Here is a 144,179-nt window from a genome sequence, read left to right on the forward strand (position 1 = left end):
TGCACATATAGGAGTTAATTAAGTTAATAAATATAGTTAAAGCTCCAATAAAACATATATAGTGTTAGCAAAACTTGATATTCGTTAAATATAGTAAAAAGTGCAGTTAAAATTTAGTGATCTTCTGCTCGGAACTATTGCATCATCCTTCAAAAGCTAAGTGACTTGTTGTAATATACCTACACAACATTACATTACAGCCACCTGATTGAGGGAGATTATAAGAGAAGTACTTTTTGTAGTGTGAACAATATAAATTATTTTATTAAGTATCTGTATTTGTTAATATAATTGCTATATGCTAAGTAATTTTAAATTCTTAAAATAAAACATACTAGCGCCATCTAGCTTGTCAACATAAAATTATATTTATAAGGTTGTTTATAAATCTTTTGAAGACATAGCTTAAAAATATATTACCTAGGCATTAAAATAGCAAAAAGTAATTTTAATGCTTGGTCTTTTTCACGATGAACTCACCCCCGAAATGCGTTGGATGCCGAAATACCTTATACCTAAGAAAGAATATTTACAGTGTTTAACATGTAAAGGACAATACGACTTGGATTGTGCCAACGTGACGTACAAAGTGTATTGTTTGATGCAACGTAAGGATAAATGGAACTGCCCTGAGTGCCTTAATAAAATACCAAAAAGAGGTAATACCAATACTCCAGTTCGAAACATTGACACAACAATGGACGAAGTCCGGCAACATGTAACGAACAAGTGTGAAGGTCCTAAGCGTACTCAAAAAAATACAGAGAATGAAAATGTCACGTTCCGTGTAAAAAATCCATCAGCTCGGTCTACAACTACGGATACTACAGCAGAGTTCTCAATAATGGAAGAACTGAAACTACACATGAGTGAGCTATTTAACTCACAAATGACTGGCATTAAGGACGCTATTATTAATTTGACGGACACCATTAAGGCGCAAAACTCCCGTATTCAACAGCTTGAAGATCGAGGAGTCGCAATTAAAAAAATCGTCAGATTTGTCAGTTTTGGAGAACAAAATACAGAAACTCAGTATAAAAATAGTCGAACAAGAGCAAACATTATTAGCAAACGATATTGAAATCTCTGGGTGTCCAGAAGTTCAGAACGAAAGTGCAATGCATATTATTAAGACCGTTGCACATAAAATAAGCATCAGTATCAATGAGAAAGATATTGTCAACGTGGAGCGAGTCGGGCCCAGGCGTCCAGAAGAGAAAGACAAACCGTATAGACCACGACCGCTTATCGTGCGTCTTACACGCCGTGAGACTAGGGACACGTTGCTAACCGCCGCCCGCGTTCGCCGTGGCCTTAACACCGAAGGCCTGCAGCTTCCAGGCCCTACACGCTCTCTCTATATAAATGAACGTCTCAGCGGACACAACCGATACTTATTTCAGAAAGCCCGCTTATTAGCCAGCGAACTAAAATTTAAATATGTATGGACACGCGAGGGTAAAATTTATGTACGGCAAGAGCAAGGAAAAGAACGTTCTAGGATACGTGAGGAGAGTGATTTATTCTGGGTTTTTGGAAAATCTTAATATTTGAGCCTTTATTTACCTATCATTCTTATTTTAAACTTACATTTAAAGCTTATATTTTTATAATGTGCAACCTTCTGTTATTTCATACTTTTTCTACACAACATAGTACAAATAATGCTCACACTCTAAACAGAACTCACACTAAACACACAGAACTCTTAAATACATATTCATATAAACATACACAAATGTTAAATATTAGTTGCACATTGTTTATTAAAGTAGTTCATTTAAAAATCCCTAATGGCTAATCCTTCAAAAAAATGTTTGAAACTAGGTTTATTAAATGCAAGATCATTGAATACAGGGACGGATGAGTTATTGATAAGTTTATTAAAGTATGAACCAGATATCCTTGCGCTCAATGAAACGTGGATAAAAGAAGGGGAAGAAGCTCTTGTGCCATCGGTGACCAACTACAGATTTATTCACAAGGCTCGAACCAGTCAAAGGAGAGGTGGTGGAGTTGGTTTCTTTATCAGAAAAGGGATAGTTGCTCGCATTAAACAACTTCCAAGCACTGCTCTTGAGCAGTTATGGCTGGAAGTTCAATTACCAGGTGCTATTTTGGCTATCGGTACAGCTTATAGACCCGAGAGTGTCAGCGTCCCTGATGCGATAGATAACATTAGTGAATCAGTAAACCTGATGGGGCACTGCAACTATAGCTGTCTTCTCGGTGACCTCAATATCAATCTCCTCAATGAAGATCTGCCACAGGTAAGAGATTTATTATCTTTTTGCTATCAACATAATCTACATTAAATAGTTAAGGATCCGACTAGGGTTACGGATAACTCGGAAACATTGATTGACATTATCTTAACTGACACTCCATCCAAATGTCAGAAAGTTGATATAATTCATAACAGAGACCTAAGCGATCACGCGATGGTGTTGACATATTTTAATATTAAGAAACCAAGGCTTAACAAAACGTTTAAAATCAAACGATATCTCCATAATATGGATCTGACTTTATTCAAACCTGACCTTTATTTAATTCCCTGGCATCTTATCAACAGCTTCAATGATGTAGATCATATGGTTGATACTTTTAACGATCATATTTTAACCTTATTCGACCTTCATGCCCCAATTAAGGGATCAGTTCTAAGAGGCCCACCTAAGCCATGGATCACAGACAGTTTAAAAATTATGGTGAACCTGAGAGAGATAAAGCTCTAAAGAAAGCAAACATTACTAAATCTGATACCTCAAAAACATACTATCGTACCCTCAGTAATCTTGTTACAGCTACTAAGGAACGAGAAAAAAAAGCATTTTTTGAACACTCTATTAATAACAATATTTTTCTTGTGGAAAAATATAAAAAATATTACTACGATTACTAAATCAGTCAACACCTCTTTACCGGACCACCTTAAAGACCCAAATGAAATAAACGCTAATTTTTTAAATCCACCCCCATACAACAAAGAAGATATAGAAATTACGACAAACGAAAACGACAGTATACGACAAGCATTTGAACTGAAAATTACATCAGAGCAGGTAGTCCTTAATATTTTAAAGGCTATCAAAACTAAAGCTATGGGTGTTGATAAATTAGACATTGACATGATTTTACTTACCGTTGAAGTTACTCTACCTATAATAACAAATATCATTAACACGTCAATATGAACTCATAAATTCCCTTCTTGTTGGAAAAACGCACTTGTTAAACCTATACCAAAAAAAACAATTGTTAATGGACTAAATGATTTACGACCAATTTCTATTTTACCCATACCATCCAAATGTTTAGAAAAAGTAGTCCTAGATCAAGTGGCTGCTTATCTCGACAGTATAAAAGTAATTCCAAAATATCAATCTGGGTTTCGTAAGGGTCACGGCACAGAAACAGCCCTTCTACATATCACTGATGATTTGACAGAAGCATCGGATATGGGTTTGAAACGTTCCTGACCGGTAAAAGCCAAATGGTGGAAATTGAAGACAAAACTGGTAAAAAACTTCTTTCTTCGTTGCTACCTGTGATAAGAGGTGTCCCACAGGGCTCTCTGCTAAGCCCGATAATTTTCTCCATTTTTACTGCTGACCTCCCCAAATATATAAAACTTGTAAGTACCACCTCTACGCTGATGACACGCAACTGTATTACTCTTTCAAAGGCAAGGATGTCAAAGACGCTATACGTAAAATAAATCAGGACTTAGAAAATATCTACAATTGGTCAAAAAAAAAAACTCGCTGTCACTTAATCCAGCTAAATCACAGATGTTAGCCCTTGGAACAAAAAACCAAATTAAATATATATGTAACTGCAACGAAAAAGTAAAAATAAATGATATACCAGTAGAATATCACCAGTGCTGTCGTCTGCATAGCAATGCATGTTGGCGGTGTCCAGCATATCATTGATATGCAGAAGAAACAGCGTGGGAGATAGCACTCAGCCTTGGGGCACTCCAGCGTTCACGGGCTTGGGATTCGAGCAATAACCGTCGACAACGACCTGTATGCTGCGCCCAGTGAGGAAGCTGGAGGTCCACTTGCATAAGCTCTCGGGAAGCCCAAATGATGGAAGTTTTGCAAGGAGCGCCTTGTGCCATACAGGATCAAAGGCCTTCGCTATATCCAGACCAACTGCCAGGCCTTGCCCCTTGCTTTCAATAGCCGCCGCTCATCTATGTGTTAGGTATACTAGAAGATCGCCAGTCGACCGACCATGGCGAAAGCCGTACTGCCGGTCGTTGATCAACTACAACAAGGTATACCAAGAGCTGGCGGTTAATTATGCTCTCCATGATTTTGGAGAGCAGGGAGATAATAGCAATAGGCCTGTAGTTTGCCGGATCCGAACTGTCTCCTTTTTTGGGATCGGATGGACAAGGGCTGACTTCCATGAATCAGGGTGCCTTTTGAATAAGAGTGCCGGAATAAACGCGTTAGCACCGACGTCAACTCAGGGGCACACGTTCTAAGCACGATTGGAGAAATGCAATCCGGCCCGCTCGACTTCCTGACGTCCAACGAAAACAGAGCGCGCCTAACAGTTTTCTGTCGGAACTGTACTTCAGGCATGGAGCTCTGACACCGCGGGATGGTCGGCGGTGTTTTTCCGTTGTCGTCAAGAGTCGAGTTGGAGGCAAAAAGAGTGCACAGGAGATCGGCTTTCTCTTTTGCCGTATGGGCCAGGGTGTCATTCCTCACGTGCAACGGCGGCATGGACGGCTGGTTGAAGTTACCAAGAGCAGCTTTCGACAACGACCAGAACTTGCGTGGTAACTGGAAAGCTGCTCGCCAATTTTGACGACGTGCTTCGATTTCGAACGGGCGATTTGCCGCTTAAAAAATCTGGAGGCACGGTTATATTTCCTCTTCAGAACTTTGCAGTTCGGATCCTTTGAGCCCAGCGCCGCAACCCAAGTTCGATACGCCTGTTTTTTGCAGTCAGATGCTGCTTTAACTGACGCATCGAACCAGGGCTGTGATCTGCCACCGATCGGTACTACAGAGCTTGGTATAAAAATATCCATGCCCCGCAGTATCACATCGGCTACTGCAACGGCGCAGGCACTAGGATCATCCGAAGGGAAACAAACCCTGCCCCAAGGGTAGGATGAAAAAAAAGCAACGCATCATATCCCAATCTGCTGACTTGTAGTGCCAAACGCGGCGGTTCGCTGGTGGTCTACGACGTTGGCGTCGGATAGGCACTACACTACTGACCAAGCAATGGTCGGACGTTCCGAGAGGGGCATCGACAGAGACCTGGTAACCATCGGGATGTGTAGTCAGCAGAAGATCTAATAAGGAGGGCATGTGGCTATCCACATCCGGGAGCCGCGTCGGTGACTCAACCAATTGGGACAGACCATACGCCGATGCAAAATTATGCACAGATCGCCCTGCGTAGTCTGTGGTACGTGATCCAAGCCATTCGGCATTGTGCCCGTTGAAGTCACCCAAGACTACGATTGCAGCGGAGGGGATCTGAGCAAGCACGTCATCAAATGCCGCTTGAATGCAGCCCATGAGGTGATCCGTTTCTGCGTTACCACTATGGGACCTGTAGACACACGCAGAGAGTAGACAGGCCCCTACCCTCAAAATTGCCGAGACGGCGACAGCAGATATCCTCCCTAACGTACACACATACCCCGGCATGAGGCAAAAAGTTGTGCTCAATTTTGTACCCGGGGTACGTTAAATATGACGTATCGCTAGGTCGAGATATCTGCGTCTCCGTAAGGAAACACAAGGCCGGCTGCGCCGTCTCAAGGTGGTGGTGGACGGCGTTTAAGTTGGAGTGAGTTCCCCGGATGTTACAAAAGTCCACATTAAGCGTGGAGCGGGGTGCCGTGGTGTTGCTGCCCTGTTTGTCCTGTGACATACGCGGTACTGTGCCCTCCCCAGAATACGAGGGGCAGCCCGAGCGCGAATGCTCGGGTAATTTCTCTTTAAATACCGCTCTCATATTTTGTTGGGGGGGGAGGGGGGGAATGGCCTCCGGTCCTCGACACTAACCTATGCGAAACATAGCGGCGCTAGGCCGCTACTTCACGCCGGTATTCTGTGCGAGTGTGGTAAGTAACCCGGACGAGTCTGGCCCGATTGTGCTGACGTCATAAGACAGCAGCGTGACTCTCCCACTTTCAAAAAGCCCGTAGTCGCCTCTTACGACACCCTTGGACCTGGGACTACCCTATTCTTTTTACGCCCCGGGGCAGAAATGTATACACTTCTACAATAAAGTCCCAGCTACTGTTCAGGCATTATCTATAAATAAATTTAAATGTTTTATAAAAAAATGGCTCTGTCGTAAATCCTATTACTCCACTGCTGAATATCTAAATGATCGGACAGCCTGGGACTAGATTGTGATTATTTTATAGCGATAGAAATGACTGTACAATATTGTATATTTTTATTGAAAAGAGCGTAAAAAAAAGAATGCTGGGAGAGTTTCTTGCGCCGCTTCTTCTCTCTCAGAGCGCCATTTGTTTCCGAAGCGGTAGTAGTATCTAGTAGTATAAGAAATGACATCAAAAAGAATTCTAAAGGAATCAATTTTGAGAAAATAAATGCCTTTTATGCCTTTTTATGCCTTTTACACCGGATACCGGCTAGATTATGGGTACCACAACGGCGCCCATTTTTACTGTGAAGCAGTAATGTGTAAACATTACTGTGTTTCGGTCTGAAGGGCGCCGCAGCTCGTGAAATTACTGGGTGTGAGACAACAAATGAGACTTAACCTCTTATGTCTCAAGATGTCGAGCGCTATTGTAGTGCCGCTCAGAATTTATGGGTTTTTCAAGAATCCTGAGCGGCACTACATTGTAATGGGCATGGCGCATCAATTACCATCAGCTGAACGTCTTGCTCGTCTCGTCCCTTATTTTCATAAAAAAAGTATTGATATTGTATAAAAACGGGAGACTCTAAACATACATTGAGTTCATCTGTTGGCGTTGACCGAGGAATCACTGGTAATGTTTGACGGATATCTCCTGCTAATAACCAAATCAATTTTGATTGTTTCGCAGATCTTTCATAGTTCTGTCTAATGCCTTACAAGACACAATTAATTAACTGTCGTCTATTGTTAAGATAAAATAACGTGATCAAAATATACTGTTGTCTGGATCACTAAAAGTCCTGGAATACTAGGAATTATTCATATTTATCGTACGCATAGACTTAGAATATTGTAACGTATAGAGGACCTGACGGCCCGATAATGCTTGACCATTTTGATTTGTCAATATGTGTTTTAGCAATAGGTTGTATAGTTATGTTCAAAATACTAAGGAGCTTATTTCAAGCGAAGCCTATTTTTTACGAGTTGTCAAACAAACAGTAAGTTACCAGTGTCAAACAAACAGTAATTTCTCATTCGCACACTTTGTTTTTCTATACTAGATTTTGTAAGTCTATGATCAATCAAACACGTAAATTTCAACTTTTTATTTATCATTACTAATATGAAAGATGATTGTTCGGTAGCGGTGAGGAAGACAGACGAGAATATATACTATGGACGATCTATGGATGATGAACTTTGAAGGAATTTGAGAATAAATTATGCGTTAACTTTAAATGCAATGTTGCGTATACATGGGGTACACTTAAAGTTTTGCAATCAGAACTATTTGAATTTAGAATGTTATATTTCGCTTTTGTTTTTATTTTGTTCATTTTGCAGTTGTCGTGAACAACTTTAAATACCTAACTTAATCAAACGTGTTTGGATAAAAACTATCATATTACAAAGCCTACAGAACAGTTTAAAGAGATCTCTTTTACCTGTTCTGTTATAAAGCCTATGTCATATCATCAATGACTATAATAAATATTCAAGGGAGCAATTTAAAAATCAGATAAATACATTAAAATTTATCTTCGTAAATTTGAGTTCATATTATATTGAGTTCTTTCAGATTCATATTATTCAATTGTCCAATAGCCGCAAACAGTAAGTGGGTAAAATAAATAAAGTTCAACAAAGCGGTTCGTAAGTTTCCGCGGGGCTTGCTGTAAATTCAGGCTCCATCTCACGTCTCGTTTATATTGTTTTATGGTCCTCTCGCTCGCAAACTGCTCTCTATTCAAGCGGAAAACATATTCTTATCCTCAATTTCACTTTCAGCAAGAAAACGAATTGAACAAAAACAGTATTATTTTACTTGCGTTGTAACCAGGGTCAGTCGTTCGAAAGAAAACTGCCGCAATCTTGATGAAATATTTTAACTTTTGTATTCAAATCAAATTTTTACCAATATTTATGACAAGTATCAATTTAAATGTAATGTAGCGAAGTTTTAGCATATTGTGTCAGTGTCGACAAACAACAATTAGATTGATGTGTAAATTGAACGCGATTCAAAACCATTTATCAATGACGTTCTATACATACGGCATTACCATTTATAATAAATTTCAGCCATTTTTATCAGATATTTTTTTTGTATTTAGAATCTGCAATAGGATGCCAGCTATAATCAGATGAGTTCAGAGAATTTAGAATTTTGTTATTTAAAGAAAAGTAGGCCTCACTGCCTATTTAAAGTTTTCTTTTTTGTCTCTAGTTTTTTTTTCTTTAACCCCATTGGCATTGTACAAATCCCAATGGAATATGATTCGTAGTTGTTCTATCTGAGCCAGCTGGAATTTTGAAATTTTTGATTAAAATTCGTAATAGTTTTTGTTACTGTATTTACTAATAATATTTAGCTTTGATGCATCGTATGTTAACTTTATTTAACTTTATTTCTGTATGGATAGAAATGTTTTCACTGTCACTATAGTACTGTGGTGGCTATTGTTAAGATAGCAAAACACCCACCATCAGTTTTGTGAGATTATTTTATTATTTAATATGAACTTTGTTTGTATTCTATATATACTAGGTCATCATGTATCAGACCACCGCAGCAGTAAGGCCTATCTTTCCCGCCATGCTGCCTTTAACCGTCATCCGTTAGTGCTTTGCTGGCACATGAAAATGACAAGAGCCCTGGTGGTATGACGTTGATTCACTGGAGTCATGGAAGGTTGCTGCTGTGGAACGCATTTGCACAGAAACGCTAGCGTTTTAAACCTTAAGATACAGCAAAGATAACTTAGTGAATAATACATATTTCTTTTCTTTGTGGTTGAAATTATGGGTTCCTTTGGATTTATCTGCTCCAAAACTCATAACAGATTTGTCCAGGCGTCTTATACAAGATCCGACCCGAAATGTGGATATCTGTCACAGAATAAGTTTAGTAATTCAAAGAAAGAACTTATGTAAATAAAATATATATCTGCGTTGATACTTTAGATGTAATGTATTGTAAATACATTTTGCGACTTGTACTACAGAATCAACCCATTTGCGATCGAGATTTAATAATTAAATAAGATTTTAAGGAATCTGTTCAATGGTTTACATTAACATACGTTCATCTCCGATCCGATTTTCTAATTATCATTTTTAAAATCAACACCAAATTATTCTTGAATTAATTTTCACATACACTAAATAACAATGTACACAGAAATTGTTCTCATAAACGTAGATAATTATCTATTTAATGTTAGATAGCCATGAATTGTAATTACACATAATAAATCTCTGTCACAATTAATCATGTGCACGTAGCGGTAGAGTAACGCCGACACTTTCCAAGAAAATATTTTTCAAATCATCCTTTGTCTTTTCCGTCCGCGATTTTCTCGTTTTTGTAACTTTTTAAAGATAAATCTTAAATATATTGTTTCCACCGTGGAGATACCGGTTTACGCTCGCCTACAAAAATTATTTCAAGCTTTTAGTACTGTTTTAAGTATTGGAAAATCATTAACCACACTACCTCGAATGTAAAGTTATTTTTTGATGACTCGATACGAAGGATTATTACGTCGTCTACTATTAAAGTCAACCGCCCAATTATTCCTGTTAAACATTTAACTATTAATCTATTTCAAAGAAGTATTGTTCAATTATTAATATATTTTTATGTTTTTTTTTTATTTTTATTTATTAATAAAAAAACAAATTTTTTCATTGCGGTTTCAAAGCAATAAAAACCACTGAGGTTTGTACAATTGCTAAATTAAGTCTACACCAACAGAGTTAAATTAATAAAAGAAAAAATAGTTCACAATCGTTTGAAACTTAGCCATACATTATAATTATACAAATAAAAGTAAAAGTACTTGATACAATTAATAGTTAAGCACGATAAGTTGATCGGTGGTCAGTCAAGTCTTAAAAAGTATTTTTTTAAATTCTGTTTTAAATAAGTCTCAGTCAACGAGTCGGTCAAGTCACGTGGCAGTTTATTAATCAGTCTAGGTAATATGTAAGCTGTTGTTCTTTCACCGAACGCATTGGATGCCCGAGGCATGTGCAGCCGGTTTAGACTAACAGCGCGCGTATACACGGGGTGATCTATGGCTGTTTTTAATTTATTATTAAAGTATTTTAGTATTGAATATTCAATTTGCTTAAATATTGACAATACTTGACAATGCTTAATAGCCCGCTTTCGTTACCTTGAAATTTACGTTTAATTTGATTTGATACTATTTTTTTAAGAATTTGAATTTGAATTTTATTAATTTTGTCAAGGTACGAATTGTAAGTACGCCCGTAACTGCTCAGTCCATACTGAACGTACAATTCGGCTAAGGCGTTATAGAGCATTATTTTGACTTCATAGGGTATTCGATTTTTAAGAATTGAGATAATTGCAAGGAATTGTCTAAGTTTGTTGCATACATAGCCCACATGATTACTCCATTTAAATTTATCATCTATTATTAACCCAAGATATGTGTGAGATCTAACTATTTCCAAGGGTGTGCATTTACATGAGTGATAGTTTTTATGTAGGCAGACATGTCCGTGAGCTATTATGTTTTTGATTGGTAATTTTGTAATAAACAGTGATTTTATTAATAAAAGCTTAGTTTTATTTGGATTAAGAACAAGGCCTACATCATGACACCACCGGGTAAGGTTATTGAGGTCCTGTTGTATAAAATCACAAGCCTTCATTGGATCTTTGTCCGCGATTATGAGACAAGTGTCGTCCGCAAACTGGAAACAAGTGCAGTATTTTATACAATCTCTGATGTTATTGACGTATGAAAGAAAGTGAAGCGGCCCTAATACTGAACCTTGAGCGGTGCCCTTTGTACTTTGTACGTACATGTTGAGCCATACTAAATATGTTGTTTATACATAATAATTTAATGGTGGTGCGTTTGCTTTACCTAAACAAATGTATAAACTGACACAAAATCGTTGATAGTAACTATTAACTACGAACTTTATAGAAGTACAATCATTAAGTAGAGGAACCTGTTGTACCTACGACAGTTTATAATTATTTTTGGTTTTTATTTGATGAACTGTACTCAAATGGTATTTGCGTATGTTGAAAGGTCAATTATTTGAGTATTCTCCACCAAAATATCAAAAATGAATATTTCATACTTACATGTGTTTTAATAACTAAAACGAAAAAAGGGATTTATGGTACCAAGGTACAACATATTGTATGTACCTAGGCCAGGACTAAGGTGTACCTAGGAATTGGGGGATATTTATGGAAAATATAATTATTCTTAACTTAAACCGTTTTATTTGTTGAAATAATATATTTAACAAATAAAAATAGGTAAAAAAACTTTTTAAGTTAAACGGTTTTATGTTAAACATACGTTGCAATGTTTAAAATAAATGTACTAAAAACCAAAAAATAATAAAAAAGATACAGTCGTGGGAATTATAAACATATGCATAGACTAGACTAAAATAAAACCGTGGGGCACGTCAATTGTCTACAATCGTTGATTAAAATGTTTGTTTTGTAATGTTACACTATAATTAGGCAGTTGTTCAACCGACAACGATGGACGTGTGATAAGTAGGGATAGAATGTGGAAACAAGCTAGCAAGCTCGATTATAAGCGAGTTTTAGGGTTTCATAGTGGTGAGCGAGTAGTAATTTTTTTTTTTTTTTTATTTATTACACTTTTTTGACAACACATTAACAAAATATAACTTAATTACTAACATACATAATTACATGATATGGTGCAAATGGCGGCCTTATCACTATATAGTGATCTCTTCCAGGCAACCATTTGTAATACAATAAAAGAGAAAGGCAGTACATTAAAAGGGTAAGAAGTGTCAAAAATATAGACACACATAATATATACTATACTAAAATATAGATAAGTTTATAAGAAAGTAAAATATGTAAAAAGTAGGAACAATAATTAATATTTCAGAATTGTTGAATTATGTTGGTGGATACATACAGATAGATTCTATCAAATAGAGGACAGATAATGTTTTTTTAGTTGATTTTTAGAGGATGCTAATGATTGTGCTTGACGGATAGTAAGCGGCAGTTGATTCCAAAGAGTGATGGCATTAATGGTGAAAGAAGAGTGATAGCTATCAGATTTATAGAAAGGAACATTTAGTATTTGTTTCGCAGCAGAGCGCAACGAAAGCTCATGCTGAGACCCTAGTAGCTCAAATATGTCTTTAAGGTAAAGAGGAGTGATTTGATGAAAAATTATGGAGTAAAGAAGGTGTAGAATGTGGGAATTGCGACGCAGACGTATAGGAAGCCAGTTATGTTTTTTTCGGTAGGAGGAGACATGATCGTATTTACGTAGGTTAAAAATGAAGCGAATACATACATTTTGTAGGCGTTCGAGTTTATCCAGCTGAGCCTCGGTAAGGTCGGGATAGCAAATGTCTGCATAATCAAGAATGGGGAGCAGGCAAGTCTGCGCAAGGCATATTTTACTAGGTACTGGGAGAAGATTACGTAACCGGCGCAGGGATCCATGTGCGGAGAAAACTTTTTTACTTAATTCATTCAGTTGCGTCTGCCAAGAAAAATTTGAATCTAAATGTAAGCCTAGATTTTTGACATTACTACTAAAAGGGATTAAAACATCATTGACACGAGGTCTAGGCAGTACATCCCAGTCAATTTTAGAGATCAGATGTTGCCTGCCTATGATAATTGCCTGCGTTTTTCCTGGATTTATCATTACACCATAATTTTCACACCACTCGCATATGGTAGCGAGATCCTTATTAAGACTATGAACTGTAGGTTGTAAATCAGATAACGTGGAGTGCCTATAAATTTGAACATCATCAGCATATAAGTGGAAAGAAGAATTTAGATTGCTAGTGATAGAGTTTATAAATATTGAAAAAAGCAAGGGAGAAAGGACACCTCCCTGTGGAACACCGGCAGAAACATGAACCCAGGTTGATTGTATATCCGCAACTTTAATACGCTGTCGTCGCCCTATCAAATAGCTATGGAACCAACTCTCGGCATCTGCTGATAAATTTAAAGAAGCTAATGATTTCACTAAGATGTCGAAATCGACAGAACCAAATGCGTTACTAAAATCAAGTAAGGTTAAGATAGTAAGCTGTTGGTTATCCATAGCGAGACGAATATCGTCCGTAACTTTGACCAAAGCGGTCGCGGTGCTGTGTCCAGGACGAAAACCTGACTGCACGGGGCTTAGAAGACAGTATTTATTAAGGAAATAACTAAGTTGTTTATAAACTAACCGTTCCAGTAATTTAGAAAGGAAAGGGAGTGTAGATATTGGGCGATAGTCGCGAAAAGTCAGAGGGTTTGAAATTTTTGGTAAAGGAATTAAGTGAGCTTCTTTCCATGTTTCTGGGAAAGTATTAGATTTAATCGAAAAATTAAGGATGTGGGTTATTATAGGAAGAAGAATGTCAATAATTGGAATAATCATGTTTCGGCCTACACAGTCACTTCCTATGGCTCTTGAGGAAATAGATAGTAAGTTATTCCTGACATCACTTTCAGTAAATGGTACGAAAGAGAAAGGTTCAGGAGCTTGTTTCATGAAATTAGAGAGAGTATTTAGTGTAGTTTGCTTTGTATTGTGATCAAGAACAGGAGACCTTGAAAAGTGCCTATTAAGAGAATCGACGTTAAGTGAAGCAGGAAGAACTGTTTGTTGCTGTTTCCCAACACCAAGTGATCTTAAAAATTTCCAAACTTTAGCGGGATCGGGATTATCGACTGATTTAAATATGTGACGTTGTTGAGCATCCCTACATATTCTGTTGCATCGGTTTCGGATACTTTTATATTTAACTCGATCGGAACTAGAATTGCTAATTTTGTACTTTGTTAATGCCCGAGTTTTTGCATTTATTAATGTCCTAATTTCATCTGTGAGCCAAGGAGCAGGGAGATGTTTCTTTGTAACAGGTCTAAGAGGCGCATGCATGTCATAAAGCTGTAAAATTAGAGAATTGAAAAAATTGATTTTGGTATCAATTGAGTCAGTATTATATACTACAGTCCAATCGATATTGCTAGCATCATAGTTGAGACGATCCATGTTAAGATTGTTGAAGTTACGTAGCCAGACTGTTTGAGGTTTTAATTTAGGTAAGCGAACTTTATATGACAAGAATACCAGATCGTGATATGAAAAAGGCACTGAGGTGAACTGACCATGCTTATGTACAAGGTTATCATATGTTTTGTCGATTAAAGACAAAGTACGAGCAGTGAAACGATTCCTCGCCAGCCAGCAGTGTGAATGTCCAACGATAATCTAGTTGAAACATCTCTTTTATTTACATGGAGTGTATAACTATTGGAATTTCCATAAGCAAGAAAATAGTAAGTAATTTCCTCACCGTCTGCGGGCCAACTGCCTATTTTAACGACGAATTAAACGATTCTTCTATCGCACATTAAGTCGATAGTTTGTAGACAATTGACGTGCCCCACGGTTTTATTTTAGTCTAGTCTATGCATATGTTTATAATTCCCACGACTGTATCTATTTTATTATTTTTTGGTTTTTAGTACATTTATCTTAAACATTGCAATGTATGTTTAACATAAAACCGTTTAACTTAAAGAGTTTTTTTACCTATTTTTATTTTCTAGTTTTTAGTTTTTATTTCGCATTCTGTTTAATTCATTTAGTGCTTCATTATTGCAAGGTTTCTTGCCCGTTAGTTTATTGCAGTCCAACTCCTCTATACGTAGTCCCTGCAAAGATCTTACTCTACTAAGAGCCACGTAGGCTTGACCTTCTTCAAACAGTTTCGCACCTAAGTATGCGACTGCGTGATCCACAGTGCTGCCCTGCATTTTATGTATTGTAGAAGCCCATGATAGTATTAAAGGCAACATTCTTCTTTCAGCCGTCCCGTAATTGTACTTAGCTGGAAACTGTATGGCTTTCGGGTGTATAAGATGTACTCCGTCTCTTGCGAAATCAATTCGGACGGAAGGTACATCTGTTGCATACATCTGAGTTCAACGAAATTGAGGCCAAACGATTTCGTTGATGTAGCCTATAGCGCCATTTACTAATCCCTTTGAAACGTCAATATTGGACCGTAGCATGACTTTTGCCCCCACAAATATTTGCAGTTCCGCTGGTAAACACCCAGTTTTGTTGATATCAGCTGGTATTATAGTAGCTATATCCACATTGTCTGCATTTCGTGTGGCGTGTACTAGCTGATGCTGCGCTTTTATTTTGTAAATGCGAGCACCATTATTTCTGTACAAATTCAACACAGCAGAGTTGTGGTCGTTAACTTGTTGATTTGTGGGGTATACCCTTAACGCTTTGACTATTGGAAACTCATCACTCGTGTCTTGAAGAAGTCTTCCCATTAAAATACTAAAATGTTGGGTTGTTAGCTCACCGACTCTCAAAGCATTCAAAATATCAATAAAAGTCTGGTCACCTTGCTGACGCATATTTTCAGTTAATTCACACAGCGTGAATAAACGCCAGAGATGTGTAGCTGGTTGGAGATGTTCTGGCTGTTTGAAAACAGGTGTTCCTGATCGTTTTATAGGAGGCAGTTGTAAAAGATCACCGAAAAGTAATACGTTTACTCCTCCAAAAAACTCATTTTCACAGTTCTTAATTTGCCTTAATCGAGCGTTCATCATGCATAACATTTGATAAGAAACCATGGAAATCTCGTCGACAATCAAAAATTCTGTCTGATGCCATTGTTGCCTCATTATTCGCAAATAGTTTCCGGACAGTGGTGACATACCTGTTATGCGACCGTCTTTCTGTACAGGCAATTTAAAAGTACTGTGTATCGTAGCTCCATTTATTAATCTAGCTGCAACTCCTGTTAGTGAGCAGACTTTAACCGCATCCTTTGCGTAGCACCTATTAATTTGGTCTCGTAATAACTTTAATAGAAAAGTCTTACCCACACCAGCTCCTCCTGTAAAGAATATTTTTAAACGTTCTTCAGCACCTGACATTTGATTTTGTATGGACTGGGTAACTAATGTAATAATTTCCTTTTGTCCTGCATTCATAGACTGCTTAGCCTGTAAGAACTGGTCTTCATTCATTGGCAAATAAGGAACTTCTTCTTCATGGTCTAGTACCATCGGCTCTGCGTGTTCCAGTATCTGAAATGCGTGTACTTGCGCGAATGCATTTTCAAGCTGCCTGTCACTGCCGTTCACGATATATTTCCAAGTAGGCGTTTGTTTGTCTTAAACTTTCTTCGTTGGCGAGAAACGCATCTCTGGCACTATTAAATACTCCTAAAAGTTCGGCCTCATTGCGATACGGCATATACTGGATTAGTAAACTGTAATAATATGACTCTGGATCAGAAGCTGCTACGAAGTTAGGTACCCGTACTACAGCTGGCGTGTTTCTAATAGTCATTTTGGTGTTGTCTGTTAAAGTTATAAGACGCCTTCTTGTTATTTGCTCGTACGGTGCATAAGCATCGGTATCGATGCTCTCTTCATTTATAACTGGCGGTTTTGTGTAGTGTGGCTCAAATAACATCGCATATTCTATGAGACACATATTGTTAAAATCATAGTTGTGATATTGTGGGTGCTCTGCTGGTCACTTTTCATATCGTTCGAAAATATTGGCACAATATCCTGCTGCTTGACCAGCTTCATTAAACTTCAACACTTTATACCTTTGTTCCGCTTTACGAGTATTGACAAAAATTGTTTTTCTCGAGCTGTCACGCATACTCAAATGCCATTGCCTCAATACGCATTCGCAGGTTGAAACTTGACGTTCTCTTAATATGCGCATGCATATTTTAAACAGCTTACGCGAGACGTCAGTTTCTTCTCTTCTAATTTGTTGAATAGCTCGAGATACTTCACTATCTAGGTTTGTAGGTTCTGATTTTGACACGTATTTAGTGATGTAATACGCAATCGACTCATTTGTACCACACGGTTGTATATCCATATTGGCTTTCCACATTTTTAGCAAAGCAGGACTGTAATTATTTACCCAACCATCTTCACTTTTTCTTTTCAGAACGCAAATGCGACCACCGTTGTAGATGAATTCGTTAGATGAAGGATCAATAACATGTGTCTCTAAGCATTCCGAGCGTGGAAAGTTGAAACGACAAACTGAATTATTTTTCGTGCAGGTACTAGTGTGTCGATGTATTTGACAATTTTTAACTAATTCATATAGTTCTGAAGTTTCTGGAGGAATGGCATTACTACAGACTGAATCAATGCGAGCTATTCCTTCAGGTGTCGCAACAGACGGGTGATCTTCGATCCAAACAACCATATGCAAATGAGGACTTCCTCTGTTCTGAAACTCGATTCGCCACCAATGATCTTTAACTTTACCGCCAAATATTTCAGTATCAGTTTTAAGAAACTGCATTAGCGCATTAACGCGTACCATAAAATGTCTACTCACAACAACTGGATACATCTCGATGAGTCTCTGAGTTTCCTGAATATCTATGTCATCTGGGTCAATGTGCTGTTTACCATCACTAATAAGGAGACCTCTTTTCATATCCTTCCAGTGAAGATCATTGCAGCTCAATGTAACAAAATAAGTGGGAGGTCCTAAACTTCTGATTTGTGCTATAAGATCACCAAGAGCACTACGCCAATAAGCAGCGGAACCTCTTAGATTTTTTAAATATAAGTGCAGGTCTTCCACTCGATTGCCGTTTTCACCTTCAACTTTTCTAGCACAAGCTTCAATGGTTAATGGTTAGTTACTCAAACATTAATAGAGCATAGAATAGGTAATCGTTGCGCTGAAATCTAACATCAGCACCTAATAAACGAAATTGATAGTAATCCAAAGGACTTATATTTACGGGCCGTTGTTCTTTCAAACCATTTTTACCATACGGGAAAAGCTGATACGATGCGAACTCTTCTGCTTTTAACTCATAAGCTTCATTCACAATATTATTATTCGTCTTTCTTCTGATTTCGTTTACATTTTCAGATACCTCTAGTTCATCTTCAACATCAGGTTGGACGCTATCAATAGGCAACATTACAGATGTTTGTATAGGTATAGTTTCAGATCTCAGATTCGAAAGCGGTTGTTGTACTTGTACATCCTGATGAGTGATGGCATCTTCCTGTTGCTGTACTTGAACACCCTGACGAGTGATAATATTTTCCCTCAAATGTACGTCTACGCGTATAAGGGTGTACGCGATATTACGGGATCCGAGGCATCTTTTACAGATGCGGCACAGTTCTTGTAAGTTGTCGCATTCTATAACACTGGCTTTGCCATTTTCTGGTGTTGGTTTTCCTCTTGGGCCACAAGAATGGGAGTCAGAAAAATAGTATTTGTCTTCACCGCGAAATACGCTAACAGATTTATTTGACGCTGTCAATATTCCTGAAGAATGGCTATCAAATAATCTATTTAAAGCTGTATGTAATGTTATGCCGATATTATTGGTATTTACAGAATCTTGGAGACTCCCGAATAAAAGAGTGTCTTCATCATATTCTATAGAAAATCGGCATTCATACATTTGTAAACTTTGCCTGACGATATGAAAGTTTCGTATCTCTAAATATCCTGTTTCATCCAGTTCAGTAGGATCAAGCTGTGTACGAATCCAGCAATATAAGGAGTCACCCGCTAACATATTAGCATTCAGAATATTGACGTCCCATTGATTAGGGCTTAGGATTGCAGCTCGGACAATGTTCGCCAACGACATAGCACTACATTGTACACCAGCATATCGCGAAGTAAAGACGTTGTAGTCACCTTGATGCCATGAAGCTCGAATAATTCTTGCAACATTATTAATTGGAATGAATGCATTTCGAATTTAATTTTCATTCCTTTCGGACGCTTCATCTTCAGACAATTCGAGCACACTAAGTCGTACTAACTCCTGGTCACTAATTTGGGCATTGTCGTCAATACGTACATCTTTGTAAAGCGGGTTATTTCTGATTAACCATCTTAAAGCACTATAGACTTTTTCACGACATATTATGAATTCCCTGGTGATGTTCAAATTTTCTAATCGTTCGGTTACTACAATAATGCCTACCTGGCTTGCAGATCTTGGTAGCATACTAGGCAGTCTTTCACTGACTTCAAAGATATCTTGGGCAAATAAAACTGCCTGTCCGCGAAAACCGTACTGCCCATAGAGGCCACTAAATTTCACGATTTTAACAAAGGGAATTATTCTACACAGCAAACGTTCTTCCGCCTGTGTCAATGTTTGAATAACGTCTGGTATAGAACCTGGATCCAGATTATTCCAGTAAGCTTTGGGTGGTGCTGTTGATTTATTACTAGTAACATGTGTTTGACAGCGGGAACATAATAACAATTATATTTTCGAAGTTAACTCCACAGGTAAGTATGTTAATGCAGCAGCGTTGTACCGAACTGTACGAACTTGATTAGGATAACAACGTTTGGTACAAATATCACAAACATGTATACAAATTGTGTTAATAGCATTCTCTAATCCCTGCAGATTATTAGCTCTGCATTGCTGGGTACGCTCTCGTTGTTTATTTAACCTCGCATCGCGATGTTCAGGCGTTTCTGAACCCAACTGCTGTCTTTGTCTTTCACGGCTTTGTATTAATTTAACTTCATATTCTTCAGGCATTTCTGACGCTACCGTCTGTGTATATCGCTCCCGTTGTTTTGTTAACCTGGCTTCATATTCTTCAGGCGTTTCTGACGCTATAATCTGTGTGTATCGCTCCCGTTGTTTTGTTAACCTGGCTTCATATTCTTCAGGCGTTTCTGACGCTATCATTTGTGAGTATCGCTCACGTTGCTTTCTTAACCTGGCCTCATATTGCTCAGGTGTTTTTGACGCTAATTGTTCCCGTCGTTTCTGTAATCGACTATTTCTATCACCTTCACTTTCTTTAGCTCGTTTTGCTTTATACTTTTCTTTCGCTTTTTGAAGCCTTCGTTTACGTTGTGTTGCAGTTTCTGTTTTATTTGTTTTTGTATTTTTTATATTTATTTTTAACCATTTTGTTCCCACGAGTAATGGACATTTAAACGGTCGACCCCCCCAGAGGTCCAATAAAGGGGCAAGGCTATGTACAAATAGATGCGCCTGAGTCTTGAGGGGAAAACGCTAACGACATATCGTTTTTATCCACCCTAATGCCATACAGTTCTCGGCGCGTTTTAACCTTTCACCTTAACTTGGGTGGTGTACCGCTAACGACGTATCATTTTTAGCCACCCTAACGCCACACAGTCCTCAACACGATACAAAATCTTCACCTGGGTGGTGGATTCAGGCTGGATTAATCAGATACCTAAATTACAGATTCAATTTCTAAATTTAAATCTTATTATTATACGCCATTTGGTGGCTGCGCCCATCTTAAATATTGAGGTTGTATAGTGCACTGTATTCTTCTTGTCAAGCCCTTTTAATTGATACCCATATTGGTGGGATTGATAAAAAATTGTTATCAGCCATTTGGTAGCGGCGGCCATCTTAGATTTCAATTTTGCATAGTAAATTTTAATCTACTTGTTGAGACCTTTCATTTGATACCCATGTTGATGGGATTGGTAAAACCTAAGTTATCCGCCATTTTGTAGAGGCCGCCATCTTGGATTTTAATTTTATATAGTACATTGTATTATACTGGTTGAGCACTTTCATTTGATACCCATATTGATGGGATCGATAAAACCTAAGTTATCCACCATTTTGTAGCGGCCGCCATCTTGTATTTCAATTTTTTATAGTATATTGTATTCTGCTCGTTGAGCCCTTTCATTTGATACCCATATTGATGGGATTAATAAAACATAAATTATCCACCATTTTGTAGCGGCGGCCATCTTGAATTTATAATGATAATGAATAAACATAATTGTATTGTCACCAAAATCCAAAGTGTATACAAAATTTCAGATTAATCGGTTTACAGGAAGAGGGTGAAATTTGAATTACTAAATTTGACCCAAGAATAATAAATAAAACAAACGGGGTGAGCTAAATAAAACCGTTTAAAAATAACTCTTCTTACTCTCTTAAATTCTTAACAAAATCAAAATGATTTTCATAGTTTGTTTTTTTCTAACGAGACAAAACTTCTATATTTTATTAGCAATTATATATAACGTCAATGTCAAATAATTAAAAAAATATATTCTCCTGGCCAAAGTACAACATCTAAATGTACCTTGGCCACTGACCAAGAACGATTGATTGACAGTGACTGAGGTACAACACTACTGCAACTTCAACAATACGGTGGATTTCAAATAATATGGGGATATCGATTACACTTTATAAATGTAAACTTTGCTAAACATAATAATATTGATACCCAGATAGACAATCTATACTACGGTATTGGCGGTGGACAAGCTATTCAACAGCCATAATCCATGACACATTATTCAATTCACTAATGAAGTAATGTCATAGGAGCTTATCCTGAATAATGTATTCAACAAATCAATTAATTAATATTATTGGAATTAGTTACTAACCGCCGCACTAAAAGTTGTTCCTTATCATAGTGCTAAGGAATACTTAGCTAAGTATACATTAATCTACTAAGGAGAGTTCTATCCCAGAGAAGTCGCTTTTGATTTCCTTTTACTGCACTTTCGAAATATTTTTCTCGACGTCATTCCGGATGAATGTGCCATGGCTCATATTTTTAGGAGCTTTATCAAGAATCCACACGTTTTTGAACTTGATGAATAACCTTTGTTCACATATTTGTATTAAAATTATAATCAATAGAGATACTTCGAAGATGCCGATTGTGAAAACTCGGTAAAACACGTTTTCCCAAAAATGAAACCTGTTTAGATTAATTTTTACGATAATCATAAAATATCAACTTATTATATAGGTTTACAAACATTGATTGTTTAATAGTTTAAGATAAAAATGTTGTTTGCTTAAATAATTCACATTAAAAAGCGGGGAAATGAACATAATATTTTCTTTTGTCTACGACCCTTTGAACCCATGTGTAGAATAAAACATAAATCAAGCAGTGCCCAATAAATCCGAAATTCGAGATATTTGTAAGACTCTACAGCTTTTATGTTTAGAATGATAAAATGAACCTTATTAACAAAATAATAAGGTGAATAAAGTTAATAATGGCATAAACTCTAAAATAATGGAATATTGAGGACGATATTTGACATACGATGGTAGATAAAAGATAAATTTAGTATTTTCTTTGATTAACGCGAGTTACACATTTAACTACTATTTAAAGGATTAAAACGCATGTAATTGTAACTTTGTTTTAAGATTAAGATTTTTGCGTAAAAATTATATTTTTATTTTTATTTTAGTTAATTCAACGTTTCAAGACCTTTCCAGAGGGCCTACCATCAACTCTTAATAAGCGATGCGAATCCGATGCAGTTCAGTTTAGGTACCTAGACTGAATCACTTAAATTCGCACCAAGAAGTGCCTTTTACTGTATAGCGTTTGGATCGCTTATAAAGAATGAACGAAATAAAATTGTGTTTTGAAACCTAAAATGATATGATTTTAGCGGGTTTTTGCGTAGAAAATACTAAAAATCAATTTTAAAATTTCGCTTTATAGCGTCAAATTATAAACCATTAAGCCCTTTTTTGTACTTATTAAATAATTGTAATATAAATAATTATAGTTTTTTGAATAACAAATTGAATGTTTGCTTAGGTGTATTCGTAAAAATAACGAGTTATGAACGCACCTCCATTGATGTTTGATTTGACCACAGAGTACATTTTTTTTAATTCGTTCTTGCGAACAGGCTCAGTCTTAAACTATTGTAGGCAGGTGCATCGTAAACTTTTGCTTTTCTTCTCTACTACTTTTGGTGAGGCAATTTCAAAATTCTGTATTAGGTTAACAGATGTTTTTCATAGGATATATATAGTCTTAAAAGATTATGTGCAGACTACTAGTACTTTTAATTTAATTATACCTTTACTGTCGTAGATGTATGATATTGTTTCCAAATTAAAATGGTTTGTTTTTAGTTGAATTTCTATAGAATTTTAAAATGTGTTTTCTGGTATACATACCTACTACGTATTTATATAACTTATGTTGGATTATTGAACTGGAACTTAATTTCAATAAACTTTAGCTGAATTAGAAAACGGACAAGTAGAACCTAGTAGGTCATAGGATGCAGGGGACGGAAATTTGACGGCTCTCTGTAAACCGAGCCCGAACTGAATTCACTAGTTCTGTGGACTTAAACTTTGACAATCACGAGTTCAGGTAGGTTCACAAATTTAAATGAGGTTCGTATGAGTTATTATAAGCATGTGTCATATAAGTTAGTACTATACAAAATTATATCAAAAGTTTTAGTAAACAGGGGGACCTCATAAGCCGCTCGTAAATTTTGACACTAATAAAGCTGTCAACAGACCAGTCAAAATTACTTAAACGGATATGTTTAGTAGGGTAACTAACGGAAACTGACACTCTGAAATATTTTATTTATTTCACAAAGGAACGATTGTACATAAGTTTATACAACTCATACTTAACACTACTTATAAACCAAATCCATCTAAAATAGTTTCCTTTATTTTTAAACATAATAAACTAGATTTGCGCTACATGGTAATATCAAACAAAATGCGAGATGTGACATAAAAATGAAATATACTTAAATATAATATATAAAAAGTGAAATGTTATATTGATACAAAAAGATTAAATCATTAAATTAACAAATCAAGAAAAAATCCATTTGGAACATTTTTTTAAAGCTCGAAAATCAAAGAATACATCTGTGTCAATTTACAGTTTACAAGCACGCTTAGTAAAATAAGTTGCACCATAAAGTGTTCTACTACGCCGTATATGAATCAAAGTTTTAGTATATGTACAAATAAATTTTTGTTTTTTTTACTATTTACTGAAACTTTTTAACCCTTTAAATAATAGAATAACGTTAGAAATTAAACTAGAAGCAAAATTAAATTCCAAGATATACATTAATAAATAATATACATGAATTAATACATCAATATTTTTACGTGTGTATTAACTTCATCTTTGATTGAGATAGTTTCTATGCGATAGAAGGATGACGCTAAGAAAACTGCAGTAACAAACTGAATATTATAGTTAGTCTTCACTAAACTGAATAAGAAATACTGAAAGAAGAGAAGAAGCGTTTCTAGACTAATCGCTATGTGGCATTATAGCTCAACATCAGTCATTGGATCGTCACAAAAACTTGTATCCATAAGTATTTTAAACACATATTATTTTCTTCTTGATTTTTCCTAACCCTTGCTATAAAATGGTGCTGCAATAAATCAATATACTTCAGCAGCTTGTAAAGTAAGCCTCATCTGCTCTGCAGATTGTCGATAAGAGTGCGTATCCATGGATATTGGAGATTGGCATTGGGTTGGCCAAAGGAGTTACTGAGTTGCCTTACCCGTTCATCCACTATTTCGTTAGCCAATGAACCACTGTGTCCCTTCTTAAGTTATTCGTTCCGGAAATAATGATACAAAAAGGCATAAAAGGCATTTTTATTTTCTCAAAATTGATTCCTTTAGAATTCTTTTTGATGTCATTTCTAATACTTGTAGATTAGCGCTGAGGTGGAGGTATTAATCTTCAGTAACCCATCTTGGAACCGACGTGTAAATTCTCAATTCATTTACATCCGAGTGGAGTGCAGTTATCCAGCGGTGCAGGTCCCAGGACGAAGTTTTCTAGGGGGTTCGCGTAGTGCGCATGCATCCTGTAATAGCTGTGCAAGCCAGACGTTGGAACCCCTGCAACTTGGTTCGTATGGTTCAAGCTCTATTCTGGGGCACCTGAGCTTGATATTAAACAGCTTTGGTAATAAGTATAATATTTCCTAAGCTTCGTTTATTGGCATATAGTATTAACCTTATCTAAGACGTGTTAGTAGTAGAACTATGTTGCACGAACCATTCTTAAAAAATCTTAATAGCGGATCCCTTGAGGCTGCATAATAATATAATCTAAAATGGGCCCGGTATTAGAATTGGGACATTGTCTGCATACCGTGTAGTCGCATCTTATTAAATTTTGCGATAAGCTCATCGTTGCCGGCACCAATATACTTATTAAACTATTGTTTGAAAGTAAGTGTGTGCAGGATGAACAGCGAGGGGTATAACAGTACGATTTTTGTCAGACCATCATCAGTGCCGTAGTATTATTATTATAGGCGTATTACGTTAACAATGAACCTTATCATTCATCCTCAGTGAAAACTGAATAAATGAACAGAAATTATAGTTAAAACAACTATTTCATTTATATAATCTCTGTAAATACTACATTGAACCGTTTATTAATTTGCTTCAACACTATTTTCTCGGCCTCCGTGGTATTGAGTTTATCATAATACAATTTATAAATAAGCAACAACTAAATTGGTTATCTTGTCACGTAATGCCCACTCTGCTTACTGAAATAGAATAACATAAATGCCTTATTGGATGTTCAATTACCACTTTTACGTCAAGCAAACGTTTTGACTTTCTATGTTTATGAGTGAGGTTTATGATAGTTGAGAAATAAATGTTGATCATGTCGTTTTCTCATTATTTATTTTACGACGTTATTTATTTTTAAACTATCGGTGCTTTTCTTATACGCCCCTAAGCCATTACTAAAAATACACAACGTCGGTTTAGTTGGTATTGTTGATTTCCCAAGAAAAAAAATCTATTGCTTTTGGACAAGATATATTCGAATTATTTCCTTTAATAATTCGCTTCTCTTTATCACTCCACTCCATTTGGTGAATCTGGTTCAATGATGATTTGTGGACTGTAATTTGCGGGTGAGGTGAAGGCGTGACCATATAGGATTGATGAAAGGAGCAAGTGCACTAAAATGACGCAAATGCATTCAGTGAGTTTCATGAAGTATTATGTATATTTTACAATATTTGCTTCCCAAAAGTGAAAGTAAAAATAAATAACAAAAATAAAAATACTAGTATATAAAAATAAAAATAGATATAAGACATATTCTAATATACTAAAAAAATGTATAGTGAATTCAAATAAAATTGAAAACATTAAGTATATAAAAAAACATGATAATAAATGTAGAGCCACATGGCAGTGATTAAAAATAAAATACGAGACACAAATTGCAAAGGAAACATAGAGAAAATTATTGTTAACAACACGACAATAACAAAACCCGTTGATATTGCTACTGCCTTTAACAAGCACTACATTTATTTAGCACATAAAAAAACACAAAAAGTATTAAAAAATCATCTAATATTAGTGCCCATGTAAACTCAATGTTCCTAAAACCCATGATAGAAAATGAAGTTAGAGGAGAAATAATGTCTTTAACTAACTCCAATGCAGTAGGTTATGATGAAATCAACACCAAAATTATTAAAGAGTGTGCTTATTAATTAACTGCCATTTTAACACATTTAATAAGTAATCATTTGAGACGGGTACGCCCTGAAATATTCAATAGTCAAGCCATTATTTAAAAAAAGTAAAAATTTAATATTAATAATTATCGTCCAATAACTTTGATACCCATATTGTCTAAGATGTATGAAAAGTACATGTACAGAAGATCAACCGATTATTGCGAAAAATTTCATATAATTAGCAACGAACAGTTTGGCTTTCAAAAAAGAAGTCAACTTCATTAGCGGTATTCACTCTTGTAAAGGCTATAGTTACAAGTATCAATAATAGCAATCTATGTACTGGACTATTTTTTGATATCTCGAAAGCCTTCGACTTCCTCTCTTCGAAAGTCTCCCACGATCTGATACTAGATAAGCTTGAATTAATCGGTATCAGGGGTCCTACACTTCAGTGGATAGCATTATATCTTAGCAACAGTCAACAATGTGTTGTTATTGATAAAATAGATGACGATGGAGATATGGCCCCATTCTTGTCCGAATACAAGCACAATAAATGTGGCGTTCCACAAGGAAGTGTGCCGGGCCCTATCCTATTCCTACTATAAATAAATGATATTATTAACATAACCAAACATCAATGTGTGTTATTTGCTGATGATATCACAATCGTTGTAGCGTCTGAAAAAAATAATAACTGTATCAATAATCATAAGATTGAAATAAATAACACTATAAACAAATTAATACAATGGCTTGACATAAATAATTTGAAAATAAATCTAAATAAATCCGTATATATCAATTTCAATAAATGTTATAATCCTAAATACAATATACAACTAAAAATAACAACAATTAAAGAAGTAGCATACAAAGTTTCTAGGAGTAATAATAGATGAGAATTTCAATTGGAAAGAGCAAGTGGATAATATATCCAAGAGAATAAATAAGTTCGTATATGCGCTTAAGCAAGTCAAAAACGTAAGAAGCTTAAAAACTGCTTTAAATATTTGCATGCTAGGAATAGTGCTTGCAAAACATAAGCTCATTATATTAAAACACCATTGTATACTATTTTTTTTTCAAACAAATATATTATTATTATTATTATTACTAACCTGGAATATGACAGGGGTTGCTTTGCTCGTGTGCAGATGAAGCTTCAACCGTCTCTTGTCAGGGGATCTTGGATATCCTTCACAATACACTATACCTATATTATTAGTCGAATCATCATCATCATACTAATCATACTATAAGAGATTATATGAGATTATATAGTATGAGAATACTATCACTTTTATTTTATCCAGCCAGTCGAGGATCCACGCGGGCGAGGAGGTGCGGTCAGCGGTGGTATGTCGTGCGATTGCAATTGTCGCTAGAGCACTTGCGTATACAGTGGCAACCGAAACACGGGTATAGTGTAATTAGTAACGCCACCTTCAGTCGTGTGCGAATCACATCGGTCAGATGCGATAAGTCGACACATAAAACAGCACAGCGCTTGCGAGAAAGGGAATTGAATATGAATATTAGTTAATTTGCGCGAACACCATTTTTATACCTAGGTAACACTGAAAATGTTTAGAAAATGAAAAACGGCTTAATGCAGAAAGTTTCCAATACTTTTATTGTTTTACGAAGTAATCTTCGTTCCTCTATACAAATCGTCGCATTCGATGGAATCACTGAGAAAAGCAGTGGGCCCATTCTTCCTTAGATCTCTTCTTGGGTCTCTTCTATGGCATTTTGGTACGTTTTCACTGCATCTTCAGGACTAGTAAAGCGAATACCACGAATTTTATCTTTAGTTCTTGGGAATAAATAAGAGTCTCAGGGCGCCAGGTCAGGACTTTATGGCGGATGACTCATTATCTCGACACCTGCCATAGTCAAATATTCAACAGTCCGTTTTGCGGAGTGCGCTGAACCATTGTCGTGGTGAAGGAGGATCCTGCTTCGAGGGTGCTGCTGTCGAATTTTTTCCAAGACAACAGGCAAACAGCGATTGACATACCAGTCTGCAGTAACTGTCCTTCCATCCTTTAGCACAACTGTCGCGAAAGACTTTTCCGACCACATAGTAAGGCAGTTCAGGTATGGGGAATCCATTTGGTACAAAGCTTCCTGACGCCTAAATGTTTGTGTAATATTTTTTGAACTTGACTAATACCAATGCCTAGGCTTGCTCGTATCTGCTGATAGGTCACTCTCTTATCTTCCTCTATCATGCGTCGCACAGCACTCATATTATCTATAGTAGTCGCTGTTAAAGGACGTCCCTCACGCGGATCATCATTGAGATTGCTACGTCCAAGCTAAAACTTTTTAAACTAATTGTAAATAGTGGCACGAGATGGGGCTTCATTAAGAAATGCTAATCGCAGCCTATCAGAGCTTTGTTGTTGAGTCAGCCCACAACGAAAGTCATAATAAATCAGTGACCGAAAATTTTCTCGCGTTAGCTTCATTTTCACGTGTAACCATAGTTTTAGATTTGCCACCGATTCACAAAAACATATGACAAATGAATGTAATGTACTACATTAGGTTACCAAAGAGTTCTAAAATTGAAATTCAAAACAAGTTTTCAATAGCAATATTTCTAACTGGCCAGTTCTAAGCATTTTCGGTGTTACCCACGTATCACAAGGATATTTTACACAGATTGGCGCGATAATGCGAAAACAATCAATAATCATAAAGAACTACAGATTCCAAATTCAAACTTGAAATATTTTTGTTTTTGTTTTAACAGTCAATGGCCAGACGAAGTTTATAATTGCAAAGTAGATAAAGTTATTGTAGGTAAATACTTGACGGCGAATATTCATGAACGTCATTTACAATGGGAACACATGACTTAGCAATTCGTTAACATCAGCTGACACATTCTACAATTTACTCTCACACACCACCCTTTTCAGAATAATTAAGTGGATAATTTTTGGTTTAAATAAAAAAAGTCAAGTGGTCATTTACATGCAATGTTGTTGTGTTTGTTGAAATCATAACCTATAACGCCTGAGAACGTCTCCTGGATGCAGCTAATTATATTTTATAATGTTTAATTTCAATATTTTTATAAATCTCTTCTGTCAATGTAGATAATTCCATTGACAAGAGCCTGGTTTGCATTGTGTGTGGCCAACAATAGATGATAAATTATTGTGGAACTCATCAATGCCCTGTTACAAGTAGAACGTGCTTTATCTCGATACGGAACTAGTTTATTGTTATTTAAACACTAGCAGCAGTCTGCGATGTCATACACGTGGATTCTATAAAGTAGCAAAGGTGCTATACCAGCGTATAGCGTTATATATAGATATATATGTATAAATAATTCAAATAATACTACCACGTCAAAGTATTCAATTATTTAATTCACATTTGGCATTGTGGTCAGTCGATATTGCGTTTTCCTCGGACATATACAGACAAACGATTTTCATTCCAATTTATTTATTTATTCGGAAGCCCAACTAACGCACACTCATAAACTACTTACACAAATTGGAAAAGTATATCTAAGTGTACATATAACTTACAGGGTTACAAATCATTCATTAACTGTTACCTTTCTTAATGTATTAATATCTGGATGACCGAGACTTGCTCGGATTTTTAAGAATACTAACTAAAACTAATACGACATCTGGATTCAAACCTGAGTCGTTTTCTTTCAAGATCACCTAATGAACCCAATGAGCTATTATAGTCTTGTATTGGCGAAATTTACTATGATAAAACTACATTTTTTTTAAATTGTAAAACCCAGCTAGATCTATTTCTCGCCCCCGAATCTACCTGTATACTAAATTTCATTAAAATCGTTGGATCCGATTCCGAGATTCAGCTTATATAGTATTATATACAATAATAGCTCTTTTCAAGATATAAGATATAACAAGAGTTACGAGTAAATTAAAATCCAATCGGGTAAAAAACAAAAATTTATCAATAATAATACACGATTGTATTTGATATCATGAATGAAATGAAATAAACCTTAACTCTACATGCTATTAAGAAGTAAAAGCCGACTGAATAAAGTGAACTTTAACGCCAGGTGAAAATGTTGTCGACAAGTGAATGATAGCATGCGGTTTCTTAATTTAGAACAACATGCAAATCAACGGACCGCACACTGACATAGAAACACTAAATCGAATCGAACAGACACCACACAATTAGTGAGCGCCATCTAGAATACCAATTTTGCAGGGTTGCTACGTTATGGTTATTGAGCAAAGAATTTATTTTCTTACTTATCTTTTTTAAATTATCTTTTGTATTTCTAGCTCAACTGTTTTATTAGAGAGCTTTTATTTTAGTAATAGGGAATGGAACCAGTAGATAGCCCGTCTCATTATAAGAAGCGTCATTTACAATGAATAGAACACAATTAACATAGTATTTTCATGATTAAAGCGAGTGTTACACATTTAAATAAAATACATTTTAAAGGATTAAAACGCGTGTAATTGTTACTGTGTTTTTACATTAGTTTTTGCGTAAAAGATAAATTTTAATTAGTATTTTAACTAACCTGACGTTAGTTTGTTATCACTACTATTTGAGCCTTTTTTTACAATCAGTTTACAATAATGTGATCTGCATTAAATCAAAAAGATTAAATATAGTAACTTTAATTAGCAGCAACTATAAAAACTTATTTAAACACACATTGAAAATTAAACGACAAGTTATTCAACCAAAAATAGTAAAAGTAATGGAGAAATACAATTACCGTCACGTTTTGATTTGTTTAATCTCGTCATAATAACTGAACAAAAGCTCACATATCTGCATTGTTGTCTATAAATCTCACTTTATGGCTAGTTAAACGGTTGCTGTACGATGTATATCTGTCTGTATTACCGCCTTACAGTAATTAGGGTCTCATTCTACAAGCAACCACTGCCAATGTCAGCGGTTTATATAAACGAATACTATTGGAATGCTAAATACTTTAGCTATATTTTAGCTGGTACGAGGTACGAAATGCTATTTGAAATTTTTGTAATAACTGTATCACAATTTAATAGTGGCAAAATGTTTTATATATATTTGGAATTCGTATTAGTAATTAATATTGGCGAAGAAAATAATATTAATACGTCATATTGTAAATGTTCATAGAAGTATTTTTTTTAATATAAAGCATATACATAATGCTTGAGATATAATTCCGTTTATTATTAGAAATATGAAAGTGTATTGGATGTTTGTTACTCAGCCCACGAAAACTATTGAATAGGTGTTAGTGAAATTTGAAAAACATGTGGGTTTTAGCTGGATTAAAGATATATTTCACTAATGTAATATCAATACGGACATAGTCACGAGTAACAGCTAATATTATATAATGCATAGAAGTTCAAGAATTCTCTGGAGAAAACATGTCGTCTGTTAATTTATTCAAGTTTTATTTTTGTAATACGATACCAAGCCTCACAATAGGTACACGTTATTAGAGCCCGCGAGCTTACAGAGAGCTTAAATATCATTTATAATAATCACTGCATACGTTCAGATATATGAATAAAAAAAATAAAACAATGTGTGCAATTCACACGTGGTAGAAGTGAAACATTCAAAAATTTTGGCTTAAAGATAATGAGATGAATGTAAAATTTCAGGAAGAGGTTAATTGTAGGTTTTAGTAAGGCGTCAAAAACTCAATCGAAAGAGTCACTGTATCTGATGCAAAATTTACATTAAACCTCTAAACAGCATATGTAGTCCTGGTACACTTTGCGAGGGTGACACATGATTTCAACCGCTATGAAAGACATTATCATTACTATCACCGCTACCATATTATGTTCTCCTGGTATCTCTGTAGTAATATGTCGTGCGCATGATGTCAGAATATATTAAGGTATACTTGCGTCATACATAAGACTATCTCTTCTTTAACTATGATCGCCTGGTATCAAAACACTTAATAATGCGTCCTATCTCATTTTCTCTCATATAAATTTTTTTGAATTTATGTGTCCTGTTTCTTTTTACTGTCTCGGTTTTTTATTTTATCGACTTTCAAATCACAGCGATGAGAAAGAAGTTTTCACTTCAATACTTGTTAATTGAATGAGGTTTCTTTTACACTACCTTTGTAAACCTATTACTTTGAAAGTGTCTTTTTATTAACGTGATTTTGCCGTTCACTATTACTTCTGTACAAATAAGCCAGCAGAAAAGTTGTATGGAAATCGATTACTAACCTACATTAGCAGGCAAAAATAAAAAATAAAAATCCATTAGCAACGGTTTTTTTGTATCTATTTTATATTTTGAGCTAAAACGTCAAACAAATTATAAGCAAATTATGTGAAAGCGTTTAAAAGAAGCTGTCTTAATCAGATTTCAATTGGTTTCCTGCGTTCAATTTGTAACATTACCTTGCTAAAATTCTAAAATAATTCATTCATATAAAAAACTACCTACACAGTGTGCTAATGTGGTTTTTAGTTCTTATAAGAAAACATTTTATTAAATTTGACTAATTTCTGCTGCTCATATTTTATCTTCAGATACAGTGAAATAATCCTCACATGAAACTGAGCCGAAATAAAAGGGGTCACCTAATCATCTCCATTAACCCCTGCAACACCGAAGGAAATACAGGAACGTTGTCGGCCTTTCACGAGTAGATAAGCAATGCACCTTTGTGAACTGCGAAAAATTGAGTTCTTTTTATAGTTTATTTGTATGATGAAGAAAGAGTCTTGAAACCGTACTGTGAAGGAACACCACTCATCCATTAGTGACGACTATCATTAAGATTGTGCTGTGTGGTGCGCTACTAGAATTTGGCAAAAGTTCTGTTATGATGAATTTTCAAGAATCCTTGGCGTCAAGTGAATGTCTTGCTCAATTCTTAACTGAAAAATAACACCAATTATATCTCTATTACAATTTTTATCATCACAAAATTATATAATACTAGTGGACCCGACAGACGTTGTCCTGAAAATCGGTCCAGCCGCTTAGGAGGTAGTTCAATTGTGAATCTAAACCATTCTGAAATCCACCTGAAGACACACAGAAAGTTTCATTAAAATTGGTCCAGCCGTTTAGGAGGATTTCAGTTACAACAGATGCACAATAGAATTGTATATATTAAGATTCATAACACAGATTCGGTACGGTTAAAACTATACTATTATTTCTATTAATTATATTATTTTCAACTCTAATATAATATTATTATATATTTCTCAATTCACAACTAAGTAAAATAAGTAATAAAAATGCAGCTTAAGAAAGCCGTATAAAAATTGTAAGAGTGTAAATTTTCTTCAAGTAAACCGATTAAACTCTAAATGAAGTCGAAAGCTCTCACAATTTATAGGTTCTCTAATGAATCCAGCGTTTACTAATTAAGTGATTATGCTTTCGAGTTGGAAAAGCGGGTTTGTATTGATTATGTTTTTTATTGGTTTACCTGACAGTTAATGTTCACCGCGGCCCACTCTCTCTTGCCAACACAAGAAGAAACACATGGACATTTAAGAGAGGTAAAAAGGTATAAAAGGCATTTATTTTCTCAAAATTGATTCCTTTAGAATTCTTTTTGATGTCATTTCTTATACTACTAGATACTACCGCTTCGGAAACAAATGGCGCTCTGAGAGAGAAGAAGCGGCGCAAGAAACTCTCCCAGCATTCTTTTTTTTGCGCTCTTTTCAATAAAAATATACAATATTGTACAGTCGCTATAAAATAATCACAATCTGACTAGATTGTGATTATTTTATTATGGGACTCCAGGCTGTCCGATCATTTAGATATTCAGCAGTGGAGTAATAGGATTTACGACGGAGCCATTTTTTTATAAAACATTTAAATTTATTTATAGATAATGCCTGAACAGTGGCTGGGACTTTATTGTAGAAGTGTATACATTTACCCTTAAAGCTATTATGTATCTTATGAAGCCTACTAGAATTAGTTACAAGCAATCCCTTATTTCTAGTGTTATAATAATGAAAATCACTATTAAGAGCAAAAAGGTGACGATTTTTGTGAACATATATTAAATTTTCATAAATGTACTGACAATGAACAGTCATAATATTTATTTCTTTAAATTTTTCATTGAGAGACTGTCTATAACCAAGCTGATATAAAGCACGAACAGCTCTCTTTTGCAGAGCAAACACTATATCAATGTCAGCAGCATGACCCCATACCGTACGTCATGATGCTGTGAAAATAACTAAAGTACACTAATCTAGCGGTCGCAACATTCGTGTACTCTCTAATCTTTCTAACTGCATATGCCGCAGAGCTGAGTCTATCTGCTAGATGGGTAATATGTGGACCCCACTGAAGCTTTTTATCTAACGTGATACCCAAGAAGACCGTAGTGTCCACAAGTTCCAATCTCTGGTCATTTATAAGTACGTTGGTTTGTACCTCCGCTCTGTCTGCACTTTGTTTTTTTTTACTGTTTAAGTGCAGATTATTCGTCTCAAACCAACGCACTATCTTTGAGAGTGCATTGCTTACCTGGTCATCAATATCCGCACGTCGCTTCACTTTAAAAATAAGTGAAGTATTATCAGCAATCAATACAATCTCATGGCTATCATCTACCACAAACGGTAGATCGTTAATATATATAAGAAACAAGAAAGGACTGAGAATAGAACCCTGTGGAACACCTATTTCCACAGGTTCTGAAGTCTTTCGCTTAAATTTGATTTTAACAGATTTAGGGCTCTATTTTTTACTCCATAATGTTTTGGTTTTAGGAGTAAAGTTTCATGGTGGACGCAGTCAAATGCTTTTGACAAATCACAAAAAATGCCCAATGCATCCTGTGACTCTTCCCAGGCGTCAAAGATGTGCTCAATGAGTCTAGTACCCGCATTAATTGTTGATAAGCCCCTAGTGAAACCAAACTGATTTTTGTTCATTAATTTACAAAAATGCATTTGTAGCTGTTGAAGCAAAAGTTTTTCAAAAATTTTACTAAAAACAGGCAGCACTGAAATAGGTCAGAAATTAGCAGGGTCAAAGGAACTACCCGGTTTAAACAAAGGTATAACTTTGCTGTATTTCATGAGGTCAGGGAACACACCCTCATCTATGTATTCATTAAATATTATTGCTAATTCAGGTGCTATAATGTCAAGTATGTATTTAACAATATTAGTCGAATGGCCCAATAGGCCTTTTGTATTTTTTAGGTTAATTAATTTGAAGATTTTTATTATATCGCTACCTGTAACATACTTAAATTTCAAGTCAGTAGAAGATACTGGTACGTGTAATTTAAGCATATCATATGCTGCTTTTGGCGAAGAGTTAAGGTATTTGGTCGTGACAATCGGGATTTCGGGGAAGTATTTATCAAATTCATTTGCAATTTCTATTTCCGAATTTATAACGCGATTATTAATATTTAAACAGATAGAGGTGTTACGGCAATTCGAACTACCAGTTTCATTGTTAATTACACTCCAAGTCGCTTTTACTTTATTATTAGTGTTTTTAATTTTATCTGCAATGAAACGTGTTTTCGCTTCACAAACTATTTTAAAGAGCTTGGAGTATTTTTTTACATATATTCTAAATTCTTCACTATGATTGTAATGTTTCTCATAATAAAGGTCATATAAGCTTTTGTGGATACCCATTGTTGCCCAATCATTAAAACTATGTTTGTTGTTTACTGTCACCGTTACTGGAGTAAAAATCCTGTCAAATTCCTCACAGAAGGAATTGAAGACTAAGTTGTAGTGAAAATTAGCAGTTTCGCCACAGTGTAAAAATGGTATCGTATTTACCAAATTATTTCTAAACCTCTCAAGACGGCTACCCGTAACTGGTATAATCGTCACCTTTTTTGGTCTGACATTGTCCAATCTTGTATTTACTTTTATAAGTTGCCCACTATAGTCGGACTGAAGATTATTAATTATGAGTTTACTAGTAATAGTAACATCTGTAAAAATATTATCTAAACAGGTTGCTGTTGTAGAAGTGATTCTAGTAGGTTCCCAAAATACATTGAACAAATTAAAACTTTGAAATAAATTTTTAAGGCTAGTACAATTGTCCGAAGGTTCAAGCAAGTTTATATTAAAATCTCCACACACTATAATTGACTTGCAAGTTTTGCTAAATTTTGATAGTACCTCCTCCATTCTATGTTGGAATTGTTCATATGATGCAATGGGGGGGCGGTATACACTTACAATAATAAATTGCTCTAGTTCTATACAAGCTATCTCAATTAGTTGTTCTATAGAGAGATTAACAATATCTCTTCTATTTTTACATTTTAATCTATTATTAATAATAATTAGGGAACCTCCATGTATTGCCCTACTTCTACAAAATGAACTGACTACTTTATGTTCTCTAAAACTAAACTGGAGTTGATGACTCTTACGCCAATGTTCTGTAATACATAATATATCTATATTACAGCAGCTCAAAAACAGTTCAATTTCTAATTCCTTACTTGAGATACCTTGTGTATTCTGGTGAACAATATTTATGAGCTTTATATTATGATTATCTATAACAGTAACATTTATATTTGGTGAATGTTGCCTATTTTGTATGATATTGCAAGAGTTGTCCTCCCTTGTCAAATAATTTAATTTAAATTAATTGAAGAAAAATCTTCATTGTTAGAAGTTCATTGCACAATTCGATCCATATTTATTCAAACAAAACAAATCTTATAACTATGTTTACAATATATGATAACATTACATTAAAACTATCATTACGGGGAGGCGTACCAAGAATACTGGCAGCATTTCTACGTTGGATAGCTAGGCTGATCTGTTGACCGAAATAGCTGCAAGCGGGTTGCCAGTAGCCCTATTGAGGCGAGAAGATAGTACTTTGTACATTCTCCGCGCCTCTGGGCTCCACGGGCAAAGTGTCTCGACACCAAACGGCACAAAGATGTAAGACTCACTCAAACTGACATATTTGCGACGTTTGATGTATGTTTGTTTGCACAATTTGCTTTATATTCAATTGTAAATGCGCCCTGTCGACAATATATCGCTAGAGCCATCATTATTTGAACATGCCCGCCATAAAGTAGAAAATACTGAAACATACAAATACACTCAACTAGCCATTCACCCAAACCTCTTGCCTAGTAAACTGTTTGACACCTCTGAAGCCGTGGGAAGACTAAAAAGAAAGCAACTCTCATTAGAATAACGGCCACACTAAACATTACTTAACTAAACATTTGTCACTACCGATTGCAGTTATTTATATAAAAAAAATATATTCTACTGGAGTCAAAGTAATCAACAATCAACAACCCGCACTCTGATATAGAAACCGCAAATCGAATCGACTGTAAACACCACACAATAGGCATGATGTCAGATTATGGATATCTCATCTAGTATGTCGGTGCACGTCTGTATGTTTCGAAAAAAACTTTATTTTAGCAATATATTAATCTATCATGCAAGTTAATGTATTTCCAAGAATTTACTTTTGCGATCTATAATTGAGACATGATGTATTTTTTTTTTAATTAATATGTCCTATTTGCTATTGCCGTACTTTATCACTTTATTACACATGCATACTTAAATATAAGATAGCTCATCGAATCATTCACTCAAATACAACATTCATAACAAAACACAATCGCAACCGAATCTCAGTACTTAAGGCGAGGTTTTCCCAACACTTTAGGCAAAAAGTGCTCGAACGTTTATATCTATAGCGTTAGATATACGTTCGACGTGGGCATGACTGAGACACAAGCCAAGCAATGAGGGTCAACGACCCCACCCCAGAAGGACCGCGTAATATTTTATAAAACTTATAGTTGCGCAAGAGTACGAAATGCTGTGATATTTTTATGTATTTTGAAGTGAAACTTCTTTAAAAGGACGAGGGTAATTTTCTTACAAATGAAACGGAATAGAGCGTCACGGAAATTTGAGACGTTTTTATTCAAGAAGAGGAGGAGGTTTTTGTTCAAGGGACAGAGCGATTGACACCGATTGAGGGAGAGTATTTCTTACTCTCGGGCTTCCCTACTAGCCTTGTATCGTGCAGGTTTAGCGCTCGGCCGCTAGTAAGTAGAACATCTTCTCTACAAGCCTTGTATCGTGCAGGTTTTTTATTGTTTTTGTAGATATTGAATCCGAGGTTCTCCAGGATGCAAAGAACGAATTTGGGATCATTTTTGAAATCCAAGATGGCCGCTACTCAAATTTATGATTTCAACAATATGAATATCGAATCCGAGTTTTTCAAGGGTACAGAGAATGAATTTGGGATCATTTTTGAAATCCAAGATGGCCGCCGCGCAAAATTATGATTTCAACAATATGAGTATCGTATCTGAGATTCTCGAAGGTGCAGAGAACGATTTCCGTCAGGGTCGCTCAGCTGGTGATCTTCTTGCATACCTCATCCATAAATGGGCGCAAGCGATTGATTCGAAGGGAGAGGCGTTGGCGGTCAGTTTGGACATAGCGAACGCCTTCGATCGGGTGTGGCATAAAGCACTTATAGCAAAACTGCCATCCTATGGGCTTTCCGAGAAGTTGTGCAAATGGGTCGCTAGCTTTTTTTTTAAGGTTATGTGTTATCAACGGTGCATGATCTGACTTAAAACACATAAACGCTGGTGTCCCGCAAGGCTGCGTGCTATCCCCTACACTGTTTCTTCTGCATATCAATGATATGCTGTAAATCAGCAGTATTCATTGCTATGCAGACGACAGCACTGGGAATGCTTCCTACACCGGTCGTGCCAACTTTTCACGGGATGGCGTCGACGAGAACCGGAACAAAGTTGTGTCTGAAATCGAGACTATGCTTTGTAAAGTCTCGGAATGGGGCCGACAAAATTCAGTCCAATTCACCCCAAGAAGACACAAGTTTGTGCGTTTACCACTAAAAAGTCTCCCTTCGTCGTATCCCCTCGATTCGAGATCACTCCTCTAACTGCCACAGCCTGTATTGGCATACTTGGCGTCGATATATCGAGCAACGTTCAGTTCCGTGGTCACTTGGAAGAGAAGGCCAAACTGGCCTCTAAAAAGCATGTTGTACTCAGTAAGGCGAGACAGTACTTCACTAAAAGCCACTGCCTGCAACTTTATAAGGCGGAAATTCGGCCTCACATGGAGTACTGTTCTCACTTCTGGGCGGATGCCCCCCAGGACTAGCTTCTTCCATTTGACCACATACAACGAAGAGCGGTTCGAATCATCGATGATCAAGCCATCTCCGATCGGCTTGATTCTTTGGCATTGCGTAGAGATGTGGGTTCCCTCTGCATCTTCTACCGCATTTATCCCGGGGAGTGTTTTTTTACTAAGATTCCCGATTTGTACTTGTTTGCTAAAATCTTACGTAATTTGAGCCCGAGAGAAACGAACACGCTACCGTCCTTGACAGTGGTCACAGGCGTACTGCTGGCATCAGCGGGCATGCAACCAAGGCGTCGCGTTTGGTTTATTACGAAAAAAAATAATGCAAAATAATTCACAAGGCGAATTGATAAAACCCACGAGGAATATTTATAAATACTAATAAACTATCGAATAAAATAAGTTTTGTGTTTATAGCCATCATAGTTTTATGATAATATTAAACAATTCATATAAAAAAATCCTATTTTTCAAAAAATAAATCTATCTATAGATTTTTTTTCGTAATCGTGTTTTCGAAACTGCAATAATTTAGATAAAGAAATGAAGATAAACATGTCATAAAATTGGAACCGTAGTATTTGTAGAAGTATTTTAAGTAGATTTTTATTTTTAGGACTATAGCGCCTTAAATCAAAATGAGTAATTTTTTGAATATTTTTTTCATACAACCCATTGCCCATTAGAGACCTCCATCCAGAATACCCATTTAACAGTGGGCCTATGAAATATATATAAATTAGGGAATTATAATGGTTTTGAACACTATTAGCAATATTTTACAGCATATTAAACAAGATGAAATGAGTTAAGCGTCTCGACGATTTTGTGACATTGTTTCAAATATGTTGCTCATGTCTGACTAAAGTTATAAGCGAATAGTTTGTAGATATAATCAGATTCCAATATAGATAGATTGGCAGATGCTAATATCTTCTCTCTATTCACTCTTTTGCTACGTAGTTTCTACCTACCTCTTAGATCGCCATTTGTTTCTTGAGAAAGTGGTAGTCGGAAAAACTTATTCAGAAGGAAACAATTTTGACAAAATTAATAATTTGTATGTCTTTTTATTAGACTTGATATTTTTGATTGATTACAATCAATTCAACGAGTTAGAACTCGAAATTAGATTTTCGAATGGAAATCTACTCTAAACACTACACTTACGTTACGCGGGAAATTGGAGGCATTGTTATTCGCATTTTACACGTTCTCATCACGTTGGTTTCCATATCTCAGACAGTTGAAAACCGTTGCGCCGGTGGAAATTCCTTTGATAATCTCAATGTGTATCGCTCAGTTACGCCAACTTGTGGGCTGTATAGCTTTATCTCGTAATTTCTACCAAACTTAAAATACGAAGCAAAGAAAAAATAATAAAATGGTTTGATTCGTATAACAATTAAAGTACAAATATTTGATTTCGTAAGTAATTTTATATTAAACACAAATTAATTTAAAAATTGGTTACTTTAACGTTTCCGTGTGGCGGAATTAGCATTGAATTATTTTTAGTAAACTGCGACATTATAAATTATACATAATATTTTTAAAACGGCCTCGCTCACGTTCACTGTAGGTAGGTGTAGGCAACTAGCTTCGTAGAAATATAACTTCTAATTTATTATAATTGTATCTTGGTTAGAATAAAAACAATGTGTGTCGAAGACATAAGACAAAAATTTTTCAGAATTGAAACATTCATTAATTCGAAATGTAACTTTTTTTTGTTCCATGTTGAAGAAGTTTTAACATTTACAACATGATGATAAATGTGTATAGACGAAAGATAAACTTATAAATGAAGAAGTAAATTTTTTTTCTGACTTATTGCATTACAAACGAGCGTTACATAGCTGAACGTGATTAAGTAATGCGGATAGTAATAAATTTTGCTGTGTTATGTATACTTACGTGATTAATTACTTATTATTAAACTATTCATTACTAAACGCACGGTATTTATTTATTTATTTATTTGGAAACAAATACAGATACATCCTTAAACATAAAGAAGAAAAAGTAAAAATAGAAATATGGACACAAGGATGTCTCCTTAAACAGTTTCACTAAGTACAGTTAATATTTAAATTTACACTTACATTACACTTAGTTGCAGACAACCAGTTAATAAATAAATCTAACATAATGCAGTTGTAGACATTGTTACAATTTAGATGAAATTACGTGATTTCTAACTTACTCTGTTTGTGGCAAGATTTGTTTTATTCTGAGTTTGTAAGTTTTAGAGGAACACGAAAACATATCGTTAGAGTTGTGGAGAGTAAACATTCTGTAAAGTGGCGTACGTATACCAGTAGGTATTGATAGTAAGTCTCAATAATTGATCTTTGTTTTGTTGCAAAACGATTTTTTTTTGAATTAATTCCTTTAAATAGTCAACTTGGTTTTCATTTAATCTGATTTCGGATTCTTTAACTAACTAACAGGATTAAAGTAGAAAAAAAAAATTTACCAAAAAAAACAACCGACTTCAAAAACACTATTCCAAAAAATTGCAATAATCGTAACTAGAATTAGATTTATTAATTAGATTGTATAAAAATACGCAATTATTTTATACTTTTTAGTGCATATTGTTGTATCTATTGATTGTAAAAATGTAAAAAAAAAATATATTTTAGTTAATTTGTAGTACACTACTAACAATTCGTCTAAATATGTGTAGATATACAAAATATTTCAATGCAGCAATGAACGTAAGCGCTTTGCAATTTGATTACAGACAGTTAGAAATTCTGCCACAGAGCGCACTTGCCTTACTGTAAGTGGTTAAGGAGTCCCATTGACCATCATATTCGACTACGACAATTACTTGACCTATGTTATGGTAGATGACTTAATATGGTAGATGACTTATCCGAATAGCATAAAAAAGATTCGGCCGAGTATCGTTAATTTGCTCCTAAGAATTGAAGAGTTCCGTTACTTTGCCATGGATTGCGTTATCAGAACCTTACCAAGCTCTCACCAAACTATCTTTGAAGTATATCCTTTCCAATTAAAAAAAGAATCATCGAAATCGGTTGGCGCGATATTGAGTTATTCGTAAATTTATCATCCACTTTGCTATACGTATGTATCGCAAATTTAAGACATTTATGGTTTTCTCATGGACGTCACTGACAGCTCTGGACCAAATTACATTGGGACCACACGGGAAGCACTAGCTTTCAAATAAAAAAATAATTATCAAAATCAGTTCACCCAGTCGAAAGTTTTGAGGTAACAAACATAAAAAAAGAACACACCGAGAAATTGAGAACCTCCTTTTTTTAAGTCGGTTAAAAAACAAGAACAGTCACTGTTGCAATATGTAGAACCGTTGATCTACATCACGAAACCCGGTTGATGTTCGTCCGCCACGTACCAAATGTGTTTTCAGTTTTCGAACTCTATGTACATTAATTCGACGCATTTTTATGATAATAAGGGACGAGCCGAGCAGGACGTTTACCTGATTGTAATTAATACGCCCTGCCCTTTACAATGCAGTGCCGCTCAAGATGACTGAAAAACCCAAAAATGAGCGGCACTGCAACTACGCTCGTCACCTTGAGACATAAGATGTTAAATCGCATTTGCCCAGTAATTTAACTAACTACGGCGCCCTTCAGACCGAAACACAATAATGCCTACATTACACATTACTGCTTCACGGCAGAAATAGGCGCCGTTGCGGTACCCATAATCTAGCCGGCATCCGGTGCAAAATAACCCCCTACAGGCTTTGTAAGGTCCACAATTCTGGTTTTCTTTTGGTATTAAAAGATAGTATTGGCAGCAGTCCATCAGCTAAGTTTTTTTTTTTTTAATATATATATTTAAAACTTTACATATTTATATAAATAAAACAGCAAACCAAAAATCACGAAGATTTGTCCGGATTGCTAACATGAGTTGAGTTCGCAATGATAATTAAAATAAGATCAGAAAAAACTTAAGTTAGTATATACACAAGGTTTACAAGCAAAGCATCATTAGATCAGGTTCGCATTCAACCGGTCATCGCTGATTTATATCTCTATGCGAAAACGGGACACTGCTATCTTTCGATCGCGCTATTCTGTCGCACACGCACAGCGATATGTCTATTCGCTCGGCCGGTGGGCGGTGACATAGAACCCGATGTTTGACCCACTTAGAATGTAAGCTACAGGGTGTTCAAAAATTGCAATTTTAACTTATCTCTAAAAATTTTTCTGGTGATGCTAATTTTTACAGATGGATCAATATCATTTAATAGCCGAGGAACCAAATATTGTGCTGTGCGCGAACCATAAATGTTATTGGACTTTAATGTTTTTAAGTGATTATTTATGATTTTCCTAGTGGTTATTTTATGACAAATTTTTCGTCGTTGCTTGCTTGTTTGGTCTCCTCTTTCATAAAGAAAATAGTAAAAGAGGACATCATGCAGCTTAATAGTTGATACAGTATTCTATAGTACAAGTTGTATGACACAGTATGAGAACCAAAAGTAAACACATTATTGTAAGTGGAAAGTCCTAAAGTATGTTCGACAGATCTATCAAGAACAAGTAACACTACAGTACGCTACGAGCTCGAGATCTAGACGTGAAATATTGGTAAACAGTATCTGCACATTCTTTACGAAGATTTTCACGTCAACACTGCTGTGTTGACTTTCAAAATATTTACTGTACGATGCTTTGCAACTAAATATTTGGCAAGCACTCCGACGTTTTGTAAAGCCATAAACAACTAACATGTTAGAAGAATCGATACAGCACTCACCAATTAATGTATATATACATATCTGCTTTTTTACAATGAAATGAAATTTATTTATTTGTATGAATCTTGACTACTATGCACAACACAATTGGCCAATAAATTACCATTTAAATATCTGCGTTAAAGTTTAATAAATAATAAATAAGAATTTGTAAGAGTACATAAAGTAAGGTCATAATAAAATTTTACTATAAATCAAGGATTTAAAACACGAAAACAATGCTTACATTTTCAGAAACACAACGCTGGGACATGAATTTATTTTTTTGTTAACTATGTATATACATACATAATAATATAGGCACACGAACAAATAATTTAATTGTATTTCTAGGTACCCGTACTGTGCACAAATTTACATCGTATTCATAAGTATATTCCTTCAAGTACTCCAAAATACATAATTAAATAGCTAATATTCTCTAATTTTTATAGTTCTCAATAGAATATTACGGCTACAACACGCTTCGTAGCTTCTTTCCTACGCAGTAGTTGTAGGCGTAGTACAGTAGCATTGTAGTGATATGCTAAGGGCTTTTATGTAGTACAGAGATAGTACTTTACTCCGCCGCATATGGTTCTCATTACTACGTACGGTACGGTACGTAGGTACGCTTACTGTATAGACCACGTACAAGAATCTTCATAAATATATTATTCTGAATTAATTAACTAATTGAAACTAAGCATTTGAAAACCAAATCAAATACATATTAAAATTCGTATTTATAATTAAGGAATTGTCAATTACATATAATTCTAAGCACAACATATCATATACATTTTGTAATCCAAAATAACCAAAACTGTTTACTTCCGATATAGACATGGATCCTGATAATGGCGTTGCTTCGGTTACAGAGAGAAACTCATGCTCACATCTAACTACATTAAAACTGTCCATATGACATCTATTTCGATACATTCTGTAGTCATTTATCACAAATGTCACTATCATATTACACATATACACTCGTATATTTTCACAATACTTTTGACAGGCCTGTACTGTCTGAGATTAACTGAAATAATCAGGCAATTTTTAAGCACGAGACGAAGTTGACGAAATTAATCGGCAAATAAATTAAAAGTACTTAGGTCATTCTGATAGTTCGTAGATTTCATTAAGAATGCCATAATATATTATGTTTATTATATATTTATTGTTATTCCTTATATATTCTTACACTATTGCATTCTTAATGCAATACTTTGTTCAGCAAATAAATGATTTGATTTGATTTAAACCAGCAATGGTTCAATATGTTTGTTTATACAAATAAAGCAGCAGTTCCAGAGACGTCTTAAGTGGTCAAGTCATTCAGGACTTGTAAATGTACACCTACTACCTTAACTTGAATTTACAAAAATTAAAATTAAAGTTTAAGGTGCGAGGTCTGAACTGTATAGTGCATGCGTCATCAGTTCTTTATTTGAGATCTTCAAAAACCCGGTGCGTTGTTGTGATAAGTTATGACTTAGCAGCGAGGACGTTTCCTAAGACCTAGATTATGTCACCAATATCTATATATATATACATATATTTATATATATGAATATCCTCTCTTATACTTATTTTTTATTAGTTACAGAAACAGCAGTCGCCGCGTGACCTTCACGAAAGATATCACAGAGATGATCACCACAATTGAATTCACTGAAGAAATAAACAGACCTACAAAATGAAGCTGCGTCACCAAATGTCAATTAAAATCTCTGGCAACTATTTTGTTGGCTTTATCCACAGCGAAAATCATAAATAAACATGGTGCGAAAGGCGAATGTCTTCTCGTGTTAAATTCCTTATACCGCCAACACACAATTTGCAATAAGATGCACAAATTAAAAATAAATAACAATCAGACAAACGAAAATTTATCTACTCTTAGAGTAATCCATTATTGAATACCGTAATAAATTTTAATTAATTGTTTTACAAATGACCAGTCCAGAAACTTTTTATTATGGCCCACGCATTAATTGACATAAATCTATGTGTTAATACAACGCATATAGCTTTAAATATAACTTTTTGCGGCCGACTTTTTAAAAAAGATTAAGGGTGTCACTGGCTAACAACGTTTGTATGTTGTGGCTGAACGGTATTGTAGCGCAAAATATTCAACACATATATAAAAAACGCCACAAATCGATTTTCATACAACCCGTTCGCGCGCATATACGCTGGTGAATAATTAATGTCGGACTTTCGGCCTGGTTGTCACATCAATACGAAGGCGCGTACTAACTTATTGTAGTATTACTTTTTTAAAGTGAAACTTTTATATGTAATAAAAGTTTCAACCTTTTTCGTGTTTTTGTTGCATGTCGCGTGATGGTCGGGCGGTGCCTATAGTTCGCAGCAGCTGACCGTGTAGTGTATAGACTATTACTTATTTGTGCCAGTGCTCCACGCTATTTTGATTGTTTTTGTCAGTGTTTAATGTAAATGTTGTTACTTTTACTATTTTCCATTCCAATTTTACAAGTATAAAATTAAGATTTTTATACCCTTAATGGAATATTATTCCAAAAGTTTTTAGTTAAACGTCTATTATGTGAAAATAAGTTTCACATTTACCGTGGTTTCATAAATAATCTAAACAATTTGTTATTTTTAAAGTGATATCCCTCACGTCTCGACTAAATTGAATTAAATTTGAACGGTTGGCTCAGTTGGAAGAGTGATCGGACGGAACCGGAACGGTTGCACGTTCTAGTTTTGCATCGTTCATAAAATTTGCTTACAAATTTAATTAAAGTTTTTAAAAATATCAAACTTAATTAGTACTTTTCTAATAGATAAAAGCGACTAGTGGTAAGCAGGACAATACTCGTAGTTTTATACTTTTTGCGTCATGCCGTGTCATGTCTTAAGGCCGTTCCCAATATATTATCTACAGATAGAAATAAATTACTACCTTCTACTGTCAGTAATTAGCTGTCAATAATCTGAAGCTGTTCCAATATACCCGATAAGTCATTCCTATCGTCTTATATTGGGACGCGTGAATTGCAATTTCCATACAAACTTCTACTATCGCTGGTAAGCTATACGTCCTCCCATTGACAGACAGCGTATACGGATAAGGTGAGTTACCGTCGATAAGTTTATTGGGACAGAAAAGTCAACAATAGTTACGATTTTTATCTCAAGATAGAGATATAGACTGAATAATGGGAACGGCCGTTAGACTGTACCTACACATGTACGACCTTTGTCAGTGTACAAATATTTTTTAAGATAAAACTATAAATTATTTTAACTTCATTCCCTTATTTCACAATACATTTATACGCTAAAATTGCTTCAACCCTTAAATGTATATGTTTCTAACATTGCTCCGCTGTAATGCTTAACTGTAAGAATGTAAAACGGTCGTAAAATTGTTAAAAGGGTGTATAAATTGTAAGATAGTAAATTTGCTTTAAGTTAACTGATTACACTCCAAATTAAGTCGTAAGCTCTCACAATTTACGGGACACTAACGAATCCAGGGTTTACTAATTAAGTTATTCTTAGAGCGGCAAATGCAAAGTTATATTATTATTATTATACCTAATAATATATAATTTATTGTTATTTAGTCTTAAGAATGTTTTTTTTTAATATGAACAATGGAACAGTAACTGTATTCACATTAAATTTAAATCAAATCAAATTCATTCAGGTAGGTCACAGAAATGCCAGGTATGAATGTCAAAAAAAAAATTTTAGGTTGAGCTAATGAGAAGACGTAGCAAGAAACTCTAAAACTTTATACAAGAAAACAAAAAATATAGTTATCAAATAAGCTTGGATTTTAACTATATTTCGAATTATAAGTTTACAAGGAAATATACAATATCGTACGTTTTGAAAGTGTAAATGTATGAAATAAATATTACGTGTAATGAGGTAATTATGCTGTCAATAATTAGGTGCTTTACCTACTGTATTTACTTTCATAATTATATGTACATATAATTATGAAATATATATATAGCTAGTAATTGGATGTGAGTTTAACAAGCAACATTATTACAGCGTAGCAACTCAATGATCAACAATTTTCATTTTTGTCCGTATATTTAAAGTTGCTAAAAGAAGCATTTAGCTTGGTCTGAACTTAGAGGTTCCAAAGTTGGGCCTTTCAGTTTACCTTTCATTTATACTATGTTGGTCTTCCCTCTTGCAATCTGATGTGTTTCGAGCGGTATACCTCTAATTTACTTCAATACCACTTTTCCAAAAAAAAAAAAACAGTTTATCGCTTTTATCTGCTGTCTTTGAGCGCTTATATCAGTGATTACCGCCGCTCATACTCTATTGCATTACTATAGGAATCACTGGAGTCAGTTGTACGTACGTATTAACTAGTAAACACCAACTAAGGAAGCTGATTCCATTATTTATGTACGTGGTTTTTTTTTTTCGAAATAGATATTTTAAAAAATGTGAACAAATAAGATAAATTGTAAAAACCACAGAAGTTTGTCCTCAATGCATTATCTTAGTTTACGCCTTATTTCAGTTTTTTACAAAATAAATATAATCTTAACATTAAATTCTATTCCTACATAAAATTATTAATAAATATGTATAGAAAGTAACAATTGGCTAAAATTACATTAATTACATACTAATACCTACAAGAAATCAACTACAGATAATATGTACCCTACCAATATTTATTTCAATACGAAGCAACCAAAAAACAGATATTTCAAACATTTACCAGGCATCCCATGACCATCTTATTAATTACAAATGCGATCAAAGATTACCTAGGAAATATTCCTTTAGTTTTTGTTTAATATTTTTATGGGTCACTGCATTGGACAGAGGTGAGGGAGTTGATTAATTAGGCGAGGAACAATATAGCTTGTTGTTCTCTCACCGTACAAGTTGTTAGCTCGCTCAGTGCGCAACCGGTGTGAAGTTATCGCCCGCGTACGTATAGAGTGTTCCATTTTTATGCGTAGATTTTCGTTGAAGAATTCTTGTTTAAGTATTGTGTATTTAAAGAGCTCCTGTATCGGTAATGTTTTGCAGTGTTTAAATATACCTAGTTCATTGTTTTAATATTTTTGCTTTATAGAACCTGAGACAGTTGTTTTTAAAATTTTTAGTTGTAGTTTATATATATTATTAAGATAGGTATGGTAAGTACGACCATAACTACTGAGACCGTATTGTATATAAGTTTGTGCGACGCTGTTATATAACATTAATTTTATTTTGAATGGAACCCGATGACTTAAGATAGTTATATTTGCGAAAAATTGCCTTAACTTGTTACATACGCGATCGATGTGTTGACTTCAGTTAAATTTGCAATCAATAGTTAGCCCGAGATATGTATAGTTATTAATTAATTCGATAATAGGACAGCTACAAGCATAGTGACTAGGCCCGTGTAAACAGTTGTGGTTGTGAGCTATAACATTTTTAAGCCGTGTATATTTTAAATGTGGTGATCTGATGTGGATTAGTTTTGTTTTATTTGCATTCAATACTAGGCCTGCATCGTGGCACCACTTGATCAACGTGTTGAAGTCTGTCTGTAATTGATCACAGATCTTGTTGGGATCTCGGTCTGCAAACAGAAGGCAGGTATCGTCTGCAAACTGATAGCACGTGCAGTGTTCAATACAGTTACTCATATCGTTAACATATGTTAAAAAGTGTAAAGGACCTAGGACAGATCCCTGCGCTGTGCCTTCGTTAGCTGTAACAGTGCCACTGTTGGTATTGCAAATTTTTACAGTGTAAGTGCGATTTCTAAGATAGTCCGCACACCAGGTGAGCAAAGGTCTACGTATACCCAACATATCTTACTTTTTTTGCAGCTGGGCATGATTCAGGGTGTCAAAAGCTCGCGAGAAGTCAATGAACAGTGCTAATACATGTTTTTTTTCATTTAGATATCCATTGACTTCGTCGGTACGTCGATGACGGAAGGGTAATGGGTCGATAGTTAGAAAAGTCTTTACGTTTACCCTTCTTAAAAATCGGTCTTACACAGCCTCTTTTTAAGCTATCTGGATAAACGTCGCATTTCATACTACTATTTCATACGCTCAGTGCGCAACCGGTGTGAAGTTATCGCCCGCGTACGTATAGAGTGTTCCATTTTTATGCGTAGATTTTCGTTGAAGAATTCTTGTTTAAGTATTGTGTATTTAAAGAGCTCCTGTATCGGTAATGTTTTGCAGTGTTTAAATATACCTAGTTCATTGTTTTAATATTTTTGCTTTATAGAACCTGAGACAGTTGTTTTTAAAATTTTTAGTTGTAGTTTATATATATTATTAAGATAGGTATGGTAAGTACGACCATAACTACTGAGACCGTATTGTATATAAGTTTGTGCGACGCTGTTATATAACATTAATTTTATTTTGAATGGAACCCGATGACTTAAGATAGTTATATTTGCGAAAAATTGCCTTAACTTGTTACATACGCGATCGATGTGTTGACTTCAGTTAAATTTCCAATCAATAGTTAGCCCGAGATATGTATAGTTATTAATTAATTCGATAATAGGACAGCTACAAGCATAGTGACTAGGCCCGTGTAAACAGTTGTGGTTGTGAGCTATAACATTTTTAAGCCGTGTATATTTTAAATGTGGTGATCTGATGTGGATTAGTTTTGTTTTATTTGCATTCAATACTAGGCCTGCATCGTGGCACCACTTGATCAACGTGTTGAAGTCTGTCTGTAATTGATCACAGATCTTGTTGGGATCTCGGTCTGCAAACAGAAGGCAGGTATCGTCTGCAAACTGATAGCACGTGCAGTGTTCAATACAGTTACTCATATCGTTAACATATGTTAAAAAGTGTAAAGGACCTAGGACAGATCCCTGCGCTGTGCCTTCGTTAGCTGTAACAGTGCCACTGTTGGTATTGCAAATTTTTACAGTGTAAGTGCGATTTCTAAGATAGTCCGCACACCAGGTGAGCAAAGGTCTACGTATACCCAACATATCTTACTTTTTTTGCAGCTGGGCATGATTCAGGGTGTCAAAAGCTCGCGAGAAGTCAATGAACAGTGCTAATACATGTTTTTTTTCATTTAGATATCCATTGACTTCGTCGGTACGTCGATGACGGAAGGGTAATGGGTCGATAGTTAGAAAAGTCTTTACGTTTACCCTTCTTAAAAATCGGTCTTACACAGCCTCTTTTTAAGCTATCTGGATAAACGTCGCATTTCATACTACTATTAATTAAATTAGCTATGGCAACGGATATTTGTTCACTAAACATTTTGATGTAACTAACTTTAATGCCATCAGCTCCTGGTGCTTTGCTGGAATTAAGATCCTTAATAATCTTTGTAATTTTGTCACTGGACGCTTTCTGAAATAAGATACTGGAGTTAACACGTTTGACGTATAAATTTGTATTAAGTAACTCATGGTTACAGTTCGGAATGATAGATTTGACTGCATCTCCAAAACCTTTAGCAAAGCTATCAGCCATGGCTTTGTGAGTAAGTCCCTGTGATTCAAACGCTTTTAAAATACCTTCGTCAATAGACAATAATACTCGACCCAACATCTCATTAATTATTTTATAGATTTTTTTTATATTATTAAAATTGGTCTGGATTTTGTTATTGTAGTATAAGTTTCTTTTATGTTCTAACATTTTGTGTACTTTATTGAGTGATTGGATACTATCTATGCCACATTGTCGAGAAATGCTACACATCCAGATGAAATTGAGTTATTGAAATCAGTATAACGGCTTTCCATCGCATGATAAAATAAATTCCAACCGACTTGAAAAAGGAGATAAAATACAATTAGACTTTATATTTTTTTTGTGTTTGTTACCTCGTAGGCCTTTAATGGGGTGATTTGCAACTGTTTTCATAACTTCCTAACTAACACTGTTTAATAGTACTTTCAAGTTTAATTTGTACCAATATTTTTAAGACGATGCTAGATTCGAACCTATCGGGAACGTACTAGCGCTCTTACCAACTAAGCCAGCCATCCGTCTGCCGCATGGTTCGTAAGTCTTGGTATATTTGTTCATCTCTCAAGCTGTGGCTCCATCTACAGGATATACTCTACAATTACTAACCTGATCATCCCCAATATTTGCATGTTAATAAATTGACTTGAGATATCGCTCTTTCAAATCTGAACAATTTGTTCTTTTTAAGTGATATCCCTTTTTTCTGGATAAAAGTATACAATTTTAAATTGCACCAAAATATAGGGGCCTCCGCTCTGGTCTGACTATATAATATGGTACTCCCTCGTTACATTTACCACTCGTTGTAGTGTATGAATGTTTTTTTATTAGTTTATCTAAATTATCAATAAAAAAAATATCCTTAATCTATTGCCGTTACACCTAGCTTATATGTATGAAATAAAAAAATCAAAATTCTCAACGGGTTAAAAATCACTGATTCCTCTGGTGCTAAACATTATTCCAGAGCTTCTTCGGTTACTAGAGGAGTGCCGCAAGGCTCAATTCTGGGGCCAATCCTTTTTATTTTGTATTATAATATATAACTGTAAATTTCATATTTATGCTGACGACCTCCAAGCGTAAATTACCTTCAATCCTAACGATACTACAACAGCAGTTGTTAAACTGAACTAATATCTGGATAGAATTGATTTATGTTCTCACAGAAACGGGTTAGTTCTAAATCCATCTAAATCAAAATTTATGATTTTAGGTTCAAAAACTCAAATACAAGTTATTAGTGATAATTCACCTATTGTTAATATTTCGGGTTATAGTATTGACCGGGTCGATGAAGCTCGGAATTTGGGTGTTTTGATGGATGGCAGACCGCAATTTCATAACCATGTGCATGAGACTGTTAAAAGCTGTTACTACAGGTTAAAAGTTTTGTATGACGTGCAATATTTAAGCGAGGAACTTAGGATTCTGTTATGCGAGTCCTTAATATTGTCTAAACTTAATTGCGCTGACTCTGCTATTGGCGAGTGTTTTCTGTCTAAATCTAAAAAAAATATTCAGCAAGTACAGAATGCATGTGCACGCTGTAGCTTTTATATCCATCGTAGAGTCCACATTACCCCTTACCTTAATCGCAGTAACCTAATGAACATGAATTCGCGCCGGTGCCTTTATTTTGCCACTTTGCTTTTTAAAATTATCCGTACTCGTACACCACCTTATTTTTTCCACAAATTGGAGTTCTCACGTGCGTATGGCTACACGTTTGGTTTGCTCAAAACACCGTACAACTGCATTTCGTGGCAGCTTTCAGTATGCTTCCACGAAGTGTTGGAATAATATTCCACCTCCCATACGGAACTGCGTTAGTTTAGGGCTATTTAAATTAAAATACAAGGAATATCTTATTAATGTCAAAAAAAAATTTAAAATATTTAAAAAAAATTAGTTTGTTTTGTGTGGCAATGGCAATTTTAAATCAAGTTTAATTGTTTTTATTTGTTGTTAGTTTCAATTTTAGATCCGAGTTTCACTATTTTTTGTGCTTTGTGGATTCTTTCGAAACCACAACTATGAGATGCTGAGTTGGGGGCCCATTGGCGTCATTAGATCATAATTAGATTAGAATTACTTTAAGAACTATTATCAGAAGTATAATGACGTCAAATAACATTTTTTCTTTCTTTCTTCTTTCTAAATAAAAATACTAACTTCAATCATGCATATACTTAAAAACAAGGTAACTAAAAAAAATATTTTCAGTAAAACTTTTGAAGTTGGTGGTAATTACTACCTAATATAAGTATATTTCGTATTGACATTTCATTAAGTATTGAATGTAGTAAATTTTAAGTTTGAATTGGCCCATGATAGTTTCATTAAAACGACATATTATGAGACATTTAAAACTTTATAATTCAAAATTCTCGTATTAAAATTCAAAAACTAATAAATAAAATTCAAAAATATATTATGCCTCAGAACTTAAAATTCACTCGTATCTAGGTGCGCAATATATTGCTATATTAAGATTTGGGAATTGTATTGTATTACTTGCCTTGGACGCCCAGAACTCCTTAGGTGTATGTGGACTAAAATCGGGGTCTCACTGCAGTGTTCCCACAGATGTATGTTTGTAATTTTCTCGTACCATTACATAAGCCCAGTATCCGTATACATTCCCAGAATACGGTGAAGACAACGGCTTATAAAGATCTGCAGTTATTGCTCCATATAACAATTTAAATACATCTGAACTTTAACATACTTTTGAGCGGGTAATTTGTTCCTAAATCCTTATTTATTGCAATGGAGAAGTTAGTATAGCCCCGGGGTATACATAAAGTTTGCCGTTGTAAGTTCGTCGTTTCACAGAATACCGACATCTTGAGTACAACTTAAGGTATGGATCTTGCGTCTGTTTGCAATAGCTTCAGCACATTAATTGTTCTGTTACGAACATTTAATAATATCATAGTATTGAAGTAGAATTTGAAATTACTGTCTATTTTATTTTTTTATTTATGCTAGTTTGTGCCCGTGACTTCAGTTGCGTTTTATTTTGTATCGGGCTTCGGCGGTAACTTAAAACACAATATTTGGAAATTGCTTACATCACATGATTTTGACGTCGATGTCGCAGATATATTTTGTTTCGGTAAAGATAAATCCTACGAAATTTCTGAACAAAGTGCTGAGTTGCACCTAAAAACTTTAACAATAACAAATATGTTAAAATGCCGGTTAGGCAAAAATGTGTTGCACCATTTGACAAATGTCATAACTTTAACAGTTAATTTGAGTTAAACCTTAACTATAACAAATAATTTAATGCAACCCAGCCTTAATGACAGAATTTTTACTATGGCGTCGTGAAGTTTTGTTGCAGATTTTAATGAATTTTTACAATTGTCTAGCATATCAGTTTATGTATCTCGGATAAGACATAATTGTGATTAATAAAAGTGATTAATTTTTTGCGACTTTGTTGCATAATATTATTTACATGTCGGAGGAAGCTATGAGCCGTGTTGACAGTGGTTTGCGTGCGCACAAAAAAAAATTGACAAAATGTTTTATTACTCTTAAAAATCTTAATTTATAAAATGCTAATTTTTATGTTTAGTAAAGAGGGTGTAAATACTACGTAATAAGAGGCGGGACTGCCCAAGTAAAAATTGAAATTTACAATGTATGAATATAATAGTTTTTAATATAAAATATAATTATATGTGCAGTGGCGACAAAGTAATATCCAGCTAAGTTTGAAAGCAAACAGTTGCTTAAAACGTAATGGATTTCGGATATCTCCATTTTTTACAAGATTATGACTGCACTTTTCATACAGTCGTGTGAATCGCTTTTTTTCTTAGAGAGTTTCGCTGGACTGATCGATAGGTTTGAATTCTTATTAATTTTATAAAAGTTATTAATATTGTAACGTTCATGTAACGACCAATCAGAGCAAGGCACTTACCTCGAGCTGGGTCGAGGCGCCATCTTTTATTTACAGGGAGGACCCGGACAGTCTTTTTGGGACACATTTTTGAAGATCGAGTTGGATTGTTGGTGAGTGTATATTGGTTGGATAAAAGTAAGATCTGTATCTTGAACGTGCTACTCGGTCGTATCAGTAAATTTTACATTAGAAATCTTTGTGATTCATCTAAACTAAAACAGTATAAAACTTGATCATTGTGTTTTTTGTTCGCATTTTATCCTAACGTCACCGGCGAGCTCATAACTACTAATGAAAATAAATACGTTTATTGAAGTCATAATATTGTTTGACAATGGCTTAAGCTCGCTCCAGCTAATAACGATGCCAACGGAAATAATGTTTATTCAACATAATTATATATTATAAGCTCTAGGTACCCAGATAAACCCATGAATGAGGTTTTCGTGGTACTTATTTATAAAAATATTACGTATTTATTTTGTACTGACCGATTGACTAAAAAAAAATTTCCGTGAAAAATTGTCTAACTGACGTGGAAACTAAATTAAAATCAATTGTGTGGCTTAGGAGAAGTTAGTGAATTGTACAGACTTTGATTAACAACTATAATAATATATAAAAGACTTTTAAACAACAAAATATGCAGGATGATATCTGTTATAAATGCTACGTTCTTGTTTATAAAGAATTTAACACTAATTAGTGAATCACCTGCACGTATAAACCACCCACAGAAATATGTCTGCACATAAAGCTACAACGGTTTCTGCTTCTAGCATAATTATCCCTCATAATACGTGTTCATAACTTTAGTAATTTGTGAAATGGTCCGAAATGATTTAAAGCTGTGAAAGTAGTTTGAGGAATCCGGTGTTATATTAACATCACGGACCTGGTCAATTAACAATAGCTAACAACGAGTCATTTACTTTATTTACTGGTAACTCACTTAAGGTGTTGTAGTTTTCTAGTATATATGACTGGATGACCCGATTATAATATATATACATACCCGATATAGCTATATTTTTACAAGACGAAGTAATGAAATGAGCAAATGCCAGTAGCACTTAGATTAAGGGTTGGTTTTCGCTGCGCTCCAACTCGATACTGCAGGCGTAGTCGCAAAGCGCGGCAACTAACTAACTACGCCTACGAGTGGGCGAATTCGAGCCAGTCTCGAACAATGTGTGACGTTGACGTGCCACATGTTCTGTTAAAATTTGAATAATAATTGAAATTAAAATACCGGGTTCTGTAGTAAAACTTAAAAATAATGCTACAAGAAATAAGAAAGTCACTACGATCACATATCATCAGTAGGTATTTTGTATTTTATTAAAGTTCACTATAAAATAACACGAAGTGTATGTTTCAAAATTTGAAAGATGCCATTTAGTGTCAAAATGCTACGCACACAAGCATCTAATATTTGCCGTAATAAAAAAGCTATTGTTCTTAGGTAGTGCGGTATCTAGTTGGAGCGCAGCGGAGACCAATCCTCCATCTAAGCGGTAACATTATTATTATTACCCTATTAGAATGCGGTACCGCTCCGAATTTTTGAAAATCTTAATATTTTAGCAGCATCTCAATGGCGCTTACATAAAGACATTTATGTTCCAATAACAACAAGAACAAAATTTAAGTATCACTAGCCCAGTAATTTAAGAAGCTACGAAATATATCCGCTGCTAAGAACCCACTGGTAATTTTTCTAATTACTTACCTTAATCAAGTAAACTCGATACTCATTCATAGATAACGGTCATATAGGCAGAGATAACTCTATTATTATCAGTTAATGCATATTTTGTATTTTATTTACTTACTTAAAAAGTCCGGCTTTTTATGAATTTATTTGATTTTATTGAAGTAAAAACTTTGTCACCGAATAAGCCCAAGCTGTCATGCTCGGATGTGACACGCTCGTTAGGGTATGTCGTATTTAGTCAACCAAGGGAACGCTATAATTATATACATATATTGTATGTGTTACAATATTATGAATAAGAAACAAAAATATTTTTTATTTCACATTTACCTTGTCACATTTTTTATGTCACATTTTCATTAGAAAGGGTATAATACAGTTATTGTTTTTTGAAATTTTGAATAACTTCAATATTCAAAATTTCAACTTTATCTTCATCTAGCAAAAAATGGCAGCAATTTTAATTTATTTAACATTTTCGAAAAGTTTATGACAAATATATTATGTATTAAGGACATTCTTAGTATAATGCTCCTAAGCAGTTTTATTAATAACAGATTAAACCTAAGCTTCCGATATCTAGAGATGTAATCAGCATTTATAATTTCATTAAAAAGTGCCTCTAAATCATCTCGATAATAATCGATTTAACGAAATTCCTCGGAGACTAGAAGATAAATGAAATTTGTTACAAAAGTTCCAATGGCCCTCGGTTAATATATTAAAGTCATCAAGTGGCTTTCACGATCTCATATTTCAGGTCACGATTTTGGTTTTGATCTTGATTTCAAAAGCCATCGTGAAATACACTGTCGTATTCATTATTCAAATATTTGTATTCAAAATAGGATTCAAAATCACTTATTGAACGCCAAAAACTACCCATTCAAAATAGATATCAGACCTGAGAAAAACTCATCGGGTTTTTTATGGAAATATGGATTACAATGTAATACAATAAATGATTGTCGTACAATAAGCATTTATAATTGAAGAGCCTGAGGGTGTCCGCTTCATTCCCAGGCTGTGGTATCATTAAGATAAATCATTTATGTTATAATAGCCTTTGCCACACACGTTTTTCAACAATTCTTTTAAATTTTGTAACACATTTATTTTGAACATTATCTAGGATCATATTGTAAAAGCATATACATCGCCCAATAAAAGACTTACTAAATCGACTAATTATTATGATTGTCACAGTTTCTAGCAAATTCCTTATTGTGCTTATGAACATATAGAACATTATCAAGAATATATTGAGGTACAACAGTCAAAGTGTTTATGTCAATGTTCAAGCCGGTTTAAAAAAAAAAACATTTTAAACGAGCAAACAAATTTTTAATATAAATTTAAATTAAAACCAATAGTTTTGTTCGTTATCTTCATAACAGCGTAGTATCATTTACCTTACCTTATACTAGAAACGACCATTTTTTTTAACCAAAACAATAAATTAAAGAAACATTGATTTTGGTTGTTTTATTGAAAAATTTGTTTTAACAATAAAAAAAATGGAGTCACAGGTTTTTTTTCTTTTTATAAGTCCTCCACGTATTGATATATCAATTATGTATAACTACGTGTACTCAACAAAAATTGTTTGTTTTTTTTTTTATGGAATAGGAGGAAAATTAGCGTACGGGTCACCTGGTGTTAAGTGATCACCGCCGCCCACACTCTCCTGCAACACCAGAGGAATCACAAGAGCGTTGCCGGCCTTTAAGGAAGGTGTACGCGCTTTTCTTGAAGGTACCCATGTCGTATCGTCCCGGAAACACCGCACACGGAAGCTCATTCCACAGCTTCGTGGTACGAGGAAGAAAGCTCCTTGAAAACCGCACTGTGGAGGACCGCCACACATCCAGATGGTGGGGATGAAATCCTAACTTGTGGCGTGTCGTGCGAAGGTGGAATTCGGCGGCAGGAATCAGGTTGAACAGCTCTTCGGAACACTCCCCGTGATAGATGCGGTAGAACACACACAATGAAGCGACGTCTCTACGCAACGCCAAATGATCCAGCCGTTCACAGAGTACTGGGTTCCCGACAATTCGAGCTGCTCTGCGTTGCACGCGGTCAAATGGATCGAGCTGATACTGGGGTGCGCCAGACCAGAGATGACAGCAATACTCCATGTGAGGCCGGACCTGCACTTTGTAGAGCGCTAGAATGTGGGCCGGCTTGAAGTATTGCCGTGCTCTATTTATGACGCCCAGTTTCTTTGAAGCCAGTTTGGCTTTGCCCTCCAGATGGCCACGGAATTGGCAATTGCTCGAGATTTCGAGACCCAGTATTCCGATACTAGGCGAGGCTTTAAGGGAAGTGTTCTCGAAGAGCGGTGATACGGCAAATGGGGTTTTTTTAGTGGTAAACGCGCAAACTTGAGTCTTCTGGGGGTTAAATTGGACAAGGTTCAACTTACCCCATTCCGCGACCTTCTCGAGAGAGGACTCGATAGAAGACACAAGTTTCTCCCGGCACTGGTCGACATTTTCCCGAGAGAGACCTGCATGGCCCGTGTATACGGCATCACCAGTGCTGTCGTCTGCATAGCAATGCATGTTGGCGGTGTCCAACATATCATTGATATGCAGAAGAAACAGCGTGGGAGATAGCACACAGCCTTGGGGCACTCCAGCGTTCACGGGCTTGGGATTCGAGCAATAACCGTCGATAACGACCTGTATGCTGCGCCCAGTGAGGAAGCTGGAGGTCCACTTGCATAAGCTCTCGGGAAGCCCAAATGATGGAAGTTTTGCGAGGAGCGCCTTGTGCCATACACGATCAAAGGCCTTCGCTATATCCAGACCAACTGCCAGGCCTTCCCCCTTGCTTTCAATAGCCGCCGCCCATCTATGTGTTAGGTATACCAGAAGATCGCCAGTCGACCGACCATTGCGAAAGCCGTACTGCCGGTCGTTGATCAACTGGTGACCCTCAAGGTATACCAAGAGCTGGCGGTTAATTATGCTCTCCATGATTTTGGAGAGTAGGGAGGTAATCGCAATAGGCCTGTAGTTTGCCGGATCCGAACTGTCTCCTTTTTTTGGGATCGGATGGACAAGGGCTGACTTCCATGAATCAGGGACTACGCCTTTTGAATAAGAGTGCCGGAATAAACGCGTTAGCACCGGCGTCAACACAGGGGCACACGTTCTAAGCACGATTGGAGAAATGCCATCCGGCCCGCTCGACTTCCTGACGTCCAACGAAAACAGAGCTCGCCTAACAGTTTTCTGTCGGAACTGTACTTGAGGCATGGAGCTCTGACACCGCGGGATGGTCGGCGGTGTTTTTCCGTTGTCGTCAAGAGTCGAATTGGAGGCAAAAAGAGTGCACAGGAGATCGGCTTTCTCTTTTGCCGTATGGGCCAGGGTGTCATTCCTCATGTGCAACGGCGGCATTGACGGCTGGTTGAAGTTACCAAGAGCAGCTTTCGACAACGACCAGAACTTGCGTGTTCCGGTCGGGTAACTGGAAAGCTGCTCGCCAATTTAGACGACGTGCTTCGATTTCGCACGGCCGATTTGCCGCTTAAAAATCTGGAGGCACGGTTATATTTCCTCTTCAGAACTTTGCAGTTCGGATCCTTTGAGCCCAGCGCCGCAACCCAAGTTCGATACGCCTGTTTTTTGCAGTCAGATGCTGCTTTAACTGACGCATCGAACCAGGGCTGTGATCTGCCACCGATCGGTACTACAGAGCTTGGTATAAAAATATCCATGCCCTGCAGTATCACATCGGCTACTGCAACGGCGCAGGCACTAGGATCATCCGAAGGGAAACAAACCCTGCCCCAAGGGTAGGATGCAAAAAAGGAACGCATCCTATCCCAATCTGCTGACTTGTAGTGACAAACGCGGCGGGTCGCTGGTGGTCTGCGACGTTGGCGTCGGATAGGCACTACACTCCTGACCAGGCAATGGTCGGACGTTCCGAGAGGGGCGTCGACAGAGACCTGGTAACCATCGGGATGTGTAGTCAGCAGAAGATCTAATAAGGACGGCATGTGGCTATCCACATCCGGGAGCCGCGTCGGCGACTCAACCAATTGGGACAGACCATACGCCAATGCAAAGTTATGCACAGATCGCCCTGCGTAGTCCGTGATCCAAGCCATTCGGCATTGTGCCCGTTGAAATCACCCAAGACTACGATTTCAGCGAAGGGGATCTGAGCAAGCACGTCATCAAATGCCGCTTGAACGCAGCCCATGAGGTGATCCGTTTCTGCGTTACCACTATGGGACCTGTAGACACACGCATAGATGCGGACGCGGTCCTCTAAATCTACGCGGAGCCAGAGAGTAGACAGGCCCCTACCCTCAAAATTGCCGAGACGGCGACAGCAGATATCCTCCCTAACGTACACACATACCCCGGCATGAGGCATGAAATTATGCTCAATTTTGTACCCGGGGTACGTTAAATATGACGTATCGCTAGGTCGAGATATCTGCGTCTCCGTAAGGAAACACAAGGCCGGCTGCGACGTCTCAAGGTGGTGGTGGACGGCGTTTAAGTTGGAGTGAATTCCCCGGATGTTACAAAAGTCCACATTAAGCGTGGAGCGGGGTGCCGTGGTGTTGCTGCCCTGTTTGTCCTGTGACGTACACGGTACTGTGCCCTCCCCAGAATACGAAGGGCAGCCCGAGCGCGAACGCTCGGGGAGGGATTCTCTGGCTCTACAAGAGCCGGTACCCTCCTGGGGTAATTTCTCTTTAAATACCGCTCTCATATTTTGTTGGGGGGTGAGGGGGGGGGGGGATGGCCTCCGGTCCTCGACACTAACCTATGCGAAACATAGCGGCACTAGGCCGCTACTTCACGCCGGTATTCTGTGCGAGTGTGGTAAGTAACCCGGACGAGTCTGGCCCGATTGTGCTGACGTCATGAGACAGCAGCGTGACTCTCCCACTTTCAAAAAGCCCGTAGTCGCCTCTTACGACACCCTTGGACCTGGGACTACCCTATTCTTTTTACGCCCCGGGGCAGCACAGGTTTGTTTTCCAACAATAAATAAATAAATAAGTGTCGAGAAAGCCAAACAATTTTTTAAGAGAGCCATTAATAATATGTCAAACGGCATTAATTTTTAAGGAACTTGCCGAATTAAACAAGATGTAGCCTGGTACTGTCCTTGAGTGACATTGTTTATAATAAGTCGATAAATGAAGCTGTTGTCGATGTCATTAGTTTAACAGCAACATGCAGACTGCATCGTGTGCCTGAGTGCTTCCTTTATAAATAAGATTTTGTAAACAGTGACACGGGGACAGGGTGAAGATAGACATCAAAGGTAATGTCTCCCTGGCGTCGACACATATTCCAGCGGATACTTCATAGGGAGTGCCGCTTGCGCTTCTCTCTCCTCAAGAGAAGGTCGCCTTCTATGAAGGCTTATCCCACGTTCCCAATGCTTTTTTTAAAGAAGTATCTTAAAAATAATATATTTTATAGCAATTTCTTGACATAATGTTACATCAAAGCATTGGGGATCTCTTACGCTGAACTGAACAAATTCACTCCGCGAAATTCACTTCAGCAAACGCTGAAGGTGAATATTTGAAAGACCGTACGTACCAGTTTGACGCTCTAAGTTTGGCGATAGTTTCGTGGCAGGGTCTTAAGTGATTATCGATTTTAGCTGGTGCCAAATGCAAATTGAAATTTCAGCCAGTCCTCTGTTTTTAATTAAAGCTTGCCATACAATTTGAGCAAATGAAAATATACTCACTCATGGCTTTGAAAGCACATTTAACTTTTAAATTATCTCTTTGCATTGGATTAGTAATCGTTTTTAATTAAGTTTTCGTCCAGAGAAAATTTAAAATATTTACTAAAATTTTAATGTATTTTGTATACAAGAAACACAATTAAAGTATTGCATTTAATATCTTCTCCCCTCATTTTGAACAAAAAATGTCCAGTTATGATTAATTCTCATTAAGACAGTCCCGATCACAATATGTCAAATAATGTACCAACATAAATTGTTACAACTTAAAAAAAAAACTTTTAATTTTTTCTTTATTGAAATTGGAAATATTTTATGCTATTAGAAACTTCTGAATGGCGGGAAATGTCCGACATTTTTTGAGGTTAATATTAAATCTCAATAATGGAACATGGTGTTAAAGAAAATAGAACTGCAGCGATTGCCTCGCACTGCGTGATGGAACCGTCGGTCATTGTTAAGGTAGGTTCACTAGTGGTTGCAATTATATTTTTTTAATTTTGAGTAGGGTATTTAGATGCACTTAAATCCTAGGATCTATTGTGCCCACTGCTTGCGCTACCGCGCCTACCCTCGACTTCTTATGTCTAAAAAACAATAAGCTGTGGAAAAATCGAGGCTACTGACTCGGAAACGTGTGCCGGGATTTAAATTGTATTCTCTAGATCTATTATTTTTAAGAAGCGTACGATTCTCAGAGAGACCAGGCAGGGCACGTCCTCTGCTTTGAGTGAGGGTGTTTTAGGACAGTCCCAGCCTGATTCTGGCCTTGCATTCCAGAAGGATGTGTATCAGGTAGGTCTTCAGCGGCTTCGCAGCAGAATCGGCACAGGTTTGATTCACTGAGACCTATTCTGGGTATGTGCCCGTTCAGCTTGCAGTGGCCCGAGAGGAACCCCTTGTGGGCTCTCAGTTGCCTCCTGTCCAAGGTTATGCATTGTTTGGCACGCTGACTTTGATAGTTGCCTAGGAGCAGCTTAGCCTGCCGATGACCTGGTAGCGAGGACCATTGACTGGCTGCTTCCAGTATTTCTTGATTCCTCAGGGCATTGCAGATAAAAGATTTACTGACTTCACAAAATTAAAATAAAATAATAATATTCTCAACTAATTCCCGTCAAATATAATTGACTATTAAAAATATAAAGCAAATTAAAATCATAACTTACACAATATTGTACCTTAAATCAACGATCTTGTTTTCTTGTATTTTCGATAGAATATAATAAGATTTTTTACTGGCACGTGAAAAGATGATAATTTTCTATACTAGTTGTTCGGAAATGTTAGGAAAAAGCATAAAGAATTGGTTAAGCTACTAGAAATAATAAAAATCAAGATACGAAATTAAATTTCGAAATGCTTCCAAAATACAAACAAAATTATTTGTGAATTGTGAATATGTAGAATAATTGGTATGATGTTATAATTAAATATGTGTGACCTATAGTAATTATTGGATATAGTTCCTGAAAAACGTTCCAAGCCACAAACATCACATTTTAAGGAATTCGTGTTTAACGAAATATTAGAGTATTCCATACATCTGGGTTGGGCTACTTAGTAATTATGTCATTTAAAGAATGACAGTAGGGCTGGTATTTTTTGTCAGTCCGTTTATATGAATCACGTGACCAGTTTTGTGTTCTTAACTAAATTTCGACATGATTGTGGTTTGGAACGTTTTTTTCTGAAATTATGTCCAATTATGAACAAAAAATTTAAATTGAAACTACTGCTCACATTTTCGACTGTCTCTCGCATCTGACAGGCTTTAGTGGCACTAGAATGACCCTGAGGGCCTACCGTCAACTTTTAATAAGCGATGCGATTCCGATCCAATACTAAAAATATATTTTAAAATTGCGCTTTATCGCGTCAAATTATAAACCATTAAGCCCTTTTTTGTACTTATTAAATAATAGTAATGTAAATAAATATAGTTCTTTGAATTACAAATTAAATGTTTGCTTAGGTGTTTTCGTAAAAATAACGATTTACGAACGCACCTCTGTTGATGTTTGAGGAGCACAGAGTACATTTTTTTAATTCGTTCTTGCGAACATTCTGTAGCCCGGGCCCTTACTGCCTCGTCTTTAGTATTTTCATTTTTGGTATTTATTTTTAGTATTTTGTTTTACAAAAAAGTCCAATAAAGTATTCTCATCTCATCTTTCATTAATAAAATTTTTCTTCGCTGTAAGTTTTCACTATTTTTTAAAAGTTATTAACGATACGATTCACTTACCTCTAAGGAAGTAGCAACTTTTTTCGATTCGCTCACTTTGACACATAAGATATACAGTTTAGGTTGAAATATTACCTCATGGTACCAATGAATGAACGAACATAATCAGTTTGCTATTCAATTGACATATTTTTTGACATTCAATTGACATCATTGCGATTTAATCAGTTGATTTGACGTCAACCTAAATGAGATAGCTCTAATCACGGCGTGGTACGAAATAGCAAAGCAGCTCATTTGAGGTTGTCAATTGAATCGGAATAAGAGTTCATGGTGGGCCCGCTGGACTCTATAGATTTATAAAGGTCCTTCGCATATTATACACATTGCCACATTTGACCAATTCGCTAAATCCCTAAAAAACTATATTAACTTGAACCAGCCAATATCAAATTTGATAGCCATCGTGTTATAATTAAAATAGTAAAACTGAACATGGAAAATAGCCGAATAGTACCCAAAACACGGAAGTAGAAGTAAAGGGCAACAAGATCGAGATTTTGGGATAACGTTTTATGTCAGTTAAAAGAGTATCTTAGTAAAATAGTAAAACCTTGTTTTCAGTAACATCATGGAAAACGAATCACCAACTTCTACCACAAGGAAAAAAGGGCTCAATGAACTTCGCAACAGATGGAAGACGCTGTTAAAATGGTAGAAAGAGGAAAATTATCAACATATATATACTGCTGCAGCCAGATACAAAATACCAAGAAGAACGCTACGCAACCATCTAGTGAGTGGGTCGACTACACAAAGCTAAGTCGGTCGGCTATATTGACTACAGAACATGAAGCTGGACTTGTCAGAAGAATCATACATTTGGCTGATGTTAAAGTACCGTTGAAATCAAAGAGGTTGCGCGTACAGGCTTGTTAAATAAGTTAAAAAAGTTAAAATCCAAACACTTTCAATGATGACAAAAACGTAGCGGGAAAGAAATGGTTGAGGTTATTTCTCAAACGACACCCTGAATTAGCACGTCGTAAAGCACAGATGATGAAACTATAGGTTTTTAAGTATAAATTGTTAAAAGTTTTGTATAACCGTTTGTTTCTGAAATAAATAAAATAATGAATCCAGCTCGTGCTCAAAAATTAAATAAAGATATTGTTAGCGATCACTTTTCCAAGAAGCTGAGAAATTGTCTTCCGTGAAATACCACGCACGAGTTACAGCCGTTACAGCTAACAGAGTTACAGATGAATAAATCTGTTTACCGGTCATTTGAGCACCACTGGGACCAAGAGTTGATTAAATACGTCAGTCAGCATCCCGAACGAATCCTTAACAAGACAAGCTTCAATGTCATTCTCTCACAAGTATGGTCGAAATGTCTGACTATTGCCAATATCTCGAATGGGTTTTGTGCTTCAGGGTTATGTCCATATGACCCAGATGCTATTCCTGAAGAGGCGTTTGCACCCTCTGCGTTGTCAGAGTTCGATTCAGGCAGGCAACGCGAGCACACGTGCTGCGTTATCTGTCCTCCTTCGAATATTTTTACTACCTGCGTTATCGCACTATCTGCTCAGGCCACCTGGGCTAGCTATTGTTATCGCGCGCTATTGTTCGGGACTCTTTGAGTCTCGCACCTGTTACGTTCCTTCGCGGAACGTAGCTTAGTTATTATCTGTGATAATTACCCGGTTTTACGATCGTGTTAGTTAGCACCTGTGCTGTGTTTCGCGATTCTGCACGCTAATCGTGTGTGTTTGTGAGTTGCAGTTCGTGCCGTGCGTGTCTTCTCCGCGGGGGCCTGCACAGCGTGCATCGGGATTCCGGCCCAGCCAGTCGACATCCAGCAAAGCTAAGTCTTAGGCTTAATTACTATTATTAATTTCTTTTAATTTCTGCATATTTTATTATTATTAATATTATTTATTAATGTGCAAGTGTACAACTTAACTATAGTTGTCCACTTAATTATTATATTCCCCCTCTGCCTGACCCGGGCAGCGGGGGTTGTTGCCCGCCCAACCTAGTTAATAAATATGACAACCATGGCTTCACCAATGGTTCCCGACGAGGGCTTCATCAGCGCTCTCTTAGATTCTCTTATTTTCGGAGAAGATCGCTCCGTTAATGAAAGTAACAATCAACGAGACAGTGGATGCCGCTATCAAAGCGAAATCCGACAAATATAACTCATCGTCTGACGTTTCGGGTGCCGACGGGGAATCCGAAATGGAACTAGGTAATGACTCCGACGCAAGCTCCGTAGCTTCGGTCAAACCAAGGAAAGTGATCACCCGATCAGCCCGTCCGCCTGTCCTTCAGGGGTATTTTGACGCGCAGGCGACCCCTAAGGTCCCCGCGGTCTGTCCTGACCGCACGAAAGCCCCTCAGGCTTCCAGTGCTTCACCGGCCCAGCCAGAAACCGCTCTACCGTCGAGAGCGGATAGTGTCGCGTCAGATGCTGACGGCTTCATCACCGTCAGTCGCAAGAAGAAGCGCGATCGCGAATCGCCTTCTCTTGATATCCTCCTATTTTTATAGGAGACCGAGGCCGCTGGTTGGTTATCAAAAATAGGATCCCGAAGACGCTCTCCTTCCAGGCGAGGGCGTACCAATCTCTCATCAAAAAAGAGACCAAAGAGGTAGCGGACCACCGCGCCTTGACATCCCATCTTAGAGAGCTGAGTGTGGGTTTCCACACGTACGCCCTGCCTGAGGAGAAGCGTCTGAGGGTCGTTATTAGGAACGTCCCCAGAGAGTTAGACGAGGCCGACATTCTGTCGGACCTCAAAGAGCAGGGTTACCCTGCACACGAGGTGCACCGTATGCGCGGAACCACCAACAAACAACCGTTTAACATGGTTCTCGTCGTCCTCGACCTCACGCAAGAGGGAAAGGAAATTTTTAATATTAAATCGGTTTGCTCCCTTCAGGGCATCCGGGCCGAAGCTCCTCGCAACCGCGGGAGGCCTGGTCAGTGTCACAGAAGCCAGTTATACGGGCACTCGGCACGCAACTGCGAACACACCCTGAGGTGTGTGAAGTGCCTCGGAAAACACGGCACGCCGGAGTGCCCTCGACCAGCGCAATGCGCGGAGCCCCCAGCCTGCGTCTTGTGCGGGGAGAAGGGGCACCCCGCGAGCTATCGCGGGTGTCCCAAGGCACCCAAACACAAGCATCACCCAGGGCGCCGCCAGCCGCAAGGCAGAGCAGAGAAGGTGGAGTTCACGCCGACCTTCAAACCTGCGCCGCCTCCGAAGGTAAACGCCTGGGCGAGGTCTCCTCCGGCTGCCAACGCTGCCACAGAGGCCACTCTTGCGGCCCCCGCGCCCCTCCGGCCACCGCTAGCGTCCCGCCCGGCGGCGTCGGTCCCGCGTCCGAGGCCACCGGCGCCCGCGTCCGCGGCAACAGGAAACCAAGGCGGGACCACCTTTGCCTTCATGTTCGAACTGTCAGAGCTGTTCGACATAAATGAAATCATAGCCCTGGCCAGCAGGATCGAGGCTGTCCGGGAGGACCCGCCGTCGCTCCTGCAAGTTATGGCAGACAACGGCAAAATATTCCGTGCCCTCACCGATATAGGGCGAAAGTATAAAAAACATTCGCGATGCCTAACTACGTAAGCGGACGGGTTAAACCACATACGCTCCGTATAGCGTATTTTAACGCCCAAGGCCTTAAGCCTCAACTAGACTTGTTGAAGGAGTTCGCTCACGAACATCAATTAGACCTATTCTTAGTGCAAGAGACATTTCTAAAACCACGTATACGCGATCCGCGTATCGCTAATTATAACTTAGTCAGGAATGATCGCACCACCCGTTTGGGCGGCACCCTCATTTATTTTAAAAGGTCTCTACACTGTATATCTATAGATCCTCCGGTCCTCACTAACATCCGGGTCAGTATGGCGAATCACCAGCCGATCACTGTTATTTCAGCTTATCTTCCGCCCAACAAACAAGTATTATACACAGATATAGAAGCATTACTCGGCCACGGGGCCACAGTCATAGTGGGCGGCGATCTTAACGCCAAACACTCCAGCTGGAACAGTAGAGCCACAAATAAAAACGGAATTTTAGTAGATTCGCTGACAGACACGCTGAACTTTTCAGTAATAGCACCTGACAAACCAACACATTATCCGGATAACGTTGCGCACCGACCCGACATTCTAGACGTTGCGTTACTTAAGAACGTAACGCTCAATGTAAATTCAATCGAGGTTTTTCACGAATTAGAGTCAGACCACCGGCCCGTCGTCCTAAATCTAGGCCCACCGGTTAACTTTCAACCACCGACGAAAACAGCGATCGACTGGCAACGGCTGGAAAAAGATCTCGAGTCTATCAAGTCCGACGACCTTGACCTTATACCGGACGTCATCGACTCGGTCGACACGGCTCACAGTGCTATCTATCATGTGACGTCACATATAAAGAATAGGATCAAGGCCTTCTCCAGGCAGGTTCCGACGATGCAACCGCATCGCCAAAACCTGCCTCCAGAGGTCAGGAACTTACTCACACAGAAGCACAGAGCCACTAGACTTACGATAGGTATCCGTCGGTCGAGAATAGGCGCCACCTCCGCTACCTACAGCGGGTGGTACGGGAACGTATCGCAGAACTCCGCGGCGAACGTTGGGACCGCTTGCTCGGCAACCTTAAGCCATCACATGTGGCTTTCTGGAAGCTGCCTCGCGCGTTCAAACAGGAGCCGCCCACTGTCATGCCTCCTTTGGACAGACCGGGACTGCAGCCGGCGCTTGATGACGATGAGAAGGCTGAATGCCTCGCCGATAGTCTCGAGAGTCAGTGCTCTCCAAATGCAGCAGCCGACCCGACACACGTTGACGAAGTTGATCGTGAAGTTGAACGTCGCTCCGCTCTGAGCCCTTCAGGCGATGTAATAAAACCCATTCTTACGAAGAGGTGAAGCTAATCATTAAGGAGCTTAACTTCAAGAAGGCCCCGGGGCCCGACACTATAAACAATAGGGTTCTTAAAATCCTACCCTCGACTCTTATTACTTTATTGGTTACCATTTTTAATATTCTATTGTCTAACAGCGCGTTCCCCGAACAATGGAAGGATTCCATTGTTATCGGTATCCCAAAACCCAATAAACCTAAAGCTAATCCGAGTAGCTATAGGCCTATCGAATTAATTAAGCTAATCTTAATTAACTCGATCGGGAAACTTTACGAAAGATTAATTCTCGCGCGTCTTAATCATTACATCGCGGTGCTCAACCTGATACCCGACATACAGTTCAGATTCAGAACCGCTCACTCGTGTCCCCAGCAGGCTCACCGACTCACCGAGTACATTCTCGTACGGCGTCAACTTCACGCTACCACGGCAGCCGTGTTTTTCGATGTCGCGAAGGCATTCGACAAGGTATGGCACAACGGCTTAGTATTCAAGCTGTATCAACTGGGAGTGCCAGACAGGCTCGTGCGCATCATACGAGCCTACCTTACTGATCGCTCCTCCCGATATCGAGTAGAGGGCACCCTATCCTCACCCAGACCCATCAGGTCTGGCGTGCCACAGGGTTCAGTCCTCTCTCCCACTCTTTTCTCTCTCTTCACGTGCGACATTCCCAAGTTTCCGAGTGTCCAGCTCGCTCAGTACGCTGACGATACGGCACTCTACTTTGGCTCCGCTCTATTGAACCGCTCAACCTTGAGCAGGAACATTAAAGTGCTTCAAGCCGCTGTCGATGAACTAGGCAACTGGTTCAGAAAATGGCGGATTGAAGTGAACCCCACCAAGAGTGCAGCGGTACTCTTTGGTAACGCGAATAGCATCCGCGCTAAAAAACGACCGACCGACGTCATTAAATTGTATGAAACACCCATACCGTGGGTGAAGGATTACAAATACTTAGGAGTCACGTTCAACAGCAATATGAACTTCAAGAAACATATTGATACAGTATGCAATAGAGCCCGATTTGTTTGTGTGCATGTATGTTTGTGTTTGTGTCTGTTTGTGGAGTGTGTTTGTGATTGTGTAAGTGGTGTATGTCAGTCCGTCAGTGAGTCCGTGTATGAGTGAGTGTAGTGAAGCGATTACAGGACGAGGACTAACGTCTCGTCGGGTATCAAAACAATGTGTGGTGTATCTAGGGTGCGGGCCGCTGGCCATCGTCAGAGTGACGAGTGCCAGTGGTTTGCGGTGGTTGACCGCGCCTACGCCTGCGAAGGCGGTGTGTGCGTGTCTGTGTCGGTGTTTGTGTGGGTGTCGCGTTCGCGATGGTGATGTCGTCATCCGGGTCTACCGTTACGTGTCTGGGACGTCTTATTGGGTTGAGACTATGGTGAAGGGTGGTGTACCCGCATTTCAACTGCAAACGTGGAAGATTCAGATGGGTCAGGCACAGATACTGAGAGTTTACCACTGTCCTTGCTCTCAAAAACAATCTGAATGCTGGAACTCCACAGAAGATAGACAATCAATCAATCACGTGTGAGATGTATACATTTTTACCAACTCCTAAGTTAAAGTTGTAGCGACTGCTCCACGCAAGAAGTCTCTGAATTACAGGGCTCAAGAAGTAACAAAAGATTTGTTTGGTGACAATGCTACAAATTCCACATCACAGATTACTGTACTATCGTCAAGAGTAGATGTTCTTGGTACTTCATCCATGATAAAGATTAACGCAAAGACACCAAAATCAGCGTCAGTTACTGGCTGCACATCTGCACAACCTGTAGTTGCTGCAACAGGAAAGCGAACCTCAGTAAAGACTCTTTGAGAACAGATAATCCTACGAAATCTAAACCAAAACGTCACGATAATAAACCTTCTTCGTACAGTCCGGCTTGTAAAGAAGACCGAGTTGATGATATTCGACAATGTCTCACTTGTGGCGTTTGGTATCATGAGATGTGTGTTGGACTCACACCCGCTGATAAAATATTTTACTGTTCTGGAGATTGTTTATAAAAAAAGATGAAAAAGACTGAATAATATAGTACTTTTACATGATAAGAAACTCATTAAATCTGATCTAAAATGATCAAAAGTTATTAATGGGATCTCATTAGATTTAATATAAGTATTGACAACGTTTTGTATTCATTAAGAAGTTCAATGTTTACTTGTTTTCATTAAGCTTTATTAAGACACATGGTTCCCAATAAGGTCAAAGTGACATTTTACTTATTTGTGTTCACAAAAGTGTGGATTTTTGTTTCTAAAGCATTTTTTTTTCATTTGTTACAAAGTTTTATAAATAAATATAAGTATTCCAAATTACCAGTCAATTATCATTAAAATATTATTAATAATAAGTATTTTTACGACATTGTTATCAAAAAAATGGATCATTTGAGCTCGGAAACTTAAGAGTATTAAGAAAAATTTCAGACTTGTAAATGTATGTCCATTGTAAAATTGTCGTGTGGTCACATTTTAAGCTAAACAGTATTAAATACTTTTATTATATTTAACAAGTCACAATTCAAATATTTTATCGCTATCCTATTTAATGAAGACCTATAGTTCCATAAGCTAATTTTAAAACTACTTAATTATTATTGTTTACTATGTGTGAGCGTTGTTATAAATATGGCGAATATTATATGTTATTAAGTGGAAATAACCTAAGTTGATTATTGCTTCTCTAGTCATAATTTTGAATTTTGCAAAAGACATGTGTAAAATATCTAAATTTTCAAATTTTCCATTAAAAAATTTTCAAGCTCGTCTGATATAACTATTACTGGTGTAAACATATTTAATTAGTTTCATTTAATATTTGTCTCAATTGTTTATTTATACAGAATCAACAGCTCTTCATGTATAATGTTAAACTTTTTGAAAGTCTTAAATAATACATAAAAATAGATCTCACAACCAAAAGCTATTTTTATGTAAAAGTTTTTAAAAAATACTTTTATATGGAAACAAATACAGGTACACGTCTATATAAACTTATAGACAGCATTTAGGACATAAGGATGTCCCCATAAACCGTTTTACTGAGAACATATAACTTTTAAAGGACATTGCAAAAATTGAATGGTTCCGTAGCAGCAAGTAACATAGTATAAAAGTTATATCGAAAGGAAAATTATATTAAATTATGGAAAAAATGGAAAAGGCACCAAATCTTTGCTCAAAATCAAACAGAGCAAATGAGCTCTCAACATTTATATTACGGATTAAGACAAACTACTCACTAGATCTCGTTCAAAGCAATTTTTGATGGATGCACATTATACATCATATATTTCTTTTTGTTTTATCATTCTCTTATTTTTAGAAGTTACAGGGGGGGCGACACACATTTTACCACTTTGGAAGTGTCTAACGCGCGTTCTTGAATAGTTAAGAAAAAAATGATATTAGAAACCTCCATATCATTTTTGAAGTCCTATCCTTTCTATTTTTGTGTGAAAATGTTAATGCGGTTCACAAAGTTGGACTTACATTCAATAATAAAATAAAAACATAATTCATTCGAGCTAATAATAGGCTTCCTCTTGTACACATGGAAGAAGTATAAGATTATTAACAAACAACACAAGTATAGTTTAAAAATTATTAATTAAAACTTCCCACACTCCCATCGCCAGTTTCATGCAAGATAAAAAAGGAGTAATATCACGCCTGAAGTTAAATTGTTAATCACTGTTTTACCTAATGGGCTCTCATTGAATTTATAGATGTTAAGACATTGCTCTTATCCGTGTCATAAAAATGATTGTATGACTGCATAGCTCTTAAAATAAATGTATTGCTTCTATAGTCCGTGCGACAGAATGATACAGCATAGTTAAGCTGTTGCCTTAGTTAATTAAGACAATTACACAAATGAAATTTGAAAAATAAAAATTTATGAACGATGCGGGATTCGAACCCATGACCTCCGGCGTTCCGTGCCGGTGCTCTAACCAATTGAGCTAACAGTTCGAGTACCGCCTCGTTATAAAATTCTGTTTGCTTTGTTCAACTCTCAGGTTGTGGCTTCATCTACAGGATAACCTGCTCAACCCCAATATTTGCATATTAAGAAATTGACTTGAGATGTCGCTCTTGCAAATCTAAACAATATGTTAGGTGTTTTTTTTTTAAAAAACATAACAAATTGTTAAGACAATTAATTAATTTAGACTTAATTCTACTAGGAGCTGCCTTTGGTCAGTTATATGGAACAGTCAATCATACTTCTTAGTAAAATAAAAAATTCATACCTTAATTAAAATAAATAATTTTGATTAAGGTGATAATATCAGAAATATCTCTACGACATCAACATTTTATCGAAGTATAAAATAAAATAATATTTTGTCAAAAAAGCTTAGTTAGGACCCTTATTTTAAAAAGAAACTAAATGCATTTCAAGATAGAATAAGGTGCGCCTTCAACTGTAATATTTCTCATCAAGTGAGATAAGAACTAAATATAAAAATATTCATTGTAGGTTCTATAAAAATTTGTAATCTCCAACATACTTCGAAGTATATCATGTTCGAACACGGAGTTCTCAATAATAAATACAGAAATAGGCAATAAATTGGGAAAACATCTATTACAGAGCACGAGAATAAAGACATTCCTAAGTGATACGGAAAGTCACGCTCAATATAGTGATCCAAAGATTTAATAACTTTCCCACGTAACACCATTTTCCGCTTACGAATACTAGGATTGTGTACCTAATCTTATAAGAATATATTGAAATATATTTATATATATTTAATGAATTGCTGTTCGTTAGTCTCGCTAGAGAACGGCTCGACCGATTTGGCTAATTTTGGTCTCAAATTAATTGTGGAAGTTCAGAGAAGGTTTAAAAGATCAATAAATATGAAAATGCTGCGAATCAAATAAAAACAACGATTAAGATTTTCCTTTGATGTGTTCCCCGTCATTCAGAAATCAAATTAAAATAATATTACTTTGTTTAAAATGAATAACTAATTAGTACTTTTATATCTTTCTAACTTTCTCAGGAGGTAAAAAATAAACATAATTTTAGTTTACTATAGTTGGCAGATTAATTATTGATTGATAAATCCTTATTTTTGTCACAAACTTGAACGCAAACACTTAATAGATAAATCTTAAGATTTATCAAAAAATAAAGTTTCAGACCTTAACCGCACAAACAAAACAAAAAATATAGTTTATCAAAAAAGCTTTCAATTGATTCACAGACTATATCATAACTGTGTGTGTCAATATAAAATTGAAACCTTATAAATAGCCAGTATTTCAGGAAAACTCTGTTTTGTAAGTAAAGCAACATCATGTGAAATAAATTGGAAATAATAATGTTTGTTTTAATAAAAAAAAGGATTCCTTTTGTTTGTTTTAAGTTTATTTTATACAGTTTAGGTCTTTTATTTATCGATTGAGGCAGTCCGGGTCAGCTAGTCCATATATATAAACGTAAAAGTCCTGACTGACTGATTCACTCACTTAAATCAACGCCCAGCCCAAACCGTTGAACGTAGAAAGCTGATTTTTTTAACATCAGGTAGTTTACATAACGCAAGTATCCATTAAGAAGGGATTTTTGAAAATACCACCCTTAAAGGGGTGAAAAGGGGGTTGAAAGTTTGTATGGGGATGGAGTAAAATTTTAAGTAAGATTGAAACTTTGCGTATGGACTCCTTATTACAATACAAGAAAATTGATTTCAGCATTTTGAAAAAATTCACCCCTAAAGGGGTTAGAAAGGAGTGCAAAGTTTGTATGGGGATGGAGTAAAATTATAAGTAAGAGACTTGAAACTTTGCGTATTGACTCCTTATTACAATACAAGAAAATGACTTTCAGCGTTTTGAAAAAATTCGCCCCTAAAGGGGTAAAAAAGAGGTGCAAAGTTTCTATGAACCGATTTAGATGAAATTTGGTATAGAGATAGCTTGAGACCCGGAGAAGGACATAGAATAGTTTTTATCCCAGAAATCATCCCTTAAGGGGATGAAATGGGGGGTTTGGAGGTTTGTATGGCGCTACAATATGTAAACGAGAACCACGCAGACGGTAAAAACTGTCAACGGTATCCTCCATCCAACATTTCAATTAGCGTGTAACACTCTTGGACTGCTAGAGGACGATAAACATTGGGACACAACTTTAGAAAAAGCTGCAATGTGGGATTCTCCTTTGAAGCTGCGCGAACTGTTTACAATAATGATAGGTTTTTGTCAACTTACTGATCCCTTAAGCCTTTGGGAAAAATATAGGGACAGTTTTTCGGACGACATTAAACGGCAACTTGAAAAAGAATTGCAAAACGGTACGGAGTTATTCATTTTTTTCTTATATGCATCTGGTGGCACTGGAAAACCTTTTCTTATAAATTTAATGTTAGCAAAAGTAAGAAATAACCGGGGTATCGCTTTGGCTGTCGCGTCATCAGGAATCGCTGCCACACTACTGGAGGGAGGCAAAACTGCTCACACGGCTTTTAGGCTGCCTCTTGAATTACTTTCTTTACTTACAGACTTATTAAATCTTAATCATACTGAAACACCATTGTGTAATGTCGCAAAACAAAGCAACGCAGCACAAGTGTTGCGCGATTGCAAAATTATAGTTTGGGACGAAAGCACTATGTCGCCTTTGAAGCGTTGAATAGACCCCTAAAAGACATCCGAGGGAACAACTTCACGATGGGAAGGGTCACAGTTTAATTAGCTGGAGAGTTTCATCAGACTCTGCCCGTAGTGCCGAGGGGCTGACTCGAGCTGACGAAGTCAAAGCATGCATTAAGGCGTCAAATATTTGGCCCTTAATTAAACAACTAAACATTATAAAAAACATGCGAGTGCATCTTAAGGGCGATGTGTGCGCCGGGGAATTCTCCGATCTTTTGCTTAAAAAAGGGAATGAAGAATATCCGATAAATGAGGGCAAAATTGTAATTCCACCAGAACTTGCGTCAGTTGTGCACACCATTCAAGACCTAATAGCCCGAATTTACCCAGATGTCCAAAACCTGCCCAATAAACCCATGGAGTGGTTGTGTGAACGTGCTATTCTGAGACCTAAAAACGACCAAGCTTCTCTCATTAATGACACTTTATTAAAGGCGTTCGAAGGCGCAGAACTTCAATACAACTCTGTGGAATCTGTAGGAAATACGGATGATGCTGTTCAGTGTCCTGTGGAATTCTTGAATGCACTCAACCCGCCTGGATTACCAACTCATAAACTTGTCCTTAAAGTGGGTGCTCCAGTAATGTTCCTAAGTAATCTGAACCCTCTCAAGTTGTACAACGGGACCAGGTTGCGTATTTAAGCGTTACATAACAATGTGGTAGAGGCCACTGTCATTACTGGTTGAGGTGAATCCATGTATATACCATGCATACCTCTAATACCATCTGACTACCCGTTTGAATTTAAAAGGTTGCTGTTTTGCAATGACCATAAATAAATCACAGGGTCAGGCATTACGGCGGGGCAGGGATTGACCTAAAGGGGGACTGCTTCTCACACGGGCAGCTTTACGTGGCTTGTTCTAGAGTAAGTTCGCCGAGCAGTTCGGTCATACTAGCACCTCAAGGCAGAACCACTAATGTAGTGTATAAGGAAGTACTATAGCTAATGCAACAACAATAACAATATTGTTGTTTAAACAACAATAATATCATGCATTTACAATAATGCATTGTAATTTTTAATATCACTTTGTTGGTAAACTTCAGCACAATTCTACCACCAAAGCGAATAAACCTTATTTATTAACCTGTCTGCTAGAGTCTGTCAAGCGAGTCGTTGTAAAGAGCTACGATATAAACAAGTTCCACGTGGACGAAGTCGCGGGCAGAAGCTAGTATTTAATATACATCAATAAAATCAAAATCACTTTATTCATTTAGGTTAAGGAAATGACAGTTATGAATGTCAAATAATATACTGTTTAGAATTTACCACAACTTCGGAAAATGTGTGTGGAAGTGGCAAGAAACACGTTGTTGCTCTTTTAAATCATCATTTACATGTTCATCGTTTTACAAATTATTATTTTATTTTGTATGGAAAAGGAGGACAAACGAGCTTACGGGTTACCCGTGATAAATGCGGTCGGGTCCCCGATAATTCGAAAAATTTTGCTGATAGTTGACATAATTAATATACAGAAAGGCTAATTGAATTGTAGAAGAATAAACTTTTGAGAATTCTTACAAAAATCTAAAACTACGATAGATACGGTGAAATTTGTTATACATTGTGATTATTTTCTCGCAGTTAGAAAAAATTCCAAATTCTTATTGCAGACAGAAAACGTTGTAAGCTTCATACACTTTGAAAAATAAAAATAAATTGTGTTTTAATCGTCATCATGGACATTTTGAATCTTTATCAATGAGTGCAATAAGCTTAATTTAATAACCTAACATTACCTTAATATTTCGAATAGTTTTAAAAAAATTGTAAATTACTCATTCAGAAGATCTTGTTAGTTTTGAGTAAATACCAATAAATACGCCAAATATGTGTTTCGGTAAAATAACTATGGACCTCTAATAGCTACTTAATGATCTTAATTTTTCAAAAGAAAATTAAGGAGAATATAATAACAAAATATGTGTACTTCAATAATAATATGTTAATTGAAATGTACAAAGTATATTAATAAATATATTTTTAAACATTACATACAAAACGTTCTAGTTTCGTAGCTATAAGCTGTTAATAAAACTTGAGAACTAAAACAAATTTATTCTCCCCAGTTTTCCGTTACGATTTCACGGAGATTGCTCTGATCGGATTGAGCTGTATTTTCAAAAGTTTTCACAAAGTTTTAAGTAAGAAGTGCTGGAAATAGCTCCAGATCAATATGGAATATGACATTGATTTATACGAACGGTAAGCCGTTTTCATATTACTGTAAACTAGTAAGCTAGTTTACAGTAATATGAAATTTAAGCCTGTTTGTAGTACTTGTTACTAACGGCCTTTTTCAATATTTCATCTAAGATGCATCAATCAATCTTGAGTTTCGTCAAGCGTTTCCGTTCGTAAGATTAAGAATAAATGTATGTTAAATCGATCAAATTACATATCATATTATATATTACCATTGAATTAAAATATTTTAACATACTTGTTTAAATGCTACATTCCATTTGTCATGGATGTCATCACACTAGTCGGAGACTGTTTGATAGGTAAGCTATGATTACCATCAACATGTCAAAACAATTTAATCTCAATATCGACCATACTGAAACTTCAAGATTGGCCATTCGTAATACAATTATATGAAGACAATTACAGTATTTGAAAAAATGAAACACTTCGAGACTATGTTAAATTTTCGTTTGTGTGATTGTATTTGCGCCATGATATGTTATGATTTTCGCTGAGGCTCAAGACAACAATTTAGTTGCCAAAGACAGTAATTGGCATTTGGTGATGAAGCTCTATCATCAGTATTCCTGATTCAGTGAATTCAGACGTGGATATGATCACCTCTGTGAAGATATTCTTGAAAGTCTGCTGTTGCCGAAGCTAATATTGATATCATACGATAACTGATCGAAACTGATAAGAAAATGTCAGCAAATTTGTATCATACACGTCCTGAAGGTTCGGAATCCTCGGACTTGATGGATACCACATAATTTAACGGATGACCACCACCGTCTGCGTATAAAGTAGTGCCGTAGAATGACTAAAAATATGACAAAGGACAGTCATTGGCAGTATATAATTTTGTCAACGCTGAAGAAACCTGAGTACTAAATAGCTTTGAACCTGAAAGCAGAAGCTAAACGGCGGAATGAGCTGATGTTAAGTTAGTAAAGTCGAAGCTATATGAGAAAATGAGATGGTTGCAATTTTTTCCGCAAACAAGGACATTGCACTAGTGTAAAATTTGAAAAATAAAGATACTTGTTGATATGTAAGTACTACAGAGTTTTTGTTAGACACGAGTTCGCAGTAAATCAGACCCTCATTAAAACAACGCTCACATTCCACTTAGGCGACAAATCAGCTTATGCAGGTCTCAAGAATAGAACTTATGACGTATCCACCATATAGTTCGGAGTCTGCACCTTGGCATTTTTCACTCCCGAAAATTAAAGCTATAAATATAAATTTAAGCTACGAGGTATATTCGATATACAAGCCCTCAAGTGAATGCGTTACATTCGAAATTGCGAAACAACTGTTTTATGAGTATAGTTTTTACAATAGTAGAGTTTTATACAATGATTTTAAAGAATTCGAAAGTATGTATTATAGTGAAGGAATATAAATGAACAACAGTTAATATATTATGATAAATATTATATGTAGTATTATTAATGAGAATCCATAAACTTTTAGTATAACACGTAAGTAGGTAATAGGTTCTCTCAAACAGACTTCAATAGCCTTTTGCGTTCAATTTAAACATTGATATTTACAATTAATTGAGTAATTTTTTTATAATTTGTATTTATTTCCTCCGTGTTAGTGTAATATAAAGCGATTTGTATCACTCGGGGGAAAAACGATAGGTATATTGAGTTCCTTTATTTCCTTTCGTGTCTACAAATTGCGCCCTCGTAAGGAATCGCTAACTTTCTTGTCTTGGTGAATAACATACTATTGTATTCCTTTTTAGCTGACCTGATAAATGTAGTTGTGTGAAAACATTTGTGGCAGCTTATGTACAAAGACTGTAAAGGCAACAAAAAGTGTCACAAATCCCAATACCAAATTAATGATTCGGTTTCGCTATTCCCCTGTGGTAGGTTTTCCAATGACAACATTGAAGCGTATTAAGCGGCATAATGTTTAACGTTGAATCTTTCAATTACAGCAACGTTTCGCACAATCGAGCATTCTCAAAAGCTGCAAGAGCAACACTTCTTTCGCGTGATGCGTGCAATCGATACCAACTCACTGGCAGAAAATTAACAACTGTTTTTTCTATAAGTTGGCATGGATCCAAATTTTATTTACTATTGTTGTTTAATATTGTAAGTGTTAGTGTTATTGTTGAAAAAATTTGAAAACTTTCGTTTCGTCATAGTTTTTTTGGAAATAATAAAAGTTAATTCAGAGTGTGTAAAAAAAATATGAGTATGGATGAAGGTACAAAATTTACCGAAAAATGATTTAAACATTCTTCGCTTATTGTATTGTTTTGGTTTGAGCTGATAGTCTTGTTACCAATGCTCTAAAGAAATAAAACTAAAACTAATAAAGGTACAAACATTGACTGTTTATTTTATATTCCACATTTAAAATGAGAATACAATTTCATTTTAGAATTCTAAACATAGTATAAACATAATTATTTTACAGAAATATATTTTTGTCAACATTGCAATGGCTTGATCGAATCATCTAATGGAGCAGACAATCATAAATGTTTTCGTGGAAATGAACATTTTTATAAAAATGAAGAATACAACATCTCATTAACCGACTATAAAAAAGGAGGAGGTTCTCAATTCGTCGCGTTGTTCTTTTTTTATGTTTGTTACCGCAGAACTTTCGAATGGGAGAAGCGATTTTGATAATTCTCTTTTATATATGAAAGCTGGTGCTTCCCGTATGGTTCCATTGCAATTTAGTCCAGGTCTGACAAGGGAATTCCTGGGAAAACCATAAAAGTCTTAAATTTGCTAAAAGTATGTGCCAACCGATTTCGATGATTCTTTTTTATAAGAAAGGATATACTTCAAAGGTAGTTTGGTGAGAGTTTGTAGTAAGTGTATATCAGATTCACTTAAAATAAAAATAATATAACAAAAAAAAACAACCGACTTCAAAAACACTATTCCAAAACAACAGATATAATATGCACTCGAAAATATAAAAATATATTATACAATCTAATTCTTGTAACAATTATTATTATTTTTGGAGTCGTACAGATATAATATAGTTTTGGAATAGTTTGAAGTCGGATGATTTTTAGTTGATTTCTTTTCTTATAAGGTTGCTAACTCCATGAATATTTTTTTATAAACCCAGAACTTAGGGCACACGTATTCTCCTGGTTGTGATGGTGCTCATTTTAAAACTAATTCACGTTCCAATTAAGCATCAGCACAATTCGGCATTGTGCGGTACTGAGTCGCATTATGCTCTGTAATTGGAAAACTACCTATATAAAACCGGGCCTGAGAAAGTTGGCAATACAATGAGATATATCTACAAAGATCCGCGGCCATAAGCCTTTAGCAATCAAAATAAAATGGTAACATGTTATCAATAAACATAAATCGTAAACGATATTCGACCTTAAGGTTTCTGTCACAAAGACAAAATTCTCTTGTCGATGACTGGTGATTGAGAGGTGTTGACTCAAACCTTTACATCTTTCGCGAATGCCTTAGATAACGACTTGTGCGTTGTGTTTTCTTATAAATATATTTTTATGATTCGCTACGTAAATGCGTGTCAAGATCATAATATTGTAACCTCCCGCGCGTAGAGATGGGGACTGGCCGCCATATTAATGACGTCAGAACCAGATAGACACTTCAAAAATTATTAGTCATCTGTTCGAATTGTCGAAGATCCAGTGCTCTGTGAACGTCAGATCACGTGGCGTTGAGTAGAGAGGTCGTTTCATTATGTGTCTAAAAGCGCGTTCATCGCGGGGAGTTTCAAAAGAGGTTTAAATTTTAAAGCATCGAATAAACATACCTATAAATTCGAAAATTAATAACATATCGGGACGTGGAGGACGAGAATCGAACTGGGCCGAAGTGGTGAGAGTTAACGATTCCAATTTTTGCGCCACCGACACGTTCAAATATATTTAATTATACTGTTATCAGACTTAATGGAGTGCACAAATATCAGATAAACCTATAATTATTAATTCGTTTTGAATTCTCTTTGAAGTCAATTTAATCACTACCAACGCTTAGAAAACAAATGGCACAGAGAGGGAAGAAGCAGCGCAGGAAACTCTCCTTTCCTTTATTAAATAAGCAACCACCCAGAAAACAAGGCAGGCAGGGCAAGCTTAATAGAACTAATATATTTGTTATTTATCTTATTTAACCTTGATCATTTGATTTCTGCATGAAATTTCTCTTACGTGGAAATAAATAATCTTACGTGGAAGGTAGATTGAATTAGTTTGTCCGATGAGTGTCGGTAATCTTTCACTTGGGCAGGATGGAGTATTTTGTTTCCATGTCACGTCGTGCGCTATTCGTCACGTTGTCGGTAACATTACTACGACAACACCTGCACCGTTCTACGTATTATTCACTAATATTCCTTTCAATTAGGTACTCCGTGTTCTATGCTGGACGTAAATCGATATAGAATCATGTTCAATATAAGCTTAGCTATAACCTCACATTGTACTGGTTATTATATTAACATGACACACAATTTTAAATTATTAAAACTATGGTCAGGTTAATCCATTTAAATTCAAATTCACGATGATTATTTATTCATAATTGGATTTTAAAGCACTTATTTTACGTCAAAATATACCAACTATTAGAAAATATATGCCACAGACTTTAGAAGAACAGGTGCAAGAAACTCAGCGGACCTCTTCTTCTATATAAAAAATTATAGGGATTTATTTAGGTGCGTGCATTACGGAAAAGCAACTGGAAAGATTTCAATTAAGTCTTCCAGTTTTATACACCCACACACATAGCCCTTATCTAAAAAAATATAATTAAATATCCTGAGGTGGTCCGCTCTAGTAGGTATCATTAAGGAAATCATTTATGTTACAGTAAGTTTTACCATATAAACGCATTTTAACAATTATTTTGAAAATCGTAACACATTACTTCTGGACGTTTTAGGGGATCATGTTCTTAAAACATTGACAGCTAGTTTAAAGTCACTTTAAATGAACTTCATTTTAAGTGACAGTTGGATCAAACCACTTTTCTACGTTCTACAGCAATTAAAAATATTCAAGAACTTTCGAATTTTGATTAAAAATTGAATGTTTTCATTCATTATTCATGAATAGAATCTACTAACAGGCCTCATTCACATAATAATTAAAAAATCATAACCTAAATCTACTCTTTACCGCCCATCGCTTATTAATTAACATAACTTGATAAAAGCGTTGCTATTTATAAGCGCGGACGTGTGAACACACATTCGAGTGCTGTTGATAAAGTTCCAATGTGAATGAGCCCTGATTTATACCTATTTTCTAAAACCAATAAAGTATTTATGTAATATTTATTATAATTAAACTAAGCCAATTCGCTCGACAAACAAGCTGAATAGTAAATGCAATTCAGTTTAGGTACTTAGGTACCTAATTAATTCGCTAAGATTCGCACCATGAAGTGCCTATAACTGTATACATATATATAACTTGTATTTTTCAGCTGTTCGTATTAAATTTGTAAAAATTTGTATTGTTAAAATATAGAATAATTGATTAATGATTAGTATAAGATTAATAGTGTATCTAATGTTACTTACTAACTTACTTGAATTGAATTGAATAAAGTTTTTTTTATTTATAGAATATTAGTGATGAAACTGATTTGAATAAACTGTTTTGAGTGCATTTATAGATTTGTGGTTAAGTGTCGGTATTTATAATTTATTTACATCGTTAATTGAAAAATTGATATTAGATTATTATCTAAAAAAAACTGAATGGCGTTTGAATTGCTTATGAAGAATGAACGAAAGAAATTTGTCTGTGGTCCGCGGTGTGAGAAAGAGATGACGCTGTACAGTGTACAGTCGTTGCATAAGTCTGTCTCTTTTACTCGAACCATATGCATTGCGTTTCGAAACCTAGTTGATATTATGATTTTAGAGGTTTTTATACAACGTCAACCTAAATTCGATCGCTCAAATGACATCGTGGTATGAAATAGCAAAACAATTCATTTTAGGTCGTCAATTGAATCGCTATACAGTTCATAATAGGCCATTAGTTTACAAATCATACATTATGTCAATTATTACAGACATTCTCTGTAAAGGTGACAATTATCTATATTTGATTTATATTAGCTGAAATTAACTTTTCTTTAATATAAATTGTTTATTTTAATTGTGTGGGAGTGTTCCGAAGAGCTGTTTAGCCTGATTCCTGCCGCCGAATTCCACCTTCGCACGACACCTCACCATCTGGATGTGTGGCGGTCCTCCATAGTGCGGTTTTCAAGGAGCTTTCTTCCACGTACTACAAAGCTGTGGAATGAGCTTCCTTGTGCGGTGTTTCCGGGACGATACGACATGGGTACCTTCAAAAAAAGCGCGTACACCTTTCTTAAAGGCCGGCAACGCTCCTGTGATTCCTTTGGTGTTGCAAGAGATTGTGGGCGGCGGTGATCACTTAACAACAGGTGACCCGTACGCTCGTTTGTCCTCCTATTCCATAAAAAAAACCTCCAGTTTTTAATAACCAGAAACAAAATTCGTTTGTCAGAATTCATTAAAATAATTAGGCTCAGTCTGAACAAGTATCGAATAAGTAAAAATTGAGACGAGACGTGCCATATGCATGATCCTTTAAATATCCTGGCCAGTGTAAGTATTTCACAATATATTTACAGCAATCCAAAAACAGTAAATACAAATACTTGACTAGCAAAAGTTTTTCTCAGTGCCTCCGGGAACCTAATAAAGGGTTTGAATATAAAATGTTTCATTGGTCAGGTGCAGTACGTGACTACAGAACCAACCTGATTTTGTCTTATTTCTAAATGATGACGTGGTGTAAACGATACTATTAAGGAAGAATAAATATATTATTATATTATTTAAAGAGATGAAGAAGGTTTCATTGTATTGTTTGTATCGACTTATTATTGATAATTATACATCTTCAATAAATAGTATGAACTAACAATAATGTCTCTGTATTTCTGTCTGTTTCGTCACTGACGTCTTCAAAGCCACGCAACAGATTTTGATAGCCCGAAGCAGTAGGCAATAGTTCAATACACTGACGAATTGATAAAATTTAACTTGTACTAGGTGACCCGGCAAACGTTGTTTTGACATATAATTTATTTTTAGTGTTCGACGGTTTTTTCTTGGATGTATTTTACAAATACAACTACTATGAAAAAATATTTTATTTTTTTGGGTAATAATATATTATATATAGAACACTCACAAAAAATTGAATTTCTATTGGTAACAGAATTTTCAAAATTGGTTAAGTAGATCCAGAGATAAAGGCCGGAAATTCTCTTGTGATCACTTAACACCACGTGACCAGTACGCTCTGTAGTCCTCTTTTTTCATAAAAAAAGATTACCCTTTAGAAAATTGTTAGTATGGTTTTAAATGAAAGATAGTATTTTCTTTTTCGTCAAGTTTTCAATGATTTTATATTATTCTGCGATTCGGGATGGAGGCAAATCCAACAAATAATCAGTCCAGCCGTTATCCAGATATAAGTTTTCGAACAACTATATTGTGTAATGTATGTTAATTTGTACTAAGAATTTTTATGATGATCAATAGGTATTATAAACGCTATAGTTTGTAAGGATAGATAGGTATGAATGTATGTATATGATGGTTGATAGTAATAGTTTGACCATGCGATTTGTTGATAGTCATTGAAAGTGCAAATTAATAGGAACTGCACGCCTTTAAAATTCGTAACCCCTCCAGCCAAATAATGTGCATAAGTTGTTGTATACACGGGAACTCTTCAATTTTCCGGGATGAGAAGTATCTAAGATGTTGACTGGCAATATAAAGTGTTAACATGCCAAATTTTATTAAATAATGTGCATAAGTTGTTGTGTACTACACTATTTAAGTAAGTAGAAGTTTTCAATTATCTCACGGGAACTCTTTAATTTTCCGGGATGAGAAGTATCTAAGATGTTGACTGGCAATATAAAGTGTTAACATGCCAAATTTTATTAAATAATGTGCATAAGTTGTTGTGTACTACACTATTTAAGTAAGTAGAAGTTTTCAATTATCTCACGGGAACTCTTTAATTTTCCGGGATGAAAAGTCATCTAAGATGTTGTCCGGGTATATAAGGTAATTAAATTAAATCGGTCCAGTAGTTTCAGAGTTTAGCCCGTACAAACAGTCAAACAGACAGAGAAAGAGAAATGCGAAAAAAATTGGGACTTGATCTATTTCTCTTCTTACATGCTCCCGACTCGGATTTGCGCATTTTTTTTCTTTGTACAGAAATTTTATCTCTACAGATTTATTATATGTATTATTCCAAAAGTTCTCTTATTGAAGCTTTCAGTCCGCATTCGCCAGTCAACCGGCGCGCGTCCATATTACTTGGAACAGCGCCGACATGACCAAATTACACAATAGGAATATCCCGTGACTATTTTAAGTGTAAGTAATATATTTATAAGCTGCCAATTAACTGGTTTTAACATTATACATAATTCTATACGTATTTACATTCTCTTTGACATATTTCGATCCATTTTAGTTACGTACTGAGGTGACATATTCATCAATTATAAATAGTTAACATATTTTGTGTTCAATTAGCAGTACGTCGGTTGTCAACATCAGACTGGTTGAGTGCTGCAGTGACAGCTGTGAGATGTCATTGATTATTCAGCATTTCAGCCTTATTTCAGCATTACATTTAACAGACGAATGACGTAAATATATCTACCTACCTACATTATATGACTAAGTTAGGCTTTATCAAATCATATCAAAATCACTTTATTCATGTAGGTCACGGAAATGACACTTATGAATGTCAAAGAAATATTTTTCTTATTGAATCTACCGCTACTTCATAAAGGGTTGAGCTAATTTTGGCTAATGAGAAGAAGTAGCAAGAAATTCATTGCCACTCTTTTATATCAAGATTTACATTTCCATTAATTTACAAATCATTTCATTTACAATATAATATGTAAAATGATGCAACAAACATAGAAGTTAGTTCAGTTTACCAGTGGGAAGCTCCTTTGCACAGGATGCCGGCTATAGTACCACAACGTCGCCTATTTCTGCCGTGAAGCAGTAGGTCTGAAGGGCGCCGTAACTAGTGAAATTACTGGGCAAATGAGACTTAACATCTTATGTCTCAAAGTGACGAGCGCAGTTGTACTACCGTTCAGAATTTTTGGGGTTATTCAAGAATCCTGAGTGGCACTGCATTGTAATTGGCAGGGCGTATCAATTACCACCAGCTGAACATCCTGCTCGTCTTGTCCCCAAAAACGTGTTAATTCTTGACAAAGCTCCTAAATATATGAGCGAAGGCTGATTTGATAAGGAATGAGGTGTAGAAAAATGTATCGAAAGTATGTATTAGCACAAAAATTTAATTGTTTTTAATAAATTAACATAAAAGAAAGACAGCATTTAGTTTTCCTTTAGTAACTCATAATAAACTTGTTTACTAGTCTAAGTCGTAATATATTAATCAAACATCCGAGATTCATTGATATTTTAGTGAACTTTTTTCAACTGATAGTGATGCCTTTCCTTAGCTATGTATCAATCTGATTTTTCATGGTCTTGAAACATAAACAGAGCAACAAAAGAGGATGGCGAGAATGCATGTATTTTGGGACCCACTGAAAGAAGTGGCGTACAACATGGAAACTTATTAATAATTGTAGAACGTATCAAAACTAAGAAAAAAGAAAATCGTAAGTAAGTCTAAAAAAGTGGGAGAAAAAAGATATACTTACCTAAAAGTAAAATATAACCTAGAATTATTATTCAATATCTATTGGTCAATCAATAATTTGTATCTTATGTCTATGCCTAATTACTGTCTGCTAAAAGATAATATTATATTTATGTGGAAGGTTGGCCAGCAGCTAATAATTGAGGATTCACAATTCATTCTCTTTTCAAGCATGTATCCAAATCTTTTAAAGATACTTATAACTTTTAACGATACCTACTGAATTTAGTATCAAAAAACGATGATAATCTTATTTTAATTACTACTGAATTACTGATTTGAGTTTGAAAGTATGATGGTGTCGGAACATCCATTTATATAAATAATAACAACATGTCAAAAAATGTAGATGTCAATTGAACAAAACGTTCCGTTAGTGGGAGATGACACATTTTTTAATAAATTATAATAATTTATTTTTTTTGACTCCCATATCCGTAGAGCCTCAATATTATTTGTATAAACATCGTATAAACTTAAGTTTATAATTAATACAAACTTGTACTTGTACGATGCTTCCTTAATTTTTTAATTATGTGGGTCCATTATCGCCATCCTCCTTTATAACAAAGCTCGCGAAAAAGTCAAGTATTTGAATGTTATTTATTGTTGATTAAATTGATAAAAGTCTAAAATAAAATGTCGATGTCGATGGGGGCATGTTACTTAAATTCTTTAATATAACTTGAAGAACACAATTCACTCAAAAATGGTCTCAAAACTCTGGTCCATACTTTATCTTCGTGAAGGAACGCTATTTCTAGTGGCTAGATAATGCTCAGTGCATCAGAAAGGTATAATACCTTTCTGATGCATGCACACGATAACTAATTATTATTATTTTTTTTAATTCTCAAGTACGTTTTGAGTTTGATAATATTTTTTGTTCCTCTTTAAGTATATTGTTAATAAAATAATTTGTAAATTGATGAAGATTTAATATTGATTTTAAAATGAGTTTTTTGCCACTACATCTCATTACACCCCAATTTAAAAAAAAAGTAGAACATACATTTATTAAAAATTGACATTCATTAGTGTAATTTTGAGTATTCTTAACTAATTTTCCATGTGCTTCTTTATGATATTACAAAAATTGTGTGTATGGGCAATTCGGTCGCAGAAACTCCTTGGACATTCGTTGATCAAATTGGGGACGATTTGAAAAATAGAAAATTTGAAAGGTCCGAAGCACCAGAACCAGCGAGCATGTATGAAAAGAGTAATGAATGTAGAGGAAGCGCGTGAGGTTTGTAATGATAGAAGCAAGTGGCGTTCTGTTGTCTCTGCCTACACTACGGGAAAACGCGTGAGTGTATGTATGTACAAATTGGTTCTTATCAAATCATAATTACACCTTTAAATTTGTATTTTAAAACAGATCTAACGTTAGTTTAAATAACAGCGAGCTGAATGGATGTTTATCAATCCAATTGAGTTCATTTTTCGTTCAAACGGAGAGCACTTTAACGAAGCAATAAATACTAGAGCAACATATCCAATCTACACAACAGTATTTCGTCCTGCCAATATTATTTACTCGCGACGGATCTATGCACCCACTTTCAACGTTATCAGTTTTTTATTTACCCAGTACGTACTTCCAAAATTTTAAATTTTTATTTTAAGTCGGTTAAAAATACAAGGAACTCAACGGCAAAATTTCAATCAATAGAGTTTTTTACAATGGCGGAAAATAAATATACAAAACAAATTAGTTTGTAAGGTGCTGTAGCCAAGATGTGAATCATGTTCAATGTTAAACGCGTTTTAAATATCAAACATTTCTTAAAAAGTAATAAAGAATAAACTGTATAAATATAAATTATCCGATGTTGGATGCATCAACATTTAGAGCTTGAATTCAATGTTCGTGTAAAGATGCTTCGTGAACATGATGGTCGTGAATTCTGTCATAATTAGTGATCGCATCCAACAAAGACAATGATTTAAGTATTAACTATCGTCCGGGCACCACAAGCAGCCATAGTTCCTTTCGCACATTTTCGAAATTCTTTGAAAAAGTTAAAATATATTTTTAATTTATATTTGTTATTTAATTTTTATTATTTAATTTCAGTTTGGATTAATTCTGTCTCTTACTGTTAGACAACCAATTAAAACAGGCCAGGAATATTAGTTTAGTGTGCGTGATAAGCTACGTCTTACACTCGCGATTTGTATGACACTTTGTGTTAGTGAGCGTGAATAGCTCAAAATTAAGGTTAGTTCTAAACTCAATCATTTTCGACGTTTACAGTGCTGTCACATTCTAGAGACGTATAAATGATCTAAAGTTTAAAGCTTTTGGATTTTCATCTTAGTATTTTGAAACGCTTGTATCATAATTCGAATAGAGCTGATATTGACTTTGCTGTTGCCTTTCCTTACTAAGCAAATGTAGTTGACACTTTTGGGTCTAGATATCCCAGTCCATACCACCACAGATCAGTAAAATTACTTCATTGTCATTTTTCCCTATTGAAGTTTTAGAAACGGTAATATTCCACATGTTGTAATGTTATTATGAAGAGTCTATATAACAAACAAGTTTAAACATAACTTGCAATTTATTAAGTAAACATTACAAAAATAAAATTTAAAAACAAAATTATTAACGATGCAGGATTAGAAGTATTTCGTGCGAGCGCTGTTCCACTGAGCCAACCGTTCTAATGACGTCACGTTCATTAATCTTGAAATTTTACAAATTTAATTTGTGTAATTAATTCCAGAAGTGTGGGTTATAACTTTAAAAAATTACAAATTGTTTAACAAAACATTTCTTCGTTATTCTTATTAATAGATTACATCAAAGGTTGCAAGTTGGTAGCTTATAGACAAACAAAGAGAGTAAAACATAATTAACAGAGATACAGCAAGATAGAAACGGAAAGCAAATCTATTGTAACTGTAACCGATTTTGATTGACAAGTCGTAAACAGTCAGCCACGCTTGGAATTAGCCCCTTAGTGAATATTAAACTAGCATACCACTAGCTAACGCACACATTCACTAATCAAAATTGATCACGCATTCGGCGGTCAGATCAAATTCAAATTCAAATATTTTTATTCAAAATAGGACTTAAAATCACTTATTGAACGTCAAAAACTACCACCCATTCGAAAGAGACTGCCTCAGACCTGAGAAGAATGGGCGCAAGAAACTCAGCGGGCTTTTTTTTTAATATAAAATATGGATTCCAATGTAATATCGTACAATAAACATTTATAACTAAAGAGCCTGAGGGTGTTCGCTTTATTCCCAGTCCGTGGTGTCATTCAGAAAATCGTTTATGCTATAATAACCTTTCCCACACAAACGTTTTTTAACAATTCTTTTAAATTTCGTAACACATTTGTTTTGTACATTTTCTGGGATCATATTGTAGAAGCATATACATCGCCCAACAAAAGACTTACTAACTTGACCCAACCGAGTAGTAGGCATAACAAGTTTATGTTTGTTCCTCGTGTTAATATTATGAATGTCACAGTTTCTAGAAAATTCCTCGATGTCCTTATGAACATACAGAACATTATCAAAAATGTATTGAGAAGCAACAGTCGAAATGTTTATTTCTTTAAATTTTTCTCTTAATGATTCTTTAGGACCTAGGTTATAAATCACGCGAATAGCCCTCTTCTGCAGCACAAAGATAGTATTAATATCGGCCATACTGCCCCATAACAATATACCATAGGACATAATACTATGAAAATAACTAAAGTATACTAATCTCGCCGCATCTATGTCAGTTAACCGTCTAATTTGCTTAACCGCATATGCTGCAGAACTAAGCCTATTCGCCAATCCTTCAATATGGGGGCCCCACTGCAATTTGGAATCAAGAGTAATGCCAAGAAATACAGCAGATTCCACTGGTTTTACCACCTCTCCATTTAATGAAATATTGGCATCTACATTTTTAACATTTGGCGCGGTGAATTTAATATATTTGGTTTTATGACTAATTAACAATAAGATATTGGCGCTAAACCAGTACACGATGTCAGATAGAGCATTGTTTACTTCGTCGTATAAAACTTGGCTTCGTTTCACTTTGAATATTAGTGAAGTGTCATCCGCAAACAATACCACCTTGTGTTTTTTTTCTACAAGGCTAGGTAGATCATTTATATAAATTAGGAAGAGGAAGGGTCCAAGAATAGACCCTTGTGGTACCCCCATACCGAGAGGAGTCCCAAGAGATCTCCTGCCATTCACCTCGACCCTCTGAATCCTATTATTTAAATTAAAGATCAGAAGATCGAGTGCAGATCCTCTTATACCATAGTGACATAGCTTCCTGATCAGCGTTGAATGTTGAACACAATCAAAAAGCCTTAGATAAATCACAGAAGATACCAAGTGCATTCTGTGATTCCTCCCAGGCCTCAAAAATATTCATTAATACTCATCAGAGTTCAACACCTGCATCCGCAGCCGAGCGTCCCCTAGTAAAGCCAAATTGTTTTATATGATGTAACTTATAAGTGCTAAAGTGAGTAAAGTTAAAATATCTTTTTCAAAAATTTTACTAATGGAGGGTTTACACGGGTCGATTTTCGCCGTGCGGCGAGTCGCTTCACTAATTGCCTCACCAAGCCGCATCGCTAGCCCATTTACACTGGTTACTAAAATCGCATGCGGCTCTGTCATTTCCATCGAAAATGTTGAGCAGAATAGCCGTTTGTGCCGGAATTGAAATAATTAATTATTCAAAAATTGCTTAAAGAACAAAGAGTGAAGCAACAAAAGGAAAGAAGAAAACGTAATGTTTGGGTACGTGGATGGATTTCTCGACGTAAGGACTTGGGTGCTTCGGATACTTTATTGGTTGAGTGGAGTTTAGAAGATCCTGATTATTTTAAAAAACGATTAAGAATGACTACTGATCAGTTTAATACTTTACTACATAAGGTTACTCCGCTTATACAAAAATGCGATACCAATATGCGAGTAGCACTTTATCCGAAAATTAAATTAGAAATAACCCTGAAGTTCTTGGCTACCGGTGATAAATATTCAAGTCTTGCAGAGTCATTTAGAGTTCCAGAATGCACAATTTCCATGTTTTTGAAGGATGTTTTGGATGCTATATACAATGTTTTACGGGAGTTCATTATGGTATGTGAAACTAGTTATAATTATAAACGATTTATTTATAAATTTTCCATTGTGTTTTCATCTAAGCATGACCTAACAGCTTGAGATAGAATATCGTCGTTCACTCCGTATTATTGCCCAGTATTTTCTTGTGTAAGTAAACAGCTGGCAAAATAGTCTTCTTCATAATCGAGGTGCCTTCTAGAAGTGGAAGCTTCGGGAGTCGAAGTTTCACGCTGGTTTTGAAAAGCTTGGTTTCGGGAAGTAGTAGCTTCGGCTTCTGGAGTCTAAGTATAGCTTGTATACTCTGAGAGTGAACTCGTAGGTCTAGCAATTGGAAAATGTTGTGTATTTAAAGTTTTCAGTCTTTCTTCTGACAAATAATTATTGATGAAATTTTGACAAACAATAGCATTTCTTAATGGCAAACTACGTAATTGGCTTGCCATATGTACTCCGAATGTATCAAATTCATCTTGACGGATAGTTTGAGCCAAAGTTTCTAATCTATTGAATGCTTGTAAAACAGGTGGGTCCATTTTAGGTGCGTTCATTAGAGCACGCTCCGCCTTTTTCTTTGGAGACAATTTTTTTTTCTTTTGTAAGGGCGCAATATTATCTTCTTGTTCCGATTCATCAAAATATGAAGACGCGTCGCTGTTTGTGTTCACCGCTGAATCTTTTCCCTGTAACCATACACTAATATAAGTTTATTTCTTTTAGGTGCCATCCACCACAGATCAATGGAAGAAAATACAAAAGGATTTTTTAGATCGCTGGCAATTTCCTTTTTGCTGTGGGGCTATTGACGGGAAACACGTATTAATCGAAATTCCACCACACGGAGCATTAGACTATTATAATTACAAAGGCACTTATAGTGTGGTGTTGTTTGCTATAGTGGATGCACATTACCGTTTCATATATATAGATTTCGGAAATAATGGACGCATGAATGATTCGCATATTTGGAAAAAAACAAAGTTCTATATTGCTCTTGAAAGAAATAATTTAAAACTACCTAATAAGTCAGTTTTCGTTGGTGATGATGCTTTCCCTTTGGCAACCTATTTAATGAAACCGTATTCAAGACATGAAGGTTTGGAACACAAATAAAAAATCTTTAATTACAGACTATCAAGAGCACGCCGAATCGTAGAGAATGCCTTTGGCATAATGGCTTCACGATTCAGAGTATACAGAAAACCTATATCTGTTTCATTGGAAAAAACTGATTCTATTATTAAAACGACCTGTGCGCTGCATAACTGGCTTCGGACTTATCTCATATACATGAATACTCCCGAATTAGTAGAAGGAGAAGACTTCAGTTCAGGGACAATCAGAAGCGGAAGTTGGAGAAGCATTCCTACGGCAGGAGTAGACGAATTAATGACACCGCTATCTTCTAACAACTATTCACGAAATGAAAAAGATCTGCGCGATAGATATGCTGACTATTTTGTCGGACCAGGAAAAGTTTCATGGCAAGATAGAATGATTGCGTAAATATTTACAATATTTTATTAAGTAATATTATAAAAATAGCTCTGTTCACGATTTACCTATTATAATTTATAATATGCGAACAAGAATAACTATTTAATAAATAATAATAAGACTTACCATGTTATCTTTACTGTTTCTTCCTTTTATCACTGGCTTTAAAAAGCGGTCAGCTACAGAAAACCAAATTAATTGAGCTCTGTATATATCATCCTTTACCGCGCCACTCTTCTTTGACTTTGCTACCTTACTGGCCTCTCTATAATACGTGGTTCGTATATTTTTATCTTCAATTTAAGCTCTTCAACTGTTATGGACAAACGCATTTCTTGAATAATAGATTTAAGAGCCGCTAAACGTACATTATTGTTACTGTAATCTTGTTCTCTTGGGTTCCATAAGCATGAATGCATTTCATAGCATTCCAAAAACTGTATGGTGTTATTTTTATTCATGGTTGTTACGATACATGTACACAGAAACGCTGTAGTAAATAAATACACGTGCGTGCGCGAAACACCTTCATGCGGCGGGCGATCGCCTGCAACTGATCGTTTACACGGTCGATTTTAGTCACCAGTCGCATGCGGCCGGTTGCCGCGCGGCCTAAGTCGGATGCTACCCAACTTTGGGGCTTACGGCTTTAGTCACTTGCAACTTAGCCGAATTGCCATTTAGATGGTCGATTTACGCCGCGCGGCAAAAATCGTGCGGCTTTAGTCACCAGTGTAAACCCCTCATAAGGGTCGGCAACACTGAAACAGGGCGATAGTTATTCGGGTCAGCAGTGAGTGCCGATTTAAATATTGGTGTAATTTTACCATACTTCAGAAGGTCAGGAAACACGCCATGTTCAATACAGCTATTAAAAACTAGTGCTAGATATGGTGCTATGACGTCAATAACAGAGCTTATTATTTTTACAGATATAAGCAGTTCTTTTCATTTCTAAGGATCTGAAAGTTTTAATTATTTCTGCTGGGCTAACAACACTGAATTTGAAATTTTGTTTACATTCCTTAACATTTTCCAAAAGAAGTGATTCGGCAACACTGGTGGAGGAGACAAGGGTGCTTGAGATGGAAACAGCTGGAATGTCAGAAAAAAATTTCTCAAAAGCAGAAGCTACGTCCTGCTCAGAATGGATTTTTGTATTGTTTCTTATTAGATTATATTCAAACTTGCAGTCTTTCGCTCTTCCAGATTCCCACTTAATAACTTTCCAAGTCATTTTTATTTCATTTGAAGCATAATTATTTCTCTAATATGCATTGACTTAGCAATAGTACATACTTTCTTAAATAATTTTGAGTATTTTTTCACATATACAAGGAAAGATACATCATGATTACATGATGATCTCTCACTATATAGTTCATATTACCGTTGTCTGCTCCTATGAATACCAGCTGTTGCCCAGTTGTAAAATGACAAGAGAACACCCGAGTTGACTGTCTTTGAAGTTAATATAGAAGCAAACTCTGTTTTAATTATTTTAAATAATTTACCATACATCTCATTTGGAGTACTGTTATAATTCAAATACAAGTTTAAGAGTTTTTCCGAAACATTGCCTCTATATTTGTCCATTCGCCATTCATTTGTTTACTTCAATATTAAAAGAGGCTAATTGACCAAAGTGGTCTGAGCTCAGTTTACTAATTATTGATTGAGAAATAGGTTTATAATTAGTAAAAATATTATCAATACATCTTTTAGAGGTGCTAGTTACTCTAGTACTTTCTAAGAAAATATTTGATAAATTATATGATTTAAACAAAGATTTGAATCTAATACTTGTGGTGGAATTTTCTAATAAGTTAATATTAAAATCACCACAAATCATAATATATTTCTTGGATTCTGATAATTTTGATAGAACCTCCTCCAATACACTCTCAAATAACTCATATAATGCATCGGGGGGTCTGTATATACTTACAACAATGGCACGCTCAAGCTCTGCACAGGCTATTTCAATGGTACGTTCAACAGAGAGGCCCACAATATCTTTACGGTCTTTGAATTTAAACGATTTACTACGATCGTCTATACGATTGTATGATGTAAGATTTGATTGTGTTCTTTTCATTTATCATTATATTTAGTCATAGGCAGATATTTGATCCTTACAATAGATATTATAAAAGAATATATAAATACATATGTACTTTATTTATTTTTTTTGTATATATTTGTATTTTATTCACTTAAATTTCCATAGGACAAGCGTAATTGCAAAAATCTAAGCTTTTTATGTATTAAGAGTACTTTCCCTAGTGGTTGCGTGAAAAAAATGTATTATATTCGAACACATACAGCGGACGCATTAAAACTACAGCATTTAAAAAAATATTGTTGATTACAAGATCAGGCTTCATTCTTTAAAACGTTATTCTAATGCAAATTTACTTGTGCAACATCCAATTAATAAAATTGGTGTGGGATATGAGTTGACATAATTTGTATCAACTCCAAAATAGTTAAGTCACGGTGTTTCAACAGTTTATCCAAGACTTTTTACATTATTTCCCCCATATTTAATTAAGCCATTGACAGGCTGATTATGCCATTCATCATACAAATTACAGGTGCTTCACGCTGACAAGCCAAGTAATTGGTCTTAATCGTTCACAATATTATGACGCTCATAATATAATGTATAGAGTTATATTAACTATCGCAATCATTTATTATAATATATTATAGTAAAATAAATTAATTTAAATGTGTTCGTTATAGTTTGTAGGTTAAACAGGGTTCATGTTTTTAAGGTATTTAACAATCCTTGTGCGTTAATTGTTTTTATTATAAATCTCTCTTTTTTTATGTAGTACACCGCAAGTTTAAAAGTCAAACTTTACAAAGCCTGAGAATTACGTCTTAAATATGTAATCTTCTAGAAAATAATTTTAACTTGCACTTGTACTTGACGTGTTATCGTTCCATAATTATTCTTAAAAAAATAAATAAATAGCACGTGAAGTAAAAAAAAAGTTTAACACATTAGTACTGTAATGTTCATCGTTTGCTCACGATTGAAACAACTAATCTTTACTATGTAACACTACACCCGGACACGTCCGCACGCAACCAACAGCCGATTAGAACAGGCCTTCCGCTGTATTGTGCATTCATTATATAGCACTCAACGTCACACGGTTAACGTCACTGTCGATGTCGTGACAGTGACAATCTGTTAAGACTAGATGTCAGTACACTACAAGTACTGTTTCTTGTTTTTTACCAATACTAGCAGCATTTTCCTGGCGTTACAAACACATCAGTGAATTGTAATCAATATTCCAGTTGCACATCAAGATAAAGCACTTTCTGCTTGAGAGAGGGTATTGACAAGTTCTATCTTCAGTAATTTATCATCTATTGTTGGTCGCACACAATGCACTGAAACAGGCCCTTATCCAAACAACCCATGTCGTCTCTATTGATTGACTAGGATTGACCACTACGCTATTGTCCCTTTATTCTGTTTATGTTTAAGGCAAACCGTTCAAGACAATTAATTCAGTATTACTATAAAGAGCATAAGGAACTGTTTTATCATTAAATATTTTACGACATTTTGCTCTTTGACGAGACGAGACGGAGGGAAGCTATTCCTTGCCGTGGGCCTTAAAAGTGGGAGTGTGTTCTAAGTTTGTCCTATCCATTCGGGAATAAAACTGCCAGCAGATGATTTCACAATACTTCTTACGAAGAGAGTTTCTTATGAAACATGTAGGTGTGTAATGCCAGATATAAACGTGATGCTGGAATTCCGAACCTTGATGTCCCATCCCTAGGTAACAATCGACTGGTGCTTACATGAACAACAGCTCTGAACCCTCTGCATGATATATGCGGTAGATGTAGTTCCTACTTCCATATACAAGCAAACGATCAAGCTAATTAGAGATGATTCGTTCGTCGATGACTTAGTAATGAATGTAAAAAGCTGTTACTGGGAATGCCCTGCTCAGACGTGGGAACAGTACTCCATGTGAAGCCATATCTGATGATTATAACTGCAGTCGCTGTCTCTTCTAGTCGAGTGAGCGCAGTTTTAATGAAGCAGATATAGCCTTCCCTTCCAAGTGACCTAAATACTGAACTTCGCTCGATATATCGACACCAAGTATGCTAATACACGTGGCAATAAGGGGGGTGTTTTCAAATAAAAAACAGACAAAAAAAAAGAAGACTTTTTCTTCTTGAGGCTTGAGAGGAGTCTCAATTTCAAACACAAGTTTCCTGATCCAGAAATTTTCATGTTCACACAAGACAAAACTTCATGACAACAATTACCGTTCTACCAAGAGCGTATCTAGTATCGAGAACCTCCGAATTTTTGAAATTAGTTCATTAAATAATTTATTCGCAGAACATAATGTCATTCTTATAATCATTTATATTTCAGGCTCGCATTTTGTAACAGTCGTCACATATTACCCGTTATACGATGACGAATCTCTAATCGCTAATATTACAAGAACTACTACTCCAGTTATTTTATGCATCATGATGATAAGTATGATAACCACAGTAGACGGACTTACTACGGTCAATCTTATAATATTGAAATGTAAACTTATAACGTTGAGACATTATTTTGAGAACCTACGAGATGAGGTCGAGCGTATTTGCGTTCGTGGTGATATTGAGCAAGCGGCCGAGAAATTATCAAATCGATTGATAGAAGGAATTATAATGCATAAAGTACTATTAAGGTAGCACTTATTTCGTTGTATCTAGTATAAAATTACAGAAGGCCTACCATCAACTTTTAATTAGCGATTCAATTCAGTTTAGGTACCTAAACTGAATCGCGCAGATTCATACCATAAAGTGCCTATAACTGAATTGTGTTTGTATCGCTTATGGAAGAATGAACGAAAGAAATTTGCCTGTGGTCCGCGGTGTGGGAAAGGGATGACGCTTGTACAACGACTGTAGTCGTTGCATAGGTCTGTCTCTCTCGAAACCTAAAATGATATGATTTTTGCGGGTTTTTTGCGTAGAAATGTTTAGTACTTATTAAATAATAGTAATATATATATATATATATATCTAGTTCTTTGAATTTCAAATTAAGGGTTTGCGTAGGTTTTTTCGTAAAAATAAACTGATTAAAACTAAGAATCATGACACTAAATTAAAACGAGTTATGAATGCACGAACGTAGTGTTTAAATTCTCTTTGGAACGCACCTCCATTCATGTTTGATTTGGCAAGAGCACAGATTACATTCTTTTTAATTCATTCTTGCGAAGGCTGTAGCCAGTGACCTTCCTGCCTCGTCTTTAGTATTTTCATTTTCGGTATTTAATTGCAGTATTTTGTTTAACAAAAAAGTGCAATAAAGTATTCTCATCTCACCTTTCATTAATTCCAATTTCCTTTCTGTATGTTTTCACTATTTTTCAACAGCTATTAACAAAACGATTCACTTTCCGCTAAGAAATAGCAACATTTTTCGAATCTCTCACTTTGACACATAAGCTATCCTATAAGTTTAGATTGAAATTCATTTATGTTACCAATGAATGAAGGAACGAAAACATTTTGCTATTCAATTTCTGACTTGCAGGCCTACCGTGAACTCTTATTGCGATTCAATTGACAACCTAAAAAGAACTGCTTTGCTATTTCGTACCACGACGTGATTAGAACTATCTAATTTAGGTTGACGTCAAATCAACTGATAAAATCGCAATGATGTCAATTTAATGTCAAAAATCTTATCAATTGTAACGCAAACTGATTTAGTTCGTTCATTTATTCGTACCATGAGGTAATATTTCAACCTAAACTGGATAGCTTATGTGTCAAAGTGAGCGATTTGAAAAAAGTTGCTACTTCCTTAGAGGAAAGTGAATCGTGTTGTTATAAAAAATAATATAATAATAATACCTTAAAAAATAGTGAAAAGATAAGATAAGATAAGAGAAAATCAAAATTTTATTGATGAAAGATGAGATGAGAATACTTTATTGGACTTTTAAAAACAAAATACTGAAAATAAATACCAAAAATTAAAATACTAAAGACGAGGTTTTTTTTAGTACTTTGTACGCAAATAAACCGCTAAAATCATAACATTTTAGGTTTCGAAACGCAACGCCTATGATTCGAGAAAGAGAGACAAACTTATCCAACGACTGTAGAGTGTCATCTCTTTCTCACACCGGAGACCACAGACAAATTTATTTCGTTCATTCTTCATAAGCGATCCAAACGCCATTCAGTAAACGGCACTTCGTGATACGAATTTTAGTGATTCAATGTAGGTACCTAAGCTGAACTGCATCGGAATCGCATCGCTTATTAAAAGTTGATGAGGCCCTTTAAAAAAATATAAAAATATGAACAGAAACCTTACAAATGAAATACTAAAACCTTCCTCGAAAACCACGCTATCCATTGGTGAAAATAGCGTGAGTTTATGGGTAAGTCTTTATCGGGTCCTACTTATTCCAAATCTTATCAAATCTCTTTAAACTTTAACCATCAATCCTTTCTCAGATTTATAACTTCATTAATTATCTTGGCACCTTTAAAATTTCTAATTCCCTGTTTCCGATGGCGCTAAACGATGACAACAGAATATTCAAACAGATAGACAAAGCCTTCAGGAGTGTGATGGCTTTGCAGCTTTTTCAAAGTTCTGGTTCTGCCGTTTCACTGTTACTACAAATCGCTGTGAGTAATTTTTTTAAATTCTCTCAGAGACAACTAGTCTGGCTACCTCCACAGTACAGCTTTCAAGAAACTTTCCTCGACATACAACCAAATTATGGTATGAGCTTTCTCATGCGGTGTTTCCAATACAATAGTATTTCTTAAAGGCCGACAACGTTCCTGTGATTCCTCTGAAGAATGTGAGCTGCGGTGATCACTTTACATCAAGTGACCTACGTAGGCTTGACTGTCCTCCTCTTCCATCAAAAAAAATAATAATTATTTTCTAATTATTTTACTGTTTAAAATCGTTACTAATAATGATAGGTTGGGTGAGTGCAGCACAGGACCGATCTTCATGGCGATCTTTGTCTAGCAAAAGAATGTTCTTCACTAGGCGAGGAATCATCTCTACAATTTTATAAAACGAATTAATTAATATGTGAATTTGATAAGTTATGTTTGTATATGATAGCCGTAGCATGAGGCATAGCCTTAAATATGGATTTTTTTTAAGAGGAGGCAAACGGGCAAGAGGCCCACGGGATGGGGATTGGTGAGACAACCGCCCAAGGACATCCCAAGCACCTTGGTGGTGCCCCTTGGGGTCAAGAGATGCATTGCCGGCTTTATTAGTGACCAGTCGAAAGAAAAATCCCTCTCGAACTACGTGATGATATTGATATTTAATACATCTATAAAAAAGTATGCAATACCATGTGCCTATTTTCTTATACATAACACAATATTTTATGAATAAAATTTATTTTACGCGGTAGCACAACACGTTCAACGGAATGCAGTTTTAGGAAAGTACTACAGCTGCCAATGTTTTAATGTAGTTATTTGTAATTATTAGCTTTATTAGCTTACAGAAGGCCTTACTTTAGTGGCATAGTTGAAGATAATTTTCTTTGTAGCAGCATTATTATTCTTATTAGGACTGTTTCTCTGCAACGCGGGTGAAATCACATATCAGGTATTTTCTTATAATACAATTAACAAAATTTTGATTCATAAATCAAGAAACTAAAATACTACAGAATATATCACTTAGGTGCCACCTACACGAGCGAGCGATATTATTGTCGTGGCATGTATTTCTATGCACTCTCTTGAAAGGCATAATAGGCATTCATTTTCTCAAAATTGATTCCTTTAGAATTCTTTTTGATATCTTCACTAACACTACCACCGCTTCGGAAACAAATGGCGCTCTGAGAGAGAAGAAACGGCGCAAGAAACTCGTAGGATATGCCTCCACAAGGCGATATTAACGCAGCGATATAATAAGACGAGGGGTTGAATGCGAGTCATTATCGCGCGCTAGTTTTTTACAATTGTAAAATGAAGTCGTCGTATTCTCGTGTTGTTTCCGCGGCGAATCATATCGATACGGTGTGATAAACGTCGTCTTCTGGATACTAACTGATAATAAAGTGCCGTACTCGCCACGATACACTCGTTCGTGGAGGTAGCGCCTTATCATTTCGACAGACATTTCGCATCACGAAAATGCTACGAGGATTAAGATATATTATATTAATTCATAGTGGTAGCACATGGTACTACACAGATACACAGACTTTTTAATTTGTGTACAGTGGAATCATTAGAATTTATTAAAATTAAATTAAAATCAGTTTATTCATGTGGGTCAAAGATATGACATTTATGAATGTCAAAAGATTTTTTTTTAATTTGCCACCACTTTGGAGAAGGTTGAGCTTTATTGAGAAGAAGTGGCAAGTAACTCATTGCCACTCTTTTAAATCAACATTTACAGCTACATTACAGTGTATATTAATTATATACATTGTTCAATTTTAATAATATCTACTTAAAGCTTATTTTTTCAAGTTTAACTAAAAAAAAATTAAGATGCAAAAGAAACTGTTTTTTACTGACTCGTTTTTTCAGGCGTCCCTTTTATCGGAGTCTATATTCTATTGCGGCTGGAATCTCATTCCATCGCATTTGCCTCGTGGTGGCCATCTTCGTAAATTCGTCTTGTTTGCATGTATAAGAGCGAGGCAACCTCTGATTATGAAATCATTTAAGATGATTGATCTCACACACGTGACGTTCCTAATAGTAAATCATAGACTTGGAATATAGTAGCGTGTAGACAACCTGACAGCCCAATTAAGCGTGACACCAATTTTGATTTGTCAATGTGTGCTTTAGCTTTACCACTAGGTAACTATACCTGGTTAAATATTTAAAATACTAAGAAGCTAATTTCAAGCGTGGCTGACTGCTTACGACTTGTCAATCAAAATTTGTTACAGTTAAAATAGATTCGCTTTCCTTTTATATCTTTCTGTATCTTTTTGTATCTATATTTCTGTATCTGTGTGTTTTACCAGTGGGAGGCTCCTTTGCACAGGAAGCCGGCTAGATTATGGGTACCACAATGGCGCCCATTTATGCCGTGAAGCATAAATGTGTAAACATTACTGTGTTTCAGTCTGAAGGGCGCCGTAGCTAGTTACATTACTGGGCAAATGAGACTTAACATCTAATGCCTCAAGGTGACGAACCGACCGACTAGTATTCCCAAAAACGCTCGCTCACGAACATGACGCGTGGACAGGCCATCGATCCCCTCGCAGATATTATCTTAGGGAAGAATATGACTCGTCCCATGACTCCACCCCAAGTAATAGTATTTAATCAAGCGTGACGCTAACTGCCACGGTAATTCAACCGGAAATTCAAATTCAAAAAATACCAATTTATAGTATTTATATTTATTTGTTTACGAGGTAAGTACAACATTCAACTTCTTATGATAAAAATTCAAAATGTTTTGAGTGACCAAATGTTGTTGAAGAATTGCCCATGATTAGAGATTGAGAAATTAATTGTAAATTATTTTCTGTACTTCATTAATTTGACACATGTTTTGTTATATATTTTTAACTGGTTGCTTGGAAATATTGCTAACTTTAAGCTTATCATATAACTCTAATGTTGACTGAGAGAATATAAAACAACAATATTTGTTGATAAAATATTATAATTTAAGTAAAAAGCGGCAAAAATCTGCACCAGAACCTCCATAGTACAGCTAAACATAGCATGAAACGCAGATTATTTCAAAAGGAAACCTACATTTACATAAACAATAATTTAGAATCATATGCCTGCTGCTACGCTTGCTATGTGGATTGCAAGTTTACTCATGCTCGGAATAAAAACTTTTTCAGTCATAAAAGTATACGAGTTCATCCCAATACGGCGTCGACTTCCAATCTTGGTACAGCGCGTCCCGGCATAACCCTGAAAATTACTTTTTCCCTCATTCACTAAATTGAATTAAAATGTGAAGCAAACGTATAAGGAAAACGGTTTATGTTCATTTTTGCCAGTTTCCTATTAAAATGGGTATGGTTTTGGTAGTTCTTTCCTTTATTTGCATCATTATTTGCAAAAAAATACCGACGTCAATCCTACATAATATATTATTAAAATTTTAAACAAGACAACTTACTAGTACTAAGAAATTAAAAGCTAAATTTTCTATATAATATCCTCATTTACTACGTAAAGCAATGCATATAATAACAACAGTAATGTAGGAACTCCAGAGAATAAATAGCATTTGATTGTTTTGTATTTATCGCTCGCAAACTATACTTGTCTCAGTATCTGCCAAGTATAGCAATACTTCTGTTTTTCAGTATCATAATAATAATAATAATTAGAAGGGTCAGGTGGTTAAAGGTAAAACAATTGACGACCTTAGTCGACACTAACAAAAAATATTCTTTAAACAAAGATACAAAACAGATTCATTCTAGAACAAAATGAACTACCAAACAAAATAGAGGGAACACAAATTATTGACCTGAATTTGAAAACTTAAATGAATATAGGTATAGCTGTGACAAAACCCCTTAGGTAAGCGAGACAGCTTACTAACATAAAACTTTAATGCACATTCAACTGGGACATGTCCGTTGGGAAGTAGTAGGTAGGAAGTAGGAAGTAGTAGTAAGACTGTTGTCGTGTTGTGCTGCGGCCCAAAGTGGGTTTTGGCAATATGTAATTAATGTCATGGTCTTTGACACTTGATAGATCCGGAACCGTGGGCATATTAAATTTGTTGTGAAGTATTCCAAGTTCTCATTTCTTTCTTCTAAGACTTTGGGAATAAAATATCTTTTTTGCCTTTTCATTGCAAACTTGACTAGCACAAATTTACCTTCCATTGGAGGCTCTTTGAGGTCATTTTCAGTTAAACTAACCGTTTCTTTTTCCATGTCTTCATCTGACCACTCGTTGTCGTCATCTGATTCTTGATATTGAACATTTCTTTCTGAATTTTCTTCGTCTGAGTCACTTACTAGCACCTTCTTCACTATTTTCTTTTCCCTGGCATTCTTTTTTTCTTAGACACTTTGGCTAGTTCAATTTCTTTTTTCTCCGGTGTTTCGGTAGCAATCATGCTTAATCATGCTAATTTTCTAGGTTTTAGAATCGATTTTCTGGGTCCAGCCTTAATTTAATTTCTGAATTCAAATGGAGACAGAAATTTCACATTTCTATCTATAGATCAGTCTATAGATATACAGTGGACTGATATTGCTTTCTGTTGGCTGTGGCGTTGGAAGTGAAGAATGCAGAAAGACTGTCGATAATTGCGAGGTATCAGCTCTGGAACTTAGTTGCTGGGGCAATACAGAAGCTAAATACTGATCAAGTGAGACTAAGTCTGGCAGGGTTGACGGTAAATTTTTATCCAGTCGGGCAGCAGCTATTTGGGTTGGCTAATTTATTTGGCCAAATCTGTTCATATCTTCCTCCAAACAGTCTGTTTCATCAGAATCAGTTCGATCTGTTTGGTGCAGGTTTCTAGGACAGGATGGGCCGGGCATCGTAGGGTGACTTAGTGACTCTTGTGTTTGATTATCTGGGTAAGGGCGATCCGTCACTGAACTGAATGAAGTCGTCATCACTGAATATGTGGTGATCGAATGGGAAAAAACCATACTTCTTAAATGCATTGATGGATGTTCACTGATGTCATAACTTTCAAGAACGCAACACCGACGGCTTCACCAATTTCATAAATAGATATGGGTTTTCCCACGAGTCGATCGCTGCGTTGTAGTAGGTCTTAAAAGGCCCATATATTTCGACATCGAGGGGTTGTAATTTTGCTGATGTGTGTGGGTGGAGAGAGTAAGCTCATTAACACCTGCATCTTTCGCAAAATTTAAAGCCTCTTACGATAAATGAGACTCACGATTGTCCATAATCAATATACTTGGATCCTCAGTCGATGAATTTGAGAACTAAATGAAATGCTTCATGACTTCCGGGAAAATTTCAGTGTTTATCCATCCACTTGACGCAGATAGACCCAAAGTGCCAGGAGGTGTTCTTCTGACCATGAATTTTTTTACTTTTTTGCGTGGAAATACCATTACTGGTGTAACGCTAATCCACTTGCACTTATGATGCAGCATATAGTTTCGTCTTTTGGAGCCTTGATACGTTGAGGTTTTTGGACTGTCGTGGTCGATGTTTCGTCGAGGTTGAAAATACGAGTTCCATCCTTGAACAATGGGTTCTGTCCCAATAAATTCTCCAAGTTTTTATAAAAGCTTTCAAAATTAGTTCTGTTGAAAGAGGTGGCTCAAGCAAGACTGCAAGGCTCTGGTTTCTGCAGGCTGAGGTCTTTGGGCCTACGCCTGAAACTCCTCAACCATTCCTTTCCAGCTATTTGGTTTTTTATCCAGCTAGCAGGCATTTTTAACTTGTTTATGTCTGCTATTTGGAAAGCCACTCTTCAACTATATTTTGCGGTCACACCATAAAATAATGAGGAACAATGCTTTTAGTATAGTTTCAGACTTTGTTCTTGTTCATCATTAAACACTTTTGTAACTTCGTAATTCGGGACCAAACGCATTGATTCAATCGTTTCATTCGTTTTTGATTTTAAGTAGTAGCGTAGTAACTATAAGGATAGTTGTGAAAGGAATGTTGAACAATTTTGACGTTTTTCGAACACTCATACCGCTTTGTATTTTTTATGGCTTGTCTCATGTTTTCTTCTGTATAACGATAGACCGGGGCTTTTCAGGGTGAGGCATACTGAAAAGTTAAACGCAAACTTCAGCATCTACAAGCAGTTCCACAAGTAATAATATTTGAACACCTACGACCTTCTTATAATCTTACTACCTATTGCAGTGCCCCTAGTGCTGATTACCTACATCTTTTTAAATTATAACTTTCGTAATTATACCTCTAACAATCGTTCAAGCTATTTTTAAAAGATATAATTAATAGACAAACATAATAAAACATATTTAATGTATTTAATTTCGTTCCACTATTTTAATAAAGCAACTTAATAGGTAAGTAGGTAGGTACACAGTGGACCGATCCAATATGTACTTTCATAAATAGAGCCACTGTAAACTGTAAACTATTTTTAACAAATAATTGAGAAGAAAAAAAAACATGCGTTATTCGAGGGTGAACTACACGCTAAAACAACCTTATTGGAGCATATAACCCAGTGAAAAGAAAGCCTTAGTAAAATGTGAGACGAAAATGAAGATGGCACTAGAGATTTCTTAACTTGAAAGTGATTTTTTTTATTGCAAAACTAAAAATCTCGTTCCACACAAAAACCTTGCAGCTTGGGTTGTTACTGACTGGTCACGACTTGTTCGCGTCTCAAGCGCTGTCGATCGGCGAATGAGATGCGTGTATATCTCTGTTTGTTCTCGCGTAGCTGAGCCACTGAACCTGCTTTCGCCACCGTGTACCACTTGACCAATACAATAAAGTTTTCAGAAAAATATGTGGCAAAACAAACATGTGGACTATCTGATGTTAATTTGTCACCTCCATCCATGGTCTTTTTCAGTGCGGAGATCAGAGCACACATAAATTCACTAATCAAGCATATACGGTTATGAGTTTCAAACTGAAATCATGCAAATGGTGGTACATTTGCATGATTTTAGTTTTTACAGAGCGCACGTTTGTTTTATTAGGATAATTATTCACAATAAAGTTATCATAAAAATATGTGGTAAAACAAAGCATGCGGGCTATCTGATGGTTAGTAGTCACCTCCATCCATGCTCTTTTTCAGTCCGGAGATCAAAGATTTAAGAGTTTCAAACTGAAATCCACGTTTGTGGGCGTGGATTGCAGTTATCAGTAATTTTATTTTAAATATGTCTCATTATTATCTAAAATCTAAATAGAGATTATTAAAAATAACAATATAAAATAAATAACAAATTCCATTATCTTTCACTTGACAAATAAAAGTGAGTTCAAAAACTTGGCACTAGCACTACTCACGTGATACATTGATTGACTGGCCTATAGACTTGTATTCCGTGCTACTAAATAAATAAACACCTAAAGAGGCTCTCTAAGTAGCTAGGATAAGAATCGGATTTTTTTAAATGGAAGAGAAGGACAAGCAGCAATTTCATATCGTATCTGGTGGTCGTGGTCGAAATTCCTGACTGCGGTGACGTGTAATAAATAATTTGCGTAATAAATAGGTACTGGTGTTTTACGAACCCTGTAGTTCTGACATGTAATAATAACATACTTTAAAACAAGATAGCTAGACAATATTAAATAAATTATTCTCAACATTTAGAAGTTGGGGCCTGGTGGTTTTTAGGTACTGCCTGAGAGAAATATATTTCGTATTAACATTACCTACATTACTGTAGGTATTATATGCACTGCTTTACGTAGTAAATGAGGATATTATATAGAAAATTTAGCTTTTAATTTCTTAGTACTAGTAAGTTGTCTTGTTTAAAATTTTAATAATATATTATGTAGGATTGACGTCGGTATTTTTTTGCAAATAATGATGCAAATAAAGGAAAGAACTACCAAAACCATACCCATTTTAATAGGAAACTGGCAAAAATGAACATAAACCGTTTTCCTTATACGTTTGCTTCACATTTTAATTCAATTTAGTGAATGAGGGAAAAAGTAATTTTCAGGGTTATGCCGGGACGCGCTGTACCAAGATTGGAAGTCGACGCCGTATTGGGATGAACTCGTATACTTTTATGACTGAAAAAGTTTTTATTCCGAGCATGAGTAAACTTGCAATCCACATAGCAAGCGTAGCAGCAGGCATATGATTCTAAATTATTGTTTATGTAAATGTAGGTTTCCTTTTGAAATAATCTGCGTTTCATGCTATGTTTAGCTGTACTATGGAGGTTCTGGTGCAGATTTTTGCCGCTTTTTACTTAAATTATAATATTTTATCAACAAATATTGTTGTTTTATATTCTCTCAGTCAACATTAGAGTTATATGATAAGCTTAAAGTTAGCAATATTTCCAAGCAACCGTAAGTTAATAATATATAAGGTAGGTAATGACCTACTGTTTCAAATTAATTAAAGAAAATAATTTAAAAATAATTCTTAATAATCATGGGCAATTAAAAAATATTTTCAATCAAAAATATAACTGAAACTCACAGTTTTCTCTTGTAACATGACATGGTTGATATGAGCTTAAACTTTTTTATTACCTAACTAAACAACCACCACATCCTTACTTCGCCTTGGATACTAACCCCACGATTTTGTATCTCGGGGAGGCGAGGCTTTTTAAAAAAATAATTTACAACCATCATTCTACAATATTACTAGACTTCCTACTACATAAATTTTGTATATACCTACTATTCTCACCTAGATATAATTATTTTGTAAATCGACATTTCGTTACTCAAACCATTTTGAATTTTTATCATAAATCAAATCAATTTGATTCAAGGTTGAATTTCTGTGGCACGTAGCGTCACACTTGATTAAATGTTATTACTTGGGGTGATGTCGTGGGACGAGTTGTATCCGGATTTTGTGTGCTCGAAATATTGTTCGTAAACGAGTACAATTATGTAATATTTGTTTTAAATTTAAACCTAAAAATGAATTTACTGCAATGGCAGATTTGCCTGCAGCCAGAGTATAAGAAGCTAAGGCATTCTTTCACGCCGGAGTCGACTATGCGAGTCCCTTACGCGTTATTCCTTATCGTAAGCGTGGTGTTCGTAGTCAGAAGGCCTACATTTGCCTTTTTGTGTGCCTCGTCACTAAAGCGGTGCATATAGAATTGTCGAGCGACTTAAGTACAGAATCATTTTTAAATTCTTTTAAACATTTAATAGCACGAGGAGGTCCCATTTAATTCGTTTATAGTGATTGCAGTACTAATTTTATTGGCGCCAATTCATACTTGGATGAAATATATAAATTAGCGTCATCACAAGAATATTATAATAAGCTAACATCAGAGCTTTCAGGCAATGCGATTGAGTGGAAACTTAATCCGCCTGTATCTCCAAACTTTGGTGGTATATATTTTTTGTGGGAGGATGTGGATTTATTTGATGGGAGGGTAATATTCGGAGTGTAAAAATGCATTTGCAAAAGGTAGTTGGTCTTCAGCTACTTACTGTAGAAGAAATGAATACCCTCTTAACGCAGATCTAGGCGGTGCTGAATACCAGGCATCTGTCTGTATAAGTACAAGTACAGTTGAACTAAGGTTCAGACCCTTCTGAGCCGTTGGCATTAACCCCGGCTCATTTTCTAACTTTAACGCCTCTTTAAACTTTGTCCTCAATTAAGTGGGGCGAAATTCTATCAGCGGATTCAATTAACGACATTACCGATATTTTTTACGCTTGCTTAAAAGAATCTATAGACAACTATATCCCAGTTAAAGTTAAGTCTAAATCTAAATTCCCTGTATGGTACTCTAAATCTCTGATTCACATAGTAAAGGAAAAGCTTAAAAAACATAGAAATTGGAAGGAAACTAACAATCCTCGCGACTATGATGAATTTGTGATACTCAGGTGAAGGCAAAAAAATATTCAAAAGAAGTGCTTTACAGATTATACAGAGTGCATGCAAGATTATATTCGTAAAGATCCTAAAGTCGTTTACTCCTATATAAAATCACTCAAAAACAATAACAATGGGTATCCTGTAAAACTCACGTTGGGACAATCTACATATTCCGATGAAATAACAGTATGCTATGGCTTTAGTAAATACTTTGAAAGCGTATTGGTAAAACCAGCAAATTCAAACGATGCGCCAAGTTTCACAAACATTTCACACAACGAAACGATATGCAATATTATTATTCGAGAAGATGAAACTCTCAAATTGCTAAAGTCGTTGGATACAAATAAGGGAGCCGGTAGTGATGGCATTCCCTCAATTTTTCTACATAAATGTGCTTCTTCCTTGGCTAAGCCCCTTTCCATAATCTTTAATCTGTCCCTTAACGTTTTCTGCGCCTTCCCAGATAAATGGAAAGAAGCTTTAATAGTTCCCATTCATAAAAGTGGATCAAAAACTAAAATTGAGAACTACCGGCCAATATCAATCCTCAATGGGATAAGCAAACTATTTGAGACGGTTATCTGCAAGCGGATTACCCCAACAATTGCTAGGTCTATCCCCTTCGAACAACATGGTTTTATGAAGGATCGTTCCACCGTGACTAACTTGGCGGTATTCACCGATTACGTTTTAAAGTGCATGGATGAGAGGTATCAGGTAGATGTGATCTACACAGACTTTGAAAAAGCATTTGACCGTGTGGATCACATAATATTACTACAGAAGTTAAATGCACTCGGAATTTGTGGGAATCTGCACAGATGGTTCACCTCATATATCACGAATCGTATGCAGGCTGTTGTGACGGGTAGCGCCAGAAGCGACTTCGTGTCAATACCATCAGGTGTGCCACAAGGCTCTATCCTTGGCCCGCTTTTGTATAATGCCTATTTATTCGATATAGGAAGTTGCTTTACTCACAGCCAACATTTAATGTTTGCAGACGACAAAAAAATCTTCCTCAAAATACGTGATATTGATGACTGTTACAAGTTGCAAACAGACCTGAATGCTTTGTCTGAATATTATAGTAATAATAGGATTGTCGTTAACGTTAAAAAATGCCACTACATAACATTGACACGTAAAGTAAAACCAATACTTTTCGATTACAAGATAAACGGCGGATCAATATCTAAAGTGAGCTCAGTTAGAGACTTGGGAGTCAAAATTGATACTAAGCTTTCTATGAACGACCAGGTTAATATCGTAGCAGATAAAGCATATAAACAGCTGGGATTCATCAAACGCGCAACTAGTAATTTCAGCAACATAGAGTGCATAAAAAGTCTGTACTTCAGTTATGTTCGCAGTGCAGTTGAGTATGCAAGTAACATCTGGTCACCTTACTATATCATACACAAACAAAGGATTGAATCCATACAAAAGCAATTCCTAAAGTATCTAGCGTTCAAGCAATTTAAAAACTTTTCATGCTATGAAGAAGCTTGTAAGCACTACGAAATTGACACTTTAGAGAATCGAAGAAAGCTAAACGATATGTTGCTATTGCAAGCAATCCTAAATGGTAAAATTGATTGTCCCTCCTTATTAGCGAGTTTTTCATTGAACGTCCCATCATTTAGAACTCGTCACACGCACTTTCTGGCTGTACCAAAAGCTAACACCAATTACACACAAAACTCTGTTCTGCAACGTCTGGCTCTCACCTACAATAAAGCTTATTTTAATTTAGATATGTTTTGCTTGTCCAAAGTACAGCTAAAAAAAGAAATAAGAAATATACATCGACTGCAATGATTATCCAAACACACACTACATACACCCTCAAATACACTACACACAACCTTACATACACGCACACACACTCCTGTAACCTTATTTTGTAAAGCTTATTTTCTAAGTAGCTTATTATAGTAATTGTAAATATTTTGTTAGCTTATTCTGGCTTGTTTAAATCATAAAATGTTACTTCTTTTGTTTAATACCTATATACTGTAATCAGTTTTTGGCCTTTTTTTTATACTTAATAATGTAATTATATTGTATATAAATTGTGACGCTGTAGATTACATGAAAATAAATAAATAAATAAATGACAGCGTCGTTAATAGTTCAACGGAACTAAGTTGTGCATTGTGGCGTCTGTGATTGTGCTTCTATTTAAATACATACCTAGGCTGCATAATATAACGCGAAATTTCATACTACGTAAGTAATTTCTCTGCGATGATAAAGCGTTTTGTAATTTTCCTTTTTCTTAAGCTTCTGTTCTTATTTCTTAAGATCTCACTCAGTAAATATTCAAAATTGTCGCGTTAAAATCTCAGCCGATTTAAGATATACCATTATCTAGTACAGTACACCTTATACTTCGTTTAAATATATATTCAAACAATTTTTACATATGTGGAATGATTGATGTTTATATTTATTTATTTATTGGGGCAATTAACAAATTAAACTTTACAGGCACACAAATATATATAAATCAATATTCTGAGATTTGGCCAGGGAGCTATTTGACTAATATAAGCTGGAATATTATGAGTTTTCATTTGAGGAACCATGGAGGATCATGTTCCGTATATTTGTGTATATATATTAAGCTATTTGTTTTATGTATGTATGTCCAATTTGGTATACTATGCGATAGCATAGAGATATGGTTATTAGGCATTTAATCTCAGTGCCGTGTGACCTTAATTAACAGAATATAAGGTTAGGTTTTATGTACGATTATTAAGTAGGTATAGTGCCTTCAGTTATTTTTAAGTCATCAAAACCTAGGTAACACTCGTATGTCACAAACACTCACATTCACTCACACCACACAACCTACTCATCATTTCAATTATTCAATATGGATACGACTTCTTCTTCTCTATGTAGTTTTTTCTTGTAAGTTTTTCTTAATTTTTATGAAGTATTTTCCTTTTTATCTTAAACTATAAATTAAAATAAAAACTTCTCTAAATTGGCGTATTATTATGCTGTTTATTTTTTTAAATATTCTTTACACTTTCTTAGCTGTAAGAAATAATAAATAAATATATGGTCGTTTATCGTAATAAGATCTTAAGCTTGGTGTTTGTATATGACATGCCCTTAATTGACCCTTTAGTATTATTCAAAATGCTCGCTATCCCGATAAGTGGGTGAAAAGTACAGAAATATCAATTTCACTCGTGAAAAGATTAGCAAAACTATGAGTATTGAGCACTGTAATAAGCAAAATTACAAAGTGTATGATCATAGCTCCAATGAAGTTTCACAAATGGTCGGAAAAGTGCAACGTGGTCATCATCATGCGACAGTCATGGTTTGGTGAGGAGTATCTTATCAAGGAATCTTTCGTGAAAAAATAGTTAAATTTCAAGCCAAAGTTGTATCAAGCGACTGACTAGATCTAGTTATAAAGCCTTCTAGCAATAATAGATACGCTTTAAAAAAAGTATCTTGGACTTTTCAGTAAACTGGTCATAAAGCACGAACCCCAAGCTTGGCTGGAAGTCGACATTTCAAACTTTATAACAGCTAAAGACTGGCCCTCGCCTATCGTAAATCTCAACCTCTTGAAGAAAAAATTGGGGTCAATCTAACAGTTATGGCCTGCTCTTAACGACATGCTGAGTTAATTAAAAAAATCTCTAGAACATGCGTGAGTAAAGCCTTATTCGTGGCCAGATATATTAAAGACATTATTGCAAATTTAACAAATACATGAAAGTTTTAGAGAGCCATTATTACACCATAAAAAAATAGTCACAACAGAACTAATGGTCGACTGGGTGTAATAAAAATTAAACTTATTATCTATCATCATTATAATATATTCTCATGACAAAATTAATGGTAATTTCGAGGAACGTTTAGGGATATTTTTGGCTTCTTCTCACTAACCACGACTAAAGGATGATAGCTGAAATTTCAGTGCTATTTTAGAAATATTTGACCCCTGTTTGTAAGACAAGAATGCTTCTTTATAAAATAAAATTATGTTGCGAAAATACGAGAAGGCTTATATTATCACTTATTTATAAGACTGCCTGACAGTGTTTTTAATGTATTATAAGAATGATATAAAACGATTAAATCTGCGTAAACCATTTATGTTCGATATAGCTATACTTTTTACTTTAAGGGTAAATGTATACACTTTTACAATAAGTCCCAGCCACTATTCAGGCATTATCTATAAATAAATTTAAATGTTTTATTACAAATTGTTCGTAAATCCTATTACACCGCTGCTGAATATCTTAGTGATCGAACAGCCTGGGACTAGATTATGATTATATTATATCAATAGCAATGACAGTACACTTTTGTACATTTTATTAAAAATAGCGCAAAAAAAAAATGCTGGGAGAGTTTCTTTTGCGCCATTTGTTTCCGAAGTGGTGGTAGAATGTAGTATATTAGAAATGACATCAAAAATAACTCTAAAGGAATCAATTGCAAGAAATGCCTTTTAACTATAATAAGATATGTGCTATGCGGAGATAAACTTCCATACAAAATCTTTTAATACATCCATTTATTTCAAGATCCACGAATGTAACATCGCAAACGACTTAAGTTCGATGAAACATATGAAGCTTGAATTTTAATATTGAAAGTTTTGAAGAATTTTGTCTGAAACACCGTTTTGTTGAATGAATATGTGATATAATTGACATATCATTTGTGCGAAACTTTTTCAATAAATATGCTGCAGACATAAGTACCACAGCGGAGGCTTTTTTTGTGGTCAAGCAGTACTTAGTAGTGGTGCGCAAGCACTATTAGTGTTTCTGATTGATGGTTATCGTAGCTAGCTAATTACTGGCAAATGAGACTCAGCACATCATATTTCAAAGCAGCGTTCCTCTAGTGTTGCAAGAGAATGTGGGCGGCGGTGATCTTATAACATCAGGTGACACGTACGCTCGTTTGTCGTTCTCTTCTATCAAAAAGGGAGTATCCCCGTCCCGTCACTTTTCCTCTTAAAAAGAAACGTTATATTTCTATCAACCTTAACTCAATTTGTCACAGCTTGGATAGCGTTAAAAAAACCTGAACTAAAATCATTTTTATGTAACGCAGCCTATTGCTTGTCGTAACAATCAAAGTTGTAACAGTTTTGATGTGGGTTAGACATCATAAAGTTCTGACAAACTATAATATAAAGTATTCAAACTTGCGCAATATGATGCCATTAAATTGTTCAGTTTTCAGACGACACTCTCGTGACTTTTTGACATAACTAACTTAATTATAACATGATGGATATTGACTTAAAAATGATACTGCTAAGCTATTGAGTAAAATTTTAACTAAAATATGTATCAGAGCAAATACTACAACACACCTATTATAAAACCGGGAATAATTCAGTTTAACAATTTTAGTTAAAATTAGTTCATAAATCATCCTTTGATTACATTGTGGTGTGAAATGATTGTAAAAAACAACATGAATTGAAAGTACATGCACGTACACCGAGCCCTATAAATACGGTCACACGGTCGACAATAAAGGTTTGCGCCTCTCTTCCCCGAGAGATGGTCGCCTACGATGAAGGCTTAGAGGGCACACTGCCCAAAGCCAACCTCAGGTGGTGTTTAGTGGGTAGGCACTTAGGTTCTTACGTGAGTCCCACATAACCATATGCATGAGCATTCACCACCTCCCTCCCTTCGTAATCCCGGAGGGTAGCCCTTTCCCTTTGTCTGGGAGCAAAAAAAAAAAAGACAATAAAGGCAGTCTCGGGCTGTCGTACGGTACAGACCTCTCTGAGACGTCGTAACGCTGCCGTGGAATATACGGGGGTAATCAAATACTCGAGTAGTTTTCTTTCAATGATCCAATTATGAGTGAACAATACAGAGGTTCTTTCCTCGTCATATAAAACTATAATTCTTGAAAAACCCAAAAATTCTGAACTGCACTACAATTGCGCTCGTCTCCTTATCACATTAGATGTTAATCCTCGTTTGTAGATGGTTAGCAATAATTTCACTAGCTACGGCACGATTTAAACTGAAACACAACAATATTTACACATTATTGCTTCAAGGCAGAAATAGGCGCCGTTATGGGGCTCAAATTCTAGCCGGCATCCTGTGCAAAGGAGCCTCCCACTGGTAAAGGGATACGTTGGAATACAATAAGTAAAAATAACTACTATTTTAGGAATCCGACTAAAATGACTGATCCGAATGTGAATTAAGAATTGAAACTTTTCATCTGAATAAGAATTCGGAGATTATAAATAAAGTACTATTCTTTTTTAAATTAACGCACCTTAAATAAAAACTTCAGTCGTTTTATTAAGAAAATCCGCTGTTAATTTTACAAGAGATTGACCATCAACTAGATTCTTATAACCGGTTATTTTATAGTAATGACCATGTACAATACTCTATAAATTGGATTTTTAATGTAATTAAATTCAGCAACAGATTCTAGTGCTGTTTTTTTCTCTTTGAGCACAATTTAATGATGAAATGATGTCTAAAATATTCCAAATTTGTGAAAATAAATGAAAGTGAAATTTTTTTATGAAAATTTATGATTTTATAAACAATATAAAAATAAACTGATATTTGATATAAATCAATATTTATTACAAGGTTTCAATAAGTTAATCCGGGACAGTTCGGGATGTATATACATCGCACATCTCGTCTAGCGGCCGTTCCCAATATACTATCTACAGAAAGAGATAAATTACTTTATATCGCTGGTAAGCTATACGTTATCTCATTGACAGACAGCGTGCATGGATAAGGTGAGTCACCGTCGATAAGTTTATTGGGACAGAAAAGTCAACGATACTTACGATTTTTATCTCAAGTAAGAGATAGACTGAATATTGGGAATGGCCGTAAGTCACACAATAAGTTGTGTCCGAAGAAAAAATATAATCAAAACGAACGAATATTATCAATCTGGTTACTTTTTCCTTACTTAGCTTATAACTTAGAATTAGTCCCTAGACATTATATATTTAACCGTTACAGCGTCTTTTGCATTCAATGAAAATAAATACATAATGGTTTCTGAGAAAATTCCTTCATTTTATACCTTAGCAGAAAATTGCGCGCTGGAGACTTCTATGCAAATAATTTCTCTTTGATGATGAAGCATTTGTAATTTTAATTTGTTTTTATGCTGTTAAATTCTTATTAATTGAGTTGATTTCACTTAGGTTTAGTTTGAAATTGTCGCGATTTGCTTGAAATCACAATTGACAAATATTTTACTACTTTACTACAATAATTACCTTAACCCTTGCTACATTTAAAGTCAACGGGGCTTTCACCACGGTCTCCCGGGTCAATCCTGCCAGGTCTGTAGGCTGTACCAATGTGTATTCGGTTTTTGTATTCATAATATGTATGGTTTATAAGGTCGGCAATACTATTGTTATTCCTCTGTTACAAAAGAATATGATCTTCAGATCACTACCGATATAAAAAAAAAAGTATTTTCATAATTAACCTATTTTAATGTTGTAATTTTTTTATTTATGAAGCATTATGCATTATGTTACGTTATCTAATTCAAGCACTATCTATATTGATTTAATATTTTATTAAATAATAAAAGAGTAATATTGTAATAATATATTTATTTAATATTATTATATAATAGTTTATTGAATTAGGCTATAATTTGCGGAAATCCATAAATATCCAAATTTTGTGATTTTCTAGAGTGTAAATTCCGCCAATATTGTTCTAACTAATTCTGGCACGAGACTGAATCAGTCTCGTCAGAATCTGGCGAGTCAACATCTCCTGAGGATGCCCTGTGTAGAGGCAATACAAGTGTCGAATTGATTAAAGACAAATATTGACGGAATTTACATTCAAGAAAACTCACAAAATTCGAATAAAAAAATTATGTAATAAATATTTTAATATTATTATACTTTCTTACTTTTGAAAAGGGCTTTAAGAGATAAGATACGAGGAAATAAAGTAATTGAGATTCGTCATTTCAAAACATTTTTCTACTCATCACATTGACATCATATTTTTTCGTGTTTTAATTTTGCAACAAATCTTTAACGCACTCAGTCTTAATAATGTTGTAACCACAAAGGGATTGTAAGTTTTATGTCAAAAATAATCCGATTCAGGGACACAATTTTTACTATCGCACGGATAATTTATTTATCTGGGGACATATTACAGGAAATGAAGCTAAGCCCTTTGAATTTTTCAGATATTGGATAGTTTTGTGAAGTGATTTTATATAGAGATGTGACATTTAATTTAAGGGGATAAAAGATGAATTTTATATTAATGTTTATGAAAAATACATAATAATTAACAATAAGATGGGATTAAAAACTATACCAGCAAGACTTTGGCTTGGTTTGTTTTTTTTACAATAATTACTACTAATTTGTAATAGCAAAATTTTTAATTAAATTAACAGTTATGTACTCAACGAAAATACAAATATTTCTTGATAAAAAACCCTTTTATATTATATTATTCGTACAAAATATAGCTTTTCCTTAAATACACTATCATAAGGAAAAAACTCTTTTGATAACCTGAACATTTACCCTCATAGTAACAGCCAGTATTTTTATTTTAATTTTATTTATTCGGGTCTACAAACAGTAGCACGCAGTGTGGAAAAAAATCAGTAATAATATAATACAGTAATACTATACATGCTACCCACTACGTCAACCACATAATTATTAATTAATACTTAATTACAAAAGTTACATGTATAAGTGTAGATATAAAAAATATATTCGTTTAGTTTTATTCTTATTATTCTACAGGTTTAGTCTAATATAGTAAAATCCTTCTTAAGATAATCCATGACCAGCTCTTTGAAAGATCCCACACGAGTGGAAAAAATATCAATATTGCCAAAGCACGCATTATATGAGTGTGTCATTCTCCATAGTGGTGAGCGCTCGCCAGAATTTGTACGACATTTTATAGTAGCAAAAAGTTTATGCGTTTGATTATTGCGTACATGAGTTCTTACTGGTATTTTGTAACAGAGTTTACGAGTTAAAGGAATACAGTCGTATTTATTATGACACAGATCAAATAAGAGCATAGCTTCAAGTTGTTTGCGCCTGGACTACAAGTGAAGTATACTATATTTTTCAAGAAGCTGGTCATAAGGAAGGTAGCTTCCCATACATTTATAGTGCATCGTCCGTAAATTTTTTTTCTGTACAGTTTATATTCTCTTAACATATTTATTATAATGGGGATTCCAGATACAAACAGCAAATTCGAGTTGTGTGCGAACCAGTGATTTATACAAATTTAGATATGTAGCAACTCTATTGAAATTAGTACCGGTCCGCATTATAAATCCATACATTTTAAAAGCTTTATTTACAATGTTTTGTGTATGCGTGTCTAAATGTAACTTACTATCCAATGTTATTCCTAGATCTTTAATATTACTAACCTTGTCTAGACTCTCTCCATAAAGCGAATATGTACAGTTGCTAGCGGATCTCTTTTTAGTAAAAGTGATATGCTTTCATTTACTTAAGCTTAGATTAAGTTTATTTTCTGTACAAAATTTAGTTAATCTATTTAAATCATTCTGAAGATGGTCATGATTATCTTGTAATTCAATTGTTTTAAATATTTTAAGATCATCTGCATATAGTAGAAAATTACTATGATTAAAGCATGTATGAATATCGTTGATGAATATAATAAATAAAAGAGGTCCAAGAATTGACCCTTGTGGAACTCCAAAAGTAATCATTACCATTTTCGATTCATGGCCACTGATGATAACTCTTTGAGTACGATTTGAGATGTATGATTTAAACCATCGCCAAAGATCACCACCGTTACCGTTATATGCTAATTTTTCTAATAAGCGTCTATGGTCTACCCTATCAAAAGCTTTCTGAAAGTCTGTATAAATGCAGTCTGTTTGTCTATTGTTATCTAAATCTTCAAATAAGTGTGAAGCAAAAATAAGAAGATTAGTTACTGTTGTGCGTTTCTGCACGAATCCATGTTGTTGTGAAATTATAATCCTATGTATCAGTGGATAAATGGAGTCATGTACAAGCCGCTCAAAGAGCTTGGAAAGTACAGGCAATATAGAGATTGGTCGGTAATTTTCTACGTTCTTTTTGGATCCACCTTTATGTACAGGCACTATGCGAGTCATTTTCCATTTCTCTGGAAATATGCCTTGTTTAAGACACATACTGAATAAAATATGCAGTAGTTTGTAAATGGTAGTAGAAGTGGCTTTGAAAAATATTTTAGGTATATCATCCAAACCCTTCTTTACATCCAACTTGTTTAGAGCCTTAATTACATTTTCAGTCGTGATAACAGTTTGACTGATAATGTCACACACTATTTCATCCTTACCAGTGCATTCAATATGATCTATGTCAAAGTCATTGGTAAGAGTAGATGGTACAAAAACCGAGTAAAAAAAGTCAGAAAATAAATTACATGCATCGATCGGAGTATTAGCTATATTATTTTTGTAAAATACATTATAAGGAATGCGGGAATTGTTTTTTTATATTAGAGAAGTATGTCCAAAAATATTGTGCATTGACTTTAATACTATCTTCTACTATGTTCATATATTCACTGTAACGACGTTTCGATTCCTTTTTAAAACGACGTCTTAAAGTATACAGAATATCTCATAGTCTGACGTATTATTAAATTTTTTTATCTTTAAATATATGATATATGATTAAGGATGAATTAAACCAAACTGGGAAGCTCTTTGCCTTTATAGTTTTAGATGGGATATACTTACGTATGAATCCATAGATTATTTCATAGAATAAACCGACAGCTTGATCAGCAGGTTTGTCTTGAAAATATCTTTCCCAGTTGGTGTTAAGTATCTCTTCATTAATAATTGAATACTCAGCTTGTTTAAAACAGTAGTGTGTCTGTGTTGTTAAAGGGATATGTGGTCTAATAGCAAAGGGCAATAGTGCATAGAAAGGTGGATGATGATCATCAGGTGGCACCAAGGCAGTAAGCGCATTTAATAAAATACAATCATTGTTACTGGTAAGGAATAGATCTAAAATATGATTATTATAATTTTCAAAACAATTATATTGTGATAGATTCAAGGTATACATAAATTGACAAAAATATTGACTCGTTAAACAATTACTATTACTTAATTGTGGTTCCATATGCGCGGCGTATCGCAACCAATTTATTGTCGGTATGTTATAGTTGCCAACAAGGTGTGTATTATCGCTAAGTATCAAGATTTCTTGTAGGTAATTAAAATAAGATAGGTATATATCATGGGTCTGATTCGGCGGGATATATGTTAAACCAAATATATAACTCAACTAGCACGTAATCAATAATTGGTAGCATGGCAAGCATAGTGGCTGGCTTTGACATTAGCAGCGTAAGAAGCGTGGCAGCCAGCGAGCGACGCACCGCAATCATAACTCCACCGCCATCACGCCGCCCCGTCGCGGTTCGGTTCCTATCACACCGGTATACGTGATATCTCGAGTCAATTCGTCAAATATCTCATCAGTTAACCATGTTTCAGTCAGGAGTATTAAATCGTAGTCATGCATAAGTATATTCATATAAAGCGTATGGAGCTTAGTCCGTAATCCACGACAGTTCTGATAATACACTGAAAGAACTTTGTCCATAAAAATTATTTACTGTATAGGTACCTAAACTATACTAAAAATTAAAAATAATTCGAGTTTTAAATCGCATTAACATACTAGGTAATTTTATTATTTTTAGACACAGAGTGACACGCATATTAATTATGATTTCATGAGAACTACAATGACGTAATTGTTGATTAATAGTAAATCTTTTATAAGTAACATTTGTAACTAAAAATAATATGGTTTATATTACGGAAAGTGACATGAGAATACATTATATTGAAAGCTGAAATGTAAGAAAATAAACATGTTTTTACTAATATTATCATACAAAAAACGCAATACCAGCAGTAAAATAGAAACACAGTGAGATAAATGTAACATGTACAAGTAATATGGTTTATTTTACGGAGAATGACACGAGAAAACATTTTATTAGCCAAAAAATAAGAAAATAAAAATGTTTTTAGTAACATTATTATACAAAAAACGCAATACCAGCAGTAAAATAGAAACACAGGGTAATAAGTATCTTTACTGGTGACAGTCAGTAATAACTGCAGTAAGTCAGGTATATAATGTAGTATAGTAGGTATATAAAATAGGTATTAATGTTTATAATGCATACAATACCAATAATAGGTAATCCTTATTGTGTAGTAATTAAGGCCTGTAATCGCATGATGAGCGAGACAGAGTGCAAAAAAAATGTATTTGTATTTTATTTGATATCGACTAGTTTTCCATTCTGTCAGCGCCTCGAGTTTTTAATTTAGTAAAATCTCCAGTGGATCGGATAGCATATGATGGGGAGGTGTCATTTTCTCGGACGAGGATAGTTGCATTTTTGACCCACACGTACTTATATTTGAGCCTTTCGCCTCCTCACGGCACTCGCGAAAAAGTCGTTTGTTCTTAAGAGTAAGATGCTCATTCATATAGATAATATGCGACTGACCTTGAATACCTATCTGTTTACTCCGTACTCCACGAGCCTTACGGAAAGCACTTAGAATGTTGTCACGCAGAATCCTAGTGGTGAATTTGACAATTATGTTTTTAGGCTGGCGATTGTTTTGTTGATTTGCATGTGGGACTCGATGAATCGAAATTACATCTTTGTTCGAGATTGTGTAGTTAATAGCCAAGCCTATGGCATCTAGTATTGAAAGTAGATTTTCATTCCGTTTGTCAGGTACGTTACATATCTCAATATTGCACTGCTTCGCCTGCTGCTCCAGGGAGTCGATTTTATGTTCCAGGGTAGAAACGAGATTAGCTGTTCCAAGCACACCCTTCTTAAATTCCTCAAGTTCACGTACCTTTTTTTCAATGTGACCGTGCTCCTCTGATTGAAATTGGGCCGCTGATTGCAGTTCGGTGATATCCTTGGTTACACTGGCCAAACCACTTTTCAAGTTAGCTTGCTCGGTTCGCAGTGATTGCATTTCAAGCTGTACTTCAGATAAAGCACTTTTGATTTCGCCACTAATTCTATTTAGGCTGTCGTCGATTTATTTACGCCATGTTTGTAGCATATTCTGTAGATCATTTGTAAAGCTACGCAATTCAAATTCTGGATGTGTCGCCTGGTGTTCGGGGAGTTTAGGTGAGGTGTTCGTTTCCTCAGCGGACGGAATTACTGAATATTGGGGTTGAGCAACCCCAATATTATTATTAACTGTAAAGTAGATCCAGTAGATGAAGCCACAACCTGAGAGTTGAACAAGACATATTAAGATTTATGAACGATACGTCTCTCGAATGGTTGGCTCGGTGGAAGAGAACTCGCACCTGACGCGACGAGTCGCGAGTTCGAGTCCCGCATTGTTCATAAATTATGTTTACATAATTAATTTGTGTAATTATTTATCCCAGAAGTGAGGGTTATCACTTTAAAATAACAATTAATTTAGAAAGATGAACTAGCGAACATAGAGACAAGGTCCCTTCAACTATCTCATGTTATATTGATTCATAATTATGAGCTAAAAATTACTATTTTCTCTTCCATTCATCTCAAAAATAATATCATTACTTACAATTACTATATCATACGATATTATTTTATACGTCTAGATAGAAACTCTTGCTGCTAGACAACCGATGAAAACAGGCCAGGTTTATTACTTACTGTTCGTGACTAGCTTTATTTGTATGTCACTTTTTGTTAGTGTGCGTGCATTGCTCTTTTGAGCATAGAGGTTAACTGTCGATCTCAATTTTTTTCGACAATTTCACAGCTGTCACAGTCTATCAAGCCGGTTAAAAGATCTAAGATAAAATGCATAACGACAAGCAATATCATTTTACATAATTTTTATTCTATAAATCTACAATACAGTTTAAAATAAACAAAGATGTATCTTATTATTATTATTATGTCAATTAAATTTATTTAAAGAGAAGAAAAGTAATTAACATTAATTAGTAAAAAGAATCTTTTGATCTTTAGAATCGGGTGAAAAATTCAATTCAAAAGCCTCTGCTTTTGAATTGCAGCTCTCTAGCTGTAATCCCCATTAACGAGCTATAATTGCCGGACTAACGCTTTCAGCCATCGGTATAAATTTGAGAACGCTTAAGTTTTAACATTTAATTGGCAAACCACAGTTTTTGAACAGATTTTTACCAGTGGGAGGCTCCTTTGCACAGGATGCCGGGCGACTAACCACTTACCTATTATGCCACGTACCATGGCCAGACTTGTAACTGCATCGAAATTACGTAAATCTAAAAAATCCTTCAATTTTTGTATATAATATTTCGTTATTAATGCTAACAGTGTTGAAACGATGGCGTTTTAAAAATACTTTAATTAAACAAACTAAATTTGAAAACATAATTTATTGACGATGCGGGACTCGAACCCGCGACCTCTTGCGTTCCGAAATTAATCCTAGAAGTGAGGGTTATAACTTTAAAAAAATAGCAATTTGTTTAGTTTTGAAGGACGACATATCAAGTAAATTTTTCAGTTATCAACTGTGAAATAGATCCTGTAGATGAACCAACAACCTAAGAGTTGAACAAAGACATAATAATTAAGATTTATAAGCTTTACGTCACTCGAATGGTTGGCTCAGTGGAAGGGCGCTCGCACGGATTGCTAGAGGTTGCGGGTTTGAGTCCCGGATCGTTCATAAATTTTGATTTCATATTTAATTTGTGTAATTAATCCCAGAAGTGAGGATTATCACTTAAAAAAATAACAAATTGTATAGAATAATTTATTTATAGAAGTCTGTTAAATAACATAAAATTCAATGAAATATTATGTTTATTTTGCCTTATTCCTTACTCTTTACTGATATTATGGAAGTGAATGTGGATTTGGTTCTTTGTTACGTTTTCACGCTTTAACTAATCAAGTCAACAGTGTCTAAATTTTATCTCAAAATTTGAAGGGTTCTTGAGGAAACAAATTTCATGAAGGCCGTCACGCAAAATTATCGATGTTATAAAACGATATTAAAAATTAGTATTGTTTCCAACATTCTCGGGATATTAGACAATGAATTGCAATTCTGTTTTTTTTTAATTTAGTCCACAAAACTGACTACAATTTTATGGATTGCAAAGTAGTAAAATATACAAAAATACTATTTATCAATTGAGTCTACTGGATGTGGATGTGGCATGCGTGATTAAAAGATACAATAACTACAGCGCAACAAAACACACTTAACAAACAAGCTTGATAAAAACAGGACATATTCTAACAGCCAATAACAAGAATAAAAAAAAGGTTAACAGATTACTTACTTGCTAACTTATCTATGTACTTAATTTATTTTTTATTTTGGGTATATTTTCTGTAATATAGCATCTCTGTAATAATTTGCAAAAAATTTCATTCTATATAGCGGACTATGATCACCAAGTATGGTTCTGCTTTGTGGCAAACAGAAAGTCTTGCGATTATGTAAGTGGCTACAATCACGAGGCACAATGAACTTTAAGCGTTCAAGTAATTCAGGCGCGTCAATGTGTCCCTTCATTAGCTTTGCCCAGAAAATAACATCTGCAATCTTTCTGCGGTCTTTAAGTGATTTCATTCTATAGTAAGAGAGACGAGAGTCGTACGAAAACAATTTATTACATTTCAAGTCTTTGTAAGATAGATGGCATGGAAACCGTTTTTGAATTCGTTCTATTCTATCGGAATGAACTTGGTACCCTGGACTCCATACCGTGCTGCAATATTCAAGGATACTACGGACAACACTGTTGTAAACGAGTATAGATAAACTAGGATTCTCAAATATTTTCATTTGTCTGTAGACTAGGCCAGATATTTTTGAAGCTTTAGATATTATTTGTTCTATGTGTGGGCGTATGTGTGGACTTAAAGAGTGAACAGCATCAATATCATTTTGTAGTGTTGTCACGTCAGCTTGGCTGTTAATAGTTTTATAAATTTTCATATCGTCTGCAAACAATTTGAATTTAGAATTCAACTTGAGTGCCAAATCATTTATGAAAATTAAAAAGAATGTGGGACCTAAATGTGATCCTTGAGGTACACCCGATGATATTTTTATCTCATAGGACTTGAAACCGCATTGACATAACAGCAACCAGTTGTGACCGATTTCTTAGGTAAGATTCACACCAACGCAACAATGAGCCATGAATTCCCAAAAACTCAGTTTTTAACAATAAAATATTATGGTCCACCATATCGAAAGCTTTCGAAAATCAGTGTAAATTGCATGTACCTCACCAGTAGCATCTACAACCTGTGCGATGTCTGAAATATAACTAACTAAGTTCGAGGTAGTGGATTTCCGAGGGCGAAACCCGTGTTGATTAGGATCGAGATATGGAGCTATATTACTTTTTGAACTAGACTTTCTAAGCCTTTTCCACATATTGATAAAAGAGATATAGGCCGGTAGTTTTATATATCTTTTGAGTTGCCGGACTTATGGACTGGTGTGACATATGCAATTTTCCATTTGGTAGGAAATATGTCCGTTTGCAAAGAACAATTATAAATGAGAGTTAGTGGTTTAACTAATTGGTGTGTGCATTTTTTAAGAAATATTGGAGCAATAAGATCTGGACTGGGTACGGTTAAGTGAATCCAAGTTTAAAAGGTGTTTTAAAACTTCCTCTTCAGTTAGTTGACAACTACCGAGTGGCGCATTGGGAATGATATTGTTTGGGTGTGGTGCATTTCCTACGTGACAGTTACTGGTGTTAGTATAGACTGATGAAAAATGTTTAGCAAAGGCGTCGCATATATTCTTTCCTCCTTTGGCCACAAAATTATCCAGACTCATTTCGTTCGGAATACAATTGGTACCATTTTTACGTTGTTGTTTAAAAAACTTCCAAAAGTAGGTAGGATCATCATGGATAGATTCGACAACGCGTTTTTTTAAATTGTCATAACAACTTTTTATCATGATGGCACAACGTTCGCGAAGTAATTCATATGAAAATTTGTCCATTGAGTTGTTATATTTTTTACTTTTATGGTGGATTTTTGCCTTTTCTTTAAGTGCTCGTAACAGATGGAAGAGAACAGATTTGGGATCATTTTTAAATTCATGTCAACGTGCAAAGTTATCATTTTAAGAATATGAATGTTTTTCATGGTTTTAAGGAAATAAAGAATGAATTTGGGATCATTTTTGAAATCCAAAATGGCTGCCGTACAAAAATTATCTGTACAACGATTAAATAAAAACCGTTTCCAAGACTTCTAAAATTCAAAATTTTTCAATATTAAATGGCAATTCTTGCAACACAAGCACAAATGATAATGTTTTAAAAATTTATAAAATGTGATATTATATACGTTGATATAAGTCAAATCAGCTCTGTCACAGCTGGTCTAATGATGACATAAAAAATACTATCTACAGTCCTTTCCCTCGTCCCAACGATTGAAGTTGTTACAGTTTGATTTGGGTTAGACGTTACGTAATCCTACACAAACCAATATTTGCGACTTTATCGTTTTGAAAATATATTCACATCGTTGTTTGATAATGAAATGTGTGTTTTGTTATTTCAGAGTTTTCTACTTCCAAATAAAAAAATGAAACATTATTGGATTAAATAATTCATATTTCGTCTCCCCTATCTCGCAAATATAACAGGTTTCGGTATACTGCGTAATTTTTAACCGACTTCAAAAAAGGAGGAGGTCCCAATTCGTCGGAATGTTTTTTTTATATTTGTCACCTCAAAACTTTCGACTGGGTGAGCCGATTTTGATAATTCTTTTTTTATTTGAAAGCTGATGCTTTCCGTGTGGGACCAAAACAAATTGTAAGTCCCAAAGTGGATGATAAATTTTCGAATAACTCAATATCGCGCCAACCGATGATTCTTTTTTTATTGAAAAGGATATACTTCAAAGATCGTTTGTGAGAGTGTTGAGTGTTGGTGAGAGTTTGGTTAGGTTCTGATTATGGAATCCATGACAAAGTAGCGGAAGTCTTCAATTCTTAGGAGCAAATTAACGATACTCAGCCGAGTCTTTTTTATGCTATCTGGATATTTAAGTCATCTACAACATAGTTATGGTCAAGTAATTGTCGTAGTCGAATATGATGATCAATCGGACTCCGTAACGACTTACAGTAAGGGTGCGATGTGTGGCAGAATTTCTAACGGTAAGCACGTAAGTGCTTTGCAATTTGATTTCATTGCTGCATTGAAAATTTTTGTATATCTACTCATTTAGACTTGAATTGTTAGTTAGTGTACTTCAAATTCACTAAAAAAAAGAAAAATTTAGCAATAAACAACTGACTTCAAAAACAATATTCCAAAACAATAGATATAAGGTGCACCGAAAAGTATATAAATAATTGCGTATTTTTATACAATATTAATCTAATTTTAGTTACGATTATTGTAATTTTGGAGTCGGTGTCATCCAAGATAGATTTGTTACTACATACATAGTTACAGGTGAGATGTGCTTGAGTCGTAAGGAGGCGAGAGGCAAGAGCGGGTCGCGGCAGAAGGACACCGATTCCAAAAATTACATTAATCGTAACTAGAATTAGATTAATTAATTAGGTTGTATAAAAATACGCAATTATATACTTTTTTGTGCACATTATATCTATTGTTTTGGAATATTGTTTTTGAAGACAGTAGTTTTTTTTGTTAAAATTTTTATTATAATATATTGATTAAAATTTTTGTTTTTGTAATTTTATCTGTACAAGACTTGATACGTAAGTCAGTCAAACACAAATTCTTCTTTTAATAGTAAGGTATGATTTTACGATAGAACAGGACGAGCTTACGGGTCACCTGATGTTAAGTAATCACTTTAGTTAGTTTATGTTTATAAAGGTCTTTCTTTACCATAACCTTAAAATCGAATAAAGTAGATACTGTACATAATAACTAAAGAACAATTATTTTACTAAAACTAGCCCTGTGCTGCCCCGGGGCGTAAAAATAATAGGATAGCCCCAGGTCCAAGGGTGTCGTAAGAGGCGATTACGGGCTTTTTCAAAGTGGGAGAGTTACGCTGCCGTCTTATGACGTCAGCACAATCGGGCCAGACTCGTCCGGGTTACTTACCACACTCGCACAGAATACCGGCGTGAAGTAGCGGCCCAGTGCCGCTATGTTTCGCATAGGTTAGTGTCGAGGACCGGAGGCCATCCTTTCCCCCCTCCCCCTCCCACACAAAAATATGAGAGCGGTCTTTCAAGAGATATTACCCCAGGAGGGTACCGGCTCTACCAGAGCCGGAGAATCCCTCCCCGAGCACTCTCGCTCGGGCTGCGTTACGTAATCTGGGGAGGGCACAATACCGCGCATATCTAAGGACAAACAGGGCAGCAACACCACGGCACCCCGCTCCACGCTTAATGTGGACTTCAGTTATATCAGGGGAATTCACTCCAATTTAAACGCCGTCCACCACCACCTTGAGACGGCGCAGCCGGCCTTGTGTTTCCTTACGGAGACGCAGATATCTCGACCTAGCGATACGTCATATTTAACGTACCCCGGGTACAAAATTGAGCACAACTTTTTGCCTCATGCCGGGGTATGTGTGTACGTTAGGGAGGATATCTGCTGTCGCCGTCTCGGCAATTTTGAGGGTAGGGACCTGTCTACTCTCTGGCTCCGCGTAAATTTAGAGGAACGCGTCCGCATCTATGCGTGTGTCTACAGGTCCCATAGGGCTAACGCAGAAACGGATCACCTCAGGGGCTGCATTCAAGCGGCATTTGATGACGTGCTTGCTGAGATCCCCTCCGCTGAAATCGTAGTCTTGGGTGACTTCAACGGGCGCAATGCCGAATGGCTTGGATCACGTACTACAGACTACGCAGGGCAGTCTGTGCATAATTTTGCATTGGCGTGTCTGTCTTTGCATGGTCTGTCCCAATTGGTTGAGTCGCCAACGCGGCTCCCGGATGTGGATAGCCACATGCCGTCTTTATTAGATCTTCTGCTGACTACACATCCCGATAGTTACCAGGTCTCTGTCGACGCCCCTCTCGGAACGTCCGACCATTGCCTGGTTAGGAGTGTAGTGCCTACCCGACGCCAACGTCGCAGACCACCAGCGACCCGCCACGTTTGGCACTACAAGTCAGCAGATTGGGATAGGATGCGTTCCTTTTTTTCATCCTACCCTTGGGGCAGAATTTGTTTCCCTTCGGATGATCCTAGTGCCTGCGCCGTTGCAGTAGCCGATGTGATACTGCAGGGCATGGATATTTTATACCAAGCTCTGTAGTACCGATCGGTGGCAGATCACAGCCCTGGTTCGATGCGTCAGTTAAAACAGCATATGACTGCAAAAAACAGGCGTATCGAACTTGGGTTGCGGCGCTGCACTCAAAAGATCCGAGCTGCAAAGTTCTAAAGAGGAAATAAAACCGTACCTCTCGATTTTTTGAGCGGCAAATCGCCCGTGCGAAATCGAAGAACGTCGTCAAAATTGGCAAGCAGCTTTCCAGTTACCCGACCGGAACACGCAAGTTCTGGTCGTTGTCGAAAGCTGCTCTTGGTAACTTCAACCAGCCGTCCACATCAGGAATGACACCCTGGCCCATACGGCAAAAGAGAAAACCGATCTCCTGTGTACTCTTTTTGCCTCCAACTCGACTCTTGACGACAACGGAAAAACACCGCCGACCATCCCGCGGTGTCAGAGCTCCATGCCTGAAGTACAGTTCAGACAGAAAACTGTTCGGCGAGCTCTGTTTTCGTTGCACGTCAGGAAGTCGAGCGGGCCGGACGGCATTTCTCCAATCGTGCTTAGAACGTGTGCCCCTGAGTTGACGCCGGTGCTAACGCGTTTATCCCGGCACTCTTATTCAAAAGGCGTAGTCCCTGACTCATGGAAGTCAGCCCTTCTCCATCCGATCCAAAAAAAAGGAGACAGTTTGGATCCGGCATACTACAGGCCCATTGCTATTACCTCCCTACTCTCCAAAATCATGGAGAGCATAATTTACCGCCAGCTCTTGGTATACCTAGAGGGTCACCAGTTGATCAACGGCAGTATGGCTTTCGCCATGGTCGGTCGACTGGCGATCTTCTGGTATTTCTAATACATATGTGGCGATATGTATATTATCAAACTTATAATAATAGTATATGAAAATATTTAGCCTATCTATCTTATTATATTTATGAACATAAAATATATATCAAGAACATTATTATATATTAAACATGTACATATTTACTATAATAATGTATAAGTACAGATTATAATAACACTATATACTATACATACATTATCCACCACATATAATAATTACTTTGCCACATTTGTCGTACCGATTAATTTTAAGGTGACTTGATGCATCGTGTCGTCTGCTGTGAAGGCCTGCGGTAGCATCGAGAACAATGGGACAAAGGAATGCAGTACAGCGACTAGCGACGCGCCGGCAGCCGGCACCCGAAGACAGTGCGCCCCGAACCTTCAACGCACGCGCACGTTACCTTTGCTTTCGCTAACGCTTCTCGTTTACTTACGTTACCCCTAGTTTTAACTACTTCTCATTTCTTGTTTAGTGTACCTTCTGTTCTATATAGTGTTAACTACATACCTGTATCATATTGTGGTGTTAAGTGTAAATTATATACATAAACTTATCTGAAGCTAATTCGGGCTAATTATTTATATCATCTACTGTGTACCAGGACTAATTCACACACTTCAACCCCACATTGGTGACCCCGATAAGGACTTAATTCAAGTAAGTGAAAAGATAAAGTAGTGAACAAAATGGCGCAACCAGGCAAAGAAACATTTGCGGACGCAACTTTACACCATCCGACATTAATCGGGTCGGAGTTCGGTTACCACCATTTTGGGCGGACGAACCAGCTGTATGGTTTGCTCAAATCGAAGGGAGCTTTGCCCTCTCCGGAATAAAAGACGACGATACAAAGTATTACTATGTGAGTGCCCAACTGGAACATCGATACGCCTCCGAAGTGAAAGATATTCTTGTTAATCCGCCATCGAAAGGGAAATACGAGACACTCAAAACTGAACTCATCAAGAGGCTCTCGGCATCACGAGAAAAAGAGATGACCCAGCTATTAATGCACGAAGAACTTGGAGACAGACGCCCTTCTCAGTTCTTACGACACCTAAAGCATCTAGCAGGTCCGAACATACCAGACGATTTTATTAAAACTGTATGGACAAGCCGGCTCCCAACCAACTTGCAAACCGTCGTAGCATGCCAACCAGAGTCATCACTCCAAGCTCTTGCTGAATTAGCTGACAAAGTTCACGAGCTAGTTCCTCCTACACCACAAGTAGCCCCTGTAGACGTCGCTTCTTCCTCAAGACTGGACCAACTTTCAAGAGAAGTTGCCGAGCTGAGTCGACAAGTAAAAGCGCTCTCCACAAGAGACGCACCTCGATCTCGCTCAAGACACCGAGTAAACCAACGCAGCAGAAGCGGCAAGCGATCGCAATCAAACTACAGAAGGTTTCCTGTCTGCATTTATCACCACAAATATGGTGAAAAGGCAAGAAACTGCCAGAAGCCTTGCGATTACCAGCAGGGAAACGCGAGAGGCGGTCATTAATAGCGACGAATGATTGCCCTGGTTCAACTGGTCGCTTATTTATCACGGACAGACGAACAAAAGTGCAGTTTTTGGTCGATACAGGCAGTGACCTCTGCGTTTTTCCTCGATCTGCCATCAAAACAAGCCGACCAAGAACAACATATGAACTGTACGCAGCGAACGGAAGCACAATCGCTACCTATGGATCCACGAATTTGGAGCTAAATCTAGGTCTTCGTCGTGCATTCAAATGGCAGTTCGTAGTAGCAGACGTCAACAAGGCAATAATAGGCGTAGATTTCCTGTCTTTCTACAACTTAATGGTAGATTGCCGAAATCGCCGCCTCGTTGATAACACCACGACACTCACGACAAAAGCAGCACCTGCTCCAATAGCTGATGCTATTTCTTCTGTGAAGACACTCGTCGGTGACACGCAATACCTAAACCTTCTTCGAGAATTCCCGGAGATAACTCGACCGTCAGGCATTAAACAAAAAATCCATCATAACACGGTACACCACATAAGGACTACACCCGGTCCACCGGTCTACTGCACTCCAAGAAGACTTGCACCTGACAAACTCAAAATCGCAAAACAAGAATTCGCCGAGATGATCGCTAGAGGAATCGCACGACCATCAGAAAGTCCATGGTGCTCACCATTACACCTAACTCCGAAAAAAGATAATGGCTGGAGACCATGTGGAGACTACCGGATGCTAAATGCGAGGACAATTCCAGATCGATACCCCATCCGGCACATCCAAGATTTCACGCACAGCATTTCCGGCAGCAAAATATTCTCAACGATCGACTTAGTCAAAGCATACCACTATATCCCCGTTAATACAGAGGATATACCAAAAACGGCAATCACGACACCCTTCGGAATGTTCGAATTCCCATATATGACTTTTGGTCTACGAAATGCGGGCCAAACATTCCAAAGATTCGTGGATGAAATGACCAGAGATTTCGATTTCACCTTCTCATTCATCGACGATTTCCTGATATTCTCGGAAAATGAGGAGCGGCACCTGGAACATCTGCGTCTGATATTTCAAAGACTACAGGATTACGGTCTAGTAATCAACGTATCAAAATGCGTATTTGGCGCAGCACAAGTAACTTTTCTCGGTTGCACAGTATCAGCAGATGGCGTCAAACCACTAGAGAGTAAAGTCCAAGCAATCAAGGATTTCCCTATACCACTGACTGTAAAAGAACTTAGACGTTTCCTTGGCATGATGAACTATTACCGACGCTTCATCAGAAACGCAGCGGAAACTCAGGCGCCATTGAACAGCCTACTAACCGATTCGGTCAAGGGTAACCATCCAGTGAACATCTCAGGAGAAACCTTACGTGCCTTCAAAAACTGCAAAGAAAGTCTTTGTCATGCAGCACTACTCGCTCACCCGGATTCAGATGCCAAGTTGGCACTAGTAACGGACGCATCCGACACTGCAATCGGTGGAGTTCTGCAACAGCTGAAACAAGATGAATGGCAGCCAATTGCGTTCTTTAGTCGTAAGTTGAACCCACAACAGAAAAAATATTCTCCTTACGACAGGGAACTCCTGGCCATATACGAAGCAATCAAACATTTCCGACACTTCGTAGAGGCAAGACATTTCACGGTATTTACCGACCATAAACCGCTTTGTTTTGCCTTCCATGTGCGTAAAGATAAATGTTCTCCACGACAGTTCCGCCATCTAGACTTCGTGTCACAATTTACCACGGATATAAAGCACATCTCAGGAAAAAATAACATTGTGGCCGATACCCTTTCAAGGATCGAGGAGATAGTTCAGCCTGTAGACCTTGTCAAACTCGCGAGGTTGCAAATGACTGATCCTGAATTACAAAGTTTACTTAACAGCGAAACATCCCTCAAACTCCAGAAAGTTACCATACCTGGAACACGAACCGAACTATATTGTGACCACAGTACGCAGCTACCACGACCATATGTGCCAAAGGAAGCTAGACACCAGGTGTTCAGTAGTATGCATTCACTAAGCCATCCAGGCGCAAACTCGACCGCCAAATTAGTGACAGAACGCTATGTGTGGCCAAGCGTCAATAAGGATTGCCGTGAATGGGCCAAATGTTGTCACTTATGTCAACGTACAAAAGTCACACGACACGTATCTCCAGCACTCGGTACATTCAAATTACCTCGAGCTAGATTCCAGCATGTGCATATCGATTTGATTGGACCTATGCCTATCTCTGGAGGATATCGCTACTGTCTCACCGCCGTAGACAGGTTCTCACGGTGGCCAGAGGCAACACCTCTTCAGGACATTTCAGCGGAAACTGTGGCAAAGGCACTTATATCAAACTGGATAGCTCGCTATGGTTGCCCGTTAGAAGTAATCACAGACAGAGGAAAACAATTTGAATCGGCACTTCTAAAACAACTCGGGGAACTTGCAGGTTTTCGACGTATCAGAACTACGGCATACCATCCAGCCAGCAACGGGATGGTAGAAAGGCTACACCGACAGCTAAAAACAGCTATTATGTGCCACGAAAGTCAGAACTGGACCGAAAGTCTTCCATTTGTACTCCTCGGCATCAGAAACACCTATAAAGAAGACATCCATGCCACACCATCTGAAATGTTATACGGAGAAACACTTAGACTACCCGGAGACTTTCTTGAATCTGCTAGCTGGAACACAACAACGGACATTACAGACTATGCAGCACGTTTACGCATGATGATGGGTAAAATCCGTCCTCAACCAGCGTCAAGGCACTGCAAAAGAAAAATATTCGTCTTCAAAGACTTACCTCACGCAAGCCGTGTTTACGTCAGAGATGACACCGTGAGAGGATCACTACAGCCAGCATATACGGGACCGTATGAAGTTCTAGAAAGAAGTGATAAAGTCTACAAATTAAGAATAAATGATAAAACACAGACAGTTTCCATAGAAAGGTTAAAACCCGCTTACATACTTACCCCTGACGGCGACACGAAACGAATAGGATCTGAAGCCGAAATGAAAGAAAACAGCGTTATCAAAACACGCTCGGGAAGACAAGTTAAATTTCCAAACTATTATCGCCCGTCCTAGGACGGTCTCTGGGGGGGAGTATTGTGGCGATATGTATATTATCAAACTTATAATAATAGTATATGAAAATATTTAGCCTATCTATCTTATTATATTTATGAACATAAAATATATATCAAGAACATTATTATATATTAAACATGTACATATTTACTATAATAATGTATGAGTACAGATTATAATAACACTATATACTATACATACATTATCCACCACATATAATAATTACTTTGCCACATTTGTCGTACCGATTAATTTTAAGGTGACTTGATGCATCGTGTCGTCTGCTGTGAAGGCCTGCGGTAGCATCGAGAACAATGGGACAAAGGAATGCAGTACAGCGACTAGCGACGCGCCGGCAGCCGGCACCCGAAGACAGTGCGCCCCGAACCTTCAACGCACGCGCACGTTACCTTTGCTTTCGCTAACGCTTCTCGTTTACTTACGTTACCCCTAGTTTTAACTACTTCTCATTTCTTGTTTAGTGTACCTTCTGTTCTATATAGTGTTAACTACATACCTGTATCATATTGTGGTGTTAAGTGTAAATTATATACATAAACTTATCTGAAGCTAATTCGGGCTAATTATTTATATCATCTACTGTGTACCAGGACTAATTCACACACTTCAACCCCACACATAGATGGGCGGCGGCTATTGAAAGCAAGGGGGAAGGCCTGGCAGTTAGCCTGGATATAGCGAAGACCTTTGATCGTGTATGGCACAAGGCGCTCCTCGCAAAACTTCCATCATTTGGGCTTCCCGAGAGCTTATGCAAGTGGACCTCCAGCTTCCTTACTGGGCACAGCATACAGGTCGTTGTCGACGGTTATTACTCGAATCCCAAGCCCTTGAACGCTGGAGTACCCCAAGGCTGTGTGCTATCTCCCACGCTGTTTCTTCTGCATATCAATGATATGTTGGACACCGCCAACATTCATTGCTATGCAGGCAACAGCACTGGTGATGCCGTATACACGGGCCATGCAGGTCTCTCTCGGGAAAACGTCGACCAGTGCCGGGAGAAACTTGTGTCTTCTATCGAGTCCTCTCTCGAGAAGGTCGCGGAATGGGGTAAGTTGAACCTTGTCCAATTTAACCCCCAGAAGACTCAAGTTTGTGCGTTTACTACTAAAAAAAACCCCATTTGACGTATCACCGCTCTTCAACAACACTTCCCTTAAAGCCTCGCCTAGTATCGGAATACTGGATCTCGAAATTTCGAGCGATTGCCAATTCCGTGGCCATCTGGAGGGCAAAGGTAAATTGGCTTCGAAGAAACTGGGCGTCATAAATAGAGCACGGCAATACTTCAAGCCGGCCCACATTCTAGCGCTCTACAAAGCGCAGGTCCGGCCTCACATGGAGTATTGCTGTCATCTCTGGTCTGGTGCACCCCAGTATCAGCTCGATCCATTTGTCCACGTGCAACGTAGAGCAGCTGTAATTGTCGGGGACCTAGCGCTCTTCGAGAGAGTGAGACGTTGCTCCACTGTGGGTCTTCTACCGCATCATTCACGGGGAGTGTTGCGAAGAGCTGTTTAACCTGATTCCTGCCACCGAATTCCACCTTCGCACGACACGCCACAAGTTAGGATATCATCCCCACCATCTGGATGTGTGGTGGTGGCTCCATAGTGCGGTTTTCAAGGAGCTTTCTTCCTCGTACTACGAAGTTGTGGAATGAGCTTCCTTGTGCGGTGTTTCCGGGATGATACGACATGGGTACCTTCAAAGAATGCGCGTACACCTTTCTTAAAGCCCGGCAATGCTCTTGTGATTCCTCTGGTTTTGCAAGAGAATGTGGGCGGCGGTGATCACTTAACACCAGGTGACCCGTACGCTCGTTTGTCCTCCTATTCCATAAAAAAAAGACTAATTACGTTTATAAAATATTTAGATATAAAACAATATACACTTAATAAAGAAGACAATGAAATAGGTAGGTAGTAAAATACAAAAATATCTCGCTGACTTTATGGTCATACAAGTTTTTAAGTGTGTACTTAATATATTTATAATAATATTATTTTGTAATATATTATTATAATTAAATTAAATATATTATTAAAATATTATTTCATTATAATATTACAAAAATAAGTAATCACTGCCACCTCAATTATCTTAATACATAAGAGGAATCACAGGTGACTTGCCATAATTAATAGAAGTACGATATAATGTGATATAAGTATGATAAAAAAAAAACATAGAATGTTTTATCGTGCAGGTAGGTATGCTACATACTTTTCATTGTTACACGTTACGTATTGATAAAGGTTTGACTACGAAAGAATATTGATTTAAAATGACGAATACATACCATCTTTATAATATAAATGAAAAACCTGAGCTATTTTTAAGTTGACCTTGTACTAGGTAGGTACAGTTTAAAGTAATGAATACAACCCTAATGTCATCAGAAGAGATAAGAGTCACGCGATAGAAAGACAAGCAAGTTCTATGTGAATAAAAATGTAGGTTAATAGCGCTCTACCATCTGAATTACAGAAATTTTCACTTCAGAAATATAACTTAACAAGGTAATTATATAATATGATGAAAATATAAGGGAATGCTTTCATTCAGCAAAACTATGCAATGTTCAAACAGTCAACATCATGCATTTCAAATTTTAGCACCGTATGTGTTTAATTAGCACGGTTATTACGTTAATAACTGCAACATCGTCGGAATAAAGTGTCTAATTGAAATTGAGCACGTAATTAATATTAATTGATAAATCAGGAAAATTAGTATAAGTGCATAGCTTTTAGTTTAAAATCTCTATTTAGCTTGCCACCACAGCACTACCCATGATAACAAAATTTCTCAATATCCTGAAGGTATACTATTTATAAAATGGAGTAAGTAATATTATGCTCTTGCATCCCACAAAAATTAAATAAATATTATAATTTCGAATGGATGGTGGAGTTTGACATTTAATAAGTGACTTAAAACCCCTTAAGTATTATCTATTATTTTTATCCTATCGTATTATTGTAAATAAGATTTATGACTTCGCCGTTAAATAAATCTACCTCAGAATCTGCGATCAATACTGTATGGATCATGAAATATCGACACCTAATTAAATTTCTCAACTACGTTACATTATTTTTCTTAAACTGGGATCAAAATGTTAGGACACGTGACCTGAACTAAAATTCGTAAGACAGTCGTGAAATTAATAAAAGTTGTTTTTTTCAGTTATTCAAATTTATCAAAGTTTAAAGTTATTTAAATAATAATTAAAAACTAGTGGTGTGTCTTAAAATCCCTTGAATACCAGTGGGAGGCTCCTCTGCACAGGATGCTGGCTAGATTATGGGTACCATAGCGGCGTCTTTTTCATTCGCGAAACATTACTGTGTTTCAATCAGAAGGGCACCGTAGCTAGTGAAATTACTTGGCAAATAAGACTTAACATCTTATGTCTCAAGGTGACGAGCTAGGCTTTTCAAGAATCCTGCGCGGCACTCCATTCAGTATTGTGATGGGCAGGGCGTATCAAATACCATAAGGTAGACATCCTGCTAGTCTCATCCCTTATTGTCATAAAAAGGATAAAATAATCCACAATTTGATATTGCTTCATATTAAAGAAATAAAATGAGATTATTTATTTTAATAAGACAAACACATTCGTAAGATTTCATTACTTTTTCCTTCATTAAATTGTGTTAATGTGTTTTAATTTTCTGTATCATATTTTGAAACATTAAGTGAAGCCAACATTGAGCCATTATAAGCTTTGTGAGAGGATGCTTAAATAATGAATAACATCTGTGATGTATCGCGTTAAATGGTTAAAGTTTACGAAATTTTCATAAAATGTCTGAAACCACATTGTTTAAGCCAGCAAGCCAGAATTTATAGCTTGGTTACGTGGTTTAATTCTTGGGCTCATATATAACATTCCTGCGCCTAAACTTTCTAGCTGTAGCAAAGATTAAGTAAAATTATATTGAACATTACTATCGTTCGTCAGCGTAGACTTTAATATATCTCGGCATCTTAATATAAGATAAAACACAAATTGACTTTGTTTTTTTTTAATGAAAATAAGCATTGAGACGAGCAGGACGTTCAGCTGATGATAATAGATACGGCCTGCTCATTACAATGCAGTGCCGCTCAGCATTATTGGAAAACCCAATAATTCTAAGTAGCACTACAGTTTGCGCTCGTCGCCTTGAGACATAAGATGTTAAGTCTCATTTGCCCGGTAATTTCACTTACAGCGCCTTTCAGACCGAATTATAGTAATGCCTACACATTACTTCACGGCAGAAAAAGGCGCCGTTGTGGTACCCATAATCTACCCGGCATTCTGTGCAAAATAGCCTCCCACTGGTTGTTTTGTTATTGTACGACAATTTATACAATTTGTTGCTGTTTGCAAATGTTCGACTTAATGGTTAATGTAGAAGTAAACAATAACTCTGGTAACAGTGATGTCAGGATATATACAGTACTGGAGTGGTCTAGAATATTCTCGAATGAAATAAATATTAAAATATCGACTACACTATACAACTTCAACACAATTTTTAAGGCGGAATGAAAGGTATTCGGGGTTCAAGTATGAAATTGCCGATTTGTACTCAAAAATTTAATTCGCTTTTTTTATTTAATATATTAATTTAATCAAAATAATAATATTAATGTAATCATTATTATCTATACATTCCTGCCATCTAATAGGAAAGTCATTTATGCCTTTGCGATAGAACTGTGGTGATCTAGATTCGACAAACTGTGTGAAAGCATTTTGAACTGCCTCCTGAAAAATAAACTTTTTGTCACGTAGAAAATTTTCCAAATCAAGAAATTATCATTTTTTTTGAAAAAGATCTGGCGAATACGGAAGGTGACGAATGGTTTCTAATTGCAGTTCCTGTAGACTTAAAAAGGCTTCTGGTGCTGAATGTGGTCTCACGTTATCATGGAGCATAGATGGTGAAGATCGATTCAAGAATCGGGGCTGTTTCACTGCTAATTTTCCTATCATTGTTCGGAATTCGGCACAGTAGACTTTTGCCGGAGAAAGCTATAGTGAATAGACTCTATTCTCAGACCACCATACAGTTACTATTACCTTTTATTGGTAAGCTTTGCTTCAGGGCACTGTTGCGACGTTTGCCATTGCATTTTTCGCTTACGGTTATCGTAAAGAATCAACTTTTCATCGCATGTCATAATTCAATCCTATATTCCTTCATTTCTGTATCGATTCAACAAAGCAACACAAGTTTCAACACGCGTTTCTTTCTGCAGATCAGTCCAATCATGAGGCACCCATTTTTCATATTTTTTTATTTTATTCATTTTTTAGTTTGGCTTGGATCTGCTTCCACCATCTCTTTACATTCATTGTTATTCACCTGGCTCCCCTGAAGTCTTCTACGTGGTTCGTTCTTCCAATGAAAGTTTCCATCACGAAAGTGTTTAAACCAAAATCGCACGGTGCGTTCATTAGCAGTCGTATCTCCAAACGCAACATTGATACTGCGAGCTGTCTCTGCCACGTTAGTTCCGCGTCGGAACTCGTATTCAAAAATCACTCAAATTTTCTAAGTATCCATCTTTCTTGTCTAAGCTGAATAAAAAAAAAACAATTGAAAGTCGATAATCGAATGTTGCACATTTTAAAAAGAAGTACATAAGTACTGTGAAAAAAAGTTTCACTCAAAAATCTCAAACCATGAAGGTTCTATATGAATTCGTAGCACATATTACAATAAAAAGGGGAATTTTAAACTTTTACTCCTATTATTACTAGATCGACACAG

The 144,179-nt window shown here is 36.1% G+C and overlaps 1 protein-coding gene across 1 annotated transcript; it reads left to right on the top strand.

Annotated features, from left to right (window-relative positions):
- Nucleotides 1-22,156: 22,156 nt before the first annotated feature.
- LOC126967314 (uncharacterized) lies at nucleotides 22,157-104,825 on the top strand. The gene is made up of 6 exons (XM_050811777.1): nucleotides 22,157-22,176; nucleotides 99,357-99,392; nucleotides 100,442-100,756; nucleotides 102,632-102,732; nucleotides 103,631-103,686; nucleotides 104,628-104,825. Exons 1-6 carry the CDS (start codon nucleotides 22,157-22,159, stop codon nucleotides 104,823-104,825), a joined length of 726 nt encoding a protein of 241 aa, XP_050667734.1.
- The last annotated feature ends 39,354 nt before the right edge of the window (nucleotides 104,826-144,179 follow it).

This window comes from Leptidea sinapis, chromosome 12 (genome assembly GCF_905404315.1).
Source record: "Leptidea sinapis chromosome 12, ilLepSina1.1, whole genome shotgun sequence".
NCBI classification, from domain to species: Eukaryota; Metazoa; Arthropoda; class Insecta; order Lepidoptera; family Pieridae; genus Leptidea; species Leptidea sinapis.

Bases quoted from the DNA above. Each gene is read 5' to 3' on its own strand.
- LOC126967314 (XM_050811777.1), top strand. From the start codon at position 22,157: ATGCCGATTGTGAAAACTCG. The intron at 100,757-102,631 runs GTAGCACTTATT...CGATGACAACAG, and splicing joins ATGCATAAAGTACTATTAAG to AATATTCAAACAGATAGACA. The intron at 102,733-103,630 runs GTAATTTTTTTA...TCTTTGTAGCAG, and splicing joins GTTACTACAAATCGCTGTGA to CATTATTATTCTTATTAGGA.